At 42.2% G+C, this 144179-nt stretch overlaps 1 long non-coding RNA gene across 1 annotated transcript; it reads left to right on the top strand.

The window, feature by feature from the left end:
- Positions 1-6028: 6028 nt before the first annotated feature.
- Positions 6029-69366, top strand: LOC109280742 (uncharacterized). The gene is made up of 6 exons (XR_002087150.2): positions 6029-6470; positions 14027-14414; positions 24292-24867; positions 54967-55071; positions 65179-65256; positions 67973-69366. It is a non-coding gene; the product is annotated as an uncharacterized LOC109280742 (long non-coding RNA).
- Positions 69367-144179: the final 74813 nt, after the last annotated feature.

Raw genomic sequence — 144179 nt, forward strand, 5'->3', positions numbered from 1 at the left:
TATGGAATGTCATGACTTAATTTTGTCACAAGTAGTATTATTGTTGCCACAGGGCTCCAATATCTTCCATAGGTGCAGACAGAAGTGACAATTTTCACCTGATCTGGCCACAGAAAGCAGTTTATAGCCATGACCAAGCAAGTGCATTGTTGCAGACAGCTTAAAAAATGGCCAATTGGGTGAGAATCTGAACCCTCATTGCATGAGGAGTCAGATGAAATTTCAAAATATAGTGTCTTCTGTAACTTCTATCTGTGCTGCCTGCCAGCGTCTAGTTGTTTTCAGAACGGGAGAAGGGAAAGGGAATGGAGGGAGTTCATTCTGGGAGGTTTTCAGCCCCTGCTGGATGGAGGCATGGGTGTATTAGAGCTCCAGTTCACCAACCCCACCTGCTAGCACCAGCTGAGGAATTCCTAGAATGAGTTTCTGCTCCTTCTTTTTCCTCCTCCCATTTTGAAACAGTGACAGGCTGGGAGAGAGAAGGGGTTATTGCTAGGGGAAAGCAGTGGCTGGCTTGCAGTCAGCAGCTAAATTCACCTCCCCCCTGGAACCAACAGTGAACTTCTGTTTGCTCTGGGGGCTTGTTGTAACTCAGAACGCTTCCTGCAAAGTATTCTTAATTGCAGCAGGGAGCTGCACTTCTGTCTGTACCCCATGGTTGCTGGGGCCCACAAAATAGTGAAGCTGATCAGTGCTTTGACTTACTTACAGATTCACTGTCTATCCTTTAAACTTATACATGTTTAAGAATAGGAAGTCATGGTAACAGCATAGCTTTGTGGTACATAGAAGGTCCTTGCATTTGCCCTCCCTCTTCACTGTATCCACTGCCTTTTTGCAGTAAGAGGAATGGAGTGATTATTTCATTCACAGCAGTAGTGAACAAGAGTGGGGTGACTGGGACAGCCACTCTGGGCACTGACTTAGGAGGGAAAGGGGAGGTTCAGAAAAAAACCAGCTGCTGCTGCAGCCATGTGATCATGCTAGTAACATGGCAGCATTAGGAAGTCACTTCTACCCCCTTGTGTCAAGACTGCCCTGGATACCTGAGTGCCTTTACACCTTTGATTTATGTATGCTCTGCATAGAAATACAGGACAAAATGTTCAAACATAATAAGTATTTGCACCTCCACAATATACTCGGGTAAGAACAAGCAATGTAATTCTTTGTGTGAACTAGGGGCTTATACATAACAACTAGATTGCAATAGATATTGCACTTACAATTGCTTGTTCAGTCACCTGGCTATGAATGAACTTAATGTGACAAATTTTGACCTTCATATAAAGTATTAGCAGGTACATTTCTGGGTGTAAATGGAATTTCAAAGGAGCTGTACTGCTCAGACTGTGGGCTTTTGGCTGAGACATAGGTCAGGCCTGCAGGTAGGACCTGAAGGGCAACCAGGGGGTCAGCTAGGTGGGGATACAGGTTACTGGGGCATCATCAGGTTGCATCTGGATCAGTGGAGCAGGGAATGCAGGACTGGGTTCCATGAGATCCGGGAGACTTCGTCCAGAGAGCAAGTCAAGGTCAGAAGCCAGGATAGTCAGGGAGCCAGGTGCAGTTCCAAGGAAGATCCAAGAGCAGGGTCAGGGAAAGCTAAAGCTGATTTAGGAGCCAGGAGAATCAAAGAGCTGGTACCAAGTTCTAGGGCTCCAGAGTTACAGTGAATGCAAAGCTTGCCAGAGTAAACTAAGGCTATTGTGAAGGTGTACCTGCAGCCTGAGGGTGTGTATAGACAAAATGGGGGCCCTAAATTGAAGTGGTGGGTCTTAAAAACCACCGTTTCAATTTAGGGCTGATTAAACCCCCATGTTGTGCATGCACCCCACCGACTTGCATGCCTTGCCGGTGGGGAGGGAAGGGCAAGCTGCCGTTGGGCAGAGTGGTTCCTGGGCTGCAGGGGGGTGGGGGGTGCTTCCCTCCGCAGCAGCAGTGCCCCTCCACAGGTGGCACCTGCCCGTAGGCACCCAGCTTGGAGGCTCTGACAGACTGCATCGAGGCCTACATGCCCATCTCTGACAATATTCCCCTAAATTTTGCTTGTGAAGGAAATGGAACATCAGGGCCTTACATTACTCTGTAGTAAATTGCAGAGCTAGACCAAAAACTGAATTTTTCTCTCTTGGAAAAAAAAATATAATTGTGTAAGCATGTTTTGGGGGAGAACCTTAGTCCAAATGAAGGGAAGTCAACAATTGTGTGGGTTTTTTTGTTTTTTAATGGAAAGAAAAATTCCGAGGTCTGGCAGCGCAAGAAACCTAGTTGGCAGGAAATGAGGCTGCCTTTTTTTCATTGAAAGTTTCAGTGGAATTGGCATCTTCTCATTGGAAAGTGTTTTATTGAAATGTTTTAGATGAGCTCTAACAGAGCAAAAACTGTGTAAGATGAATACAAAACGTGTTGTAGTATTTTTCAATTTGAGCAGAGGGAAATCAAGCAACCGACATTGCACCCAGAAAATAAAAATGGCAAAAGTTTTCTTTAATGTCTAGTTTTTAATTAAAGCTCTTGCTGGCTTCAAGTTTTATCTTTTGATTTATTTAATTACTCCAATATGTTATCAAATTACATACAAAACTATACATTTAAACCAAGGGAGACTTAAAGCTTCCAAGAGTTTTTTTTAATAATTTACATTTTAACAATGTACAAAATGAAATGGTTTATATACAGAACTACAGAGTTCTATTTAATATATATACAGGAGAGGCAAAAGCAATCCTATTGCATCCTGATAGAAAAATTCTGGAATGATTGAACTTATATTTTACCCTGTAAATATACTTAAATAAGTACACATTTCTCACTTGTTCCCTTGCAGCTCTGTATGACAAAATCATAAACTTCTTGCCTAACCCATACAATGAAATGATATAAGAGAAAGCAAGGAGGTGTGAGATCCTAGTCAAATATGAAAAATAGACAGACAATATAAATAGGTGCTGCTTAAGTATAAATTTAAAGGTATTTTTTTTTGTGAAGTTTCTTAAGTTAGGTAAGCAAACATAGGCTCCAATTCAGTAAGGGCTGAACTCTGCGTCAGGTAAATAAACAGGCATTTTTCACATTAACTTAGAAAGGTGTTAGTATGCAGTTAAGTCTCAGATATAGTAGAGCACTTGGGTATTTAATATGAGTAGGCACCTACTTAATTCACAGTGGAAGTGTGATGCACATCAGCTCCCTTAATCCTGCAGGTTCTCCTGCACACCCGCTATTGGCAGAGGGGCCCTGCTACACATTCCTTATTGGCAGGGAGGCGAAAACTACAGTTTAAAAAATGGCACTGTTTTTGCTTCCCAGCCGGTCAGCCACAAGCAGCAGGGCCACTGGGGCCCCTCAGCAATGAGGGGAGTGGGGAGGGAGTGCATGAGGGAGCCTGCAAGATTAAAGGAGCTGCCACACAGCCTACCTCTGCTGTGAATTTGGTAGGTCCCTAAACATAAGGCTCTAGGCAAAGCTTGTATTTCTAAGTTGCAATCCCAAAAGCACCCATTCAATTGCAGTCTAACATTGGAAGCATGTAAATGACATACATGCAATTTGTAGTTTTAACAGTCCCCAAGCAGTAGAAAGATATAATTCTACAAGGTGCTTCAGTTCTGGCAGGGATGGTCACCTTGGTGTGAGGTCTCAGGGTACATTTAATGCACAGTGATATGTCTCCAAATGTAGTGGTGACTTGCTTTCTTCTAAACACAACCAGGAAGGGAGGTCATGGTATTTTCCAAACTTCTTTCATATAAGAAGTCAATGGCTAGAGCAGAGGGGATCCCAAAAAAGACTGTTTAGTAGCAATTTCAGCTGCTGAATCATCCTGTCCCATTCCAAGGTTGTGAGCAACACATAACCACCACCTGTGTGTGGAGGTAGTGGCTATAAGAGGTCAGTGGCTAGAGCCAGAGAGCATAACATGCAGTTTTTCAATCCTTTTTAAGTCCATGTCTGGGACTCCTGTCCCATTCTCCCACTCCTTGTTACACTACTGGTTGCAAGGTTTTTTCACTTTTACATGAAAAATGTTTTATAGGAAGGTGACTGCTCCAAAAAGTAGGCTACAGAGTCATGAGTATTCCTATGTTCTCTCTCTGGACTGATATTTTATGCTCAATGAGTAGTAGTCATCAATGGCTCAATACCCAGTTAGGTTGGAGGTATCAAGTGGGGTTCCCCAGAAATCTGTCCTGGGTTGGGTATTATTTAACATTTTCATTCATGATTTTGATGATGAGATTGAGTGCATGTTTATCAAATTCTCAGATGATACCAATCGAGCGGAGTTGTAGGCACTCTGGAGGGTTGGGCTAAGATCTAGAGTGACCTGGATAGGTTAGAGAAATGGTCTGAAATCAGTCAAATGAAATACAACAAGGACAAGAGTAGAGTCCTGGATTCAGGATGAAATAATTGCATGCACAAATACAGACTGAGGAATGACTGTCTAGGCTTCAGTACTGAAGAGGAGGAATTGTAGGTTACAGTGGACCAGAAGCTAAATATGTGCACCAACAGGGTGCTTTTGTTGCAAAAAATAAAAAAAGGTAGCAGCATACTGGGTTGTATTAATAGGAGTATCACTTGCAAATCAAGGGAAAGAATTCTGCTGTTCTTCATCACTGGTGAGGTCTTACCTGGAGTACTGTACCCAGGTTTGGGCTCCACACTTCAAGAAATATATGTACAGATAGGAATTCTCATGCAGTGAGACAAAAATTATAAGAAACCTGGGAAACATGATTTATGAAAAGCTAAAAGAACTGGGATTACTAAGTCTGGAGAGAAGAAGACATGGAGGGAAATTTGATAATTTTCAAATACCTAAGTGGCGATTATAAAGAGGATGGAGATGGGCTTTTCTCCATGGGAGTAGGGGAAAGGAATAGGAGCAATAACTGCAAACTGCAGCAGAGGACTTTTTTTTTTGGAGATTAGGAAGAGCTATCTTACTATGAGGGTGGTTAAGTATTAGAATTTACTACTTAAAGAGGTAGGGGAATTCCACCCCTGGAAACTTTCAAAAACAGGTTAGACAGACACTTGACTGGGAAGATATAGTTAGGGATAATCCTACATTGAGCAGGGAGCTAAAGTAGCTGACCTCGTGAGATCCCTTCCAGCCCTGCTTTCTTATGAATTATTTTCTGCAGTGGCACAGCTTAAAGAAGAGAAGTGGTGATTACCCTCCCCAGAATAGCACATAGCATAGTAGTTTGGTGCCTTTCAGGGAAGATGTAGATTTAAACTCACTTATATTTGAACCTTTGAACTCAGGGAATTGAGCCCAGGATCTCTACTTGCTGAGCCAGTACTCTAACCCCTAGACTACTATATAAGTAGTCATGCTTCTTCTGCATTTTACAAGAAAAAAAGTGAACCCTCCTCTCTTTTTAAAGAAAGGGCTTAGGCATCTATCAATGGATAACTGGTGCTTCCTGAGCCAGGGGGGGCACTTGCCCACTCAGCAGTCAGTCAGCAACTGTGGGGGGGGGGGTGTGTGGGGAGGGGGCGAAATACCCCTGTGGCCGATCAAAAGCAGCATTCCCTCTAAGCTGGCTCTAAGAGCGAACACTGCCCAAAGTATCAGTGGTGCACCCGGAAGGACCAGGGATGTGCCTGGAAGTGCCAGCCAGTGCTCTTAGTGGGGGCCACCAGTGTTCCTGCCTGCCTCCCTGCCTGCTGCCTAAGTGGGGGATGCTGGATATGAGGGGGTGCACCAGTGCTCTTGGGGGGTGCACATGCACCCCCCATGTGTTACGGTAGCTTGTCATATTTTATGCTTTAAAGTTGCACCTGTTTATAGAGTGGTGAATTATAGCATTGTTTGAAGTTTTCTTTATATTTAGCCTAAAGTTCTGTATAACCCCGTTGTTATCTGAACTTTTCATTTTGCTGGTGTTTGCAATATCAGCTGGACTTGTTTCTTGCAAGCAGCTTATGGCCTTGAGTTTGCTCACATGATGTTTCATTCCTTTTTCTATCACTGAGAAGTTTTTCTAACACAACATAGTAATACTTTTGTTGCTAGCTCAAATTAACTGAACTTGGCACTAGCTGAATCAGAGGGATGAAATGATTGGATATGTTAATGAAAGGTGATAAAGGAGACCAATGGATAATGCTTAAAGTAAAACACTGGAAAAGAGCCAAATTAAGAGGTGTGCTCATAATGGGGCTGTTGAACAAAGGAATACGCTGACAGGATAAAATATGAACAATATGCTGATTGCAGAGAGACCAATCCAAAAGGAAGGAATCATCAAAGGAGTCAAGTTAAAGAAAAGCATAAAAGGGAAAGAAAGAAGTTGAGTGTGTCGTCGTTGTCGTCATCATCATCATTTACATCATGAATCCAGCTTTCAACACCTGTCTGGATCATCCCAGCCAATGACGCACCCTTTGCCCTTTGTTTCAGGAACTGAGTGGCCGTCTTTTCTGTGAGGCAAATTAACTTCTGGGATTGGGTGAGATCATTGTACTAAGTATTTTTTCTCTCTCTGAATACAGAAACTGCTGAGATAATACTTGTATTAATAAAGTTAGACTTTGATTTTAGGACACTGAGTTGTTTGTGTTCATATTTCACGTTCCATTTAAGGGTTATTTGTGCTTTAATAATCCCTAAACACTATCTGCTGATCAGCAGTGTGAACACCATGCATCCCCTACAAGTTGCCACTGCATCCATCAGCCAAGAGTTCTCAGTTGTGGATCCTGAGTTGATCATAGAAAAGAATGGCTACAAGGGATTCCAGGATGCCATCAAGTCCAACCTCCTTAAGTAAGGTATTAGGCAAAGAGATTCGGCTCACTTTTGTCCTCTGGGTTTCCCTATTAACTAGCTCTAAGTAGCTGCAAGGTGACTTTAGGCTGGTCACTAGACTATCTGTTTGTATAGACTGTATGACAGTAGATTGTTTTGGGTCACCATTTTCAATCATCTAGCTATTCCCTCACTCCATTTAGATATCTAGGTACTTAATGGAAGGTGTTGGGTTCCTCCTTAGTGGCCAGATAGTTAAATTTAGGTGCTGTATTACTTCTTGTGGGGCACCTAAATCATTCATTTTTATCTGATTCTAACTGCTTTGCTGGATGGAAGTCAACTGGAGCCATCTGTTTACATTGTCTTTGTCAAAGCCACAGTGTGATGCAGAATGTGAAAAGAAATGCACAAAATGAGAGACCCTGAATCTTCAGGTAGGATGATGCACAGTCAGAGGGATTACTTCTGGAGTAAATACCTTTCTATAGACTCAGTCGATTCTACATTTAGATTAAAATAATATTAAGAAGAAATGTGTTTCAATATACATACATTTGGAATTGGATTGAGTTCTCTTTACAACTTAGTAAAGTTTCCTGAATGAGACTTATATGGTAAAAGAGGAAAGAAGGGTGCATCTGCACATGCATTTAAGCATGACTAAATTTAATGTGCATTAAGCTAATGCTAATTTTTTCTTTTTGAATTTTTTTTGGCAGGTGTCTATACATGCAGGGACTTGGCTCTAAATTTAGGGCCAAGTCCCTGCAACCCTGTCATGTGCTCCTAGTGGCAGGGCAGACCCGGCACTAAAGTTAGTGCTGGGTCACATCTACATGTGTGTTAATGTGTTTTAACTAATCACATCTAAATTTGATACCTGTATTTGCAGGTACCGGTTTGATACCAGTTTTTGGATTAATAAGTAATTCTTTGGTCACAATTTTTATGTATTTTTTTTTTCTCTTTCATGATAAAGCTTATTGTAAGAAGGTAGGTAGAGCTTTCAAGGGGAAAAAACCCTAGCTGCACATTCATTTTCTGTCTGGCTGGAAGGCTGGGAGTCAGCTGCAACTAATGATGAGTGAATGATGGTGAAGCTACAAAGAGGGATAAAAGCTACCAGGGCAGCATACAGAGGGAGAAGCATAAAGCCTAGGTTGCCTTCACAGGGTCTGAGAAGACCACAGGCTTTGGTTGGTCTGTCTGTTGCTTGCATGCTTGTTTGTTTATTGTTTGTTTTGTTTCTGTGGGGACAAGATTGCCCCATGAAAGAAAAAAAAACTTCCTGGAAACACAAAATATAGAGTTAGCTGGTCTTGAGAAGGGAGCTGGGTGAGTAACATCTTTACACTCATGCAGCTAAAATCCATTTTAATGTTAGAGGTAGTTTTGCATTTGAACACTCCCACAGAAATTAGTAGTGTCAGTCTAAGGACTCCTTAAGAACATTTATACAACCCTGGCTGGCAGGGGCAAATGCAAGGGACAAATGCTTTTAAAAGTGCTATATTACAGTTCTAGTGAGAGCTTGTCATTGACATAAATGAGATCACAACTTCATACCAAGTGTCTTAAATTAAGTGGGAAGTCAGTGATTCTCAACCAGGCTGCCATAGCACTCTGGGATGCTGCCAAATTCTTTGGAGGTTGTGTTGAGGTATGAGGATATGAGCAAATAAGTCCAGGTGCAGTTAGCCTTACTGACCACATCCTCACGTTGGCGGCCCATGTTCATTTTAGAATCAGTAATGACTCCAAGATCTCCCAGCCCTGGGGGACTCCACTGCCCACATCCCTCCAGGTCGAATATGGCCCATCCACCACCACTGTCTGGGTGCAGCCCCCTAGCCAATTTCCAACCCATCTGACTGTGTAGGCATCAATGCCTCAGTCACCTAGCTTTTTAATTTGGATTCAGCCCAATTTGGGAGCAATGATTTGATTCGTTGATTCAGATCACTGTCCCAATTCAACTTGGCTGAATCTGAAGATTCGATGCTGATTCAGAGAATCAGTGATTCAGCCATAGACAGTTTTAAATGTTTTTTCTACATACGTTTGAGGTAGCAGGCACGACTCGTGAATGCTGAGATGGTGGGGTGGATGGAGCATCCCACAGGAGTGCGGGGGAGGCCCCCTGCATACTCAGCGGCAGACTTGAAAGTGGACCAGAAGTAATTCTGGTCTACTTCCGGGTCCGCTGCTGAGTGCACAGGGGACCCCAGGTGCCCCTCCCCAAGATCCAGGAGGCATCATTTGCTGAACTGGGGGGGGGGGGGAGGAGGTCTCACACATGCTCCACAGCGGACCTGGAAGTGGGCCTGAAGTTCTTCTGGTCCACTTCCGGGTCTGCTGCCAAGCATGCTGGGGACCCCCTGTGCTCCCATGAGATGCTCAATCTGTACCCTGAGATATGTAGAAAAAAACATTTAAAGCTATGTCTATGTCCGAATCATCACATCTCTCTGAATCAATTTGGAGGGTTCCAATTCAACTTGGAGAGATTAAAGGACCTCTTGATTATATTTGGATTCGGAGATTTTCCCTACCTAGGGAAAAAAGAAAAGCGAGCTACAGATGCTTCCCCCTCCCCCCCCCCAACTACAGCAGATAGCTCAGAGCAGCCAAGCAGAAGCCAAGTTCCAGCAAGTCTCTGTGCAAGGAGGGGGAGGGGAGAGAGAAGGCTGCAAAGGTGCCCAGGTACCCAGAGGACTGCAATTTAACTCGAGTTGGAAGGGGAACCAGTACAAAAGTTCAATAGATTGGCCTAACCTAAAATGCTTATGTCTGGTACTACATCCATCCAAGTCTAGCTTAGACCAGGTTCCACCATTTTTAAACCACTCTATGTGCACTGAACTTCTGTTTGTATATGGGTGTACATTGATTTCTGATCACTTATACTGGTATAAATGTAATATCTGTACCTAAACTGAGATCACAGTTTCTTCCCTTTACAGAGCAGATGGCACTGGGATGGAAGTCTGACTACTTGAGTTACCAACTCCCTCTGGACTATTTGAGAGGCAGTGCAACAGTATACTGCCTGCTACTATGGGCTACATTGTAAACTGAAAGTAGTTAATACTTAATAGCTCTTATTTCATGCAAGGGAGTGTTTCTTAATTTGTGTCTATTCAGTGCCTGGCACAATACAGTGCCAATCTCACAATTCAAATAAAAACAAATAATATTCTATTAAAAAAGTGGTGTGCAAAATCCACTGAAGCACTGTTTGACTGCAGTGTGAATGCCAGTGTAGGTAAGTGGCTGAGATATCAATAAATGTGCATAAAGATTGATGGAACCAGAGAGCCTCATGCAGATCTCATCTGATCCATGAAGAATAATGTATAAATATCCAATGTGTCAGCCTAAACATGGCAAAAATAATAAATAAATCCTGAAGCCAGAACATGTTACCTTTTACCCATCTGCAAGCATGGGAAAACTGGCTGTGCCCACTATCTCTTAGTGACGTCTCATCTCTAGAATTGTATGTGTTGATACTTAAAGCTAAATGTAACATCTGCTTGTATTTGACCAGCAGCATACATTTTTTTTTTTATTTAAAAAATTGCCATTTTTTATTCATAGATTCATAGATTCATAGATGTTAGGGTCGGAAGGGACCTCAATAGATCATCAAGTCCGACCCCCTGCATAAGCAGGAAAGAGTGCTGGGTCTAAATGACCCCAGCTAGATACTCGTCTAACCTCCTCTTGAAGACCCCCAGGGTAGGGGAGAGCACCACCTCCCTTGGGAGCCCGTTCCAGACCTTGGCCACTCGAACTGTGAAGAAGTTCTTCCTAATGTCCAGTCTAAATCTGCTCTCTGCTAGTTTGTGGCCATTGTTTCTTGTAACCCCTGGGGGCGCCTTGGTGAATAAATCCTCACCAATTCCCTTTTACAAGCCATTGCTTTGTTAAAATGTTTTTCTTCTCATTGTCCATATTTCATAGTTTCATAGTTGGTAGGGTTGGAAGGGACCTGAGCAGATCATCAAGTCCGACCCCCTGCCATGGCAGGAAAAAGTACTGCGATCAAACGACCCCAGCAAGGTGTTCGTCTAACCTCCTCTTAAAGACCCCCAGGGTAGGATCCAGCACCACTTTGCTTGGAAGTTGGTTCCAGATCCTAGCCGCCCTGACTCTGAATGAGTGCCTCCTGATATCTAGTCTGAATCTACCCTCTGCCAGCTTGTGACCACTATTTCTAGTCACTCCTGGTAGTGCTCGGGGGAACAGGGACTCCCCCAATGCCTACTGGTCTCCTCTGACTAGTTTGTAACAGGCCACTAGTTCCCCCCTCACCCTTCTCTTGTGGAGGTTGAACAAGTTCAAGTCCCTTAGCCTCTCCTGGTAGGGCCTGCCCTGCTGCCCCCTGATCATGTGAGTGGCCCTCCTCTGGACCCGCTCCACAGTGTCCACATCCCTCCTGAAGTGCAGTGCCCAGAACTGGGTGCAGTACTCCAACTGCAGCCTGACCAGTGCTGCATGGAGGGGGAGGATCACCTCCTTAAACCTGCTCAAGATGCATCTGTGGATGCATGACAAGGTGTGGTTGGCCTTCCTGACTGTCCCCGCACTGCCAGCCCATGTTCATTTTGGCATCAATAATGATTCCAGGATCCTTTTCTGCTTCTGCACTGATGAGAAGGGAGTTCCCCAGCCTGTAGGTATGCTGCTGGTTCTTCCTCCCCAGGTGCAGCACTTCGCACCTGTCAGTGTTGAAACCCATCCTGTTCTCATCCGCCCACCCCTGTAACCTGTCTAGGTCCTATTGCAGCCTATACCTCCCTTCTAGTGTGCCCACATCCCCCCACATCTTAGTGTCATCAGCATATTTGAACAGGGTGCTTTTTACCCCCTCGTCCAAGTCACTGATGAAGATGTTGAACAATGCGGGTCCGAGGACTGAGCCTGGGGGGACCCCACTGCCACATCCCTCCAGGTCGAAAATGACCCATCCACCACCACTCTCTGGGTGCGTCCCTCCAGCCAGTTAGCAACCCATTTGACTGTGTAGGTGTCGATGCCACAGTCCCCAAGATTTTTAATGAGAATGGGGTGAGAGACACTGTCAAAAGCCTTCCTGAAGTCCAGAAAGACTACGTCCACTGCTACCCCTGCATCTAAGGATTTTGTGACCTGGTCATAGAAGGCCACCAGGTTGGTCTGACAGGACCTGCCTCTAATGAACCGTGTTGTTTGCTCCTAAGCATAACTTCCCCTGCTGGCCCCTCGTCTACATGTGCCAGGATAATTCTCTCAAAAAGCTTACCCAGGATCGAGGTAAGACTAACTAGCCTATAGTTTCCTGGGTCCTCCTTCCTCCCTTTTTTGAAAATGGGGATCACATTGGCCCTTTTCCAGTCATCTGGCACCACACCAGAGCACCACAAGTGCTTGTAAAGCTGTGCCAGGGGGTCCCGCAATGACCTCTGCCAATTCCCTCAGCACTCTGGGGTGGAGATCGTCAGGACCAGCTAATTTAAATATGTCCAGTCCCTCCAGAAGTTCCCTGACTATATCCTCACTGACCCTAGGCCTGGGTACACCTCCCCTGGGGCCTGAGGGAGTTCCAGAGGGTGGGCTGGTCCAGTCCCTGCTCAGGAAAATGGAAGCAAAGAAATTGTTAAATAGGTTAGCATTGTCGTCTGGTGTGATGACCAGATTTCTTAACATATCTTGCAGAGACCCCACATTACCCGGTACCTTCTTTTTGCCCCTATGTATTTAAAAAAGGACTTCTTGTTGTCCTTGATCTGGGTAGCTAGTCCCAGTTCCATCTCCACCTTGGCCTTCCTGACTGCCCCCCCTGAAGCCCTGGGCTACCGAGGTATAGTCTCCCTGGTGATGGCCCCTCCCTTCCTTTGGGTGTACGCCTCCCTTTTAGCTAGGAGATGTTCCCGTATGCTTTTGGTGAGCTATAGGGGCTTTTGAGCCCTCTTGCCCCCTTTGATCCTTGTTGGGATTATCTCCCTTTGGGCTTGGAGGATCGTCTCCTTAAGGAATGACCACTCTATTTAAAGTCTTCCACCTGGCTACTGCCTCTTCTTATCTTCCTAGCATTTCTTTCCCCTTCTCAACTCTACATTTTCACTTTGTTTCCTTCCCATTTGAGTAACCCAAAGTTTGGGGCTCTCATCTGTTTCCCCAGAGGTACAAGGGGGAGGGTTGGAGATGCATTTCTTTCTTCTTTGAATCTCTTCTGGTTTACTCCTTTCTTGGGACAATTTTGGGGTTCTCCATTACCCTAACATGGTTCTCTTCTTCGGGTTCCTTCACCCAAATGGCATTCAATATCCTTCCTGAAGTCTCTCTCAAACATTCCCCCTGACAATTCTGTTCTTCAACCTCACTTTTTCTTGTTACCTTGAAATCTTAGGGACCTTTTGGAGAACAGTCAGCAAAATTTGGAGAGGAAGTGTATCAGCACTTGTATCAGTTTGAACTATGAACTTTCAATACAAACTGTAACCCTTGACTAGCCAAGTTGAAGAAGGAGAAAGCAGTAATGGGCTCAAATTAATGTGGATTGATTAGTCAATAAAAAGATCAGAAGTGGTTGGGGGGAGAAAAGAGAAGTGAAAACATTCCTGGTGGTGTGGGCTACATTAATACTTACAGAGCTGGATGGCTAGTAGAGCCAAACAGCACTTCCTTTCATTCACTATCTGAGCTATGGCTTCAGACTCTGTTAAGGCTGAAGAAAGCATTTGGTTCATTAGGATCACACTCCAAGTATAATAAAAGAGAATAATTTGTGACTCATTCTGTTTGACAAGGTACAGATATCTTTAATGTAACCAACAAGCATGTTTAGATATAGTGAAGTCAGTGCTGTTTCAGTTAAGTTGTAAGTTGTTTTGACATAAAAGGTTTTGCATTCCTTTTAAAGAAATATATCACCCCAAATAGTCAAACTCTAAACTTGAGGAAAGAACTGATTTTCATTTTCTTCCCTTTAACCTGGAAGTGTAACTGTAAGTGAAACTGAAACACTTGGTTATTCAGTCATTGATTTGGGCTGTTAGACTAATATTTCCAAAAGTAAGTGCCTAACTTCTGGCATGCAAATCTGAGTTTATGTACCAAAATAGGTAGACTGATACTCATGGGCACTGAGCATCAATTTTTTGTTTCTTGTAGTGCAATGTTCAATTAAGAATGCTTAGATAGCTGGCATGAATTGTTGAGAGTTGACAAACTTGACAAATTGGTTTCACCTATTTTAATATATTGCAGACTTACTGAAGAGGAAAACAGCAGAAATAACATCTATATTTCAAATGAATTTATTGCTGCATAAAACAATACATTACAGAGTTAGCAAGCATGGTATGAGGCAAACTTACTGGAATGAGTAATAGACCATTGTATAAAAACAACACGGATTTACAGAGATATATCCATTGGTAGCATCGCAAGAGTCAACATTAGCCTTGGCTTTCATTCACCCTGTATATAAGTGACCTGCATTGAAATCCTATTTTGAAATTGACATCACGCATTTTCAAGACTGCAGCAGATGTGGGCAATTTGGAAAGCCAGAACAAGCACAAGGAGTTCAGAACAACCTGAAGGGATTTGTTTGAAGGATGGCCTGAATGTAAACTGAAGAGCCTTGAGACCTGTAAGTAATACAGGGATCCATATCTAATGTGAGCATGAAATGAAATCCAGATTGAAAGAGACCCAAGTGGCATAGATAGCAATCTTAAAACAAGTATTTTTACTGTGAGTTTTCCTTACAAGTTTTTTAGAAGTCTTTGGGTATATCAGTGTAGGTAAAGAACTAAGCAAGCATGTTGTCTAGCCGTCCTGTAAAGTGTAAAATCGTAACTGAAACATTGTTCCTTAAATGGGCACATATTATGTAAGAAAATTCAAAGCAGAGATGAAAACAATACAATTGGATAATTAAGTCCAACTGAAATGTTATGCCCTTCTATTTATGTTATACTGATAGCTAACAAAATAATTTAGAAGAGTTTAAAATTACTATGGGTAGGTTGAGAGTGAAAATCACTAACAAAAGACAACTTGAGAGTCAGATTAGTTTTTATAAACAAAGGTGATGAAGGTGGTTGTTTTAAGGAGGATGAAAACTATAATAAGGTCTAAGTTGTAGTAGCATGGGCATTGACTGCTCACGTATAACAGAATCATCCTCATGGGTGGCCATGATGCCTCTGGAGTCCTCTTCCCCCCTTGCTACTTTTACCTTCTTAGGGTAATCTCCCCTTCAATTCATCTGCCACACCTTGATGTAATTATGCTTTTAGAAAGAGAGAGGGTCCCTCAGGTTTCCCCAAGTAAGTTCTCATGCTTGTGAACATGGGTGTCACTGCTCATCACTTTACATGGCCTCCATCTCCCCTTTTAGCAACACCCAAGCCTCCTGGATACCACCAATCATTGGGCATTAATACCCACTGTCTAATCCAGTCAAACTCTCATCCATGGATCTTCATCCCCAGCAGAAACTTCAGTCAATGCATGCCTCTAAACCTGGAATGGTCTCTACCACTGTTGAGGTGTCAAGCCCTAGTGTCTTTATCCCAGCTTCTCCTAAACTGCAGCCTCTGTGCATTGAACAATCTCAACCCCTCCCAGATTTAGGCCTGCATTTTCTGCCCCTCCTGGGCTCAGGCCTCTGTCTCTAATTGTACCTCTAATTCCCCCCAGCCCTCCAGGGCCTGGGCCTCTGTCTTCTTCCTTTCCTGGGCTCAGGTCTGATTATCTCCAGCAGACTGCTGCACGCAGGCTGCAGGTCTCTAGCCCTACTGGTTCTCACTTCTCATGGGTTGTGGGTCCCTGGCCCTATCCCTTGGGTCCTGGCCCCGATCCCAACCCAGTCAAGAACTCCACCAGCCCTACAGTTTTTCAATTTCTAAACCACCAATCTTACCTACCCCAACTCAGAAGCCTTACCACAGCCCTTTGCTCAGTAGATCCATACTTCATAGTTTCCAGGTCGGACTACTGTACCTACCCTACTTATGCCCTGGGCTTATAACTTCAAGCCCCTTCTTGGTCATGTGGCTTTTTTGATGACTGGCCTCTGCCTTGCCTGCAACTTGCTTCTCCTGCAGCCTGCCTTCCCTTGAAGTAGCAGGAGCACCAAGCTTCTTGCTACATCAGGCCATGGAAGCATGGAATGTCTGAAGAATGTTAAGGTAGTGGGATATCGGTTACTAATCAGTTATGTATCTGACGTGTAGGTTAGATGATCACCTGTCTGGGGTCTTGTGAACCCAGCATTCATTCCTGCCTCTGGCAGGGGGTCAGGCTAGATGATCTGTTCAGGTCCATCCTGACCCTAGCAACTATGAAACTATGTAACAACATAAAAAAAAAAAGACTTGTAGACACAAGGAGTGAGAATTGAAGAATCCTTTAGTGTTATAGGGGGTAAGGTCTGAATGGTTAGCATAGTAAGGTACTGTTTGCACATATCCTCCCATAGAGACTTATTAAATTAAAATGACTAGCCCCCAAATTTGTGTCTCCCCAGTAAATGCTTTGTAACTGCAGTAGGCACAAAAGGTATGGCAATGTCCAGCCAGCCAAGCATCTATTACAGTTAGTTGCTTGCCTAAAGTGCTTAAAAGACAGGGAATTGTTCTGTCAGCATTCCAACTTTTTTTCTAAATGGTTGCATGGAGAGTGGAGAGGGAATATGTTATTCCTTTGACTGTTGCCCCTGCAGAAGCAGCTGCAATTTAGCCCTATAAATTACATGTAGAAAAGATGGGCATATTGTCTACAGAACGTGATCTTCAAGATAAGTTGGCTATGGAGATTGATTTAGAAGACAGAGTAGATTTATATCTTGTAGATCACTAAATCAGAGCTCAATATATAGCATGACTTTTCATGAGTATGAGCTTGTTTCACTAGCTACCTCTCTGCTCAAAGGGGTAAGATGAAAATTAATCAGCAGAAACTAATCTCTGTGTTAGAATGCTATGAAAAGCAATATGTTCCTTTTCTAGATCTTTAAATGCTTCCTTTTATGCCTTTAAATACCTGAAGGGCTCCTTGGCCAGGCAGACAGTACTGATCTGCTAATACCCAGGTCAGAATTCTTGAACTGGTTTCTTGACCTGCTCAAGTGGCAAACTTGACTTGGAGAAGAAGAAATTCATCGCATTTCACTTCACACATCTGAATGGCACATATATAGTCTTATAACTGCAGTTATGAGTACTGAGCCATAATCTGTGGTTTCCTTCTGGATGCTCAGATATACATGTGCCTACTGAGGCCATGCTTTGGCCAGGCAACAAAATAGTATTGTCCAGGTATGTGTGAAAGGCTGGGTAAGTCCCAAAGTTTTGGTTTGACAGAAACCAACATTAATGGATGTTAGATGCCAAAAAGGGGTCCTCATAATTTTTTCCCATTAGTTAGGGCACTTGCCAAGGGAACAGGAGGCCTCCTAGCTGAGAGGGTTTGAATCTGCATCTTGTATTTCTGAGCAAAATGCCTTAACTACTATGCCACAGGCTAGGTATTTCTCTAGCCCTCCTGTTGAGCAAGAAGTGGAGACCTGTGGAGTCAGGAGGGAGTTCCTGTTGGTGAGGGGTACATAGCTTTCCTGCTCCCTAGGCAGCTGTTTTCCTTCATTTTACTTCTAGCAATTATGTGTGTATGTACTAAGAATTGAATATTGAATGTACTAAGAATATGGAGCTGCATAATTACAACTCGGATTCATGAAGTAAATAAGATTTAGCCAGAAGAGAATGAGTTGGAAGAGATGTAGGATAAATAAAAGGGTTCTTCTACCTTCACTAATTCAGATGTTATCTAAGTGTTCAGTCTGACTATAGTGCTGTTTCTCAATTCTTAAGCCAAAAACAGGTAGACTTGTCCAGTCTTAGTGATCTATGAAGGAAACATGCTTTAAAAGTACATATTGAGTGTGATTTATTCATTACATTGTGATTTATTAGGGCAATGTGACCTTTATCCTGGCACAACTACAAGATTGATAATTAAAGGTACAGATATTCTGTACAGTTAATGAAATGTTTCCAAGGCTGAGTAAACGATTTGCTTGTACATGTAATTGACTCTTCCCAATGTCTTTTTTTAATTTTGTTTGTTTTAAACGAACTCATTTCTCACCTTTCTTATTATTTTGTAAATTAAACTGTGGATGGCAAAATCAAGGATACCCATTTTTCATTTGAAATGTGAATATTTACACTGTTTTTTGGCTACAGTAAAAATCTGGCCACTGAATAGATCTGATATAAGAGCCAGAACATCATGAATTTCATTTCCAGTTCTACTGTGGACTGTCGGTGGGAAATCATACACATCAAGTAATTTTCCTCACCTTAAAATGGACAGTTTGTTTTCCCCCAAAACACTAAACTGTAATACAAGTCATACATATAATTTTCACAGGTGAATGGAATATAAAGGCTAATGATTGCTTAGAGATATTCAAACCATCTATCAAGCAAGGCGCATGATGCTCCTGTTCTCGGAAGAGGACATTTCTCTCAGTTGTTGGAATCCTTGGTTCCAGTCCCCTTTTCCAAGTGGTTTTGTGGGGTGGGGGGGTTGTTTTTTTTTACTGACTGTCTAATGTAAATGGCTTGGGAACACTGATCCTATATTCTCCGGTTTCCCAGCTTTTTTCATTCTAAGGACAGTGCTCTAACCACTGGGCTACAGATTCAACCTTCCCTTTGCTTTCTTTCATTCTGGATCCATGAATCTTGCACTCTGGGATACCCAGATTTAGCAGGTTGAGCAGAGGTGTCTCCCATAACCAATTCTTCAGCCTTATTGTTGGGACACTTTTGTGAAAGACATGGGTTTGAGTTCCCTTTATTGTAACTGCTGACTTCCCATTTCCTAGGTGAGTGATCTAACCATCAAGGTGCTGCTCACCTTTTATCACTTCTACTGGCTATGTTCAAGAGAGAAGCCGAGGTGCTGCACTATGACATCAAAAGAACTTAATTCAGTGCATTTGAGAAGTAGGCATGTTCTGTGAATGCCCAGAAGATTGGTTCCTTAGGTAGACTTTAGGTACCTCCCAGCACTAACCTGTTTCATAATGTTATTTAGGCAGGAGTTAAGTGCTGAGGTGCTTGAACTAAATCACTTATGAGCATGAAGCCTAACCCAAGATATCTTTAAATCTTTTCAGGCCAAAATAGAGGCACCTAACAATTTTTAGCACCTAAGTGATTTTATGGCCACTAGGAGCAGTATAGATCTATATTGCCTTTTGTTACTTAAGAGCTTCGATTCTCCTTAAGACATGTTTGGGCCCCCATGATATTGGTTACTGCAGAAAAAAATGTGTTTCTTTTTATGACATTAATGAATGATCTAATTTATTTTGGTGCAAAACAGGAGATGACTATTGCAGCCAATGAAGTTTCGCTAATGAAAATCTGGTGTGAGGGAGGAAAGGGGTGGGCCCAGTGGGGTTTACTTCAGTGATGAAATTTCTTTTTCATTTTCAAGCATGTGGTAAAAAAGCAACAGAGGTGCTCATATTCATTCAATGTAAATTTGTGTTAGGGTGTAAGGACTCATACTATTGCTTGTAAGAAGATGGGATCTAGTGGGCAGCTTCTCAGAGTAACATCTCATGTTGAGCTCTGGTTTTCCAGTAGGTTCATAATTTTATTTTATTTATTTATTTGCTGCCAAACAGTGTAATATTGTGGAAAGACTTCTTAAACAACACTTTTATACATAATTTAGACAAGCTTATGTGGAATAAGTGGCAAGATATTATAGTGAGCTGATTATAAAGAGCTTTGTTTGCTCAAGGAAATAATCATTATGTGTAATTAGAAGCGTATTGTACTCATTTGGACTTTTCTATTCTGAAGAAGAACTAGAAAATAATTTTGAGAAGAAATCTTCAATGCTGTATGCAGAGCTAAAAATGAGATATTGGAATTTAATTAATTCCAAACAATTTAAAGTGCTCACAGATAAGCGAGACAAAATCAGAGTAGCTCCACCTTTTTTTTCAATTTATTTGTGCTTATGAATGAGGTATTTTCATCATCTGAGAAGCGGACTAAAATCTAATCTATACTTTAATTTCTAAATTGTGCACATCAACAGTCTCTTAGGGCCTATGCAGATTTACAAAACCTTATTTAAGGAAAAAGTGAGCAGCCTAAAATTTGGTCTCTGGTCTGAAGCAGAGTTTCAATTTGATTGGTCTTGAGAGAGAGCCCCAAGTAGAATGAGGTGACAGAAGCATACGTAACCATATCTAAGGTGGAAATAGGGTGGCCGTCATAGAGGAAGTCTGGTTGTCCTCTGTCCTCTATTGATAGAAAACTGGACACCTTTATGTCACCTTTAAGGCATCGGGTTTCATATCAATAGAGGACAGAGTAGCAGAAAACTGGAATGTCCTCTATGATGGGCACCCTAGGTAGAAACCTATTTGCCAAACATAAGCGTGGCAAATGCTATTGCCTGCACATTCAGCAGCTACTGAGAATCCAACAAGGTCAGCAATTTGTACACATGGACAAGAAATAGCAGCTCTGCTCCCCAATATTAGAGTACTGATCAGAATCTCTACTATTTCTTCTTTTTCCTTCTCCTTTCCTAGAAAGATCGTATGAGCTTTATCTGGGCTGAGCATGATCACTCTAACCTCAGTAACCTTTGTAGACTGTATACAATTTCTTTAATTTGGAGTCCCTTTTCTTTTTTTGTATTCTGCAGAAATGAATGTGCAGACACATCCTTCAGAATAATGCACAGTATAAAGTGAAACCAAACACATGCATTTGTCCTTGATTTTACAGTTAATCTTGGCTGCTGTGCAAGCACAGTTTGCTTGGTTACAAAGGATATGGAGTGGGGATTGTGCCTTAACTTAAGGTCAAAGAGGCCTGAATACTGTCTTTCAGTTATTGGGTACCAGTAAATAGTGGCTATTTTCTGTTGTCAAAACCAGCAGAATTTGTTTTTGAAATGGTAATAAAATACATTTGCTTTCCAGTTCAGTTCCCTTTGATTAATGGCCAAGACATGAAGAGTGAAATCATCAGAGTTAGCCATCTGTAGAGAATTCTGCAAGAAGACAGAAAACTCCATGATATATTTTTTCAGAAACAGTATTATCTGACCCCTGCTTGAAAAAAGCAGATGGAAAACACCTGACTGACATAAAGTGCTGAAATCATTTTGCTATCAGAAAAATAACAGGAACTACCAAGTCACTAAAAGTAATGTAGTTGTAATTCTTGGACAGATTCTTTGCCAAAGCATTCAAAGAACTGTCTGAGAAAGTAGAATTAGATGTGCCCTTTTCTTTTCCTGCACAGTATTTCTGAATACTGAGTTTGATTTCATTCATTCAGGACTAGGACTGGTTGCAGTTTTTTTTCATTAAACATTTTTTTCATCAGAGAGAAATGATTTGCTCTACCCATTCACAATAATTTCCTGGGCTTGATGACAGTTTCTTTGAGAATCATTTCTCAGACCAATAATAGAATTTTTAGGCAGAAGGCAGGGCACGGTGGCATATTATAGATTAACTTGTTCAGAGAGGCATGAGCTTTTGTAACTATAGACTACTTCATCAGATGCTTTTCACGGACTTGCAGAGAGAGGGTTACTAAATAGAAAGGAATCGGGTAATTTGAATACAAAGGATAGGGAAAGAAGGAGGTGAAGGTGGATCAAAGAGGTCAAAAGGCTACACAAAGCAATTTACCTATTGAGGAACATAGGGGTTATACATGTTAGTCCACGTAATGGTATTGGATGGAATCCAGAGTCTTTTTTGAGACCTTCCTTAACACAATCCAGTCTGTGGATGATTTCTTTTTCTGCAATGTTGTGTTTAAGTCAGTTTTTAAAGTTTCGTTGTTTAAGAACAGCTATTCTGAGGTCAATGATGGAGTGTCCATGGAGGTTAAAGTGTTCTGCCACATGCTTTTATGCCTTTCTGGAACTGATGTCAAATCAGTTCATTCTTTTCACTTCATTTCCTCATGCATGAATTGGTTTATTTGTTCTTTCAAGTAGGGATACCCCTGTCTGTTCAATGTAGAAAGCTGAGGCACTGTTAGTAGGTAATAGCATATATGACATAAGTAGAGGAGCAGGTGAATGAACCCTGGATGATATAATCCATATTGTTTGACCCAGTGAGGAGGTCTGTGCTGAGTGAGCACACATGGCATCCGGGTTAATTGCAAGGCCTGGTGGCTTGGTGAGAATAGGAGTTAAGTAATTTGTTTCTGGAGAGAGATCATTTGAGATTGGAGGGCTGCCTGTAAGCCATGACAGGCTTGTTCCTGAAGGCTGCTTTGAGATTCTTAGTGTGAGAGAGAGAGAGAGATATGTGTACATTCTTATAGCAAATAGTTGTGTGGATAAACCCATATCTCCACCTTCTCAAAGTGTGCTAGGCACTAGACTATAGGCTATCCTATTTTGAGTCTTGCTTCTACTCATGTACTCTCTCATTTTATTAAAATTGATATGTTATGATATAGCTAGGAGAAACATTTTTGAAATTACAAAAATTGGCTCTAATTATAGCCAAGTTGATGTATGTGCTTTTATCTTATATCATGTCACCAACTCCTGCCAAGTGGTTTAGTTCCTAATTAAGATTTTGCCTACACAGAAGAATATGAACATTCTATTGTCATAATTATACTGGTATGGTTAAAACAACTATATTTATCCTATTTTACCCTGTTGTAGGAATTCTCTATTCCAATTAAGCTGAAGCCCCTTTCCAAGCAAAATATGCTGAAAAGGGCTCTATTATACTGGAATAGGAGTGTATGCATGGGTTTTACCTGTATAATGGTAGCAGTTTACATTTAAATCATTGTTGCTCTGTTACTTGGAAAGGTGTGCATAGTCTTCATTATACAATAGGAATGCATGGTTCACAGGCTGAATCCAGCCTGTGGAGCCATTTCACCTGGCCCATGGTGGTTGTAGAAGGGCTGAGGATTCAGAGGTGGGGCTTGTGGAGATGGTGTTCACCACTGAAATCTTGGCCACGGTCATTGGGGATGTGTGTGGGTGTTGGAGGGTGAGCAACAGCTGTGGTAATTCCACTCACTCCACTGCCTTATTCAGAGTCTAGAAAGAGCCCTGTAATCTGGACCTGGCTTGGGGAAGGTAGAGGGTGTTTGGCATATAGCATCATTTATCACAGAGTAGTGTCTTATAATCAAGGCATTTTCTTATTTTTTTAAAATTCAGGTGTAGGGGGTTAGTGCAGTCTCTCAACTATTACTGAATATTTGTTGGAAAATGTCGTCCCTTTATTGGTGTCAGTTATATGGCAAGAGTCCTTGGTGTTTTGTTGTACAGAATAAGTCCCAAAAGGCTGTTGTGCAGATGTATACCTCTATGGAGTAATGCAGGATACATTTCTGTGAGGAAAACTTTAGCTCCATTTAAAGGGATTTCTTGCAATGCATATATAAATTTTATCAAGGTCCTTATGATAGGCTGATACCTACTACAACCACTGACTGTCAGTCTACTTGTGCTTAGATTTCCTCTTTTTATGACACTGTCTCTGTCATAAAATCACTTTTTATAGCCTTGGCTTGGTATAGCAATCAGAAAATTTCTCAAACTGTTGGGTGAAGAGGTGATCCTACTAGTCTATCACAACTGCTGTCAAGCCTGAAATTGACTAGAGCCTGTCAATTCCAAGTCTGCAATTAGAGGCAAAGCATTTAGACTAGGTACAGATGTTCAAAAATCCTGAGGTAGAATTGATCTAAGTTAGTCTAGTAAGTGGCATAGTTTTAGATCAGTAGGAAACAAAACACATATTCACCCTTTGGGGATGGGGGTCAAATCTTAGACTGGGTTCTGCCATTTTTTAACTCGTATGTGTACCAAACTTCTGTTCAGGTATAGGTATAGACTGCTTCTGTGGGCTGAGCTTCTGTTCTGTTATGGGTATAGTTCTGTTATGGGTATCACTTACACTGGTAAAAGTGTAATGCCTATACCTGACCCTTGAGTAACAGTATAATTAGTCTTAATAAGGTGTGAACAAACAAGCAGAGGCTGAACAAGTAATCTGGTAAAGATGTGCTGTGTATTAATGAGGTGTGAAAATAGAAAGCAGGTTGTTCCTGTATGAATCTAAGAATACCGTTTCTTATGTACCACTTTTTAATATTAAAAACAAAAGGGATTTGGCAAATGGCTTCTAGATTACCCACACGTCTTAAATGGCTTATGCTTTCATTCTCAACTCTATAGAACTGAAACATACTTTAGGTTGTTTTCTTTGTGCAAAACTGTTAAAAAGCATTTCATTGAAATTTAATAATATAACTAGGAATAGATTACATATACTAGGAAAAGTGAATTATGTTTTAACAGATAATTTTACATTCTTTGGTAAATGTTTTTTCTTTGTGTGTGTGTGTGTGTGTGTGTGTGTGTGTGTGTAAGTATAATCTGAACTGTTTTGGGTAAAGTCCATCTCCTTTTCTGTTTAGAAAGCTCTTAGCACATCATAAGGAAGAGGTCAGGAGGAAATGTGAGGAGGAAACCTCTGGTGAGGAGGTCACTCCATGCACAGAATGGACTGAGGGAGGCAACTTGACCCAGAGGAAGAGACACTGGTTACTCATCATAGGTGACTCCATCATAAGAGGAACATAGGGCCCCATCTGTCGCCAGGATCCCATGACATGCAAGGTCTACTGTCTCCCCGGAGCGTGGATTCAGAATGTGAGGGAGATGATCCCAGCCATCATCCAGCCCACTGAGTACAACCCCATGGTCCTAATCCATGTGGGCACTGATGATGCAGCCAGGAGCTATCCAGACTGCCTGATGAAGGACTACCAAGCGCTGGGGGGGCAAGCTGAAGGAGATAGGGGCACGAGTGATCTTCTCATTGATCCTTCCAGTGAGCAGGTGTGGAAGATGCCATGAGACCTGCATCTGGGACGTTAGCTTGTGGCTTTGGGAATGGTGTCTCATGGTGGGCTTTGGCTTCATGGAGCACGACCCTCACTTCAGAACAAGAGACATGCTTGGGTGGGATGGACTTCACCTCTCCCCCAAAGGTAAGCATGTGTTCTCTTCCAGGTTGGCTGATCTCCTCCGGTGGGCATTAAACTAGGTAGGTTGGGGGAGGAAGAGGACCAAAGGGGCCACAGAACACCAAACCAAAAGACACCCACAAGAACAGCCCAGCCAAGTCAGGTGACAAGCACAAGAACTACCCAGGTAGAGACAGGGGCCCGGACAGTCTGGGGATTGGGGGGGAGGCACATACACCCTCAGGAGGCTTTAAATGCTTCTACACTAATGCTCACAGTATGGGGAACAAGCAGGAGGAACTTGCCCTTCTGCTAGCTAACACAAACCCAGACATAGTAGGGCTTACTGAAACTTGGTGGGATCCAATGCACGACTAGGTGGTAAACATCAAAGGCTATAGACTGTATAGGCAGGATAGAACAGGGAGGAAAGTGGGGGTGTGGTGCTGTACGTCAAAGAGCAATACCCATCCTCTGCAAATAGCACTGGATCTGAGGTAGGGCATACAGAGGTGCTCTGGGTCAGAATACAAGGGGGTTAGGGGGAAAGGGACCTAACAGTGGGGGTCTACTACAGGACACCTAACCAGGAAGAAGAGCTGGACCGAGAATTCTCAGGTCAGCTCATGGAGGCAGTTAAGTCAAGGGACATGGTCATCATGGGTGACATAAACTACTCGAACATCTGCTGGGAAGAGCAGTCAGCCAGGTCTGACCACTCACATAGGTTCCTAGTTGAGTTATAGGACCTCCACCTAAACCAGGAAGTGCACAGTCTCACCAGGGGAAATGCCTTGTTGGACATGGCCCCGGCCACAGGCGACAACCTAGTGAGAGGACTGCGGGTGCTCAACCACCTGGGCAATAGTGACCATTGTCTACTGGAATTTACCATCCAGTGCAGGGTGTCAAAGGCCTGCAGTGAGGCAGCAGCCCTGGACTTCAAGAGGGTGGATTTCAATGAGGTAAGGAGACTAGTTGGGGAGGCACTGAGGTCCCAGAGGAGAGGGGAGTTGGAAGTCCAAGAAGAGTGGTCATTCCTTAAGGAGATGATCTTCCAAGCCCAAAGCGTGACAATCCCCATGTGGATCAAAGGGGGCAAGAGTGCTCAAAAGCCCCCATGGCTTACCAAAAACATCCAAAAATGCCTGAAAGCCAAAAAGGAGGCGTACCCCCAATGGAAGGGAGGGGCCATCACCAAGGAGAATTATACCTCCTTGGCTTGAGATTGTAGGGGGGCTGTTAGGAAGGCTAAGGCAGAGATGGAACTGGGACTAGTGACCCAGATCAAAGGTAACAAGAAGTCCTTTTTTAAATACATAGGGGGTAAAAAGAAGGTACCAAGTAACATGGAGCCTCTGCAGGACATGCTTGGTAATCTGGTGGTAGCACCAGATGACAAAGCTAATCTCTTTAACAGACTCTTTGCTTCCATTTTTCTGAGCAGGGACAGGGACATCCTCTCCACTGGGATTCTGGAAAGACCCAGGGGAGGCGCTCAAATCAGCAGGTCCTGATGATCTCCACCCCAGAGTGCATAGGGAACTGGCAGAGGTCATTGCAGGATCCCTGGCACAGCTTTACAAGCACTCGTGGTGCTCTGGTGAGGTGCCTGGTAACTGGAAAAGGGCCAATGTGGTCCCCATTTTCAAAAAAGGCAGGAAAGAGGACCCCGGATACTAAAGGCCTGTTGGTTGTACTTTGGTCCTGGGGAAGCTCTTTGAGAAAATTATCCAGGAACATATCTGCGAGGGGCCAGCAGGGGAGTTTATGTTTACGGGCAATCAACATGGGTTCATTAGAGGCAGGTCCTGTCAAACCAACCTGCTGGCCTTCTATGACCAGGTCACAAAAGCCTTGAACACAGGTATTGTGGTGGATGTAGTCTTCCTGGACTTTAGGAAGGCCTTTGACACTGTCTCTCACCCCATCCTCATTAAAAACTTAGGTGTCTGTGGCTTTGACACCTACAGTCAGATGGGTCGCAAATTGGCTGAGAGAGTGGTGGTGGATGGGTCATTTTCAGCCTGGAGAGATGTGGGCAGTGAAGTTCCCCAGGGCTTAGTCCTTGGGCCCACACTGTTTAATATCTTCATCGGTGATTTAGACGAGGGGGTGAAAAGCACCTTGTTCAAGTTTGCAGATGAAACTAAGATGTGGGGAGAAGTGAGCATGCTAGAAGTGAGGGACAGGCTAAAACTAGATCTTGACAGGTTACAGAGGTGGGCAGATGAGAATAGGATGGGTTTCATTACGGACAAGTGCAAGGTGTTGCACCTGGGGAGGAAGAACCAGCAGCATACTTACAGGCTGGGGAACTGTCTTCTCATCAGCACAGAGGCAGAGAAAGATCTTGGAATCACTATTGATTCCAAGATGCACATTGGTCGCTAATGTGGGGACGCGGTCAGGAAGGATAACCACACCTTGTCATGCATCCACAGTTGCATCATGGGCAGGTCCAAGGAGGTGATCCTCCCCCTCTGTGCAACATTGGTCAGGCTGCAGTTGGAGTACTGCATCCAGTTTTGGGTGCCGCACTTCGGGAGGGATGAGGACAGCATCGAGAGGGTGCAGAGGAGGGCCACTCGCATGATTAGGGGGCAGCAGGGCAGGCCCTACGAGGAGAGGCTGTGAAACCTGAACCTGTTCAGCCTCCACAAAAGAAGGCTGAGAGGGGATCTGGTGGCTGCTTATAAACTTGCCAAGTGGGACCAGCAGGCAATGGGAGAGTCCCTGTTCCCCTAAGCACTGCTGGGGGTAACAAGGAACAACGGCCGTAAGCTGACTGAGAGTAGATTCAGGCTAGACATCAGGAGGCACTACTTCACTGTCAGGGAGGCTAGGAGCTGGAACCAGCTTCCAAGGGAAGTGGTGCTTGCCCCTACCCTGGGGGGTCTTTCAAAAGAGGCTAGACAGCCACCTAGCTGGGGTCGTTTGACCCCAGCATCCTTTGGTGCCCATGGCAGGGGGTCGGACTAGATCTGCTTAGGTGTCTTCTGACCCTATCAACTATGAAACTATAAGTCTGACAGGAATTAATGTCTATTTTAAGGGGTTTTTTTATAGAGTTTGTATCACCATGATACATTTTTTCTGATCGGGGTATATACATACAATGCTACTTGCAGGCATTGAGAATGAAAGCCACAGACCATTAAAAGAAAAGAAAAACAAACCCAGAAAAGAATGGTTTATTAAGTAGATAGGGGCTCAAAATTTGGGCTCAATTCCCTGCTCTGCCACAGGTTTGCTGATGTTGGGTAAATACCTAACCTCTGTGTCCATCTTCCCTGTTTGTAAAATGGAATAGTCCATACTCTGCATTTCCCTTTACATTTTTGACTGTTTTATGTATTTAAGTTGTAAATTATGTGAGTTTAGTATCATATACTTTTTTGTGGTGAAATGGTTGACAATCCAAACAGAAGTGAGCTATCAAAAAGAGCACTCTCTTCTTTACACCAAATAAACTAAATCATTCTAAAAATTTACCCATTTCATTTGTGGAAAAGGGTGTCATATTCAGGCACTAATCTTTGTATGGAAGTAAGCATTTTTCCAAGTTGTTGTTCCTATACTTTCAGATTAATGGAGCAAGCAATATCAGTTGCAATAATGTCATCTGATAACTTCTAGTATTACAAAGGTTTTGCTTTCAAGGCTCCCCAAATTATTCGTTCTCTTTTTAATATACCACCAGAGATATGATAGAATTTATTATATTTTTATCTCTTGAAAGTCTGGCCAGTGCCTCTCTTCTTTCTTTCATACTGTATTAGACTATATCTGAACATGCATTTCTTGAAGCAAACCATAGATGCATACTTTTCAATGAACACAGCTGTAACCAATCAAGATCATATGCCTTACTGATATATTTGTTGTTTTTGATGTTGTCGTTGGCCACTGAGGAAGTAAACAGTGAAAATGAAGACTTAGCCATTCCACAACTGGAACATATGTATTATTTTTTTCCCCCCTTCCTTTTCTCAGGTTAGAAGTAAGATTAGGTGACTGTGCCTAGACATACCCAAGCTAGTTTAGCAAACTCAGGTACTTGTTAGCATTGTATCTGCAATAGATTAGCATGGGCTGAAAAACCTACCTAAGAAATTGCATACATTTGGATGCTTAACTTGCCGTAGCTCACAGTACATGAGCAAGCTTGTTGGATCATGTCTATATTAGGTGGAGCCACTACAGACACCAGATTATGGGAGGATGCAAAGATGTTGTTATTTCTAAGATGGAAGGTACAATATGATGTACACGGAGGTGAGGGTGAAGGGCTTTGATGCTGTCAGAATTTACCTCAAACTTTGGAAGCCATTGTTTCACTCACTGTTCTTCTTGGATTTCAGCAAATTCTACCAATGTGCAAAACTGAAGCTACAGTATAATATATAACTAAGAGCTTTGTGGAAAAATCCTCATTAAGGGCAGGGAATTTGTTTTGTTATGAAAAACAGAGAAAACAGCACATTTCTACTTGGAGAAAATCCTATATATATATTCTTGCCCAGACGTAAACGATTTTACCAAGGAGTGAGTTATCAAGCACAAGAAACGTGAGATTCTACATGTGAAGACTTATAGATAAAAAACAGAACTAAAAGTGTATAGCTTTGTGCCACAAGTCCTGAAGGATTATGTTCTTTTTTTGTCCTGTTTGTTATTTGAAGATCAGTGTACAGAACTTTAAAAAATGTTAGATAGTAATGGAAGCTATAAGGCTATTTATGTGGTTTGCTTTAAAAATTCTTTTTCCTTCCATCTGATTTTTTCCATCTGGGGGAAAAATTAAACCCTATCTCTCCTGTGTCATGTACCAGTTGTAAGCCTCTGATCAGTAGATGTCAAGATTTTTCAACCCATATAACTGCTGAATAATTACAGTACTGCTTCCCACTTAAGGTATGTTGTAAAAGGGAATGCATTTCTGAAGTGTCACACTGAGGTTTGAAGGATGCATGCTGTCTTTAGAATTGTGGAGGAGGAAGTTGGCTTTCCTCTCCACAGGCATTCAGAGAGAGAAGCAATTATAATGATGACCTCAGAATCTGTGAGAGTGATTTAGAAAGTTCAAATGCTAGCCAAAAGCATGGCATAACCAGTAAAGAGTCATAATGTAATAGTTAGGTACTTCAGAGCTCCAGGTTGCATTAAAACTTTATATACAGTATGCTGAAGCCCAAGTCTGTTTCAAGGAAGAAAAATAAGCCAAGGACAACTGCTTCTGTTTGTTGTGCTTGGATTTGGAAAGTTTTTCTTTTGGGAAAATGCCTTGCTCCTTATACAAATATAGTTTTCATCACTGAGATGCTCCTTTTGTGTTTCACATGGGCACTACAGGTGCTGACTAGGGATCTGTTGTAGAGAAACTACAGCAAAACCTTGCCATTGTACTAATCCTTACCCAAGGGCCAGGTTTAACTTGTTGAGATTTGAATGCATGCCAAGGGCCGAATTTTCTAAACCCATTGAGAACCATTATTTAGGCTCAACTGAAGCTGTAACTACTTTGCCTGCCCCTTTGGATATGAGTGCAATCAGCTACTGGATATTATAGCCATTGACCATTTCCTAGCTTGCTACATTAAGAACCTGAAGTCCATCAGACCAATGTTCCTGTCAGGGAAACAGAAATATTTGGTCCTTTCTTTGCTGTTTTTTACTGTAACGGTCCCCTCGCTCTGCAAAAATAAAGGGCTACAGAGCTCTGGACTGCAATCCCCATTCAACAGAGCCAGCCTGCTAATACAGGCAGCAGAAGGGAGGCAATTAGCAACTGCTGCACTAGTTAAGGGAGTAGGCTGATTGGAAGGGATGGGGAAAGGCTGGGAGTAGACACAGTATTGGGGGATGGAGGGGAAGTCTGGCCCTTATTCCTAGTGAGGAAGGAGCACTGCAGCAATGCCACTGTGGAGCTAAGTGGGTTTTGTGTTATGTTCATTTCAGTTTGGAACTGGACAGATGGAAGTGGCTCTAGGGGTATTTGGAGGCTCTGATTAGCAACAGTGATGAACAGAAGCAGTTGAATAGTGGGGTAATTAAAAGGCCTATGAAAGATCACAGGTCTGGGAGGGGCTGGTCGGGGGAAGCAGACCCAAAGACCATGATAACAGGCTACCAGACATCCAGAGACTGAACAAGGGGGTTAATGAGTGAGCCTGCTTGGGAAACTGTAAATAAGAGGGGCAAGCCAGGTCAGTTAACTGAACTGAACTGAACTGAGGCAGAAAGAGGAAGGTACCTGAGGAAGCCACTCTGGTGGATTAAGGGCAGCCTCCCACAATATCTATTACAGCAAATACATGGCAGGTGAGGTAGCAGGTGATATCCTGAGAAGCCAGAATAGGAGGTGGGCTCAGTAACGTCTCTAGGGGCACCAAAGCCACCCTGAGCCCAGATCTGTTTGCAATCATCAAATCCAGAACCAGCTGCTGACTTATGGAAACCATGAATACCTTATTTCCTGCTTGTAGCTAGTTGTTTTCACCACTGTTCCATTTATATGATCAGAAAACAGCCATATGTAGCTTTTTGTCCAGTTTTGTTTTAGTTGACAATATACTTTAGTGATGCTTTTAGAGTTTGTGTGCAGTGTGTGGAAGTGATGTTATCAGATAATGTTGGATTCTCAAGTGAAACTTAAAATAAAAGATGTTTCCCCTGTGGCATTAGATCTATTTCTCTGAGTACTCAGTTGATCTAATAAAAGATATCAGATTGACACAAAGAATCTTGTCTGCTTATGACCTTAGACCAACATGGCTACAACCTACACATACCCCTTAACACACACAGGTATCATGGGTTTTGTTTTGAGGTGCATTTTCACAGAAACCCCTGTAGCTATCTCCTTGAAACTTGGCAGGCTTCATACCCTCAGAAGGGACTACCATCCCTGTTGTTTTCATCCAAATCAACCAAAAATGACAAAGTTATAGGTATTTTAGTGATTCCCCATTATAGTCTATGGACGAATCTTCAAATCAGTTTTCAAATTCCAAAACAGATTTGGCCTAATCAAATCAGGGCAGTGATTTGAAACGCTGAATCAAATCACTGTCCATCCAAAGTGGCTGTATCTGAATCTGACTCAGAACAGATTTGTTTTTCACAGCCCTACTGCTCATCACCCAAATGATTGTTGGATTTCCACTTGAAACCTTGAAAGGTTAAAGCGTGTTGGTTTTTTGGGTTTTTTGTTTTTTGTAAAACATGATGATGTAAAAATGTCTATGCTTTTTGCTTTGATGGATTGATTGTGTTAACCCTGGAAACTCAACAGGGTTTTTAAGAGGCAATAACATTTCTCCAGCTGATATGAGTTTCTTATTTACATACATTGTCATGAAACCCATAATATTTTGGGGGTTTATGGTGTGTTATGAATATTTTTGTGTTTTATTGTACTGATATATCATGTATGGCCTTATTGTACAACTTGGCTGTATAGATTCTGTTATGTTGACTATGTATATCCTCATAATTTTGGACATAGTTCAGCCAGGGGGCTGAAGCATGCATATTTAAAGAACTGCTTCTCCCAGACACAGGCAGAAGAAACCATTATTGGGTTGGGTACCTCACGGCATTACCTACCTGTGATGGGGAAACCAACTCCATAATAGAGGCATCTGAGAGAAATGGCCTTCTAGGAAGAGGAGCTCTAGGTGTTTCAGGGACTAGAATTTAATGGAGTTTGCTGATGATTCATGAGAGTAGTGATGGAAGTGAGAGGCCCTGGTTGGAAGTGATTTAGGAAGCTTAGATTTTTCCCAATCTGGGGAAGGGTTGGAGATCCTCATTGCCAGGGCTGGTAGAAGCAGCAAGAAGGCTGATATCTAAGGCTAGGGACAGAAGTTACAAATAAACTGGCTTAAGTCATCAGAAACTGGTTTAAACCTGTAATAGAACAGAAGTTTAATGCACATAAACCAATTTCAAAATGGCTGAAAGTGGTTTAAGATAAACCTGGTTGAATGTAGTATCAGCTTCAACTGATTTGGGTCAAACTGGTTTATGAAACTTCTGGCCCAGGCTCTTTCCTGGTTCAAGTTAAATCACAGTCCCCCAGCATGCTTTTCAGCCCTGGGTTGGGCTGTGCTGTCGATTTCAGCAGAGAAGGGTTGTTGGGGGCAGGGGAGGGGAAGGCAGGGACTGCTCTCCTCCTCTGACTGGCTCATCCCAACTGGGGCCAGACAGGCAGGGGGTAAAACTTCCCTTCTCCTGAGTACAGAGCTGCCCTTCCCTGCCCTGCCCTGCTAAAAACTCACTGCTGGCTGTGACTATGGAATACAAATCCCAGAGGCACCTGGAAGCAGGAAGAGGAAGTGATGAGCAACCCTGCTGAGTCCACTGCTGTGATTCTGGACTGCAAATTCCAGAAGCCTCAGTGTGCCCGCCGCTGTTCCAAAAAGTGTTCTCGGGCTGCTTTGGCTCGAGTGGCTGACCGGGTCTGCCCTGGTCCTGCAGGCAGCCCCCAGAGGGTGCCCCGGGTGACGGTGGCAGGCCCCCAAAACTCGCCAGCCACAGCCTTATCTGGACCCTCAGTGGTGGGGTTCCCCCTCGCCGCAGCCTCCAGTGCCGTCACACCTTCGGTGGGCACTTACGGGGCTCCAACCTCCCCTATACCCCAGCCAATGCCACCTTCGATCGTGGGTCTCTCAGTCTCTTCTAACTGACCCCGCCTTGTCTCTTCCCCCGTCCCCGACCAGCTTGACTCGATGTCTTAAGCTGGACTCCGGTCCGAGGACTACGAGACCTGAGGTCCTGTTGCCCCTGCGGGCTTCCTCCCCGGCTTCCCTGCCGGCTCTCTCACTGGTTCCTTCACCAGCTTCCCTGCCAGTTCTTGCACCAGCGTCCCAGCCAGCTCTTCCACCGGCCCCACAGCCGGTTCCTTCACTGGCATCCCTGCCGGCTTTTCCACCGGCTCCGCAGCCGGTTCCTTCACCGGTGTCCCTGACGGCTTTTCCACTGGCTCCGCAACCAGTTCCCTCCCCCGCTGTCCTACCAGCTCTCTCGTTGGCTCCGCAGCTGGCGTTTTCATAGCTGTGGCTCTCGCCGCTTTTGCTGCTCCTGGCGCTGCTGCAGCTTTCTCTGCCTGAGGCAGAGAAACCCCGTGCGTGCCTGCTTGTGACCTCGGGCTTCCCCACGGGCTCCGTCGTCTCCTGCAGTCTCCCGGCGCTGCTCCCGAGGCCGCACTTTATTCCCGCTGAGTGGTGTCTCTCGCTGACGTCACCCGCTCTCAGCTGGATGTGAGCGTGGCTAACAAAACACACAGGTGATTTCCCAGCGTGCACTCCTCTGCTGTCCTCGGCTCCTGCAAGGGGTAAGTACATGCTTCCTTTTTCGTTGGTTTTGGGCCGGGGTTTCCCTCTAGCCCCGGTGTCCCTGGGACACTCAGGAGCAGCAGGAAGAAGAAGCAAACATGCAGCCCATGCTAGCTATGTGCTAGAGAGCTGTGCTCTAGTGCCCCCCAGCTTCTGGCCTGAGCCATTGCAGGTATGTGGCTGCGTTTCCTGAATCAGATGTGAATGCCTGTCAAATTGTTTCTCAGTTTAATCTCTGCAGTTTAGACTAACTTGCAAAGACTTAATCAATTCAGCCTCAGAATTTTTGAATGTCTATACTTAAGCTAAAAATGCTGACATGTTTCTCAGGAGGGCTAAGGTGTAGAGTTGAGAGGGTAAGACAACTTTACTTGTTTTGCTGTTCTGTCTCCAAACTCATGGTCGGTTTTGCTTCTGTAATTCTTTTAATCTATGTAATAAATTCATTTTGTTGTTTGTTTCCTTGCTAATTGACTGTGGAAAAAGTAATTCTGAATGAGTGATATTCCAGTCTAATCCTTTCTATAGAAAGCGGGGGACCTATTAATTACACAATCCAAAGTAGTGGGAGAGGCACATGAGCTGGCAGGGATTCCTTTGCTGCAGCTGAAAGGTCTGGCATAAGGGCTGCAGAGCTGAGGTTTGCTAGGTTAGGGAACTATTCCTGGGCAACCTTTTGTCTATACCTTGAGGCATGTGGCAGCATAGTGGGAAGAAACTCAGGGCTCTGGTGGTCCTCTGAGAACAGGTTTGTGACATGCATACAATCCTGTCATTTTTACATAATGTACAGGTATATTAGTCAATAATTGGTTGAAGGTACTTGAGAAAGAATAGACCCCAAGTTACTTTTCAGGTATAAAAATAAGCTTTGCTTCTTGTTTGTCACTAGAGTGCTTAGGCTAATATAACTAATATGCAGAGAAAGTAGATCCACTGCATCTAACACTGTTATATTTTTTTATACAGTTGCTATTTGGATTGGAATGTCACTTTTTTATTTCCTAAATTGTATTGTCATTCATGGGTACAGCTGTCATTGAACTCTCATGTTTTCAAGAGCAACAACAAGTTACTTTATAGCTGACTTAATCACAACACAGTCTGCAATGTTATTTAAAAAAAATAAAGAATTGGAATATGAGGGAATGTCTATTTTATGAATTAGATTTGTTCGCATCTGTACAATCTTCAGTACTGAGTAGCAACAACAAAAGCTCTTTCTCTTTTCTGCTGTATATTTTCATAGCGACATATATTCTATTCAGCCAAGTGACTGCTTGAAGGAAAAAGGGTGTGAGATGGATTGATTATCTGTCTCATCCACATATGCATCACTGTTGAAGTGAAACTTAAGAAATTGCAATATAATTGTTTACGTGAAAACAAAGCTCCATATTTAAATGAAGAGCTAATATTGATTTGACAGATACCTTGTGAATTCAAACTTCTGACAGTAAATGAACAGTATAGAATTTAAAAAAAAAAGAGTGGGGAGGGGGATGTGAGTTCAACTCAGTTGGCTAGCACCCTGGTCTAGAATGAGCTTTGCTGAGGAGAACAGATATGCCCCTACATTTATCTGTTAGACTTCTAGGTCCTGAGTGATCATTACTGAATAACCCACAATCCCAGGATTAAAATAGAATATGCAGAATGGAAGGACAGAGCAGTTTAAATCAAATGCAGCTGTTTGCTACGTTTATGAAAAGTTCTGCTCTGGTACACTTTTTAACTGCTTCTCTCTATCTGCAAAAAATGGGTATTAACAAAAGTCACAAGCTGGTTTTATTTCTGACCATAGCTGGTCCTGAGGCACTTGGTGTTTTTGATACCTTCCTCTGCCTAAGTAAAATGAAACCTAACTATGAAACCTTGTGACAGATAGTTGCTGAGAAAAATCTCAGGGATATGGTGGATTAGAAACTCAACAGGAGTCAACAGTAAGATGCTACTGTTCCTTAAACACCACCTTTTAGCCCAAAGCATTTGTGGTGGCATTAATAGAAGCACTGTATGCATGACAGTGGAAACAATGGTACCATTTTTTCAGTGCTTTCAGCTGGAGAATTGAGTCCAGTTTTAGGCTCTATATTTTAAGAAATATCAGAAAAGATGGGGAGGGTGCACAGACAAGTGATGAAGGCTGGAGGGTTTGGAAAGCAACCCATATTAAGTAAGGTTGATGAAGCAGGCATATTTAATTTGGAGAAAAGGAAAGAAAGAAAGGGGAAAAACATATAAGTAGTTTTAAAATATGAAAAAAATGATTACCGTAAGGAAGACGAAGTAATATTATTCTTGCTTTTCACACAGTGTAGAACACATTACAACGGGCTTGAACTGCAGGAAAATTGATTTAGATAAATTTTAGCAAAAAATTTACTGGAGCTTTTCAAGAGGATGGATAGATGGGTCTGGGATGATTTAGTAATTGTGAATCCTTAATCTGTACAGGGATTTGAGTGAGGAGACCTCTGACATTGCTTCCAATCCTATGATTTTGTGACTTGAGGAATTCTGTACTCCAGGTAAAATGAGCTATAAGCAATATATTTTAAATAAAGAATACAGAAAGGTGAAAATTTGGAAAGGTTGTGAAGACTGAGTCTTGCAATTTGGGGTAAGAGGAGCTAACTGCATCTCTGACAAAAGGCAAGAAAGTGCTTGGCATCCAAGATAAAATACAAAGAAAAACTACTAGAAGGTTTAGAATTAATCCTTGAGAAGGCAATAATATTTTCCTTGCTGAAGCTTGGAATTAGAACTGTACCCTGACACTATAAAAATTAAATACTACAAGATAAAAGATCTGAGGCAGAAAGGCCTGCAGATAGAGCAGGCCAAAATGGAGGATTTCTTGTTCATGGGAAATGTTGGTTTTCTTGACATTTGGATTTTCTTTGAGAGACATGCACCCCAATTTTGGGGGCTTCAAGGCTAGTCTTCAAGGAAAAGTTGCATATGGTATGCAAGTAAATAATGTATATCATAGGAATTCAGAGTAAAGCAAATGGAGCACTTAATTTTAACTTATAACTTCTTAATGATTTCTAACTATCATAGTATAGAATTTACTGAAGAATCAAAACCTGAATCCCACAGGTTTGCAACTGTACGTAGGCTTTTGAATTTACCCATATTCCATTCAGTGAAAATGTCTAAGGCTTTTGCAGACACATTCTATTCCAAGCCTTTAAAATATACATTGACAGTTGGACTATATGGAAGATGTTGCACTTGCCACTCAATTTAGTTTCTATAACTAAACTAACATGAAGAGGACACTTTTGTTGCGACAGGGTAATAAGACAGTTTTAAGAAAATACTGTAAGTCAGTATAACATATGCATGGAATATGTATAACATATGCATGCATATGTATAACATATTTATGGAATTTCAGATTACCATTGTACTAGGAAATCACTATGGACTGGAAAAAATGTTCTGGGTGTTTGCATGAAAATACATAAAACGTGTGCTGCAAACTTCCATGGCAACAGAAAATACAGATTTGATTACATTTTTAATACCTTTTATAGCTGGGGCTTGAGTATGATATCAGAAGACCAAAAAGGTGCTACATTACTGAGTGGCTGAGAAACTTTATCTGCTACCACCACTCCTACCATTTTGTCTGGTATTATCTTAGTGACTAGTTCTTGTAAATAAGATTAAAATATTTGTACGTATAACAGTACATCCTCTATTGTTCTCCCAGCTTTGACCATCTATTATAGAAATGAGCCAATTTTCTGTGTTGTTTCTGTCAGTTCTGTTGTAGGCCCATTGCTTATTCATAGTAAAAAATCTGCTATTGCTTAGAATGCCTATCAGTGGATAAAACACCCAATGTCATTTTATTAATCTCATTAGTGTTGGTAAAATTAAATTCACACAGTAAAAGCATATCCTTTACTTTCTTAAAAAAGGCAAGATACCAAGCATATTTATAATTCAGAGTTCAAGCAGCACCTTTCACACTTGCAGGCTGTTTCTAAATAGCTATATGCAGCTTTAATAAATGAGCTGAACAAGCAGGCAGTACTTTTTGGCATACTGTAACATTTATCTATTGCCCAAGAAATTCCAGTATCTCTTTGCTTCCCTACAGGAGTAATGATTTATCATCTTTGGTTAGATGATAGAGCTATTCCTGTGGAACAGTTTTGCAAAGGCCAGAATCATAAAAAGATGGATAATAATTTAACATTACTATTATTCATTTATAGTGTATATGAAACAGCCTCCTCTGCCAAACAATATAATATTCAATATTTCACAGAAGGCTAAAGCTTGTTATTTATTATTTTCAGCCAATACTCATAGTAGCTGCTTAAGTGTCAGCTCTTAGCAACCTCATTTTTTAGCTGTTTCATAGTCAAGTTATTAAGAAGCTGAGCTGGTTAATTGCTCCTAATTTGTTAAATAATTAAATTGGGGAATAAAATAAGAATAACTTCAGCCTCCTCACAATAAAGTATTTAATAATTTAAATTTCCTTTGTTTTTTAAAATATTAATATCATTATAGTTGCATCTACATGAGACACTTTACTTGAGATGAGAGCTAATTAATGCACAGTAAGCATCATGGTCCACATGTGTGTAGACACTTACTGCACAATAATTTGCTGTAATCATGTGTAAATTTGCAACTTGCAAAAGCAAGTAAAGATCAAAAGTAAAGCAGGGGCCAATATGGTCAAGGCATCTGCTGTGTGACACAAAAGTTGCACCTCATTGTCAGGGATGCCTTGAAGGGAGACAGGGCTACCTTTGATAGTGCCAGGACCACCAGGAAGTTCATTTCCAAATGCAGGAAGATGGCAGGCTACTTTCACCAGAGCATCAAGGGGGGCAAGATGCTGTGGGACAAACAGGCAGAGGTGAGCATCCTGCAGCACACAATCATGTGGAGACTTGGTGGAACTCCACACACCTGATGCTCGAGAGGCTGGTGGAGCAACAGAAGGCCATCCATGAGATGGCCTTGCTTGAGGAGATTGGGATCAGCGGCCCCTCTAAACAGAGCTGAATGAAATACCACATCCCAGATTTTGGTGGTCCTCAAGCCCTTTCTCAAGGCTACCAAGAGCCTCAGCACTGGTAATGCCCCCCTTAGCCAGATGATCCCTGTAGTGAGGGAACTTCAGAGCCAAATGGAGAAGTTCCAGGGGATAAATGTTCCTGGCTGGGGCAAGCCACTGTCACCAGATGTGCAGGCACTGGTGAGGCAGCTGAAGGAGGGCATCAGGAAATGGCTTGATCCCTTGTGGTCCAGTACAGTCCATGTGCTGGCCACCATGTGTGTCCCGAAGGTGAAGGGGAGCATCCGCGTATGTGGCAGCAAAACCCTGGATCAGTGGACAGAGGTGCTGGTGAAGAGAGTCAGGGAGGCAGAGGGGCGGTGGTGGGGAGATGTGGATTAGGGGGATCCACTACCTATGCCAGCATACCACCCACCAGCCAGTCTCCTTCTTCACCACAGGCATTGCCAATGTGAGTCAGGGGCATGGCTTCCATGGTGGGGTCCAGAGGCACCAGACCCCACAATCAGGCAGATAGCACACAGGCCATTGAGGATGTGGAGCTGCTACTGTGTAACCCCTTGGACTACTGGGCAAGTCTCGGCCAGATGTGGCCAGATCTGGCCACGGTTGCCCAGGAACACCTGTCTTATCCACTGACCAGTGTTCCAAGTGAGAGGGTATTCAGCATTGATGGTGATGTAGTGACACTCTACCGCACCTGCTTGGATCCTGGTTTGGTGGAGCAGCTGGTGTTCCTGAAGGCAAACATCCTACTTCTGGGGTTCCCTAAGCTTTACATGCAGACTGAGTGAGTGCCACCCTCCTCACTCCGTCTGCACTTTTTTTTTTACCCTTGGATTTCACAACCATTTAGTGCCCTGCTCTCAGAGCTGGAGGGGACACTCACTGTATCACCAGCCAGCAGGGAAAGAACATGTCCCTGCTGAGCTCCTATGCCAGGATGAACTTGGAGCTATGGGCAAAGACTACGGGGAAGGAGGAGGCCCCAGGTCCTGGCTGGGGAAAGCCCAGACTCCATCTTTGACAGGCCTGAGGCTTGCTGGTTGCAGTGGAGTTGAAGCTCCAGGTGAGCTCAGCTTATCTGCCTGGGATGCCAGCTTTTGGGTTGAAAAACCCTTTGTCAGGCTGAGGAAGCACCTTTAGTTAGTGTTTGTATTGTTCCTGGATGAAAGAAATAATAAAGAAGCCAGAGCCTGGCATGCAATGCAGGCAAGACAGCCAGTCAGTGAAAATGGAAATGGAGGCATCAACCCTTTTGGGGGCTTGCTAAGATATATTTCTCCAACTATTCAGTTGGTCTACTAAAAGATATCAGATTGACCCAAAGAACCTTGTCTGCCATGTCCTTAGACCAACATGACTACAACCTAAACCCCTAGCACCTGTCCCCAATCAGCTGACCAGAAGGAGGCAGGCCCTGGGCACATCTAAGCCCAAGGGCTGGGGCTGGCAGGAAGAGTTCTCTGGCAGGTGCTGGAGAAGAAGGAAAGGAAAAGAAAGGAAAGGAAAGGAAAGAAAAGAAAGGCTCTGTGACAATTTGTCTGCCTGAGATTCTACTAGTGCTACTGTGCTGCTTACCTGTTATTTAAAGTGGTGGACCAGGCTGAGGCTGTAGAGAAGAAGGAGGCCTCATTGGGGCATACTACCATGTCATGTAGAGGCCCCAACACCAGTAAGGACCTGTCTTAACACACACACAGTGTCACACATGTCACAAGTTTTGCTTGTCTGCAGCTTGAGGTGCAGTTTCCCAGAAACCCCTACACCTACCTCCTTGAAACTTGACAGGTTTTGTGGCCTCAGCAGGTGTTACTACCCCGGCTGTTTTCATTTGAGTCAGGAAAGAAATGATAAAGTTATAGGCATTTTTGGGATTCTTCATTATAGCTTATGGGCGAAACGTCGAAACACGGGGAAACATTTTTGGCTAAACAAAACAGAAGAGCGCTTCGAAACAGCAAAACAAAACATTGTCCCTTTGAAATGGCAAAATGGAAGTTGAAACAGAATGGTGCTGTTTCACACAGCCCTAAAAAGCTGTGCTTCTCTATATCAGCAATCCCCTAACCTATGTCTTGAAGACTGCACATTTGTGGCTACGTACAGACATTATACCTTTTTTTGGTTTAGGTGATCAGAAACTAGTCTATAACTATAACAGAAGTTTGTTGTACATAGACTGGTTTAAAAATGGTGGGTCCCAGTTTAAGATAGATCTGGATCAATGTGGTATCAAACTGAATTGGTCTAGGTTCACTTCATCAGGTGATGTGAAAAGACAGCACAGAGACAAGCATAAATTGGAGTGGAATGAGTGATTTGTAGCATGCTTTGAACAGCGCTCTCATGTTTTCTGTTCAAAATTACCATCACACAGATATTCAACTGCACAACAGCATTTGTTGTACTTCCTAAAATAACTGTTCCTCTTGTATTTACCTATCTTTCTCTTCCACATTTTCTACCCTCCCGTTGCTTTCTCCACGGATTCAGTTTTGTTCTTCTCTTTATTTCCTTCTGCTACAAACATTACTGCACTTTTTTTTTCAGTATACCTTCAATTTGCTGCTAAATATCCACCTGCAGGTTTATACAGCCAGAAGCTGAAAATTTGCTACCCAATTTGTAGCTACAAATGCTGTTTGTTTGCAAATATTAATGTTTTTGAGGCATATTTGAAAAATCATGTCAATTTAAAATGGTATGCCCCTAAATAGCATGTGTGTGAATTTGAATATATCTTTTGATATTGGGAAGCATAACCACTTGGATAGTATGTTGGATTTGGGGTGAAATACACCCCAGTAAATGTAGGCTTATAAAGCGACACACTATCTGGGGGAAGCTTGCAGTGGTGCAGTTGTGCACTCTTCTTCCTATTCCACCCAAACTTTGAAACCTACTACCTGGACAGGGCAGCAGCATTTCTATTCAGGAAGCACTGAAGGAGTCAATGGACTTCATGGCTCAGTATCATCTACCTAATTCCTGTTACTCTTTCTTCACTCTACAAGTGTTAATGAACCTCTTTAATGGTCTTGATGTTCTGCTGTTCAGACTGTCTTTTCTCCTATTTTGTTGTCTGTAAGCCCTTCCTGGTAATATCTCTCTCTTCTATCTCTCTCTTATCTCATTGCCCTGCAAACTGCTTTTTAGCTAAAAACATTAAGTCAGATGTGGTAATATTAACTCAGGTGTAGAAACAACTGACAGTGAAGTATTGGAAGCACTGTCGAGATACTCAAGAAGGTTAGATTTTGTTTTATGAGTAAGTAATTTATATCTAACTATAATGATTTGACTAATAAAACTATATCTTTTCACTATTTTGACTATTTTTGCCTAGTTTGTTGTGTTTAAAAAAAAATTATATACAATCTAGCAAATCTGTTCATGTTCCAATAGGGTTTTTTGGTATTTTTTTGCTTTGATTGTAAACTGAATAATATAGTACAAGGCTACTTGCATATTAATAAATCTCTTATTTTCTATTTAATTGGGAAAAAATGTGATGATGTGCCCCACCATCTGTCCACCCCTTTTCAAAATCCTAAATCCGACCATCTATGCAAGTACCTTACTCCTATTGAAACAGTTGCAAATCAACTCCCGATTAAAGCGTTGGGAGTTTAGACAGAAGAAGCCAGATGACTAAATATGTCTTTCAGGGGGTGGGATTTTGTTTTTAGTATGCACTTAAATTTTGTCTGGGCCTTGAATTAAGGATTAAGGATATAAGTGGTATACACTTCATTCAATGACCATTTGTTCCATTCATCCACCTGGTAGCAAATCTGTATCCCAGAACAGTATTATTTATGTCTGTACACCAGCCGCAATAAAAGGTTTTTTTCAATTTAATACCTAACATTGCTCTCAGTGAACCAATGAACTGTAATTTTTGGGTTAGATTCACTGAGCTTTATGCAGTCATTCATAGTTTAGCAAAAGAACAAAATTATAATGTATCTACTTCCTTGGGTTCATTAATAACAGAATTGGTAGTTTAAATTTCTCCTGAGGCACTGGGAATTCATTTAAATTATTTAATGTTTCAAAATTTTCCTGACAGTTTTTTAATTTGCAAGGGCTTTTACTATTCACAACCCACTGTGAAAACCACTTTTTTCCCAGCCAATAATTTTAGCTAGTGTGGAAATGTTAAATAAAAATGTATGTTGAATCTTTCAAGGATATGGGAGCTACTAGGAGGTTCTGCTTCACATGCACCAACAGGTAACAGTGAAACAGAGCTTTAATATTTTTTCCAATTAAAGTAAACATTCAATGCAGTCTATATTTAAATTTAGGCTCATCTGTGCATTTTTAATTTTCCCCCTCCTGTCTATATGCATTCTGAGATATCATTTAATTATGTGGTTAAAAACAGCTGAATCCTTTTGGGTAACTTTTGCCTCAAGCTGAATTTTTGGGGAAAAGAATTGGTATAGAAAATTTCAGCTTCAAAGGTTAAAGTTTGGCAAAGTCATAAGCAACTGAAAATTGGATTTTAGAATGGGAAATGCTAGGTATCCTTAACAACCAGCAATATTAACATTTCCACCAATGAGTGAACTAATTATTATCCATTATATTTCAAATCTCAAAAAATAGGTTTGAAAAATACTGCAGAGGGAGCCAAACCCCACTTAGCTGCCCTAAATGGTTATGGGCTTATTGGGGAAGTTGGAGGTAGATGCTTAAATAGTTTTGCAGATTGAAGCTTGCTTTCTGCATAATTATTTGTAGTGCTACATTTCCTTAACTTCAAGATGCGTACTTAAATGTGCATGCAAGATATATTATGGGAGCTAATTAAAGTTGTAAGCAATGGGAATAGATTATCTCAGCCATATTTCCTTTTCAATTTTTCCTTAAAAAATTACACTTGACATAGGAACTTTGCAACCTACTGTTATCAATGTAGTGCTAATTGAAGAGTACATTTCTCAAAACACAGATATGTCAACAATATCTTGACAGCTTTTATTTAAAGTTTCCAACACATTCAGCACTGGTCAGGGACAAGGTGGAACATTTCCATCCCAAATGAGTAAGCTAAATCACAAAGATCTGAGTAACGGAAATGAGTTAGAAAGGAAATTAGAATTCAGCCTTTAAAGTTAGATATTTTGTGTTATGGCATAATGCTCTAACAGAGATGATAGAAGGTTAGTGGCATACATATTTAGCTCATTTGAAAGCACAGTTGCCTCATTTGCACAGCTGTACCTACTGTGCACGTAAACTGGGTAGAAAATTGAGTGTGCTAAATAATTCACGAGTCAAAGACCCTGGGCCAAAATGGACAAATGGGGATAGTGTAGCTGCGATGTAAAAAGAAATTAGGCTGCCCATATATCACAGTATAGGAAGCATGCAACTTAAGCATTGTGATAGTTCCAACCCCATAGTGAAAAACCTTAAGTAGCTGGTTTGTTTCTTAATGAATATTAAATCATTAGAGTAATGTTGCAATACAAACTTCATCCAAAATAATGTATCTTTTATAGAAAGGGCTCTATTCAGTATACTATGAAATCTGAGAATTTCCCTTTTAAATCATAGTTTTGTGATCTGATATATGGGGATTTTTCTTAAGCTATGTTTTTATGCCACAATATTATATACTTTAGAAATACATATTTATTGGAAAAATAGTGTCACTTCATTTCTAGCAGTAAAATTCTTGTTGACTAACGTTTTTGCCACATCAGTGCACTCTAACTGTTTATTTCAATCAGAAGGGATTTATTGTTCTGATTGCTTATAGAAATAGAAGTTTTGTTTTTTAATAGGGAAAAATATTAGTGAAAATAAGTTCAGGAATAAGAGGAAAGAATTCATGTAACTGCTGCTAGATAAAATGTAAGTTTTCTGGTTATTTGGGGGATAAGAACTTTTGGGTGTTTGCATTCCTCAGAAAATACAGAGCATTTTTCACAGACAGATGATGTTATTTCAGCAGAAAAAATTTGGTGTGGGAACCCTTCTGCTTGGTAAGAGCACTACAGTTTATCCTTGTGAACTCTCCACCTTGTAATATTAACAAATCATTAAAGTTGGAAAGTGGACAACTCATGGAAAGTGAACAACAAATTATGAGCAATTTCTACTTCCTCATTTTCCTCTTATTCCTCATCATTGTCATCAACCTCTTAGAATCAGACTCATAGAAAATTAGGGTTGGAAGAGACCTCAGGAAGTTATTTAGTCAACTCCCCTACTCAAAGCAGGATCATCCCTGCCAAGGCTTTGTTGATCAAAGTCTTAAAAATCTCCAAGGATATAGAGTTCACAACCTCTCTGGGCAACCTGTTTCAGTGTTTTACTACCCTCCTACTAAGAGATTTTCCTCATAGCTAACCTCAACTTCCCTTGCTGCAACTTGAGACCATTGTTCCTGTCATCTGCCACCACTGAGAACAGTCTAGCTCCATCATCTTTTGAATCACCCTTCAGGTAGTTGAAGGCTGCTATTAAATCCCTGCTCAGTCTTCTCTTCTCTAAACTAAATAAGCCCAGCTCCATCAGCTTCTTCTCAGAAGTCATGTGCCCCAGCCTCCCTCACCATTTTCACTGCCTTCCACTGAACTCTTTCCAATTTGTCCACATCCTTTCTGTAGTGGGAGGCCAAAACTGGACACAGTGCTCCAGATGTGGCCTCACCAATGCTAAATAGAGCAGAAGAATCACTTCCCTTGATCTGCTGGCAATGCTCCTTCTAATGTAGCCTAGTATGCTGTTATCCTTTTTTGCAACAAGGACACACTGTTGGTTCATATTCAACTTATTGTCCACTGTAAACCCCACATCCTTTTCTACTGCTTAGCCACACAGCCCCAAGCCTGTAGCAGTGCATGGGATTATTCTGTCATGTGTAGGGCTTTGCACTTCTCCTTATTGAACCTCATGAGATTTCTTTTGGTCCAGAGGTCTCTGTATCTTAGCCGTACCCTCCAGCATATCTACTTTTTCCTCCCAGATAGTGCCATTTGCAAACTTGGTGAGGGTGCGCTCCATCCCACAGTCCAAGTCATGGATAAAAATCTTGAACAAAATCAGCCCCAGGACTGACCTGGTCACTTCAATTGATACCAGGTGTCAACTAGACTTTGATCCATTAATTAATGATCCAAACAAAAAAGGAGGTGTACACCCATTGGAAGGGTGGGGCCATCACAAGAGAGGGCTATACCTTGGTAGCTCAGGAATGTAGGGGGGGCGGTTAGGAAGGCCAAGACGGAAATGGAGCTGGGACTAGTGACCCAGATCAAGGACAACAAGAAGTCCTTTTTCAAATACATAGGGGGGGCAAAAGAAGGTGCCAAGTAACGTGGGGCTTCTGCAGGACACGCTAGGAAATCTGGTCATCTTGCCTGACGGTAAAGCTGACGTATTCAATAGTTTATTTGCCTCCGTATTTCTGAGGAGGGACCCAGATATCTCCTCCACTGGCCCCCCCCGAGGGCCCTGTGGGTGGCACACCCAGGCCTACGGTTAATGAGGACCTTGTCAGGGAATTTCTGGAGGGACTAGATGTATTTAAATCCACAGGTCCTGATGATCTCCACCCCAGAGTGCTGAAGGAACTAGCAGGGGTCATTGTGGGACCTCTGGCACAGCTCTACAAGCACTCATGGCACTCAGGCGATGTGCTGGAGGACTGGAAAAGGGCCAATGTGGTCCCCATCTTCAAAAAAGGGAGGAAGGAGGACCCAGGAAATTATAGGCCCGTGAGTCTTACCTGGGGAAGCTTTTCAAAAGAATTACCCTGGCACATGTCCAGGAAGGGCTAGCAGGGGCGGTTATGCTCAGGGGCAACCAGCATGGGTTCATTAGGGGCAGTTCTTGTCAAACCAAACTGGTGGCCTTCTATGACCAGGTCACCAAGTCCTTGGATGCAGGTGTTGCAGTGGATATAGTCTTTCTGGACTTCAGGAAGGCCTTTGACACGGTCTCTCACCCCATTCTCAGTAAGAAACTAGGAGACAGTGGTGTTGATGCCTACACAGTCAGATGGGTCACTAACTGGCTGGAGGGCCACACCCAGAGGGTGGTGGTGGGCGGGTCTTATTCGACCTGGAGGGATGTGGGCAGTGCGGTTCCCCAGGTCTCGGTCCTCGGACCTGCACTATTCTACATCTTCATCAGTGACTTGGGTGAGGGAGTAGAAAGCACCCTGTTCAAGTTCGCAGATGACACTAAGATGTGGGGTGAAGTGGGTATGTTAGTAGGAAGGAACAGGCTGCAAGCCTTGTCATGCATCCACAGATGCATCTTGAGCAGGTCCAAGGAGGTGATCCTCCCCCTCTATGAGGCACTGGTCAGGTCGCAGTTGGAGTACTGTGTCCAGTTCTGGGCACCGCACTTCAGGAGGGATGTAGACAACTTGGAGTGGGTCCAGGGGATGGCCACTCACATGATCAGGGGGCAGCAGGGCAGGCCCTACCAGGACAGGCTAAGGGACTTGAACTTGTTCAGCCTCCACAAGAGAAGGCTGAGAGGGGATCTAGTGGTCTGTTACAAACTAGTCAAGGGGGACCAGCAGGCATTGGGAGAGTCCCTGTTCCCCCGAGCAATCCCAGAGTTACAAGAAACAACGGACACAAGCTAGCAGAGGGTAGTTTCAGGCTAGACATTAGGAAGCGTTATTTCTCTGTCAGGGTGGCTAGGACCTGGAACCAAGTGCCAGAAGAAGTGGTGCTGGCTCCTACCCTGGGCATCTTTAAAAGGAGGCTGGACAAACATCTGGCCGGGGTCGTTTGACCACAGTACTCTTTCCTGCCACGGCAGGGGGTCAGACTAGATGATCTCCTCAGGTCCCTTCTGACTCTACCAACTATGAAACTATGAATTGACTATTACCCTCTGAGCTCTGTGATCTAGCAAGTTTTCTGTGCACCTTACAGTCCATTCATTCAATCTGTACTTCCTTAGTTTCCTTGCAAAAGTGTTGTGGGAGACCATATCAAAAGTCTTGCTAAAGTCAAGGTATATCACATCCACTGGTCTCCCTATATCCACAGAGCCAGTCACCACATCATAGATGGCAATCAGGTTTGCCCTTGGTGAATTCATGTTGACTGTTCCTAATCACCTTCTTCTCCTCCAAGTGCTTAGAAATGCATTCCTTGAGGATCTGCTCCATGGATTTTTGAGGGACTGAGGTGAGGCTGACTGATCTGTACTTCCATGGATCCTGCTTCTTCCCTTTCTTAATGATGGGCACTATATTTGCCCTTTTTGAGTTGTCTGGGACCTCTCCCAATTGCCATGAGTTTTCAAAGATAATGGCCAGCAGCCCTGCAATCACATCCCTCAGCACCCTTGGGTGTATCCTGTCCAGTCCCATGGACTTGTATATGGCCAGGTCTTCTAAATAGTCCCTAACCTATTTGTGAGGGTTGATGATGAGTCTTCCTGGGGCAGATCATCATCTTACACTAGGATCAAGTGCTCTCTTACAGCTTTCCTGCCACGATTTTGATGAAAAAGGAGGATTAAAGATAGAAATGATCCTAGGAGAAAAGATGGCTTTTATTGACTTAGGGTTATTGGCTCCTTTTTGCAGGGCTCCACCATCCCTACACCCTGCCCTATCCATACCAGGTCCTCTGCACTTCCAATTACTAGTCTTCTTCTCTGGGAGATCTGGTTCCCTGGTTATCTAGCCCCAGTTCCCTGGGTTTTCTCTTCACCCTGGCCACTTGCCCTGTTCTTCTCAGCATGGGTCCCAAGCCAGCCACTCCCTAGTTCAAATCCCACCCAGGGCTCTCAGGACTGGGTCTGGGGACTTCTCCCTGACTTACTGTAATACCTTCTTTGCTCTCCATCTCTTCCAAGTTTCTGGAGTGGTTCACTGCACCCTCCAGGCTCGGACTCACCGACTGGGATGTCACTGATACTTTGTCTCCAGACCTCTGTGGATAAATGGCTGCTGGGACTCTTACTCAAGTCCCAGGGTTAATCCCTCTCTTCTGGTATCTCACCCCACTCCCTCTGTTTCCTCCTCAGGTTTTCTTCCTTGGGATCGATGCCAACTGCCTTGTCAGCATCCTTTAAATGTCCTGTGCCAACCAGCTGGGTTTGTGATTCCCCGCTTTCCCCACACCTCCAGCTGATTGTGCTAATTGCTGCTGGTGCAATGTTTCTCCCACTCAGGTTCACCATGCTTCCCTTCCCTGTCTGGGATCTGCCTGTTTCTCTTTGTTTCTCTACCTTTTCCATTCCTGTGGCAGAGTTGCCCTGTCACACTGTTCTTTTGCCATAGTTGGCTGCTTACCTTCTTCCCAAACTGTGTTCCCAGGTACGGTAGTCTGGGAACTAACTTTGTCTGTGAAGACTGAGATGAAAAAGGCATTGAATATTTCAGCCATTTCTGCATCCTCTATCACTAGGTTGCCTCCCCCATTTAATAAAGGACCCACACTTTCCTGGATACTTTTGTTGCTGGCATAGTTGTAGAAACCTCCTTGTTATCCTTCATGTCCCTTGATAACTGCAACTCTAGTTGTGCTTTGCGCTTCCTGATTTCATTCCTGCCTTCCTGTGCAATAATCTTATACTTCTCCTTGGTTGTTTTGTCCAATTTCCCACTCCTTGTAAGCTTTCTTTATTGTGTTTTAGCTCACTGAAGGGTTCCCTGCCAAGCCCAGCTAGTCTTCTGACATATGTGTTAGATTTCTAGCACATTGGGATGGTTTGTTCCTGTTTCCTCAGCAAGGCTTCTTTAAAATACAGCCAACTCTCCTGGACTCCTCTCCCCCTCAGACTGGCCCATGAGTTCCCTGGGCGAGTTGAAATCTCCTTTTCTGAAGTCCAGAGCCTGTACTCTGCTGCTCTCCTTCATTCCTTTCCTCAGGATCCTGAACTCAATCATTTCTTCTTCACCATCCTCTTCTTCTTTCTATTCCTCCTCATATTGCTCTTCTTCCTCTTCCTTTTTTTTGCTCTTATCTTTCTTGTCTTCATCTTCCTCTTTAGTCATCCTCTTCCTGATCATTTGCTTGTTTTGCTGCTTCCTCTCTTTCCCCATCCTCATCCTCGTCTCTCTATCTCTCTCCACACGCATTATATTTTTCTGGAAATGAGGATATGGATTTGAACTTGCACTCACCTCAGTGTAGAAAATACAAAGGTGGCAAAAATTCATATTTCTTTATGACTACACAAATTCCATTCAATCAGGTCTCTGCTTCATCCTTACTTGGGTAATCTGCATCATTAACTGATATGTTCCAGGCAGCCTATCCTGGCTACAACTCACTCAATGAGCTATTTGTCCACTTCCAAGGTATGTATAATGTGAGGAGGAAAGCCACAAAGCAGTTTAGGAATTGAAACTAAGCCTTCTAGAATTTAACTTTTAGATCTCTGGGCTTCTTATATATATCAGAGGCCAAGAGGACCAGAAGGAATTTGGCAACTAAGCATATATAGACAGACATAACCTGTATCAATATCAAATGCCACCAATATAACCTGCTATGATGCAACGGTTACACCTGCATGATTCTATGTCAATCAGCATGGAAGTTAACACTGCAGGAACATGCTGAACTAGCAGATCATAGCAGCTGATGAATGCTTCAGCATGCACCCTCACCCCCTTCCCTTTACAGCAGTTAGAATGTACATTTGCCAATACCCCAAGGATGCAATTCAGAGAAGTGGGGCTGCTGAGCAGGCAGACATCTAAACCAATAGGAAATGCTGAGGAAAAGGGGCAAAGCTTAGTTTCTCCATCTGCAATACATAAATAAACCTACAGTACAAGGAGGTTGTGGTGAATTTAATTCATGATTATCTTCATAGTAGTTAGACTATTATTCTGACACCAGTGGTGGTGCAGGGGGAACCTGAAATTCTCCACAGTTGAGGGAGCTGTTATTATTTCAGCATTTTTTTCATAATTCCTCTTCTGCAGAACTTTTTATTCCCTATTCATGTTTGCTTTATACGATGTATGAATAATATGCATTGTTCCTATTTCATTTTCTTACTGGCAATGTCCCTTTTTTTCTTTTTTTAAACAGAATATTATAATAAACAAACACTAAATCTTGATTTGGCCCATAAGATACAAGTCATCAGGCTTTTACTAGGTTGCTTGTCTACTCTGACACACAGGCTGCTTACAGACATGAACCCTGCTCCCCAGTGTTTTACTTTAAGCTTGGTGTGCCCCCACACCAAGCACAGGGCATGCTCGGAAGAGGCATCATGTTAGTTTGACTCAGCTTGCCCAACATCTATATAGATCATGCACTTTAGCAGGGCTTTCTGGCACTTTTATCTAGTAGCTGACTGAATCAACTTTACATAAAAGCCCCAAAAAGCCCCGCTGAAGCGCGTGGTCTATACCAGCATTTCCCAACCTTTTTCACCCCACAGCACACTTACCTAAATAAAAAAGCACCACGGCACACCCTGCCTTTACACCTGAAACTGCCATAAATGTTAAAGAAAAATAGTGTGTTTGTTGCTTTTTCACAGCAATAAAACTTTGACTACTTGAACATCTCTTGATTACAAGAATATACATGCATCTCCTTCACAAGATAAAATTATTGACTTACTATTCATTGAGTTATCACCATTGATCTGGCCAGATAGAAATAAAAGTAAAATATTGCAGAGGCAACAGTGACAGCAGTTTACATTTGTGATGGGCTTTTAAAACATTTTCTTGCTCTGCCATACACAGTTGTGCATCTGTAAAGCACATGAGTATTAAAAAAAAGTTTAAAATCAAAGCTGTAGAGAACTAATTAGCTGAGTTGTAAATCCTAGCAAACAAGCCCCTGGAAGCTTGTAATGCACAGAGTCTGCCTACCTTGATTTTTCCACTGCCAGCTCCAGTGCATGTATTTGTAATTACAAGACTGTCAAATCACTTGAATGAAAGCCGAGTATTGTGCATGTGATAGATTTTGCGTACAAGGCCAGCCAGGAAAAATTGATCCTTCCTAGTTATACAACTACCTAAACAGCTGATATTAAGCAGTAGCATCTAAGTTGTGGCAAAATAATAGCAGAAGGCAGGGTAGATTTGCACCTTGTAGACTAAATGAGAGAGGTACAGCATGATCTTTCATGAGCCTGAGCTTATTTCATCAGATGCTGATGAATATAATAATATATAGCAGCCATTTTATTTTGAGAGAAGCAATTAGTCAGTGTTACCAAATCTGGGTCTAGATCATGTTTTATAGCAGTGGTTCTCAACCTCATTGTGCTTGAAGCACCCCTCCATAACTTTTGTAAATTGAGTTGAGTGGCATTTAGTTTCAACAACTAATTTATATATTGCAGTGCTTACTTCCTTGCAGAGGGGTGAGGTGAATGGCGAGATAGGAACAAGCTTGAGCCTGCTGTTGTCTGGTTATCTTCATACCTCCCATATCTCCTCACAACTTGTGGCACTTCATAGGATCTGGTGGCACCCTTGAGAAGCACTGTTTTATAGCTACTACAGCCTGTTGGGGCAGTAAAAAGTTGCACTGAACCCTTCTGAGACATTTCTAACATGGAGAGAGCATAAATATTATGCTCTGCATCTGAATAGCTCTGCTTTCTTTCTACTGCTCATTGCCATCTCTGGAAATGCTAGCTTCTCTCATTATTTATTCTAAGGTGAATGTGAGGACCATGCTTGCTGATGAGCTCTGCATACTGGCCTGGGACAGAGGCATCTTCTCTCCTTCTCCTCCCTCTCCCCCTCCCATCAAGAGCCAGGACACAATTTAGACCTATTTTTCTACGAATCCACAATAACAATATTAGCACTGAAGTTGTATGAAATGGTAAAAATCATAGGGTGAAACTGAAGACATTGAGGCCAGGTACAGATGTTACACTAACACTGGTATAAGTGACTGGAAACTGGTCTACACATGTAACTGAACAGAAGTTTGGTGCACACAAAGTGGTTTAAAAATAGTGGAACCCAGTCTAAGATAGACCTGGATCGATGTGGTATTAGACTGAAGTGATTTAGGTTAGACTGGCCTATTAAACTTCTGTTCCAGATCCCCTCCCGACTCAAGTTATGTAACTCTTCTCTGGTATTCCAGGTGCCTTTGCGACTCCATGCTAACTCCCCTTGCAGGGAGGTGCACTGAAACTTGGGTCCTACTTGGCTCCTCTGGCCAACTGCCTAGTTAGCTCTGCCCCTGGGCTGCCACAGAAGCAAGACAGCACAACCCCTCTGCCCAGCCCTGCCTCTTGCCTGTGGCCAGCTGTCAAACGGAGCCAGGTGGGTGTGGGGGGGGGGAGAAATGCTGGCCTCTGTGCTGGGCATGGGGGAGCAGTCCGCACCTCCTCCTGCTGCTCTGTTGTTCATGGACACGGATACAGGAACACAGATGGCAGCATTCCCCTCTCCCCCCCTGCCTGCTTACAGCTGACCAATTCCTGTGGCTGGCAGAGCAGCAGGACAGGGACTGATCCCACATGCCTGGGAACTAAATAGGTGTGGCCTGCCCATTTGTCTGTGCTTGGGAGTCTGCAGCAACCCCAGGAGCCAGTGGAGCACATTAGGAGGTATGTGAGAGTGCCCCCAACCTGCTAACCGTGGCCAGTGCAGGCAGCCTGTGTGCTCTCCCTTTCCCCCCCGCACCAAAGGGTGAATGTGTGTTCTGTTTGCTCCCAAACTAACCTAGGGTGCTTAAAGTGTATAACTCAGATCACTCCTGCCTCGTTTTTTGAACGTGTGTACCTGGCCTGATTGAAGAATTGATACCCCATGTTCAGTGATGTCATTGAAGACCAGAGTTCTTTCAGTCTCAGCCTCCCTTTCATTACTGAATCAACAGATCCATATGCTTTTCTGAAAGGCATAAAACCACCCTGCATAGCTGAACTGTATTGAAATTTCTGCACTTAGGGATATCCTAATCGAATCATTTCCCTCATAAAATGTGTTCTCTTATTGCTCAGATCATTAGATTTAAATGGTGTTCTTATGGTTGTGAATGTTTGGGGTCTCTACCACAGTATTCCACTCCTGGGCAAAACAATCTCTTCTCTTCCCCTCTAGCTTTAGCTTCTGTCACATTTTGAGAGCAGTTCCCAAGGTTGTGCAAGTCTAATAGCACCCTTCGAAGCTACCCATCCAGAATATGCAATAGTTCAACCTTTGTTCCCATAGTGCAATTCTTTATCAATTTTTCTCTCTCTAATATTTTAACAAAAAGAGAAAATTGATGACATATTCATCTTGTCAAAATATTAGTGACTAAGCCATTTTTAAAGGACTGAGTAGGCAGTCAGTCCTGTCTTTTTTAAAAAGTCAGCATTCTCCCATGTCCTCCTCTATTTTATCCTGAATTTCAGGGCTAGAACATTCATCCAGGAGATGGAAGATCCTGGGTCTGTATTGTCTTGGTTTTGACTGCCCACGGAAATGGAAATCTCTTCAGCATAAGGCAAATGAAACTAGTCTTTTATTCACAAGGCTTTGAACAGTTTTAGAAAAACTCAAAAGTTCAGCTCAGCATCCAGAGAGTGATATCAAGAAGCTATACTCTAAAATCACTGTCTCGTTGCATGAAGGGAAGTCATTGCCCTGTAAACAAAAGAAGTTTGAAAATGCCTTTACTAATGCTTCTGATGAACAACACTACTAGTGGATCATATTATTTCACTCTGAGCTTGAATCTTCTCTCTTGAATATCTAATGAATCTTATGTTGTTGTTTTGTTATGTTTTTTGTACCTGTAGGTACAGCTCTAATGTCATCTGCTGATCATACCTGTGCTGGCTGTAATTGTGCTGTCTCTTCTCACTGCTTCATTAGCAGTTCCAAGGACTTGTTGGGAATTGCAGGTAGTGTTCTTTTCACTTACTTCTTATGCATCACAATTTGTATTTTCAGCATAAAATGTGATTGTACTAAAGAGAAACAGTCCTTAAGTACTTGCAGCTTAATATTCTCTGTCTGCATCTTGACCCGAGATGTTCAGGTGGTTTAAGTACTTTTTCAGGGAGACACTGATCACTTGGGAATCAGTATGTGGGAGTTTCTTAAGAAAAGTCTGAACTTTTGGAATTTTACAGAAGTAGGTTTATTTGATGGCCTTTCCATACATCCAGTTGTGTTTTACTTTGTCATAGTTAGCAATTCTAGGCATTAAAAGGGATTCTTTCATAGGTACAGGGTATGTGCAATGTTCAAATGAACTGGTGAAAGTTTAATTTAAGCCAGTGGATTTCAACCTTTTTATCATGTGTGGACCCCTTTAGGAATTGCAAAGGGAGGTATGGATCCCTTTGAATTGTAAGTGTGCATTGGCGACGTGTAGGGGGTTTACGCGGGTACATGTGCACCCCCAGAGCATGGCAGTGCACCCCCTACAAAAAGGTGCTGACCCCACTGCCAGCAGCGCCTGTGGGTGGTTGCCGCTGCCCGCTCACCCCCCCCCGCCCCCCGGCACCAACTCTGCCGACAGCATCTGTGGGCAGACCGCAATCTCTGCTGGCCACTGCCAACACTGCTGGCGGTATCTGCGGCTGGTCATCAACCACTGGTTGGTGCTTGCCACCTCCTTCCCCCCACAGTGTTGACAGCACTGTGGCTGCCTGCGGCAGCTCCCCACTTACCTCCACCATGCTCCCGCCACCGACAGTGCCGCCACCACCTGCCGGAGCTCACCATACCCCCCAGCCTCTAGGGGCATGTGTCATTCATGTAAGTATAGGTATTCATACAGTTTTTATTGATCATAATCATCTTTCTCAGACCTCTTTATACATAGTCTGTGGACCCCTAGGGGTCAACAGACCACAGGTTGAAACCCTCTGGTTTAAGTGGTTGGAAACCCTACTTGTAGAAAGCTGTACAAGTATTCAGGGGACACTTGGGTGCTCTGCAGCTGGGCTGTGCTGACTACCAGAAGCACCCAGCCAGGAGGTCCTGGAGCATGTATTTCAGTGTTCCCTGTCTGCCTGCAGGCAGTTGGCAGCTGATTAGCTCACTGGGGCACCATACACCCCTCCTCACGACAGACCCACTCTTCCTCTCAGCTAACAGACATCAGACCCGGAGTGCATCTGCTGTCTTTTCAAGACTATCAATTTCCCACCAACAGCCTGCAATGGAGTCTTTTCAAGACTATCAATATGAAATATTGAAATATGAAAGTTCATATTTCATAGGATTTCACAGAGGAGTCAGTAAATGGAAAACTCCTCTGGGCAGAGGAGTGAAATATGAACTTTCATTTCTACTCAGGAGAACTTTTACAATCTTTTCTCTAATGCCTGATGAAGGGTGTTTGTGCCCAAAACCTTTCAATTAAAGATTTTTTTTTTGCAAAAATCTTGTTGGTCTAATAAAAGATATCCTCTCTACTATGAGTCCTGATTGCCTTTTGCCTCTAGATCAATATGCCTACAACCTGGATACCATTCCACTGGTAGAAACTCTACTGGAGGTAACCTCTACTTTATTGGAAGCAGTGGAAGTTTCTACTAAACCTTCCATTTTTGGGGTCCAGTAGAAACTACTTGAATGCTTGTACACTTTGTTTTTTCTACTGATGGAACTGTCATTTCACTGGTAGAGATGTAACCCTTTTATGTATGTACCCAAAATAATGATTTGAGCTTTGTGCTCATTAGCATATATATAGATAAAACTGCTGTTTCCATAGGTGTGTTTCAGGAGCTGAGTAAATGGAAGTAAAGGTCTTTGCAATCTTAATTTGCTTTGCTTAGTATCTTCTTCCTATTTGTAAAAATGTTGCAGTTTATTCTATTGAACTGTGCAATATGAACTGGTAGTTATGCATGTGAAACACTGATCTTTTACAAATCTTTGAATCGATGTGTATGGTGGTCTCTGAGCTCAGAGGAAATGCCTTATCTACGTGTTACTTAGTTGAGTTGCTTAAAAAAAATGACTGCAGTAATCCACTATCAGCAGGCAGTAGTTTCTTCTGTGTTTTGAATAAATCAGTTGTCAGTTACTGCCAGGCTCTGCCAGGTGTTCTGTGAATTATAAGAAATTGTTAGTAGGTCTTTGTCTGTTATTTGCTCAAATGTAGAAATCTCTGAGCATTTCTCTTATCTGTGCATTCATATTGGGCCAATAGTGTGCCTCTTGCCTGCTGTTTGCACAGGACCATATCAAAATATTTCTGATTAATCTTTTTTTCAGGTTCTCCAGATATATTTTATCTGTAGCAACTATCTCCACTCTCAGTGCTAGTCCATTCCCTGCAGCCAGCTTGCTTTTTTTCACTCCAAAGTCTCAGAGAGGCAAAGGATATTGTTTTTTATGCCAGCTAACCTGAAATTATTGCTTCTTTTAAAAGATTCACTGTATTGTCACCCTCTTTCTCTAACATTGCCTGCTAGTTAATTTATCGACCACTTAAGAGTTGTAGTAACATTTATACTCATTCTTCTCTTCCTCCTTTCTTTCAGGGGAACATCTACTATAGGAATTTTACTTTTGAGCGTCTATTAAACTTTCAAGACATACTAATTGGAAATTATATGCTGGAGTCTTAGCAGTGTAGAAGCTAAATGTTTGCTCTCTTTGGCAACAGTGGCTCTCTTTTTTGGCAAACATGCCATGAATTAAATCCAAAGTAGATAGTGCCATTCTAGTAATCTGCCACTGCTGTTGCCCAGTGCCACTGAACCCTGATACCACTGGAATATGGCAGCACTTACTCCCTTGAAGTCAAACCCTCAGACCAGTATTGATCTCCCCCTAATCCTGGCCCCTCCCTTAGTGCTATGCAATCCACATCTGGTCCCCAAGTGCTTCTCCAATTCCTGTTCCCTCCCCAAGTGTTGCCTTGAGCCCTGACATTAGTGCCCCCTTTAATTTGTCTCTGAGGGCTCATTATGTCAACCATACCATCTGCCCATGTCACTCGTGCCACTGCTTTAGGGTTTGTAATCTTTTCCAATTGTTCTGATGAACTTTCTGACATCTAGCAACACTAGCTAGGAGTTTTTTCATTATTTGAAAATAATCTTACTGTGTTGTCTTCAGAGCTCATAATACATAACCTACTGGATCTCCTTCCTGCAACAGTGCTGTTCCTCCAACAGCTGCTTATGAAATATTTATTTTTAGCATTGTTTCTTGATTCCACAACTTTCTTGGGCTGTTTGTTCTGCTGTCTTACTATTCGAACTGTAATGAAGCTTTTTTCCTGGCATCTAAGCTAAATTTGCTTTGCTTTGTGTCCTGTCCTTGGTGGCAGGGGAGAACAGTTGGGGACATGATAGTAGTCTTCTGTTAATTTCCTTTTTCTTCAAGCTAAACATGGTCTCTCAGGTCTCTCAACTTTTCCGTGTACAACTCACCTTCCAACCCCTTTATGGTTTTTGTTGTCTGCCTCGGGAACTTCTCTAGCTTCTTGTCACCCTTCTTAAGATGTAAGGCCCAAAATTGCCTTGTTAGCAGAGTTTATTAATGTGCATGCAGTGCTGCATTAATGTATCTATGCTGCTTCCATTTCATGAGTTAGTACAAGCAGAAGCATAGTCTGAGTCAGCATGGTGCTGCCTTGAACTATATAAACATATCTCTGCTTGTTTAACACTGACTTGCATTTTGCTGGTTTTGCAGTTTTACATTGTACTTCTTACCTTTTAAGCGCTAGTAGATTTTTGTTGTGCTGCTTTCTCATGCTATAGCAGAATGTCACTGACAATGGCTCGGACCTCTGACAGTCTTTCATGATTCCTTTTCTGAAACATCTCTTATGCAGATGGGCATTTTCTTTAAAAACTATCATCTTAATCTAAATGGAGTATTGAAAGCGTTTGGCCTGCTGCTTTGCCAGTCTAATGTGTCAGTACCTGTATACACCCATTACAATTGCTATGGAGAGCTTGCAGTTATGTCATTTACAGCAGTATCCCTAGAGCACTTCTTGGCTTTAGGGCATTTATACGCATACTTTTCCCCGCAATGCGCTGGAGATTCCTGGCTTCAGAGCAGGCTCAATTATGTGAGCTGAGGCAAAGTGCGCTGTGCTGCATGTAGTTGTATAAGCCAAGTTTCCCAACCTTTTTTGCTCCATGGTATACTTATCTAAATAAAAAAGCACAGCAGCACACCGGATGCTACAGTAGGTGGCATGTGCCCAGCCAGACGCTGATGGGGAGGGTGGTGGCTAGCCAGATGGCATTTTGGGTTAGAGCCATGCCCTCTGCCTGGTTGGAGCCATGATCCCCATCTGTCTGTGTCCGCAGCAGCAGCAGCAGCAGGTGGGGGGCATGGCTCTGGCCAGGCATGGGGCATGACTCCAGCCTAAAATGCCATGGCCCACCTGGACGTGCCTGACGGCAAACCAGTGTGCCATGGCACACCGGTTGGGAAACACTGGTATAAGTGGTGAAATGCACGTCAGTGCACAGAAAATGGCGGTGATGCGCTTTTGAACTAAACCACCTTGCAGTGCTTTAGTTCAAAAGTGTACCGCCGCCATTTTCTCAGTGCTGATGTGCATTTCACCCTTACATAACTGTAAGTGCTGCAACACTGGTCACTTTTAAAAAATGCCTAAGGTACTGTGCATATTCAAATCACACCCATATGTTTCTTTGTGCAGGCCTTCCTATTCCAATCATTCCTCCAGCTTTCCTGTTACATCCAGTTACGTAGCATGCTGCGGTTCCTTTTCCACTTTAGGCCTTATTAATGGCATATGCTTTTTATACTACCAAGCTTGATTTTACAGTGTCTCGGTAGACATCCTCTGTCTTCCATTGCATTAGGAAATCAATTCTTATTTTCCTTTGCTGTGAGAGATCTTTTCATGAATTTCCCTACAATTAGGATTTAAGCAACTGTAAAAAATGTGAAGCCTTTCAGTCCCAGTTCTCATTTTGTTGGTGTTTGTTACACATAAATGTAGATTTTACTGATTTCCTGCATACTTGCATCAAGCATTGTGTCCCCTCCGCCCCATTGGACAAAGTAAATGCTTTCCATATTTGGCTGTAGAGGCTGCCAGGGACGTGATGTAGGTAAGGCTCTTCCTATATCATGTCTCCGGGCTTCAGTTACCATGTGCCCCACTATTAGTTGTATGAGCATCATTTTTTTCTAAGACTATTAAGATAGTTGTAAGCGCAATTGCTGTCCTCTTTTTCCATCTTGTAGCCAAAAGAATGCTGTGCTGATGCTTCTTAGCTGTTCACTTGGAGATATTTTCCAGCTTCACATACTATACTGCTTACTTTTCCCCCCCTATTTGCCTGTACAGCATTCCTGTACAAACTGATTTTTGCCTCTTAGTACTTTTTGCATATCTTCCCTTCTGCTCAGGACTCCTATCTTGCATAATACAATCCACATCTATGGCAAATCTGCTCCATTTCTGTCCTTGCCCTATATTTCTCTTGTTGTGTATCCCTTGTACCCTGGCATTTTACCTTTTTCTCTTTATTGTGTGTTTTGTGTGGGGTTGGATCTATGAGGCATTGAGCTATAAGGGTGAAGTAGGAAAAGAAATACCTATTTTTGTGCAGCAAATGACGCTGAGACAATAGTAATGGACTAGGCTGCTTGGCACTGACAAGTCTGATATGCATCCAGATATGCCCAAAAGCAGTACTCTAGGCATGTAACAAATTTTTCTGTCAGAAGCTTACTTACCTATAGGCATTAGTACTTCCAGAGTTAGGCAGCAGCTGAGTAGGGGATCTAAACTTTGAACATAGGCACCTAAACTGGCAGTTGGGCAACCAATTCTATCCAAGTCCTTCTGGACGTAGGCCTAAGTGCATAACCTGGATGGACATATGCACCACATCTGATCACTGACAAGAATATAAGTCAGACTTTTCTTGAATTTTTTTTCCCCTGGCACTCAGTTGGGATTTTCAAAATTGGATGCCTAAAGTTACCATGGCATTTCACATTTAAAGCACATAAATGTCATCTGGCTTTGAAACCTGCTGAGCTCTCAGCTGTTCACATTGCATTCAGCATGAACTACTGGGAAGTTAGCAACTTTAAAAATCAGTTGGCTCCTTTATGAGTTTAAGAATGAACACAGAAGCTAATTTTAGGCATCCATATGTGAAAATTTTGATTCTGATCCTTATAATTTATTGCTGTTTTATGTAGTTAAATGTTATTTGCAAAATTGCTCACATTTTTTCTTCTATTTTTACTATGTTCATGATGAGTCATAGAAAATTAGGGTTGGAAGGGACCTCAGGTCATCTAGTCCAACCCCCTGCTCCAACCAGGACCATTCCCAACTAGATCATCCCAGCCAAAGCTTTGTTTAGCTATGTGTTCTATAGATGTGCTCTGTGCTGGCTCCATTTAATCAGTACTGAGCACATGCTACTTTTGGCAGCAGTGTAATGACAGACATTGTATATAATGTGTTTTCCTTGTATACATTTATGAAACAAGGGGATCATTTCCCCATGCTGATTGTGGGGGAGGAGAGGCAGGGACTTGTCTTGTGCTCAAGTAAATGTACTAAGTGACATGTAGAGCAAAATTAAATCATTGCATGAAGAAACATAACATAATGCTGCTCTGGATTTAGTATGGTATAATAAGTATTCTGTTCTGACTTAACTCATCCAGTGCCAAAGGCTAAGTAAATAGGCCTGATATACATTCTAAAACTATTAGGTTCATGAACTGTGTAATTTTCTTGATGCAGCCTTAGCATGAGACTTGATCTAGCACTAGTTAGCAGTAAAAGCAAATGGCATAAAGGATTTCCTCGGTTACACGTACTTATTTTTGGATCTCACAAAAATATACATGCTGCTTACCTTGATCATTGCAGTTTTCTTGTTTCTTTGGGAGAGGTGAGAGCTTTCTTTGTATAGACAAAGGAGAATAAAAGGATCAAAACTGAAATTAGTGATGAAGAATCTCTCATAGGAGAGTCCAGTGAGAGGGCGCACACACTTTTTCATATAGAAAGGATAGGGCACATAGCGAGAGCCTGCACCATCGTGGAGTTGTCATCTGGGAACCTGGGCCTTTGAGAGAAAGAAATGCACCATTTTCATATATCAGGGAAAAACAGAACCCCTCAGCACTACAAACCCAACAGAATGAGTTTAACCCCTACAAATTACACTTTGATCCCTATCATTTTACATGCAAAAGCTTCAGTAATGCCTCCTAATACCCTGCCCCCCTCCCAGGACTTAACTGCAGAGGAAGAAGCCCAGGGATCTGCAGTGGGCTATTCAGTAGGAAGTGTGGATTCAGGATTACAATTATTCAGAGATGGAACCTATCCTGCCCTGCGTTGTAGCCTCATTCAGGCCATCAGCTTCCCCCTGGGAACCTCCAGGAGAACAGCTCAGGTGCCTGCTAGTCCTTCTGCTACAGGTGTCTTCCTCAGGAGTGCCACACTTCAGCGTGCAGGACCACACTGCCTGCTCTGGCTCATGCCCTGGGTTTGTATGCCTGAAAGGCATTCCCCTCCCACCTTTCTGATCAGTTATCTTCCCCAGTCCTCCATAAGGTTTTCCCTGTCAATCGAATGCCAGCCTACCTTCCTGCAGCTGTGGCCCCAGACAGCCGGCTGAGACTGCTGTATCTTTTTGAAAGGGCAGGAGCATCCTAGCTCCCTGCCACAGTTCCCTCTCTTCCCCTTCACTTGCTCCCAAGTAACAGGGTCTGAGTCCCCTGTTACAGTGTCCAATAAAGGTGTGCTGCTATCTAGGAACCTATACTGGGTGGCTTTATTCCTTGGGGATTCAAACCCATAACAGCTCTGAGACAGGGAAGGAAGGGGCAGGGCTGAAGGCAGTCCTAGTCATGTAGTGGTGTGGTTCAGTGATCAAAGGCAGACAGGAATTGCAAAGGTGAAGCAAAGAGACAAGTTACTGTAATGACTCCTCCTTGGCTTATTCATTGGAGTAGATAATGGAGGCTGAGCCATCAGTGCATTCAGGGTGGCCTAAAGCTGGGCATGAGTGGATCCAGATTCTTCCCCCACTCAAACTTCTTGTTTCTGTATTTTGAGGGTGGAGGCCAGCTGTGCAGAGGCTGAGGGGTGGCATTTACAGCCCTGCCCTCACCTGCTCCCATGGTCAGGGGTCATGAGGGGTGCTGGGAACTGTTGGGGGGGAGTTGGGCTGTGAGGGGCTGGATGGTGGAGGGGGTTTATGGCCACCAAGTGGCTTTTGCAGGGTGGGGGAGGGAGCCATGGGGTAAAGGGAAGTTGGGTAAGGAGAGGCTGGGGCATTATAGGGATAGGAAGGCTGAAGTGCAGATGAGGTGTAGGGCTGAGTGGTTAGTGGTGGGGGCTGTGGAGCTGAAATGGGGTGTGAGGAAGCCTGGGAGTAAGAGATACTGTGTATAGGGGGTTTCCAGGGGGTGTAAGGAAATGAAGTGAGATTTAGGTTCTCAGAGGTGCAGTGGAGGGCTGTGGGATGTGAAGGAGATAGCAAACAATGAGGCATGATGGAGATAAGGCTATCGTAGGTTCATGGGGGCAATGAGGGGGCAGGATAGGATGTAGTGAAGTGTTGGGGTGGGGTCCGATGGGGCTTGGGACCTAATGGGGGGTGGGAGTGACCATGGAGGGGGATATGTAGGATTACAGGGGACAGAGTGGAGTGGAGCCAGAGACATTTTATGTTGCAGGGACAATGTATAAAAGGCACTGAGAAGCACTTTGGGGCCGTGGTGGAATGTCTGTAGAACGCATGTGTTGGATTGCACGGAGCAGTTTTGTTTGCAGCTAGGCTGAGGTGTAACAGCTGTGCTCCCCTGGTACCTGGTGGCTGTTCTACCCTGGGGTTGGTAGTAAGCATTTCCATAATCTCTCTAAGGTTTTCATGTCTTTTAAAAGTTCCCTTCCTCTCCTTGTACACTGGAACTGATTGTTCTCAGGATTACTTGACCTGTTGTAGATTTATGAACTCCAAGATGCTGGAAACCTTTTCTTCTGTCACAGAAACAACATCCAGACTTTGTTGCACAGAAGATGATAGTGTTTCAGAATGACAGATATGGGTTTAATGGATATATGAGGCAGTCAAAGTATAATGGGTGCTTCAGGGTTTAATTTTTTTTCCTCTAGGAACTGGAAACTTCAGTTTTTATTTTCCTTATTTTGTTTTATGTCAGTTATACTCAAGCCCACAAAATGTACATTTGAGGGTATTGAGGTGTTATAGGCTTCGGGGATTTTTTCTATTTTATTTTCAGACTTGAAGGGATTTTATTACACTAGATTTCCTTTTTCATCTTCCATCTTATCATATTGCTTGTGTATCCAAGAATGTCATGAAGTATTTTGCATTTATGCACAGATTGTGTTTTTCAAATGCATAAGGTGTTTTTTTTATTTATTCCTTTTTCACTTTATTAGGTTTCTACGTTTTGTCAGTCTGGGTTATTTGAAATGACCAGAAGTTTTAGATAGTGCTAGAGTAATGTTGTAACTGCGTTGGTCCAGGAATTATCCTGGACTCTTTCCTGCCCAGGGCAGGGGTCAGACTTGATGGTCTAATAGGTCCCTTCTGACCCTAAAATCTATTAAATTTATTATGCCAGAGGCAAGGGTGTCTTAGGCTGATATCTTTTATTGAACCAACTGCATAGTTGGGGTAGAGTTAGAGAGGTTTTTGAATGCAAGACATTTTTTCTTCAGTAAAAGCCAGCACAGAATAGCAAACTTTTTTTTACTATGTTGTCCTGGCTTTTACTGAAGACAAATGTCTTGCATTCAAAAACTTGTCTAACTATATCCCAGCTATGCAGTTGGTGCAGTAAGAGATACCACCTTAAGAAATCCTTGTCTCTCACAAAAGTTTAATATACATTCTTTGTGCTGCTATGTGGTTATTTGCTTGGTAATCATTGGGTTTATTTGAGATAAAAGCTAAAACAAAAGTAAAGAACTTTCCATAAAAAAGGAAATGTGGTAACTTTGCTGTTTTATACTTTTTTCCCCTGCATCATTACAGGTAGAATTTGATCTCTGTTGTATTGCCATTATAATGGAGATTGATCCCACCACTGTCCCCCATTGGGAATTTGAACTGGTGAGCATTTGGAGTTTGTATTTTTCAGGGATTCTCTGTAATGATATTTGTTGCTACCAAAAACATTAGCACAGTTTATTAAAGTGATTAGAAATTATTTCAAGAGAAATCCATTACTTCTGGAAAATGTTCAATATACCTCCAAGTAAATACATGGCATGTTCATATGACCAGTATCATCAATTTCTAGGTTGTGGATACTACAGGATATGCTAATAGGTAAACGCTTATGGTGTTCTGGACAGGTAAATTGAAAAAGATGTTATTAGAGGTGCACTGATACATTGGTCCAATATCAGATCGGTACTGATATAAAGCAAACTGGCTGCATCAGCTATCAGCCCGATGGGGCCAATAATTTGGCCAATAAATGCCCATGCTGTGCGCAGCCGCAGCACAGCAGTCAGGCAGCTAGGAGCCCAGCCGGCAGCGTGGAGAGCTGCCTCCAGCTGGTAATTCTGTGGTGGAAGGGGAGTAGGGAGGGAAGGGGCATGGGGGTGGCAGATCAATGCCCTCTGCTGTGAGAGAGGGGGCAGGGGCAGGTGCTGCCCAGGTGGGGTGGCTGTGGGACTGGAGCTGCAGCTCATGGGGAGAGAGGCAGCTCCTGCTGCTGCTTGCACCCCAGGAATGCATGGGGGGTGCGCCCCCCAGATCTGTGTGAGGTGAGATGGGGCGGGCTGCAGTCGGGACTGCACAGGGCTCTTTTCAGTGGGGGCTGGGCTCTGACTAGGTGCCAGTGGCACTGGGGGGATTCTGCATCCACCCCAAATTTTGCCACCACTTGACTCCCAGCACTGCCGCCACCAGCTGAGGCTCTGGATCAGTGTCCCACCTCCATCTATGCGCTGGGAAGAGCCAGGCCTGTGGCTGGCAGTGGTGTCACTGGGAGCGGAGTGGTGGCAAAATTTGGGGTGGATGTAGCATCCTCCAGCACCACTGGCACCTGCTCTGAGCCCAGCCCCTGCCGAGGAGAGCCCCGAGCAGCCCCGGCTGCAGCCTGCCCTGCACATATCTGGGGGCCAATGCCCCTCCCCTCCATGCCCTCCTGGGGTGCAAGTAGAGGTGGGAGCCACCCCTGCCGGCATGAGCTGCAGCTCTGCCCCCCTGCTGCACCTGGGCAGTGCCTATTCCTGCCCCCTCCTTCACTGCAGGGGGCATTGATCTGCCCCCCTATGCCCCTTCCCTCCCCCCTCCCCATCTACCACACTGGACTTACCAGCTGGAGGCAGCTGTATCAGAAATCAGATCGGTATCAGCCAATATGCCTCCTTACCTATCAGCTATCAGTATTGCCCCTAAAAATCTGTATCGGTGCACCCCTAGATGTTATCAATTACATTGCCCCACTCTGAAACCTTCACAAAATGCAGAATAGTGTGGACTGGAAGGAAGACCAAAGTGCTTAGCCCCTGAAAACACAACCCTTTCTGGCCAAGGAAAGTTTGAAAAAGTGCAGGGCAATGCCTGAATAAAGATTGCAAGAGATGGAAAAAACACATTCAGTTATTAGAGGGAGAGCAGAAAATATAAAAAACACATATTTTTAATAAATTTATATTATCCAATATGGCACTGCTCTTTTGCAGAGCTGCCATAGGAGTCATAGCCATTTGGCTCAAGGATGACAATTCCAGCTGTTGTTGGTGTCATGTTCAGCATAAGGATTAAATTGTCTACAGTGATTTCTGGAAATATTTTTAGTAAGTAGCGGTACTGAACTGGCAAGAAAAATAAGACTGGAAACTTTACAATTGCAATCTGTGTGATGGCTTCCTTTACCTGAAGGGTCATAGTAAGTGGCTCATGTGGCTTCCTTGTGAGAGTTTTCCCACAAGGACCCGTTAAACAACTATTTGCATGCATTGGACTTTATTCACTGTGACCTATAGGTCACTTGGCATTTCTGTCAGGACAGACCTGATTCAGTAAGTGGTTTGCTGGTGCACAACCACGGAACTTATTACAGAGAAATAAACAAAACAAAACATGGATGAATTTTAAGCAAGATGTCAAAAGAGAATGTCTGGAACCAGTTTCATGAGACTTCTTGTGCTATAGCATATCCATGTAACATTTTTACAGTTACTTATAAATGTAAAACAACACTTGAAAAACAGAAAAACAAAAACAAACCTGACAGAGATCAGTGGAGAGAGGTCTATTAGCTACTTTTTGAAGCAGTGAAGGCTTTGCTCTTTCCTCAAAAAATGTCCAAGTATCCTTTCCCCCCTTCACTTCTCTTAGCCTTATCAATGACGTCTCATCATGGCCACCATGACACTACAAACAGATTTTATAATGATACTACATACCATGTCTCACTCCCAAGTTCAATAAATACAGAAATTTGAAGAATGGAACAGCCCATCTTCCAATACCTCCTAACTGCAGAGGAATCATTACACTGGGAATGATCCTCAAAGTTGTACTGTCTTCTATCCCAGGCTACAGCTAGAACTACAGTACAAATATTTACCAATTTCTAGCACATTATTTGTAGCATCAAAAACCATTTATAAGTAGTGTTTTAGAATGTAGGTTTTGCATATCAGAATGAATGCTGCAGTATAGTAGTGCCAACATGGCTACAACCAAAAACCCAGCAGTATAGTAGCTTTATTTATTTATTTTTATATACTAGCAGGACCACAGTATTTTTCAGAAGAAAATTATTGTGCTCAGTTTACTCCATTTTCTTTTCCTTTCTCATTTGCAGGAACTCCTGCTGGGATAAGTGAAGTGAACTTGAATACTGTTCCATTATGGGTTTTGTATCCCATAGGAGGGGAAAAAGTGTTAATGTGTCACAGGTTACAGGAACTCTGTGGGAGTCCTTTGAAAAAAATGAGCTGTTGTGAATTAGCCATTGAAGAATGCTGTCAACAACAAGATGCAAGAAAAGTTTTGAATCCAGTTATGTTTAACAACTGTATTCTAGCTCACTGAGTCACTTGTAAAAGGAAAAGAAAATAATGGAATGGGGAGATAAGGCTAATGTGCAAAGCTCACAAGAGATTCTGATCATAATCTGAATCTTCCCATAGTCTGATTGTTGTTATACATAAGAGACTTTGGGACCATCTCTAAACAAATATAGAAGAAACAACAGAGTTTCAGCTTGGGAAAACTGCAAACTGTCTGCCCAAAGTGCAGTACCCAGCACTGTCCTAGGGATAGCACTCAGAAGGCATGCCTACACATGACACTATGTCACCATAGCTATGTGCTACGGCAAAGTATTGTCCATGGGTGTTTACACGTGACCAGCAGCTATTACACCATACCGGTGCACTCCCCCATTATAGTGCACTGCTATGTTAGAATAGCTGCTAAAAATAACCACACGCTGCATGTACAGCACGATATGGGTGCTTACTGTGCCGTGCTTTAGTACTTTTGGAAGTAGTAAAGCGTAGCACAGTAATAATGTCGCCATAGGGCAACATGTATACATGCCCCAGAGTGTACAGTCTCCCTGAGTGTACATGGCCTCTGCTTGTTACCCCTGTTGTTTTGCAGAGTACATAATTAGGCATGTTAGCCACACTCTGCAGCATGCAGCTACAGCTATTATTTCCTTTTTATGTAGAAGTGTACTGGTAGCAACTACCTTAGCCTTGTCCTATAAAAGTGCTTCCAGGCTGGTAAACAGTAGGAATGGTTAAATAGAATCTCCATATTGAAATTATGAAATAGAAAGAAAAAGTTCCTTCATAATTTATTTTTATGAGGAGAGTGTAACATTTATAATGTCTATAACTGTTCATTTTATCATTTATAATTACTTACAAAACTCACCAATGTATTAAAAATGTTATATGGTTTGGAGAAGTATAACCTTTTTTATGTTTGGGTCATTTTTAGAAATTACCAGGAATAAACAGGTTGTTATGATGCAGCATAATGCATTATTGACTATCTTTTAAGACAACTCATATGAAGTTCTGATTTGTAAGAAAACATCACTTTCTATGTTTTCTTCTCCTAAAAGCAAACAATTTCTTCACACATACTTTATAAGGGAAGGAAATAAAAGAAATGACTTTTCTTACACATTAGTTCATAACAGCTTTTTTAAATGAAGCTGATTGCAATAGATTTCAGTTTTAAAGTTATGCCAGATTCAGTAAGAAATTTGGCCTTTTGAATTACTCATAGTAGAAATAAAGTGAAATCAGACCTCATGAATAAGTTATGAAGGCTGGTTTAAAATCAATAAATAGCATGTTATGCATACGGAAGCATTTCTACCCTTTACAATATGCTGGCGTCATGACTTTCTGTGAATGAGAGCCTATGCTAGTCTATCAGTCTCAAATTACAAAATTACTTATCCTCAGGGCTTTAAAAAAAATCTTATTTAAAGTACTGGATTCTGGTGAGAACAAGAAATATCTGCTGCAAGATGTGGATAAATTCCAGTGCTGAAGAAACAAGAAGACATTTAGAGTATGGTACATAAGAGTAGCTGCCTCATTTCAGAGGTATCATGGAACTTGATTGGAGAGCAGAGCTTCTTGAACACCTGTACTTAGCCCAAGGTGAAGTGCTCTAACTTTTGAGCTTTACTCTAAGCACCCACAGGTAAGTAGGGAGCAAATGGAACATGCTACCCTATGAGTGTAGCGGGGTTGGAGTCTGACTGCATGGTACTTGGAGAGGGTTGGAGCCATGCCTGCCTGCCTCCCAGCATGCCCTGCAGGCTCCCCGGGCTGCTGAAGACTCCAAAATATCTAAGACCTCTGTGTGGCATCTGCGCATGGACCACCATGTCCCCAAAGCTCTGCCATCGTGACATGCACTTTCCTTCATTTCCTGGCCTGCGCACTCAAGCAGGGAGACCTAGGAGCTGCAGCAGGTCCTCCAGATTGTCCTGTGTGTGTCTTACTGGAGGTTACAGGACATCACAGCCACCCACCTGGATCTGATGTGGCAGTGGCTTATCATGGCATGTGTCCTCATGGCCATGAGCCACCAGCCATCCATCCCACACAAGGCCACCTCGCATACTCTGTGTCCAAATGTGTGTGTGTGTGTTCTGAATGCCTAGGGGTGAGGAGGAGATGAGAAGGGGAGGTGTCCCGGGTGCCTGGGTTCTCTGTGTATGTGTGTGCATGTGCCCCAGGGGTGCATGTGTGTGTGCGCATACCATCTGGGCCAGCCACACACACACACACACACACACACACACGTGTCTGGGGTAGGGTGACCTCCTGTCCCTAATTGTGTGGGATAGTCCTGAAAATGGGAACATCAAGTCTTAGTCCTGGCCTGCATGTCTCTGGGACAGCAATTGTCATGGATTTTCAGTGTTGTGATGGGATCTGGGTTTTCCATTCATCATGGGAAACAGTGGGTATCTCCTTGCAGGGTGGAAGAGTTCCAGCCTGCAAGGGGCTGCGGGGAGCAGGATGCCAGGGACTCCATGTGCATGTGTGTGCACATATACACGTGGCCAGGAATACAGCCCCAAGCAGAGATAGAAGGCAGCTCTTCCAGTTGCCGCAGGTAAGTTGGGGAGGAAGATTGAGGCCCCCACAGTGAGGGAGGGAGTGGGTCTGGATTGGTGGCTGGGGCTGGGGGCACTGCCCAGCTGGGGAGGTGTATGGGGCCCAGGGCAGGAATGTGTGGCTGCAGGACCCAGCTGATGCATGGGAGGGAGCCACAGGTGGCTCATCCAGGGGGTAGAGGGGCAGCTCCTGGCCACTGCACACACTCCCAGGGAGGGGGGCTTTGGGGGACATATTCCTCCCCAGATTTGTGTGTGGGGCAGGAAATGATTCATAGATTCATAGATGTTAGGGTCGGAAGGGACCTCAATAGATCATCGAGTCCGACCCCCTGCACAGGCAGGAAAGAGTGCTGGGTCTAGATGACCCCAGCTAGATACTCATCTAACCTCCTCTTGAAGACCCCCAGGGTAGGGGAGAGCACCACCTCCCTTGGGACCCCGTTCCAGACCTTGGCCACTCGAACTGTGAAGAAGTTCTTCCTAATGTCCAGTCTAAATCTGCTCTCTGCTAGCTTGTGGCCATTATTTCTTGTAACCCCTGGGGGTTACAAGGACTCAATGATGTGGGCTCAGGACTCTCTGCCCTGCTGTCCTGTCCTGGGAGCCTGTCACTGGCCACATCACCATGATGAAATGCCCTCTGCCTGTCCAGCAGCATTGGCACACAGTTGTGCCCCTTGCTCTTGCCAGATGGGCAGAGGGCACCTCACCATGATGGCATGGCCAGCATGAGGCTTCTGGGGTTAGGGCAGCAGGGTGGGGAGCCCTGAGCTTATCAGGAGAAGTATTGGAAGAACTGGCTACAGATCTTGTGGGTAGTGCTAGCGCAGCAGCCATTGCACTGATACTAAAGAGGCTGCTATGTGCTCTGCACCTCTGGGAGGGAAGCAACAGTGCGTGATAACACTTGCTCTGGAACAGCTGTGGCCTCTGTGTGGGCTTCCAGGTGTTCCAGGGCTTCCCTGCACCTCCTTCTCCTCCAGCAGGGTCCCTATGAGCGACTCCTTCAGAAGACCCATGGTTTTGTGGGGGAGGGGAGTGTCAGTTGCTCTGTTCTGGGTGAGGAAGTGGCATAGGTCCTTGTAGAATGTCATATCATGTCATGTCATGTCATATGGTGCCCAGACCACTTTGTCAATACTTATTCATCAATGTGGTCTTAGCAAGGCACTGTGACTAATCTCTGTTGTGCCTTGACATGCGTATCTGCTGGGTGATGCACTTGAATACATCTCTGATTCGATACCCCATCTGAAGCTGGTGCTGGATGTCTTCCTCACCCCAGACAACAATAAGATCCTTTATTTCCCTGTAGTCCCAGTTTTGTGCCTGGGTTTGGCTGGTCGTGGCAGATGGGGCAAGATTGTCTGTGGTCCGTGGTGGTGCCTATGGGGTCTCATTGTCCATGGGTGGGTGAGGGTATGGTTGCAAGGGGGCAGGTGGAAAGCTGGCTGGCTGGATGAATGGATGAAAGCAGAGGTGGATTTGTGAAGGTGCAGTTTGGGGCATGTGGCTTTTACACTCACTTCTGAGGCTTGTGCTCCCTGCTCCTGTATCACCCAAGCTCCACTGCTCAGATCAATTACACAATCTTGAAATTTCCAGGGGCTTTCAGCAGATGTCCCATGATTCTTGCAACACCACATGCCCTGCCCTGGGCTTTAAAATTTCAGCATCCTTGACAGAGCCATCCCTAGGGGTGTACAGGGTCCGGGGCATATTAGCCTGTTTGGGGCCCACAGTATATCAGCCTGTTTGGGGTGGGGGGCCAGGGGGTGGCAAGTAGCTGGACTGTGGGGAGGGGGGAGGGAGCGAGCAGCTGGACTGTGGAGTGGGAGGGGAGGTTGGGTGGGTGGAGAGTGGCTGAATTGTGGGGTGGGGGGGGTGAGTGGCCAGACCGCCACACTCACCCACTACTAGGGATGGCCCTGGTCCTTGACTTGCAATCAAGGAGGCTGCTGGACGTACCCCATGTGGTCCTGAAGGTTCCAGGGATGTCTGTCTGCTTGCCCTGGCTTGGAGGTTTAGTGCCCCACCACAAGCACATGACCCCAACATGCTTTCACAGGAACCTGTAGCTGAGGCCAAAAACCCCTTTCAGCACACCATGTGCCTATGGCCCTGATAGCAGTGCCCAAGCCGCTAAGCCCACAGGGTTGGCTCCATTCTAGGCCAGTGCTAATCTCCTGGACTCTGCCACATGACTCCTGCTTGTGGGTGGGCCATTCCAGGGTCTGGGTGGCTAGGTTCCTGGCCCTGGGGCTCTCTGGGATGGATTCTGCAGGCCTGTGCCTGTGTGCTGGGGCTTCTCACAGACTGCATCAGGTCTGTGGGGTGATTTGTGACAGGCAGGGGCTTGGACTGGATATGAGGGTGGTCCATTGCCAGGTCTGGTGCATATATAGAGACCCCTTAACCCTTCTACCTTCTGCCAGCCTGCAATTCATGGCTGGCTATGATATGAATACAATAGATGAATGAATGCAGGGGTCAGTCACGTGTGCCTTGTGTTCAACAAGGTAAATTTAGGTTTAGGTGAGGATGTTTTACAAGCAAGTGTGCAAAGGATCCAAGGTTTCTGGGACTTCATGTCTGTCAGCTGGATTCATGAGTTTCTGTTCCTGTATCCTATACTGAACACAAGCAGTGTAAGTGCTTCTCACAATATATGTTTTACACATACATTTGGTTTCCCCAGACAAGTTGGGAAATAGTGATGCTACATATTAGTATCCATAGGTGTGCTGCTGCATATTTTGGGCATGTTCAAGTATTTTTTTATAGTAGTAGGAGTTGGGGTTCCTGTCTACACCAGAGACTCTGTAATACCATTTGAAAAACACTGTCAAAATGCATTGTGCAACAGAAACCATTCAGTACCTTGGAAAGGGCTGGGAGTAGAGGCCCTACTTATCATCACCAAACTTATCTTGATGCTATTGTGAACCATGTTAAATAGTCACATAATAGAGTTAAACATGATTTCATGTCAAAAGCCTTACCTTTATCAGGGAACATGCCCATTGCCAGAATTTAGCAATAAGCAGGTGAATGGATCTAAGCTAACTGGGAGGAGGACAGAGGCAGGCCTGGGTACAGAGGCTTTGCTAACTCTCATTAGTGACAGCCCAGGAGCAGGGTCACCCCAGACCTTGGGCAGAAGAGACCACCTCTGGCTGAGGCTAGAGTGCCACCCTGGGAGGGGCAGGGAGTGAGCAGGGTGCTGCAAAGCTCCATAGGTTGTGAGCAGAATGAGACCTAATGTAAGTTGGATGGGATCTAGTACAGATGTTCATTACATCACTCTAACCTCTAATCAAGTGCTGAAGTCTGATACCACATCCACCCAGGGTTATCTTAGAGTGGGATCCACCATTTTTACAGAGCTCTATTTGCCTTGACCATCTGTTTGGTTATGGCTGTAGAGCACTTTCTGTATACTTACCACATAGTAAGTGTAACGTCTGTACATGGCTTAAAAGTAGTACTGTTGCAAACAATGATAGAATTTTGTTAACTTAATTTCTTGGTCAGCAAATTTGAATCACGTAATGATGACACTTAAAAATGATAAACAAGGAATTGTATCATTCTTTGGCTCAGCACTGTAATTTTCTTGGCTATAAGTGGCATAATGTAAGGTGCCAAGATTCATAAGGAACTAATGAAATGCATAAAAATCAGGTTTTAAATGAGCTCATGGCTTATTTTCTTATTTTACACAGTATGCATTAATAGGAAATACATTTTGGCAGTGTTAACTTTTTAAAGGTAACAAAGTATTTATTGTGGACTGTATATACATATGAGCTATATCTACATTTAATAAAGTTATACCTGTGGGAACTGAATGAATAGTATCCCAGGTGCACCAGTGTACAGAAGACCTAAATAGAAACAGTTTACTCCATTAATTTACTGGATTAATTCACTTTACTGGAAATCCTATTTACTTATCTGTATATGGCTTTTTTAAACAGGAAGTTTACCTTGGAGTAACTGTGAATAAAACATTCAAAAGTGCCTCAATTTCATTTATCACAGCAAGTAAACTGCTAGCATACATTTTGCTAATGTAGAGTTGACCCGCAGATACAGTCTGAGAACTAAGAAAGGTCCAAAGACCTAGTCCCACCAAAATTAAATTCTCACAAATATAAATGTAGATAAATTTTAATAGCAAATCAAATAATGAAATACAGAAAATATGTAGAAGCCTAACAATACAGATAAGGCACATCAAGCAACTGATTAAACCTTTATACAGTGCATATTTATCTAAAGAAATAATGTTCTTATTAATGTTTGAGAGAATTTAAAATCAATTTGTCTAAGTCCTAAAGTCTTAAAAGCCTCTAAAAGGTGGCCAGCCTGTTAGTGAAAAAGACTTTCCCTTAGGCTTCCAATTAAATTTAAAAAGAGCTCTTATCTTAGTCCATCAGAAGATGGGCTATTCAGCAAGAATTGCATTTTGAGGCAGAAAAACAGACTCTGAGATGAACCCAGATTTTTATACTTTACAGGTTGGCTAAAATATCAAAAAGCTTACTAAATAAGGTAAAAATGTTAAAAGCATTCATAATGGGTATTACTCTAATTAATATTCACATGCCTATTCTTAGTCTATCTCTAAACTATCTTGTCTAAAATTAGCTTCATTTAAAAACTAAATGTACTTTGAGTGACCTTTAGTAAGACCTCTGAGGTTTTTTTCCCATTTAATCTTTCTTGAATTTTCTAAAAGCTTCCTACCTTGTGGCATACTCTGACCCAATCACTTCCTTTGCCTTTTCTTCTCTTACCCAGACTTTTGTTAAGTGACTACAAGCAAATGCTATACCATATCACCTTTAAGAATGTAAGGCCTACTATAGTCTACAGCAGATAATACCAAAAGTAAGAGATGTGTACCTATCCTTGTATACATTCAATATAATACTTGGTATTTTAAAAATAGAATTCAAGGCATTGTTTTTTCTCTTTTAGGCTAGGGACAGGCATTCAAAAAGCCTGAGCCTAAATTGATTCAATCTTTGCAGGTTAGTCTAAACTGGCTAGGCTGAACCGGTTTGTAACCAGACAGACATTCTCTATGGATTGAAGAAATTCAGGCACATGCCTGAAGTGGCTCAGGCTAGAAGCTGGGGGGGGGGAGAGGGGCACTAAAGCAGCCTTCCCTTCCCTTCTACAGAGCTGAGCTGAGGAGGGCATGGCCAGGCCCCATCAGAATGCTATGATTAGGAACGGGTTCCCCTCCCCACCCCCCCCAACCAGCCCAGGAGGGAATGCTTATCACCCTTAACTCAGTGTTTATCAGCTCATTAAGAAAACAATAGAGGGAAATTAGCAGCTATCTGTTGATTCTGTCTTTGTTCCATATGCCACAGCTCAGAGGTAGCCAGCATGTTGTCTGCTAGCTAATGCTGAGAGCTGTTTGTGAGGGACAGAGGAATTTCTGCTTAGCAGAGAGTGGGGCAAGGGGGGTTGGGTGAGGGACAGAAGCCAGGCAGGTGCCTGCAGACACTGCTGGAGCTGCAGCCAGGGAGCAGAGGGGAGGGGCCAGCCCTGCTGTGGAGCAGAGAGCCCCGCCCAGCCCAGAGAGCATGCTGGGATGCTGGGGGAGTCTGATTTAATTTAAAACAGCAAGGGATCTGGGACAGACATTGCATAAACTGGTTTGAGCCAAATCAGTTAAGTCTAATACTACATTCAACCAGGTTTATCTCAAACCGGTTTCAGCCTTTTTCAGATTGGTTTATGAACATTTTTTCTGTTACAGGTTTAAATCAGTTTCTGATCATTTAAACTAGTTTATGTTTAGTGTCTGTCCCTAGCCCCAAAGACAGCCATCCAAAACTTCATTGAATTGGAATTCATAATAAATCTTAAAGGAGCCTAATATTTAGGCTGTATAATCTTGTATCTTACAGCCATTAAATTCACCAAGAAATGTACGAAGCAGATGCAGCATTTTATGGCTTTATTATTAACTTCTTGTCTACAGTGGCCCACCAATTTGTGCTGCCACTGCTGTCCAGTTGGGGCGCTCCCTGAGCTCAGTGCTGGTCAGTAGGGCTGTGTGAAATTTTGCCAGGTGTTTCATTTCAACACGGTTTTGACTTGTTTCAAGCTCAGAACAGTGAAATCAAAATGAAATGAAAGGCTTTGAAACACACTTGAAATATTTCAAAGCTGGGCTTCCTTGCAAGGAAACAGAAAGTAAGGAGGGGGGAGGGGAAGGGGGAAGAGGGGGGAAGGACTGCTCTGATACTGACATCTATAGCTGGCAAGTGACAGTGATCCTTCCCTAAGGTCCCTTCCAAGCCCAGTGCTCTGCGGGAGGGATGGAAAAATAGCTGCACCTTAACATGCACAAACAGTCACACATGTCACAAGTTTTGCTTGTCAGAAGCTTGAGGTGCAGTTTCCCAGAAACCCCATGCACCTGTCTCCTTGAACCTTTCAGACTTCATGACCTCAGAAGGGGCTACTGCTGTTTTCATCCAAATCTGCCAAAAAACATCAAAGTTATAGGCAGTTTTGTGCTTCCCCATTATAGCCTGTGGATGAAATGTCAAAACAGCGTCGAAGCAGCAAAACAGTTTCAACGAAACGGAACAGTGCTTTCTAAATGAAACAAAACTCAAAACGAAACACTGTCCCATTGAAACAGTGAAACGGAAGTCAAAATGAAATAGTGCTGGTTCACACAGCCCTACTGGTCAGCAGTATAACTGTAAGTGCCAGGATCCAGAGCTAGGAAATGTCTCCTAACCCTACCATAGCTGGACCTGCAGAAGAGGGCAGGAAACAGAGAATCCCTGACATGCTTGGTTCTGTGCAGGAGGTTTCCCCCTCAGCATTGTCCAATGTGGGGAGAGGGAATCCCCAAAATCCTTTCTTGGTGCCTGGGAAATTTTTCTCCTTGCACCTGGCTCTGTGCGGGGCAGTAATTTGTCCCTCCATAGTCTTGGCCCAGGACTGAGACCCAACGTGCCTTGTTTCACTCTGGGGAGTAATTTTCTCCGCTATACCTTTAACCAACTAATGACAAGTGTGGCTACACATGGAACGAGATAAAACTACACATTATAGAGTTACAGAGCAACTGCCCTGCAGTATATTGTTTAATTTAAACATGGCATGAGGCAGGGATGAATTAGATAAGATTACATATGATCATATAGTAGCAAATTGTCATATTACACAAGGGCACTGTAATAGGCAAATGACTAGCATTTCTCCTTTATGGATATTTTAATGTCACCTTTCTGTTTATTTATGCTCACTATTTACTGCTCACAAGCTACTAATATTAGGTACACAAGATAAATGCTAAGTGTTGTGTGTGAACAACAGTAATGACAGAAAATGCAGAATATATTTAGGGAACTTTCTGCTGAATTAAAAAAAAAGCATTTTCTAAAATGAGTAAACATTGTTTTCTGAGAAATTTCAAGTATTCAGATGTTTTTTCTTTCAACATGGGTAAGCAACTTTATTTTCCCTCATAACTAAAACTGTTACATTAATGACATGTGAGTGTGAGCCCAGGATATGCATTTAAGGCTTGCACAATGACTTTTCATTTATTTCTGAGTTTCTTTTATGTCCCTTAGCTTCATAAATTCAGCAAATATTTATTCAATATTGTTCAAATTTCCTATTGAACAAGAAAAAATATATTGTATTCATGCTAGCAGTATATCCTGAGAATACTTGCATGTGAGAGTGTTATTAAAATAGGCACGGTAAATGTCAAAGGCTGTAATCCTGTCAAAGATCCTAAACATCAGCAAATCACCTGTTTCATACCATGTCAATTCTACTAATGTTACTATGGCATTTGGGCTGCTGAGATAAGAATTACAGTGTGTCCTTTTCGTTTGTTTGATTCAGAATATTCTGGTCCAGCATAGATTCCCTGAAATGCAACTCGTACCTTACTCCTCTAGAGCCTCTGATATATTTCTAACCACCAGCATATAGGTTAAATTCTTAACTTTAAAATGTTGTAAACGATTCTGTTTATTTTTTATGATATGCTCATTTCAAATTTCTTACATGGTGATTCATGGTAAATGCCCTGATTTTCAGTGTTTTCAAACCATTTTGTGCATACCAAACAAAAAATTATTGTCATGCAGAGACATTTTCATGGACTAAGATGATTTAGTCTCACATTATGTCTCAGAACTCTTACATATGACAACTACTTCTAGCTGACTCTGTACCAGGAAAACTGAAAAGAACACACTGAACAACCAAATAAGTAGGTAGACACAGTATATAAGCAAATACACCAAATGCTGGTTGAAGAAACAGTGTCTGAGAGAAGATGAAACGCTTCTGAAATTGACATATTTGAACATGTTACTGGCAGGATAGGTAGCAGCTACAAAGTTTTTGGCAATTACGCATATTTTGTGGAATAATTTTGTAGCTTATTCCTCTTTTATCATGACTGAATATGTGACTGGGTAATCACTTAAGGCGTGATATAGTCATGACATACGCGTAACAGGTCATAGACTTCATAGGCATTAGGAGCTGAAAAGGACCTTGTGCGATCATTAAGTCCAGCCCCCCCTGTCATAGGCAAGAAGTCTGCTGGGGATAAATGATCCCAGCAAGATAAACATCCAAATACCTTTTGAATGAATCCCAAGTAGGTGCTTGCACCACCTCTGGGGGAGTGTATTTCATACCCCGGACACTCAGACTGTAAAGAAGTTTATCCTTTTATCCAGTCTAAACTGGCCTTCCAGGAGTTTGTGGCCATTTGATCTTGTTATCCCTTGGGGGGCCTGGTGAACAGCTGTTCTCCCAGGTCCTGATGTACCTCCATTATATACTTATATGTCGATGGGGCCTTAAGCATAATATCTGTCAGGGGTCCAGAAGAAAGAAGAATTTGGTCTGCATTCTTAAATAACAATAGGCAACAGAGGATAATCTTATTATTAATCCCAAACTCAGTTTAACCTTTGAATTTTCTGAGCTCTGTGACAGTCCTCTGAGCCCAATAGAATGGAGATTATCATGTATTAGATGGCCAGACTCACAAAGGAACCTACTGAGAGTGATCAATTTTCAGTAATGTAACGTGTCCTTTTAATCTAATACAATTAGTTGGATTTTGTTTAAACAGCTAATAAGATCAAGTGAAAAAAACAGAAGGACTTCAAGTTCCTTTGTGGGGTTTTAATTCCTCCCCCCCAGGTTCATGGATGCCTTGCTCAGGGAACTGAAGTATTCCTTCATGCCTCCATTCACGAAAATGTCTGCTTATCTTCCAGTCTGTAGTATTTCCCTAATGGCTGGAGAAGTCATAGCTGAATGGTAAGATGAACTCTCTTCCAAGAGTGTGTTAATTTCTTTTCCTTGCTTCAGAAAAAGCTTTCAGGGTAAACTTGTTATGGGACCACATCAAATGTGTCCTAATAGGAAGAGGCACAACATGGTGTTTTGGCTATTGAATATCTGGCCTTTGAATCCCAAACTTGGGGATTTCCATCCCTAATTTGTATGCTGACCCAGTCAATCCTGTCAATTCTTTTTCTCAAAAAAGAAAGAAAAAATACATGGAAACTTTAGGTGAAAAAGACAGACAGGGAGAAGGGGACATCAGGAAAAAGAATCAATTCATGGGGACCTGAGGGGAGCAATAGGATGACAGGAACTTGATAGAATAAGGTAAGGCACCTGCTTTGTTTCTCAAGGTTTATTAAAAACAAATTATTGCTCTAGGCAAGGAATGGTTAGTTAGAGCTGGCCTTTCCTTTCTTATTTGAGGAGTTAGACATCAGGATTGATAACTGAGCCCATATCTCTCATGAATTATTGTTGCTTTTTATATTGGGTTAGTCCCTAAGGCCTCAACTAGGATGAGGACCTTTTGTTCTAGCCACTGTATAGGAAAATAGACCCTGCACTTAATTGCTTCTCAGGCCTGAAAGTCCATATATATATACATTATTGGTGATACATCCTTCCTGAGATATACAACTCTCTTAAATTGTCCACTTTTTTGTCTGTTTACTCTTGCTTATCTAGATTGTGGGGGGGGGGAGGGTATACACGCACACACACACGCACACGCACACGCAATTGGTGATGCGTCCTTCCTGCTCTCTTTAGACCGTTGATTATTTACTAATTTATTTTTCTTTATTTATTCCCATTTTCAGAAACTCTATAATGGCTTTTTCCCTGTTTTACATTTCTGTCTTTCTATCTTGAATCCCTTTGCTTTTAGCATTATTTCCCTGTTTCACTTCAGTAGAAATGGTAACAAAAAACACAGTATTTTTTCCCTATGCACATTTTCAAACAATGTTTTTCAGCAAGGATTCTCATTCCAATATTGTCATTGTTTCTGTGAAAAACTTTCACAATACAACTAAATTAAAATTAGAGACTCATGAGGCCTGTCTTAGAACATTTTGGGGGATAGGAGCGAGGGCAGCATCCAAGGGCATGTGTAGATGAAACAGGGGCCCTAAATTAAAGCAGTGGGTTTTAAAACACTGCTTCAATTTAGGGTCGATTAAACCCTTGTGTCATGCACACACCCCGATGACTTGCCTGCCTCTCCAGTGGGAGGGGAGGACACGATGCTGGAGGGTGGAGCGGTTCCTGGGCTGCAGGGGTGGGGCTGGTGCTTCCCTCCACAGCAGCTGTGGCCCTCCCACCCAGGCAGCATCCGCCCACAGGCACCAGCTCAGGTGGTCCTGGGGGGAACCACAGCTGTAGAAGGAAGCACCGCCCCCCCCCCCCCCGGTGCAGCTTAGAAAGGCAGGGAGGCTCCAGGGGAGGAAAAAAAAGAAAAGATCAAGCTTGCTGTTTTTCTTGGGTGGAGCTGCTTTCCTGGGCTGCTGTCAGGCTGTCTGCAGGGCTTCCTGCAGAACTGTGGTGCTGCACAGAGCCCGGTGCTTCAAGGAGTTTTAGTTTGCTGCACCCCAAGTCTTGGGGATAGCTCTATCAAGCCTTTAGTCAGTGCAGATGTAGTTTGGGATCTTCTGGAAGGGCTAGACATTTTTAAATCTGCAGGTCCAGATGCCCTCCACCCAAGGGTGTTGAGGGAGTTGGCAGGGGTCATTGCGGAGCCTTTGGCCCGGCTGTATGAGCATTCATGATCATCTGGCCAGGTGCCGGGGAATTGGAAACTAGCTAATATGGTCCCTATTTTTAAGAAGGGGAGGAAGGAGGACCCAAGTAATTATAGGCCTGTAAGCCTCACCTCGGTGCTCAGGAAGCTCTTGGAGAGGATCATCAAGGAGCATATCTGTGGGGGGCCTGCAAGGGAGATCATGCTCAGGGGCAATCAGCATGGCTTCACCAAAGGCAGGTCCTGCCAGACCAACCTGATTGCCTTTTATGAGCAAGTAACTAAATCCTTGGATGATGGTGTCGCTGTGGACATAGTCTTTCTAGACTTTAAGAAGGCCTTTGACACTGTCTCTCACCCCATCCTCATCAATAAATTAAGTGACTGCAGCATTGATGCCTGCACAGTTGGATGGATAAAAAATTGGCTGATGAGTTGCACCCAGAGAGTAGTGGTAGATGGGTTGTACTCAACCTGGTGAGATGTGAGCAGTGGGGTATCCCAGGGCTCGGTCCTCGGGCCTGCACTGTTTAACATCTTCATCAGCGACTTGGACGACGGGGTGGAAAGCACACTGTTCAAGTTTGCTGATGACACTAAGATGTGGGGCGAGGTGGACACACTTGAAGGGAGAGAGAGGCTGCAACTTGATTTAGACAGACTACAAAAGTGGGCAGACGAGAATAGGATGGGGTTCAACATAGACAAAAGCAGGGTGCTGCATCTTGGGAGAAGGAATCCACAGCATACATACAGGCTGGGGAGTTCCCTTCTTGAAAGCACAGAGGCGGAAAGGGATCTCAGAGTCATTATTGACTCCAAGATGAACATGAGCTGCCAATGCCAGACTGCAGCCAGCAAGGCCAGCCATACCTTGTCATGCATCCAAAGGTGCATCTCAAGCCGGTCCAGAGAGGTGATACTCCCCCTCTATGTGACTTTGGTCAGGCCACAGTTGGAGTACTGCGTCCAGTACTGGGCATCGCACTTCAAAAGGGATGTGGCCAGCCTGGAGAGGGTTCAGAGGAGGGCCACCCGCTTGGTGAGAGGGCAGCAGGACAGGCCCTATGAGGAGAGACTGAAGGACCTGAACCTGTTCGGCCTCAGCAAGAGGAGGCTGAGGGGGGACCTGGTGGCTGCCTACAAACTCATCAAGGTGGATCAACAGCAAATAGGCAGAGCTCTTTTCTCCCCAGCACCACCTGGGATGACAAGGAACAATGGTCATAAACTGATGGAGAATAGGTTTAGGAGATCAGAAGGCAATATTTTACAGTTAGGGTGGCCAAAATCTGGAACCAACTTCCCAGGGAAGTGGTCCTCGCCCCTACCTTAGGCATATTCAAGAGGAGATTGGACGATCACCTGTCTGGGGTCTTGTGAACCCAGCATTCATTCCTGCCTGTGGCAGGGGGTCAGGCTAGATGGTCTGTTCAGGTCCCTCCTAACCCTAGCTACTATGAAACTATGAAGTCATTTAAGGTGCATTATGGCACTGAATTTCCTACAGCCGCTAGAATTAATGCTCAATATGGCACCAAGGCATGCAAACACCAACACGATTAAAGTGGTGCAAAAGCATTTAGCCCACTTTAAAGTGTTGTGCAAACACGCCTCTCATTTTGTCTACACACAGTCCCAGTGTGTCCATGGCAAAGTTGTGCTGCAACTGTTGCTGCTCCAGTGGCAGCACAGTCCCGGGTCATCCCCACATTCTGTTGTTGTTGGTCTTGGTGCTGAACTGGTGCAACGCAAATGACAGAAGAGAGACGTTCCCTTTGAACAGCCTCTCCTGCCACCCAACCCGGTTACTGTCTCTTGGAGCAGTTTCTGCAGTTATTGTTTTCTAGAGGCAGCCTGTTTCTTGTGAAACTATATGACCGCTGTAAGCCCACTGCTTGCCATATTTATGCAACAAGACAAGCTGTCACTAGGGAATAAGAATAGGGCCTTGAAGGAAAAAAAGTATCAGTGGGCACATCTACACATGCCCCTGATTGCACATCTGGAACTGTGCAGCCCCGGTGGCACGCAGTAATTTTTAAATGCTACATCGCTGTAGCAGCAAGCCACATCACCATAGTTCATCACTAAAATGATACAGCATCTCATGTAGACATGTCAGGTGTGTAGTAATAAACTAAACTTCATATCCATGGGCACGTCTACACATGCAATTAATGTGGAGCAATAAACTCTGGAGTTTATTGTTCCAGAGTTTATTGCTCCTAGGCATGCCATTTCAATGTGTGCCTGGGAGCAATGAACACTGCAGTTTATTGCTGTTTGTATGTGCGCCTGGGATTGCAGCATGTTGAGCCAGGTCAGAGCAGCACTGGCTGACAGAGGGCCCCAGGGCCCCAGCCTGCTAGCCGGAGGCTGCTTCCCCCATCCCTGGCTCAGCATGTTGTAGAGGGGCTGGCTGGGGCATGAGGGTGCTTCACTGTGGGGCCAGCCAACAGGCAGCCCATGCACTGAAGCACCCTCATGCCTTAAGCAGCCAGGGCAGAATCTACATTTGTGCTGCTGCAGAGATTTTTACAAGTACTATCCTGCTGTGGAGTAAGTGAGTTCACTCCAGCCTAATAGGGGCAACATGTGTAGGGACACATGCCGAAACAATGACTGTGAAGCCAGTTAGTCTACTGCATAGTAAATGTCTCATGTAGATGACCTCTGTTTATGACCCCTGTTTATATTAAAGCCCTGAGACTGGATTTCTAAAACAAGAAGTCACAGTTCCCTCTTTCCTCCCACAATAGCAAACTAGGTTTATCAGGAAATGTGCATATCATTGACAATAACTACATGGTAAATAAAAAGATTGCCCTGAAAACTTGTCATAATGTATTTTTGTCTAGAGGTCTTATGCTGGATTCTGTGAAAAAAGTATTGATCCCCAAGTGTAATATAGAAAGAAAGGGTTCTTCTGGCTCCTGATACTTCAAATCTCCTCTGGTGGGGATTTTCCTATGGTAAAGTAGTCTTCAGTGGCCATAGAATCAGCTTTCCATTCCTGGAACTCCTCCTTGATAAAAAAAAGACCATTAAGGGCTGCAGTTAGTCAATATATTTTTGAATAGTTGACAGGTTGCTGTGGAATTATGGTCATGAATACTTATAAGAAATTCCCTGGATTGGAATTGTAAAAAATAATGCTTCAGGAACTTTCAATGGTCTCTTCAGAAACAGTTAAACAATTAAAAAGTAAATTAAACCAGGACTCTTCAGTGTTCAGGGAAGGCATAGAAACTCTTAAATATGTGTGAGAGAGAGAGAGAGAAAAATGGACAGTGTACGTTTCACAAAGTTTGGCCAGTTTGTTACACCCTGTGCGCCAAGGTAGAGGTTGAATTGGACTGCCTAGAAAGAGAAGCATACTTTCAAAAGTAACTTGGAATAAGTGGCCCATGCTTACAGTTCAATATTTTTTTTTTAATTGCATACTGCAGTAAGGGCATATGAAAACTTTACAGTTACTATAAACCCTTTATTGATTGAAAAGTGAGAAAAGTGCCTTTGTTCATCCTATATAGGGAATTATGGATCATTTAACACTTATACTTCCCTCACCTAAATCAATGGGAGTTTTAGTATTAATTTCCATGGGAATAGGATTAGAGGCAAACCCAGGATTTTCTCCATACTGAAATATAAGAATGGAAACTGGACCATAAAGGTTATGCTCTAAGGCACCCATTTGTATATCTTAGGGTATGTGCAAATATTACTTTTAGATCAACTGACCTAGGATTAGGTCCATCTAAGTGCCTATCTGTACAGACATTTGGGGAAGTTAAATTGGGCAAAAAATGGCCAGTCCAATCTAAATTAGTTCATCTGAATAGGTGAACTAAATTAGATCAGGAGCGGGTAGACCTGATCTACCAAATGTCAGTACATGTCTAGAGCACAGCTGTGGGGCTGGAAAAGCCCAACCACTAACTTCAGTCCTATGTCTACACTATTCCTACTTCACACCCCAGCCTGGGCTATTTTGAGCAGCCTGACCCCCAAACACTGTCACCCCAATCCCACCAAACCCACCCCCTAAGGATCTTGCCTGCCCCTTCCCCACACTCCAGCTTTCTTTAGATTGGGTTCCTGGTGCAGCTCCTGGCACTGGCAAATGAGTGTACACACTGCTCCCAGTCTACAGTCATGCAGTTTAAAGTAAGTGGCATGATCCTAGATCATGTGCAGCAAATGTCTACACATACTCTTAGAACCTTAAACAAATAAATATTTTCCTACTTTGTTGATAGTGAAGCAGTTATTCTAGAGCAGGCCTGTGACCTAATAACACTTATTTTGGAAGATCAGACTAAATGACAATGAAAGCATTCCCCAATGGTCACCCAGGTTCTGTCAGCTGCATACCACCATTGTTTATAACACTGACATTTAACATGGAAGTAAAATCTAAAAATATTCTTATCATGCTCTAATATTGAACCCAACTGATTTTAAAAGGTTCCACACAGACTTTTACCATGTTCACTCTCACTCTAATTTTCCAGACAGCTGCATTATTTTAATTGCAGTTACAGTATTAGCAGAAGCAGAAATAATAGGCTGTATTTTTGTTAAAATATGTCTTTGCTTGACAGGACAATATTATTTTGCTTAACCTATTGCTAGGAAATAATAAGAGGCCAAAAAGACTTTGATAATCAGAATCTTCACTTCCTGTGGTTTGTACATTTATGCAACCTCTTATCTTTGGAATGCTCAGTTTTCAGAGTTTGCTTAGGTATTTCTAATGATTCTTGGGTATTCTGCCAGACACATTACTCCTTGATACACATTTATATTTAACTGATCTGTAGAGGAAGGAATGCCTAGGCTTTGTAGACAGAAAAGGAAGCATAGGTACAGTAGCATGTTTGTGGGTTTCTGCCTCCCCTTAATCAGGGAACTGTTTCTGTGCACAGGATAAAATGTTAAGCTGTATAGAAAGCAGGGGCAGAATTTTTTTATGCAGCTTGGTATAAGACTGGGGTGAGGGCGGATTGATGATACTTTTTTGCAGTTCCTGAATTATGGGATTACCAATAGCAAAGTGATCCAAATCCTGTGGTAAACTGGAGAAACTTAAGGACTGCTTCAGTGTCTGGTAACTGACCACTGACCAGCTTTCTGGCAGCTGGGAATATCAGGAAATACCCTGGCCACATGTGTTCCTCAAGGAACACACCCAGTACCTGGGGGCATATTGGAGGTAGGGGAGAATCACTATTTTGGCCTTGACCTGAAGTTCCTCTCATGAAAAAGGAGTCTCCTAGTAGCTCTTTATGGTGAAGCAAAAAAGCTAGTGCACAGGAAAAAAAACTGGGCTAGTCCAGGCAAGATTTGATTACTGAAGTAAAAGATTACTAATCCTTCTTCCTAATATTTTCATTCTAGTTGTATAAATTCATAGATACTAGGGTCAGAAGGGACCTCTGCAGATCATCAAGTCTGACCCCTTGCCTCAGGCAGGAAAGAGTGCTGGGGTCAGATGACCCCAGCCAGGTGCTTGTCCAGTCTCTTCTTAAAGACCCCCAAGGTAGGGGAGAGCACCGCCTCCCTTGGAAGCCTATTTCAGATTCTGGCAACCCTTGCCGTAAAGGACTTTTTCCTGATGTTTAACCTGAATCTGCTCTGTCAGTTTGTGGCTGTCATTTCTAGTTACTCCAAGGGTTGCCCTGGTGAACAGAGCATCTCTTAGACCTTGATGTCCCCCCCTGATGATTTTGTAGATGGCCATAAGATAGCCTCTCAGCTTTCTCTTGTGGAGGCTGAAGAGATTCAGGTCCCTGGAGGGCCTTACTTGCAGGCCCCTAACCATACAAGTGGCCCTCCTTTGAACCCTCTCAAGGTTATCCACATCCCTCTTGAAGCGGGGTGCCCAAAACTGGATGCAATACTCCAGCTGCGGCCTCACCAATGCCATATAGAGGGGAAGCATTACTGCCCTGGACCTGTTTGTGATGCACCTGCTAATGCATGATAGTGCAGTTAGCTTTACTGATCACTTCACATTGACGACTCATGTTCATCTTGGAGTCAGCTATGACTCCAAGATCCCTTTCTGTTACAGTGCTGCTGAGAGGGCCATCCCCTAGTCTGTAAGTGTATTGGTGATTCCTTCTACCTAGGTTAATTACAAATTCATTTTGTTATTGTAGATTTATCCACAATTTGCAAAGCAAATGCTTTCATTTTGGCTGAATCCCTTTTTCTAACTTTTAATTTTTTCCTCAAAGAAGTTGTAATAATCATTTAGAACAAAAATATTTAATTCCCTGCCTAACTATGAGAATGGCTCAAAGTAAAGGTGGGGGAAAATAGTTAAAATACAAATAACAACTGAGATGATATTTGAAATTAAACTAAGCCCAAAATTTTTCTTCACTTGCAAATTAGATCCAGTAAAGACTTTCTTTTTCCTCCTCTTTTCGTCTCCCAAGATAGCGCTGTATTTTCCCCCCCCTCCACTACTCAGAATTATAACATGGAATGCATCACAAAGGCCATCCTAGTCTAACCCTCTGCAGAGATGCAGGACTATCTTCCCAACTTTCCAAAAGCCACGCCCTGTGTCTTCTTCCCCCCATTACCCTGTAGGAGATTTACTCTTTCTTCCCTTTTATTTCTTTGTATGAGCACGTAGGTCTTCTTTCTTTCCTTAGCGAGGGAATATATCATAGACAAGGGGTAGGCAGCCCCTGGTATGTGTGCCAGAGCATGGCTCACTAGGCATTTTGCTTGGCATGTGCACATAGGGGCTGACAGTGGGGGACCCACAAGGGGCCTGGTCCTTGTTGTGGCAGTGCAGCCCTGGCCCCTTCCCCTCCATCTGCCCTAAATCAACTGGGTCAGGGCTCTATGGACCCCAATGCAGCTGTTTGCAGCCTCCCCACCACCTGCTGCAAGCAGCTTGGGCCCCATGGCAGGCCGCAGAGATCTGCCCAGAGCATGGGCCAACTGTTGCAGGCAGCTGGGAGGCTGCAAGTGGCTACACTTGGGGTCCATGGAGCCCCAAACTGGCTTCTTGCTGGCAGTGGGTACACACATGCCTTGGGGAAGATAGCAGGGAAAGGGCCATGGCTGTGCTGCCACAACAAGGATTAGGCCCCTTGGCTCCCCCACCATCCACCCCTGACAAGCCTACGTTTTACAAATGGGGATTGTGGGTATTTTTGGCACTCTGACTAAAAATGTTGCTGACTTCTGGCACAGACACTTTTGGAATTGTGTGTGTGGAGGAAACTGAGAACCAGAAATGCTGAGCAGTGTCAAAGTTTTGGCTCACTTTTGAACCTACAAACACCTTGAGGTTTTTCCATTGTTAATTCCTTGTTTTTTGGCACTGAAGCATTTCCCACTGTGAACTTAGTCGTTCGCTAACATATTTAGCTTTAAAAAAATCCAGCTATTAATGCCAAGGGGATTGTCCCGATCCCAAGGACATAATTTTAATTCTTAAATCCATATTCTCCTTATCCATTTCTAGTAATTATTTTATGGCCTTACCTTCTGTGCTTTTTCTCTGTCTTTTTATCCCTACAGTTCACTATCTATATCCCCTCCCCTCTGCCTTTGACATCCAACTACCCCTTCTCCATAAGACTTTAATGGCTGAGAAATTTCAGCTTAAAATACTGAAATACATTTTCTTAGAGTATTTAAGAATTCTTTTTGAATGCCCCTTCATCAGCTTCCTGTGACTGCACTTCAAGTTGTGGAGCCAGTTCAGATAAAATATTAACTTCCTCTGCCCTTTAGCTAAGACCAATTGCTAACCTACACAATGGTCAGGTGATGGCTTTGATATGCAGTTGATAAAAGTGGAGAATCTGTGGGGTGATGAAGGAGCAAATATAACCAATGTTTGATTTTATTTGCTATACTTAATTAATCTCCTCAGGCTTTATTCTAAGTTTGTCTGTGCTTTATAAGAAGTAAAATGTCCTCCTCAGTTATGACTGGGTGGTTTTACTTATAAAACCAAACTCTGTGCCTGCAACAATTCTCAGACTGGAAATATAACCAATGACCTATACAGAGCTGAGTAAGGTTTTTTGGAAAGTAGTTAATTAACCAGAAAATGAGGATTTAATCATCCCTGCTTCAGTGAATGTTAGTTTGTAAATATGTAGAACATTGTCAACAGGAGAGACAGAGAACTCTATTAAGCTCTACAGTAGAGGTGGGCAAAACATGGTTCAGGAGTTGAATCTGGCCCACCAAGGAATTGTATCCAGGCTGAAGTGGGTCCCTCAGTCCCAGGCATGCAGGGAAGCCCAGGCCATCGTGCATGCCTCTGGTTCTGCCACCCCTGGGTAGGAAGTGGAGTTGGTGCAATGGCCAAACCGGGCTTCCAGAGGCCCCTGAAGCAGCTCACTCTACCTGACTGCTGCTGCCAGTCCTCTCCACACTTACTGCCAGGGGCACTGGATGGAGTGGACAGATAGGCAGGGTCTCCATGGAGATTGGCATGGGACTCCCGCAGGCTGGGCACACTTGGGCGGGTGGGTGGATGGGATGGGGCTGCAGGTGGGTGGGGAGTGGCACCTGAGATTGGGACAGGCAGATGGGGTTGGGATAGCAGGGAGGTGACACCATTGTACTGGGGCCCAGGACAGGCTACAATCCATGATCCATTCCCTGCATGTCCCTGCAATGGGTGCCAGTTCTGTGGGCAGGGACATGAGGGGAGTGGATCACAGCTCTGCCCAAGGCCCTGGCTCTGTGTTATCACCACTCTGCAATTCCAGGCAGCAACCCCTACCTGCCTGCCCCAGTCTTGGACACTGCTCCCTGCTTACCCGAAGCCCATCCTATCCATGCGGCCAAGTGTACCCAGCTCACAGGGGTCCTGGCCAGCCTTAATGGAGACCCTGCCCACCCAATCTGTCCAGTTCCCCTGGCGGTGTGTGTGAGGCAAACCGCTCAGGGCTGGATAGGACAAATTGCTCCCCACCTACCTTTGGGCTGGTCCAGCAGCCTTCCTCCCAGTCTGCAAGACCTTACACGAACTCCTGAAGTGGCTCTCCTGCTCATATAGTTGCCCAGCCCTGCTTGACTGGCTGGTGCCTACAGTATTCTCCTTGGATGTGAAAGAGATTGTAGGAAGAGTTATTCCAGGGCACAAATGATAACAGTATAGGAGTCTTATATGGGTAATATTCCAAGGAAGATGCAATCCTTAAAGGTATGTGAATATAATTCTGGAGAGACTGATCTACTTTGGCTTTGAAGGAGTTAAGTGAGCATGAAAAAATAAATTTGAGCCTGTCAGGAGACTCAGTCTAGTGAGTAACATAGTGTAAGATAATTTTATTTGACTGACCTTCTAAATAAAACTCTTCCTCAAATAGTGAGCAAGCTCTATTTATAGATTTTTGTTAAGCTACTAAATTCACTCAGGACATTATCAGATTGCATAGTGTTTAGATATTTTAACTTACTTACCAAAGATAATCAGGCCTATCTGTATTAATTTCAACAGAGTAAGGCTTACTTGTTAATACAAATTAGCATTATTGTAGTTTATTAGGTTTTGGTGTTAATACAAAACAAACAACTAGAACACATGCTCATGCCAAAGTAAGTTCACTACCATAAGGGAAAATTACTTCTGTTGTACTGAAGTTATGTTAGTTCAGGCTTTCATGATTGAAAAGAGCAGCAGAATCAATTGCTTTGTGAACCATGCTACTGTTAGCAGTCTATCTCCCCAAAGATTTTCTTTTTCAGAAATAATTCCTCTGAAGTTAAGGTACAAATTAGGACACCGAGTTGTGTGCCATGTTAAAATACTGAATTATTGTCCCAAGAGTCCTGGATTCAAATACCACATTATTCAAAAGTGAAATACTAGTTATCAGTGTACCTCTGGATTACATTACATGAAGCAATAGTACTACAGAAGAGGAGCTGAATTAACCATGAAATGTATGGTCACTGAGCTGTGTGCACATATTTCATATAGGGTATTTGTTGATAATCTGGCTGCTTGGCTCTTGTGCTAGTTTTATCTGAGGAGATGTCATACATCTGCTTTCCAGATCCAAGCAAGTCAAGAATAAAATGAATTGGCACAATTGTGCAGGAAATCTTGAACTAATTGTATAAAATGTGTATTTCTGGGATTGTACTATACCTCAGTTTCTTGAACACTATCATTTAATATAAGTGAATAATATAATGGAAAATGAAATGTATGATTAAGAATTTTTTTGCAAAAATATTTATTTCTCTCTCTCTATATATATATATACACCGATGCCTCTACAAACCTGTCTCATGATTGTTGTGGTTCCCTTTACAGTCCAAAATATGCCTTTACATTTACACCATTCTTATTCCCATTACAAAGACCATACAGTGCACCCATGTTCCCATGTGCCAACATACCCACATATCCATCACCTTCATCTTTAGCTGTCACAATTACACAAAGGACTGCCTCCACATCTCCTTTCCATTCTCCCTCCCCCACCTCCCTTCCAACTCCCCAATCCTTTCACTCATTGCTAAAATCATCATCATTATCATTGTCATGGGCATCTCCATCATCATTGGTGTCATCATCGTAGTCTTTGTAGTTGCTCTCACTGGCTGTCCCACCTCTGAACAGACTGTGCCAGTCTTCTCTTTTCCTTATGATCCCTGCCAGCTCCTCCCTACCTTCTTCTGCTGACTTCCTGTAGTATCCCTGCATCTCACTTTTGACACAGCCCTCAATTGGAAGTTTGTGTGCCTGTACATGAGCAGGTTCCACAGGTTGTTTCTGAAGCAGGAGACAAACTGGTTGATGTGTACTCTGCTGCTTGGTCCTGTGACTGAACAATACTGAGTCTCTGTTCAGGGTCTTGAACCCTGACACCATTGTGAGGAATAAGGTTCCTCCCACACCTCTGGCATATGGGCAGTACTGGAGGAGGTGGTTGATTTGTTTCCAGCTTCCACTTGCAGGTTAATGGAGTCTATCTAAGAACCAAAAGATTTATTGTGACATCCACTGATTTACTCTTTTGCCTCAAAAGTGTGACATACATAGCCACATCATGTGTGTGTTTTAGAATAATGTTTAGAGGGTCTTATTCTATTTTCTAGGTGGACACAATAAGATAGAAATCCTTGCTTATGGACCATACCTCCCGAAAAGGACAAGGTAGACAAAAGAGAGAAAGAGAAATGGCATACCCAAAATTGTACTATAGGTCAGTGATAGATCCAGGCATATAATCAACGTTTCTTTACACCCAATCCAATGCTTTTCCACTAAAATACATCCTTCCTTACTGTCAGCCCATGACAGTTATTCTGATATTATAAAAAATAGGTTTTTCTTGCTGTATTTTATTATTACGTAAGTGTTCTAATATATGGAATGTAGGAATTACCAGGTTATAAAAGATCAGTAGAAAGAAATAATTATAACTTTGTGACAGGAGGCCATCTCAGGGCCAGTCATGACATTGACCTGCCCACCTGTCTAGGGCAGTCTGCCCTGCCTCACCTGCCATGTCTTGATTTACCAAGTAGATGGAAAAATGCGGGAGGCTGCCCATTTAATTGCCATGATACTAAGGGTGAAATACATGGCTCTGAACCTCCCCTAATACCATTTAACATGCCTCACATATGGCATCCAGATCCACTATTACTCCTGTGGCCCCTTAGCTGGGCCGCACTTGGCCTCTGGACCAAACTTGGTTTCAGGTGTCCTCAGATATACTTTGGCCACATGCCCCCCACTAGGGTCTCTACTCTGCCCCCTCAGTGGGGCCTCTACTTCTGGCCAGCCTATGCACAGTCCTTCAGGCCCCCATGGACTCTACTTTATGCAGTCTCCAGCTGTTACTACTACTGGTTAGCCTATGTGTAGTCCTTCAGGTCCCCGTGGACCCTACTCTACGCAGCCTCCAGCAATCTATCACAAACCGGGCTGAACTCAATCTCTGTCTCCTCTCTGGGCCACTACTCCACGCTCCCCCCGGGTTCTTGGGCCTTACTCCCCTCAGGTCTCAGTTGTCTGTTGACCTGCCTGGACCCCACCTCAGGCCCCATTCAGTGGGTCTGGGCCCTATGCTTTTCTGTTGGTATGTGCTCCCCTAGCCTTTCCCCTCCATGGGGTGTGTACAAGGCAGTGGGGGATGTGGGTTTCCCATACTTATCTTTCACTAGGGAGCCACAGGTATGGCATTTCCTGGAGACTGGCCCACCACAGGCAACCCCAAGATACCATCTAACCCCAGCAGGTCATACCCCAGGATCAGGAACCTCCTCCATCCCCATAGTTCCTATCCTGACCTCCAGGTGTTCTTGGAGCTGCAGTGTGCAGGCTGAGATGTTGCTTTTCTGGCTCCCTAGGTGCAACTGCCAGCTCTGCTTCTAGGGCCCAGGATTACACTGAGGCTGCCCAGCCCTCCTCCAATCTGGTGGCCCCTTTTCAGTCATGTGGCAATCTAATTGGGCCAGGCTGCACCTTCCAGCTACTCCATAGCCTGCTCAATCCCCTTAAAATGGCAAGCACCAAAGGTGCCCCGTCACAAACTTGCACCTCTGTTTCACAGATTCGTAGATGTAGAGTCAGAAGGGACCTGAGCAGATCATCAAGTCCGACCCCCTGCCCTGGGCAGGAATGAATACATATGACCCCTGGTAAGTTTAAGCTCATATGACCCCATTTAAAACTGATCAGGATTAATGAAGAAATAAAAATAAGTTATTTATGAGGAATTGTTTCTGAAATTCAAGAGAACACCTCTGTGCTTATGTCCACCCCTGTTTAGAACAGCATTTAAACCTATACATAAAATTAATAATGTCATATTTTTATACACTGTTTTATTTCAAGAAATACATTTTCTCCATTACTATATGAATAGCATGATTAGGACAGGGACAGTCCTGGTTTGGCTGGGACACTCCTGGATTTTGAACGCTGGTCCTGGCTGGTTGGTGAATATTTAAATGAGAGTCCTGGAATCACAGAGGCATGTGGTACAATCCAGAGTTGGGTTGAGTGGCATGGTGCACCAGGCTGCTCCACCTCCCTGTTGGACTGCACTTGCACTGCTGCCTGCCAGCTTCTGCCACTGCCTGCAGCAGTGCCACTGGCTTGGTGGGGAGGGAGCAGTGTCTGAGATGTCCTAGCTTTCCATATGGTTACCCTATATATGAAAAGCATCTTGATATGAATATCAAGCAGTTAACAATAAATTTTGCCTACATTTCTGGACCCTGCTTAGAAACTTTGCCTGCTTGCAGACGTTAAAACAAACAAAAAAAAAATGTGCTTTACCAGAAGTTACTTCGACTCAGCTCCGCAGCAAGTGTATATGTTGGGTGCTCCAGTGGGGCTTTCTGGCACTTCTATAAAGCTGATTCAATCAGCTATTAAATAAAAGCACCAAAAAAGCCCCACTAAAGTGCCTGATCTATACAGACGTCAGGTAAGCTGGGTCCAACTAATCCTCTTCCAAACCTCTTCTGGGCATGTGTTGGGCTCAGCATGAGATCACATGGAATTTCAAGTAAAGCACCATTCTGGGTTTTTTTTTTAATATCTGTAAGGAGCCCTTAAGCCTGTTTGAAGGGAGAATTTAGCCAGACCTTCAATATTTCTATGGCACTTAGAACCATACAATGCTAATTATTAATTGCCATCATGGATTAATACATAAATGTGGTAACCCAAACACTCGCATGAAAATCATTTAATATAGTCAACATTCATTTCATTTGCAATGAAATACAAAACAACTTCTCCAAACTCTCTTTTGCTATTAAAATGTATTTAAATTGTATTTGATGGTTTTATATTCCCCACATTTTGTAAATACCAAACACTATCATGATGTAGAACTATGATGTTAAAAGTAGAAAAATTTTGAAAGCCAACTAATGAATTTCAATATGTTCATAATTTAGAAATATATATTTTATAGCAGTCTTGTCTTACTAACCCTTCAGCCTGGTATATTATTAAATAGCACTTAAATGGTTCACAAAATCTTAAAAAATATCATACATCATAAGTAGCAACAATTATAGAAATATATCTTTACGGTAAAAAAAACAACTATACCAAACACTAAAAAGCAACACAATTTAGAGCCAAAGCATTTGGACATTCAACAGTGCACTAATCAGAAAGGGCTTCAGACCTAGTATTGTATACATCATGATTATAATTTTTTATGGCTATTTTCATTCTTGCATATGCCAACTTGGGTTTCTATCTTTATATTTCAGCATTTGAATTTATAACATGTTTTTTTCCCCACAAATATTAGCACCCAGGCACTGATTTCATTTAGAGCCATGGGTGCTCATTATAACTGAAAATCAGGTTAGTTATTACCAGAAGCTAATGATGTCTATTGTGGTTTACCTGATGATTCCCATTATACTCTGTTTTCAACTGCTTATCATTTTACAAAACTTTAGCTATCTGGGATGAAATTTCCTGTGTCAGGTTTCTGCCTCAAGCTTAATTTTAACCAAAATGTTTCTGCCATTTCTGTGAATAAGGCTAGGGGAAAATAAGTTGTTTTTGCAATGTTAGAAACCTCTTGAGACTTTCTCTGGAAGATTCTAGTAGTCCCATTGTTTTGAGTAGGGAGATTAGATTTGGCAGAGGGTAGTCAATGTCAAGATGGTGTCTTTGCTGTTCCTGTGAAAATCCATCCAAATTTGGGCAAGTATGAAGCTTTCATAAAGTTTAGGTTCCTATATAGTCAACAGAGAGTTAGATTTTTTAGGTAATAATATTACATTTACAGTGAATGTGCTCAAGCTTCTCACCTGGCTATACAACTTCATGGAGCAACTGAACATGTTCTGTATCCTCACCAATGTTACTGTACTAGACTGCAGATGCACCATCTACAAAGAGCAAACTGTCTCCACGGTCAAGGCTATAAGCATGAAGCTAGACTTTCCTTGTAGTGGCTGCCTCCAGCTCTTTAACTGCTCTCTCCTATTCTCTCATCTACCTTGCCTCCACTGGCGTTCAGGAAGTGGGGAGGAGGAAAGCAGCTGATTTGAATAAGGAGGGTTCAGGAGTCTGATGTCAGGATTTGCTTGGCATGAAGAGCAGAAGGAACCTTGCTTGGGACAAGGAAGAAAGGAAAGGGGATGGTGCCTGGTTGGGAAAGGAAACTATTGACCATATGCCCAGACTCTTGAATCCTGGTCCTCTTTATAAACTGCACAGCAGAGGTGTCTCAGTTAAGGACAGAGGGAAGGGGCCAGGGAAAGAGGAAGTCAGGATTCCTTTCTCAAGAAAACTTAAAGCTTTTCTTTTCTCCAAACACAGGATCCTTGGTTGTTTGTGAGGATCTTTTGTGTAGCTACAGAGGCAGCTAGTAATAATATAATGTGACCTAAGGGAACTTTTGTGTTAGCCAGCAAGCCAGATTTATTAAATGTCCAGGAATAACCTACATTTAATGACTTAACAGTGGAATTTGTTAAGGGAATTGTTGTGCATTGTCTCCACAAATGGATATTGTGCCTTGAAAGCTTATTTTAGGCAAATTATTTTCAGGTCGCTTGTCATTTTTTGAAAAGACAAAATACAACTAAATAAATTATTTAAATGACATTAAGGAGCAATAAATCTGATTGCTCTTGGCATAAGTATGATACAGAGATGGCATTAGATGAGTTCTGAGAGAAAAGATCATGTATATGAAGATGAAAAGATGCTAAGTACTATACCCTGTGGGAATCTGCAGGGAGGTATTCACAATGTGAGAGTCTGATTGGATTAAGGTAGTGGAATATAGTTTCTAAACTGGGATACCAACTCTGGCAAATAAGTGCCTATGGGTTCCCTTGGAAAAACGTGTGATGTCATTGGCCTTCACCCTGTCAGCTGTGGATGAAAACAAGCTAGAAATATGCCGACATGGAGTTGGGTCAAACATGTTCAATGTGCTTGGATAATTCATGCAACGATGTTGGATGCCTCTGTCTTTGATTAATGATGGACAAAGCTCAAGAGTTTCTGACCTATGATTTGCATAAGCCCCCTAAAATTCAGTAGTTATCACAACTATGTAAATAAGCATTCATGACATTTCTAGTACTTCCCAATTCAGTTTTTATCTTGCAGCTGGTAGAACTGTTAACAGATGGTAATTTACCAAGTACATTCTGGTATTTATCTTTACACAAGTTACACTGGAATGCATTTCCTCACTGTTTGAATAGTTCTCCAGAAGACTCAAATATAATTTGGACTTTTTTCCCATTCATTTGTTAAACAAACATATTTTGTTGTTTGACCAATTGTAAACTTAGGTAGTTTCTTGCCACCTCTCCATGTTAAAATATCATAGTTACTATGATTCTCACCTTCTAGTAGTACTTTCGACCTGGCTGGTGCGTATTTCTCCCAGATTTATAACCTGGACACACTTAAAGCAAGTCATTGAGGGTGTGGACACACAGACACTTGAAGCCCTTTCAAAATAGGAACATTTCACAAGGGCAACTGCTGCTCCATCTTAATTGTACTGTGTAAATGAGCTGAGAATTACTTAGATGTAGCAAAACCTTTGATGAAAGTATGTTAAAGTTAGATCAGTTTTGCTACATTTCAATCATTCTCAGATCACACATGACAATTAATATGTACTAGTTGCTGCTTTTTTGAAACATTCCCCTTTTGAAAAGTTACCAACTTTTCATGTGTCCACATCCTGAACACCCTTCTGCTCCCATGAAATAAAAATGTGTCTGTTCCAAATGAACTGTTAGATTGCTGTTGAAATACTGACCAATCCTCCTGAAGTTTTCCAGAACAATCACACATATTGAGACTGTCCACCAATGGTCCCCAGAATTCCTGAAATGCAGTTTTATCTTGAATTAGGAAAATTGACCCCAAATTGATCAACATCCTTCCCCCCTCCCCCCCAATGCCATATTGCCACAGCACCAGGTAGTTTCGCACACTATTTGCTGGGGAGCATGTCAGTTGTCCTGTGGTTGGAAATCATGTTTATGCTATATCTCCTCCTATAGATTGAGGAGCTTGGGTGCCTTGGGACCTCCGGTTGTTGCTGGTTTAGCTGTGGTTCCAAGGGTTTTGAATTTTAGCTCCTTGTCAGTCCAGTAGGTGACATCCACTAGCCAAAAAGTCTTGGGGAGCCAGATTTCAGTTGGGAGCCTTGGTGCTTGGGAACCCTGGGATAAAATGAATTTATTTCTTTTTTATGCAATTTAAATATATACATTATTTTTTAAAAAATCTTTTTTTTTTTCATTCTGCGTTATATTTTGGGACTTATTCCAAACAAAGAATAGTTTTGCTTTCAGAATTTTGGAATTTCCCTAAAAATAGAAATTAGACTATTTGACCAGCCTACCTTACAGCACTGAGAAGAATTGCACCTAAATACCTACGCTACTTTTGAGTGAGATTCAGGGAACTCAGTTTCTTCAATGCTTCTGAAAATTTCGCTTTACTCTGCTACTTAGTCTGAATAAGAAATGGGGATACACAAGACAAAAGAGAATTAGGTTTTATTGTGTCAGTTACTTTATGTGAATAGAAGCTTTAACTGTGATAGCTTAATTTCTTATCTAAATTCTGAGTAAATTTATCTATTTTTATTTTCCAAATTTCTGTAGGAAACATGTAGGAAATACTAACTAACGTCTGTTATTTTCATTCTTGTTTGGAGCTTGAATCACTCTGACAAAATCAAGTCTGATTTACTTTGCAAGCTGTAGGTAGCCTTTCTGCTACTGGTTCTGTACTCTTCAGGTTTTTTTCCCAAAAATTTCTCTGTGGGGGCAGGCGCAGAAGATCACATTTTCTGTGTGTGGTCTTATACCTCCAACTCCTTCAGCCATGCACAATTTCAGCTTTAGGCAGAGGATCTTATACGGAGAGAATGTTTCCATTCCTACACGCTCCGAATACTCACTGGAGTTAAAGGACACTTTTGTTGTATAGAAGGTGTTGGATTGAACTCTTTTGTGGTAGAGAGCCAGGAAAAGAATACTATGATAGAAAATGTCTAGTTTTAATTAACTAATGTGGAAGTCAGAATTAAGTTAGGTTCTGTGAAAAATTAGTAATTTGCTAGTTCTAGAGGAACTTGGTAGTGAGAAGATCATTATAAATTCCTTAGGACTTCTTGGATCATTACATTTAATCAGCAGTTCTAGGAATACTGACACAAATGCTGTGGCAGATATTTAAGTTCTACTATTCTACCTCATTAATTTGCAGATCTCAACTATAGGCTAGCATATAGTATGAAAATCATGTGTTTGTATTTCTTTAGAGTCTCTTTTTCAGTTTCTATATATGGTATAAATTAAAGAGACTAGAGGCAGATGCAGACATTCCTGAGACCTGACCTGTGATTACACAGCTTACTTTAAGCAATGTGTTCTTAGACCACTTCCCACTTGTGCAGACATTTGCCAGTGTTGGGAGCTGTGCCAGGAACATGATCTGAATAAAATGTGGTGGGGGAGAGGGATGGTAGTGAGTTAGCAGGAGGGTTTGGTGGGTTTGTGTGTCAGGGGAAGGTTGTCAGTCCATGGATGGGGAGGTCCAGGGGCTAAAAATAGGCTGGTCAGGGTATGAGGGAATGGTAGAAGAAGCACGGCCGCAGGACTGGGGCAAGCAGTTTGGCTTCCTCTGTCCTGGGGCTGCTCTCTAATGTGTACGGACATTCCATAGATCAGGCTAACTGGTTCCCAATCTAGCTTACTGTACCTCCTTAGGTGAAATAAGTTAGATTGGGCCAGCCATTTTTTTTGTCTAATTGAATGTCTCTACAGATGGCACTGACATTGACCTAACCATAGTTAGAGATTCACCTAACCCTAAACCTACTTAGGTCGATCTAAGTGTAACATCTACACATACCCTAGGCTAATTATATCAATATGTCTTCATATTGCAGAATCCAATGTTTGTATGGATCCAAAATTTATGCTCAACTATTGCTACATAGAAAATTACATCTGTTTTATTTTGATAACTAATCAAAGCTTGGATTTATATTTGAAAATATTGTTTTATCAGTTAACTATTTTATACATGCTATTATATGTAGTTTGAAGCAAATTATACTCTCAATATTGAAATAATTATTGTGCATCTTATAATATTGCTTTCTAATGGGGTATTTTAATATAACTTGTATTTTGTATTTTTGGGGTTGTATTTTGCTTATTGTACGATGTGCATCTGTCTTCATTAGTTTCAGTATGTAACAACTATTCCAAGATAGAATACATTAGAATTCTAAAGGAATACAAGCTTTTGGGATTTGTTTCATACTCTCAAGTCACCAGTGATATGAAATTTTACTTTATACATGGATGATTACGGGTATAAAGGGAATGTTTTCTTTTATGAAAAAAGTTGTTGTTTCTTTGCAAGAGCCTGCAGGGCTTATAAATTCATTAGTTCATTGGTAGAGATGAAATAGTTTTCATCATGACAAATGTTAATGAATTAAGCACATAGTGTGAAATGCCTGAACATATATTTATGTTCTTCTTTGCTATATGTCTCAGGACCTGGAAAGATGCAAATAAAGCAGCCAAGCTAATTTTATGTACTTATCCAGTATCTCAACTCACTCCTTTCTTTACTAAGAAGAAAATTAACTCATTTCTTAAGACCAAATCTTCCTGCCCACTTGGAAGGCATCACAGTTCTTTGGCATATTACATATTATAGCTATCACTTTTATTCCATAATATATAATTTATTCTGCCTGAATTTATACCATTATTGACTCTGAGTCTTTTGGTATATTATCATGAAATAAAAAGAAACGCTACCTTGAACTCAAATATTGGTAGTAATCCGCATCCCATTGCAAAGCTGATTTTCTTTGTCAGGCAATGGTTTACTAACTGCTCCATTTTCACAAAAACAATCTGCCTTTGGCTGGTATATGTGGCACAAACAGAAGTGCAAGTCCTGGGTCTAACTCATGGTGCTTAACAGAAAGCACCATGAGTTAGACCCATCCTGCCAACCTTGGGGCAGGGGAGGGAGCTCCAATCCACCTGCTTCACCCTTCAGCACTGGCTGGGCAACCCCCAGAATGAGCTCTATCATTCCCTTCCCTTCCACATTCTGAAAACAATACTACAAGCAGTGCTGGGCTGCATCAGCCAAGCCCTACTCCTGGCAAGTGCAGACACAAGTTACTGGGGGTGTTCTGGTTTGGAGCATCTTTATCTGAACCCTCATTACATGAGGGTTTAGATTTTCATGGAATCAGGTTCTTTTAAGGCACTCTACAGCCATGCACTTGTGTTTGGTCACAGCTGTAAAGCACTTTCAGGGGCCAGGTTGGGTGAAAATTGTCACTTCTGTTTGTGCCTATAATGTATCCACATCTGTTTTGTGCATTGTAGTACTCCTTCTTGGGCAGTGAGACTCAATACTACTACCTACATAAAGTTGGGCTTATCTTGGGAGCATAGATGCACATCACTGCTTAGGATTTTTGAAAAACAGTACTGGTGACAGAATTTTTAAGGGACTCTCAACTGGAGGATCATAATTATGAGGAGAGTAATGAAAACATATCTGACTGCTGATTAATAAGAAGTAGTATTCCAGCTAGATTCTGCCTGGAAGGGAAGAAATTTCAGGAGCTGGGGTATCCATAGAGGAGCTTTCCCCCAATGTTCAAGGGGGCACCTTGGGCCCAGAAATCCTTTACACCGTTTGTTTTGTTTTTTTTATGCCAATAAGCCAAGTAGTTTATCTTCTACAGGCAATCCCCCAAAGTGACAAACAGAAGTTCTGTTTAAAAGCACACAGATAAAAGGTGAAGGAAATGTTTTACTGAGCATTTCCTTTAGACTTACACTCAATCGTCCCAGCCTTCTCCCATACTTCTCTCATGAGTCAAACTCTGGGCTTCTGGATTGAAAAACTGAAGTCTGTGAACTCAGCAAATTCTGATTCAGCTCTAACCTTCAACCTCACCTTGTCCCTTAAATATCTGTTACGATACAGAAAAAAGAAAATAAAAATTAAGAAAAAACCCTATTCCATATATTGCTTGCAAAACTTATCCAGGACAGTGGAAAATTTCTGACTTGTAACTGAAAACTACATCTTTTGCCTTGTGGGCCAGATGAAATGGCCCATGGGTTATATTTTTAACATCCCTCTACTGGACCAACCTAATTGGGGTTTTCAGCTCTTGTGGTCCATGCAGTGCCATACAAGTAAAAACTATATTATAGTATCTTCCTCCTAATCCTCCTTTACTTACATCACATACAACTTCATCCCAGCCTGATGGCTGCTCTTGAAGCACTGAGGAATAGCTACACCAAGTTAATGGAAATGAACAAGTTGAGTTTTTAAGTTTCCATTTTAACTGCATGTGAGAGCCTGGCCCATAATGACTACACTAATATTTCTCCACTCTAGTTGTAAACATGAGGAATTTCACCCCCTCTCCTCCAAAAATTGTGCCCAAAATAGCCTGCAGCTATTTAATATTAGGTGTGCAGAATTCACTAAAAGTCCAAAATTCTCTGAAACAGCGCTGCCTGGCTTTGCTGAGAGAAAAAGCTGTCAGTCATTTATGTTTGTTTATACCATATAATTACAAAGAAACAAAATGAAGTAAAATGTGGTCCTGAAAATAATGCAGTAAAAAGATCATTATTTGTTCCTCTTATACCAAGCCAGCTTAAAATAATTAATTTGGAAATATATTAAGAACAGGTCAGGAACAATGTTCGGTTCTCAGTCTACACAACTATAAAATAATTAGCAGATGGGTAAACTATCAGTGAAAACTTATTTATAATGTATTTATTTATCACAGTAAATGTTTTACCTTTATAATAACAAAGGTGAGCTTCATTTTGGGACAGTTTCTTTACATGTCCTAGATAAGAATGTACTAAAAAGGTGCTTGCTGCAATGGTAGTATTAAAACCAACCTGTAAAATGATGAAGCAATTAATATTACTAGTTGATGGATTCCGCAGAGAAGACATCTCTTCTGTTTAGAAATGCATGCCACTGTTTAGAAAAAAATCAACAAAAGGGATGAGTAATATATTGTAGTTCCATTAAAAAAAAATCTTATGTTGGCTATCAGACATAATAAGCTGCTTACAGGACATGTCTATACATGCAATCAGTGCACATGAATAAATTCTGGAGCTTATTGCTCCTGAGTTTCTTGCTCCCAGGAGCACCATTTGAATGTGCACCTAGGAGCAATTAAGTCTGGAGCAATCAGCCCTGGAGTTTATTCATGCGTAGCATGTGGAGCCAGGCTGGAACAGTGGCTGGCAGGGGACCCTGGGGCTAAGTCTGCCAGTCCAGGGCTGCTCATCCTCGCTCCATGTGCTGCGGAGGGGCTGGCTGGGGCATGAAGGAATTTCAGTGTGGGGCTAGCCAGCAGGCAGCCTCCATACTGAAACACCTTCATGCCCCAGCCAGGCTGGGCAATGTCAACATGTGCACTGGTGCAGTTTTTTTACTCTGCAGCAGGATACTACTTGGATTTACAAGTACTATCCTACTGAGGAGTAAATTAGTTTACTGTAGTCTAATAGCTGCACACATGTAGACGTGAGATGTTGACTGTGCAGCTAATTAGTTAACCCATATTGAAACAGAGTTATATACCAAGTGATTGTTCATTCTTGTTGCATTATTGGCATTTACTTATGTACAGACAAGGGTTGTTAAAGATTAATGTATCAACATTACCACCTTACTTAAATTATGATACCTACCATCTATGAACATTTTTGTGAATTGAAGATATAATTCAGCACAAAGTATGTGTGTGTGGGGGGGTGGTATTTGTTTTGTTTGTTTTTTTTTTTTAATATTTTTATTTCGTGCCCATGGTTTCTATAGGCAACTTCTGCTTTTGACAAGTAGCTATCCTCCCACATAATCACCTACACATAACCATGAATGAAGTATTGGCAGTATATCCTTTTTATTGTGCAGTGCTATAGTTGCAGTGCTAAATGAGAAGAAAGTAGCTATGTCTCTATGAAAGCCTGCTGCTGGCCTTTGCCAGAATTATGAGCATGCTGAAAGATTACCTGAAGAACCACAGCTTACCACTGGATGTGAATATCTGCAATTTAAATAGCTCTAGGTTTTTCATTCTAATAATGTAAGGGCTGTATTCTCTCCCCTTTACTTACTTTCAGTATTATCTTATTCTACAAGTAGTCCATTGATGTCGAAGGATTGTAAGGGTAGCAATAAAGAGCCAGTTATTTTCATCCAGAGATCATGATAATTTACCCTTCAGAATACTTTTTGGCAGTTTTTTCCCGCCCTGCAACAGTTGAAATTTGGATCCAGATTGAACACTCCTCTTAATTTGCTGTCCTAAGAATCATCTGATAAATGACATTACAGAATATGTATTGCTATGTATTTCCTTTTATCCCTGGAAAAAATGTGTATGAAGATAGACTTTAGATCTGAGAATATATATTTTGAAGTAAATAGGTGGTTATTGAGGTTATGTAAGGGAAAAAGTATACATTCAGTAACAATTAAACCTTAAGGAAACTTGAAACATCTTAAGGTATAGAAGTGCAAAACATGGTTTTTACTTAACTTAATTCTGCCCTATGGTGATGCAGTATTATGATGAAGGCATGGTCCCAAATAAGATAAAGCTGATTTTTAAGGACACGTATGTCCTCATAGTGTCAGCCAGGTAATGCAAAGTGAGAGTCATAGTAATTTAATTGAACTGTAAATATTAATTTGATTTATGCCACCTTCCCCCCAAAATGGTGGCTTACAATAAAAACAAGATAACTGATAAAAATTGATAAAACGAATTCATCGTTCATTGATTGAACTAAAATAGTAAATGATAAAACTGCCTCAACAATATCTCAGAATTTTGACTGCTGAATCCTGCTCAAATAAGGGCTTACTATGCTTCCAAATCATAAGTGGGATTCAGGTGGTATGGGCCTCAGTGGGGATGGAGCTCCGGATCTGAGGAGTGACTATAAAGAACGACCTCCCACATATTTTCAGCAAAGTAAGTTGGCACACAGATAGCACTTGCAGGAAGTTGTTCTCAGCTGACACCTTTGATAATATGTTAAAGTTATGACAAAATTTTGTACATGGGATGGCCAGCTATACATAGGAACCAGATTCTTTGGTTCTTTCTCCATTCATTCAGAATCTTGTACAATTTGACTACCTTCCTTTTCATTGAACTTTTCTGGAGTCAGAAACCAATTATTAAGCTCCTAATTAATTGAGGCATTTAAAAAAAAATTCTTTCCATGAAATTTTAGTGCACAGGTGCTATTCAGGCTAGAAAGTTAACAATCCTAAAGACCTTTAGGTAGCGAAGGGTTCCGTTCCACTTAAACCTACCACTACATTCATTTGACAGAAATACAGTTCTTAGTTGCTATTGCAGGAAATGGCTTGATGTTGTTAAAAGAGAATTCGTTAGGATTTGTCTTTCAGCTTTTAACATTTGGAAGTCGGGGATGAATACAAATGTCTAAGCTTGGATTGACCTTTCCTATAAGATAGGTATTTCAATCTGGGGTTTAGTTCAAGCTCACCTTTGTTAGCAATATACAGCAATGACTAACAGAAAATACTGGAGACAATCCAAATTTACTAAGTGGTAGAATGGCTTAACTATCATTGTGATAAAGAAAGGGAACAGGTTATGAGATAAAAGAAAAGATTGATTACAACAGAGGAAAATTAAAAAGATATTTATATAAAGCAAGATTCATCTACACATGCGCTTAACTGTGCAGTGGACTGTGTAAAGTGTCACAGTCTACATGTGCAATTGTTAAGACTGCAGCAAACTAATTTTTGCTGCCATGAGATAGTACTATTGGGGACAGTATTATTTTATGGCGGTGAAAGTAACTGCACCTACATGCAGTGTAAATGCTGACCAGGGCATAAATTGTTCCCCATCAGCCCAGGCATCAGGAGACCAGACACATGCCTGCTGCCTAGCCACATGGCTCTGCTCTTTACAGCACCATTGTTTGTTGCTCCATACTAATTGCACATGTAGATGCAGCCACAGAGAGCAAAAGGGGGGAAAAAACTGGACATTTGTGAAGAAAAGTGCAATGTGAACACTCAGAATATGAAACTTTGGAAATAGTAAACATCAGATAAAGAGCAACTTCTGTTTTGACCATGTTTAAAAAAACTCCATAACTCTAGTGAGAGTAGCAGGATGCATACTCAGAACAGTGATGTTTATTCTTTTCAATGATAACACAAGGTTTATGGAGCACTGATGTCACTTAATGCCTGTTTTAGATACAGCTAATTTTAAGATGAATATTTAAATCAAATATAGTATTCGGAATCAGTGTTAAGAAGTTGCTACATCTTTTCAAATAAGATACAAGTCTTCATAGGAAAGTTTTGAATTGTTTTGAAATGTCTATAAATAATGTTAAAATGATTCTATTGAAAACGAATATTTCAATGTTTTTGCTTTTTTATTCAAGTGATATTTCCTTGATAAAGGGATGATGGAAGAAAAATCCAATTGAGAACAGAAGAAAACTGTTTGAATTGCATTGTAATATATTTATCTTGTAAAAATTGGTCGGTTTTTTGCATGTAAAATTTTTAATGTGGTCTTTTTACTAATCTGGAGGAAATTTTTGAGAATCTGAAAGTAGACAGCAACTTGGTGACAATGATTGTGAAATAATAACATTTGGATCCTAAGGAAAGGAAAGAAAGAACAACAGAGTAAAAATACTAGATTTCAAGGGAATTTTTTTAGACATTTCAAAGCTGCATTTTGGAACTGTGAAATTTTCATTGAGTTTTCATTTATATTTTAGTTAGTTTTATTTCTATGTTTTTAAATATTTCATGCTGGGTTGTTAGCAGTACTAATGCTATGCACAACTACCACTACTAACATGACATGTAGCAATGTTTAAAAATACATAAAAAATAAAATAATCCAGAACAGCATTTCAAACAAGTTTTTCTTTAAGTTTTTAATGGGAAATGTCATCAAAATCAATTAAATGCCGTGAAATTTTAACTTTTCAACCTTTGATTTTTTTTTTTTTGAGGGAAGAGTTTGGTGAAAATTTTATAACCAGCTCTACTTCTGCAGGATTATTCTTTGTGACTAACAGGTGCAGCTCAAGTCCTAATAAATGTTACTCTGAGTAGCAGTAGTGCAGTAATGTAAGTGCTTGGTATAGGTTCCTGGATAGCAAAAGTTTGTTAGATCTCTATTTTGTTGCTTTACCACATTTTTATTGGAAAAATGTTTCCTTTCATATCATTTTATTTCATCTGTCTAACATGGCAGTTACATATCACATTCTGATTTCTCTGCAGGCGCTTTCAGTGATATGCCCTGTCTGCATTGATTCATTCATTTCATAAACATCACAAAAAGACTTCAGTTAAGTGGTCTGTTTTAGTGGCAACAGCCTGAATCAAAGACACTTTATTTTTTACCTGCTCCTGCAGAGAGTCCATTTTTAGCTCCTTTTCTAGTAACTTTTAGAGTAAGGAAATAATTTTTTTCTCTCCAGTTCCCAAATACCTCTGAATATTTTGCTGCAATATCAGGGCTGTTTCTCTAGGAAGACTCATGTTATTCCAAGATAATATTTTTGTCTTTACATTTGAAACAGAAGGAACAGAGGAAAGACGGGAGGAAGGAAGGAAGCCTGAGCATGTGTCAGACCACAGCAGAACTTATAATAAAAATATGCAGACCGGTTTGGTCTTAGAGATGTCTAGATTTAAGCTTCTCAACTTCTAAAATCTAAGATCCAGATCTTACGGCACCTAATAAGCACCAAAGTAAATGTGATCCTTTCCACCCTGATCAAGTCCCTGGCACACTATTAATGCTTCTACTTTTATAATGGTTCATCTTAACCTTAAACCAGGTCACAGAAAGCATCAACCAGTGTTTTGAGGTGTTTTTGCATTTACATCTCTTACTTTCTGTATGTGTGTCCTAACCATCAAGGTATAGGTTAAGCTAGATGAGAGCCCTTTGAAGCTGGGGCCCTGGACAACCAAGAGTGCAAGAGCCATGGGGCCAAAAAGACAGCAAGCACAAAGGAACCTATTTCTGTGGACCATTCTCCAGGAATCCTGCATTTTAGTTCCTACTTTCTGATCTTTTACTAGCAACTGCCCCATGCAGATTTCATAACTGTCCTAGGAGCAAGTGAGAACATGAGTGGGAAGTCTAGTGATAACTCCACTCCAAGAGAGTGCTGTCATGAGAGCCAAAGACCCTGGTCTCCCATTTTCTTGACAACTGTGCTAACCATAGGGCTATTGCCTAAAACTATGGGTGGTACCATCCACTACCACTCTCAGTATTATAATTTTAAAACTGAAATCAGTGCTACAATGCAAAGCTTGAAGAATAACGCATTTGGTCCCTTTAGGCATTTAGGGTGCCAATACACGAGCAGGGAGGCTGCTCTGATGTCCTGGAATTACAGTGCATCAGAGCAGACTCAATTAATTGAGTCTGCTGGAGTGTGGCAATTACCATGCTCCTGCAGCCTCCAGCATCTTGTGTATCAGCATCCCCACACTTAAAAACGGTGGTGGGGGCTCTTGAAATAAAGCTTGGAGTTCAAGACTTGGAGCTGTTCTAATTAAAGTGCTGCCTTCCCACCCCCCGGAGCATGTGTAAAAGTGCCATTAAGTGCCACTGCAGCACCAAACTGGATCTCAACCTAGCTTAGTTAGGTTCTAGGCATCAAGGTCCTCAAAATAGCATGCATAAAGCCAAACTGTGGGTGCCTAGTAAACATAGGTGCCGAGTACTATTTCTAGCTACTGGGATCAAACTGCCTAGACCCACTTACATCTCATTTTCGTGCAAAGTTTCCATGAAATAAAATTCTGAAAAGAAAGCGTGTTTGTGTCAGATTTCCTTTCGGTAAAAATCAAAATATTTCCCAACATATTATATAATATAAACTAGAAGGAAATAAATGAAAAGCTGCTTTGAAAGGGTAAGTTGAAACATTCTATTCCAAAATTTTCAAAACCAAATTTTTCAACTTTACTGAAATATTTTTCTACCATTTTTTCCCCTTAACATGACTTTTTTTGTCAAAATAGATAGGTTTCTACAGGAAGTTTCTACTTTAAGAAAACAGAATTTTCATTGGAAGACCATTCTACTACATCTCCTTTTCCTTTTTCGTTTCCTGTTCCTTTTCCTTCAACCAGCTCTATGTATACCTCAATTAGATGACCGGCTGGTCTTACTGAAATTAATAGGACCCCTCAGTGGGCAAGTCCACATGAAATGCCACATTGCCATAGTGACAAGCTATGGCGGCTCAGCTCATTGCTATGGCAACATAACATTGGCAGGTACAAACTGTGATGCCAACACTATGTTGCTGTAGTGACAAGCTATGTCACCAGAGCTCATCGCTATGGTGATACAGCATCTAAAAATAACTGTGCACAGTCAGGGGCACGTGTAGACAGGCCTAGCATGAGTAAAATAGTATGCAGTCTCAGTGCAGAGTATAAATTTAGGCTCAACTGCAGGGAAGCACATAGGCACATGCTTACATCCATCTCTATTCAGAAGAGCACTAGAGAATATATTTAACACTTAAGTGTACATTTCTGAATATGGGAAAAATGTTTTGTATAACAATTTAATGAACTTGAGAAGTTAGGAAGCATATTTTTGTTCAAAGATGCATAGAAATAATGGCACTTCTTTATTCTAAGAAGTATATAGCTTGAAATAGCTACTAAAGACTAAGTGGCCAGATACTGAAATCAATCACTAAAACATTTTTGAACCAAATAATTGCAGATTTTTAAATATTCCATTGATTTCTTCAACCCATCATGTTCAGTTCTACACTTCAATTAATTATCAAACAATCTTCATTTAAATCTTCCCAGACCATTACATTTTTTTTTGTTTATAAACTGCAGGCTCAAAAGTCAATATTTTCAATTACAAGGATGGCCTTCCACATGAACTGAAATGACACCCTACCTAAACACAATTATTTGCTGTCAGATAAACATTCTTTCAATAGCCCATTAAAATATATGCAGAGACTGGAAGACTACTGATAAGAAATGGATTAACCAAATCCCTGTACAGACATAGACATGATTGCTGCTTCTCGTTGCTTTCTCTAAAGACAGTAAAGTTGGAGGTCTTTCATCTTTTCTAATGAGTACAGACAATCAATAATAGTGCTTAAAGTTATGAGCACATTGTTTAACAAAGTTGGAACTCTGTTTAAAGGAAACTACTTAAATATAAAATATGTCACAATGCAGAAATAGGTTTTAATCACCTAAAGTTAAAATGTTGGGGTTTTTTAAAATTGGAAATTTATAGCCTTTTCCATAGGCCCTCTAGACAGAGGAAAGGCTATATTTGTTATTGTGTTAAATGTTTAAATAAATCTAAATTTAATCAGAAGACTGGGTTTAGATTAGGGCTAGTTGCGGAAATAAATAATTCTTTTTTTTTTTAAGTGGTTTCAGAATTTGTTTTTATTTCATGCTAAATTAGAATATCTGGGTATTTGACATATAATGATACAATATCTGCTCTCAAGCCTTCATGTTGGAAGGCCAAAAAAATATTTCAATACTCTCACCCTTTAAGTTAGGCAATGCCTTTCTGTAGGTTTTGAAGAAGAAAATTAAAATTAAAATTTCCTCGGAGACACTACCTTCATAATAGTGGAAATTATTGAAGGATCTATAATTGTACCCTGTTTCTGAAAACAACTGGTTCAGCTCTGCATTTAAGCATTTTTAAACCAGCTCACTGGTTTGATCATCTGTTCAGTCCAAACACATCCCTAAATATCAATTACCACTATTTAAGAGTAAAAAGCAACCCAGCAATCAAAAAGCTAAAAAGAATGCTGATGAGCTAACATGCAGAGCACTGATTCATCTTCAGAAACTAAAATCTTGCTCCTTCTTATAGCAGTCCTGGTAGAGAAAAAAACATGATTCAGAAGAAAGTTAAAAAAGGGTAACTGCCAAGGGCTAGCATCAAATGCATTAACTGTTATCATCTGGGGTTAGTGCCAAGAGCAGAGTCAGATGGTAAAGCACTTCAGCAATTGTGTTTTTTATATAGGCTTTTCTGTTCTGGAGGTGGATATTATCCAGAATTCAGACCCTGTCCTGTAATAAGTGAAAACTGATACTTTACTGTGCATTCTACTGACCTAAGGCAGTTGTTTGGTGGTTGTAATATCTCAGAGGGAAAGAAAATGTTTATCAAAGATTTTTTCTACCTGAAAAATGGAGAGCATATCTGCTAGTCATTATGTGAGAGGATGGTCAAGAACTTATAAGGTAAGTATACTTTATAAGTATATAATGTATTCTAATGCATACAAGATGCCCCTGAGTATAATTAAAACCATCATTTTGAAAGACAGAATGAAGAAACAGGATTTTTTCTTGTAGTAAGTAATAGAATAGCAGCATCTAGTGAGCTAAGACTACTCATCCACATTGCCTTGTGAATCACTGCAGTTTTACTTCTGGTTTCACAGAGTCAGTGGGTAGAAGCTGTCCTTACCATATTTCTTGCATATAATGTCCACTTGCATATAATGTCCAATTTTCAGCAACTGGTTTTGAGGGAAATGGTAGGTGTTGTAGGTGAGAAAATATGGTCTCTATAACGGAACATCTTAAGATGTACATTTGCTGTAAGGCTCATTTCTTATTTCATTGAGCTAATGAGTTTCAAGATGATCTAAACCATCTACTCAAAGTAATCTCATCTAAAAAGCACAGTTATCCCCAATAGAATCAAATTATTAGTATTGGTGCTATTGTTCTTTGGTTAAGATTCAGACTGGGAAGCATTGAATCATGCATTGTATTCTTCTATACTTGTCAACAGTTCTTGAAATACTCCAGCCTCAATAACCTATAGCATGGGCCACATTAGAACTTATTAGTTTTCTTTAGTCAAGCTGTCTGAAATTCCAGTGATCCTATTGCATTCAGAATTTGATCTGTGGCTTATCCAATGCCATAAAGTGAGTTGGGACAATTGGGACAGTTGAATACTGCAATAATTACAAGTAAATAACAACAGTGATGCCAGTGAGTTCAATGGCAGTTTAAACTAAGTAAAGATAGCAGGATTATCCCTATATGTCTGTAAATTCTCCTAGAGTTCTTGTATTTCTTAATACCTCAATTGTATTGGAAGGATAAGAGGAACATGAACATATTTACAGTTGTTGTCTCTCCTGGGAAAACAGCAACTCTCCTAGGAGAAACTGAAAGTCTGTACAATGCCTAGAATGGGGGTGCAGAAGGAGTGTGGGTGGCTTAATAGGATTTGAAGATTTTGAGATGGGCGAGATAGAATCATATTTAGTGACACAGATGCCTAAAATCTGTGTAAATGTCACTAAGATGTCCCACAGGAGAAATATAATCTTGGCTTTAGTCTATTTTGTAATTAAAATAGCTATCCTGAATACCATGAACCTACTATGAAACTGATTTGAGCATGAAAAGGTCTTAAGCTAACTGAAAACAAAAAAATATTTGTAATGCTTATGTTGCTGCACACAGCTTTCATTTTAGCATATCTATTTTCTGCAGCAATAGGCATAGACTAAAAAATTGCTGCTATATTTCAGCAGTTACACTTCTTTCTAGTATTTCTCTTTGGTTACATAAAGTCCAGTAAACTTTACACATCACATCAACATTTGTTTACCAGTTTTCTATTATCTGATTTGTCTTCCCTTAATACAAGTTCTGGTTACACAGAGGTATTGGGAAAGCAGAAGATTTGCCTATAATTGAATGCCCTATGTAGATGCTTTCCCAGCAAATGAAAATCCATTATAATTATCTGTACATTATCCCTCTTTTAGCCCTTGTCCCCAGGGGCATAGTGGAGATGTAGCTAGGCAAGGGAAAACTATTGCAGTCTAACTGTGCTTAGCTGCTCCAATTGTTCTTTGGAGATAACTGCAGCCTAATTTTGTCTCTGTTTTAATGCCAGTTTTAGTCATTTGTTACAGGACAGTGAAGAGTACTAGAAAGATTCTAAGTGGTGTCAAAATGATATTGTTGTCAGTCATGATGGTCTAGGAAATATGCTAAATGCTTTTAGTATTTATTCAAATATAAGATAAGTATTTTTTCCACAATCAGCATGGAGGAGAAAAGATCCTCATCTTATATTTGCATACAAGGAAACCTCATTAAATATTCTCTTTATTACTAAGCTGCCACCAAAAGCAGCATGTGCTGAGAAATGGAAATCAGCTATGAAGTTGGTTACATGCAGCTATCACTACACACCGACTATAAAACATATAGCCCATATTGAGCAAACATACTGATGAGAACCTACCACAAGAATATGTTAGTGCAGCTTATCTGCATAAGATATAGTATAATGCCCATTGTACCCCTCAGCACCAACTCCTTTGAGTCATGGCAAGTGACTACATTGAATGGATGTTTTACTTCCTTTTCACTCTCACAGCTGAGCTGCACCTTTCTTTCCCATTTCCAATTATTCCTATTTCTTCACCAGCCTCAAACATCTGGCAAACATCAACTAACAGGGCCCCAAAAGGTTCACTCAGAATCCCTCTGTTGCCCCCATATGCCTGTTGCATATGATTAGCATGGCCCCACCACCTTTGAGGTGTATCTGGACCAGGTTGTCCTGTGCTTTATCTGCATATACAGTTTTGGAGGATCCCAGGACTCATGACGAGAACACAGTTGAGATTGGGAAGCTAATTAGCACATGGATCCTTTATGGGAGGTATCTGGAGCGCTGAGTAGTGCTGAGCTGTCACTTTGGGTTGAAAAGCTGTTGACTTGGTTGGGGCCTAACCCAGTGAACTATGTGATAAATCATGAGCCTTTTGGTTTTGGACTGATTTCATTCATAGTTCATATTTTTTTATAAGGTGATACAAAAGTGCTGCTTAAAAGTGTGCTTATGGAATACCTGTGCTAAAGCTTATAGCACTTTTCAAAAAAGGTAAAATGCATCAATTCTGGATGAACTAAACTATTAAAGGCATGTTTATTTCAAAATAGTTGTTTTCAAATTTGCATCTCATTTCCATGTTCTCAGGGAGAACAGGGTCTGACAGTAAGGAGGTTGGGAAAGGGGCTACAGGAGAAGAAGTTTTAGGGGTAGAGGGCAAGGGGACCATGTGAGCCCCTCAGATTTATTTGAGGGGAAGGGGACAAATTCAAGGCAAACCTCTAATAATTGGATTATATACCTAAAAAATTAGATGAAATTTATACATTTTCCATATATAGAATCTAATTATTGCGGGGTCATCTTATATTAAGGATCATATTATATGTGAGTAAATAGGGCAAGAATTGTAAAAACACTAGCAAGAATTATAATAGCTAACTTTTATATAGCACTTTTCACTTATAGATCTACAAGTCTTTTCTAATAGAAGCAGGATCCTGGTTTAAAGTAAGCCCAAATTTTTATTAGTATTATATATACAGGGCTCCCTTTGTGTAATTTCATGTGTTTTTGAGGTTCAAGTGTATGTATAACTTTGTTATGTGTATTGCTATTGCAGAAATAGAATTTGCTATTTTATTAAAGAGATACCCATGGCAGCATTATTTGTACTTGTTTTCAATAAATATATTTTCTGGGGTAAAATCATATTTCAAATTTCTGTAAATAGCAATTAAAGAAAATAAATTTTAGGAAGATTTTTTTTAATATTAAAAGATGAATGGAATAACACACTAACATAGTAGACACTGGTCTACAATAATTAAATATATTGCTGAGTCCTCTCATTTATATAAATATGTTCTCTGGATGATCAAAAGCCTTCATTGAAGGAGAAGGATCAACAGAAAGAAATGTCAGTCTTATCATCAAATATAATACAACAGCATTGGTTTGCTTTGAACAATTGTGTTGTAATAAATTCCCTTTTGCAAAATATTTTTTCAGTTGTAAGGACAGGCCCTAAAACTTATTATTTTAGGATGTAATCTCTTGCTGGTAAGGTGACCTGTATTATATCTCTTTTTACTGGCTTTTTTTTTTTTTGCTTGTTTGTTGCTTACATAAGCTTGGTATTCTGCTGTGAGTTATATTCTGAAATGAAACACACACACACTGCAATTTTCTTTTGTAACATACTGAATTCAGATTAGATGAAAATGAAAGGGTTTGCATGTATTTATTTAGTTAACTACAAAGAACATAGCAGGGAGCCTGAAGTAAAAATGATTTATATTTTCTAGTTCTTCTGACACATGACTTTCCATTGTATTATGTTTGCTTAAAATTGCTAACAGCAGCAGGAAGCCTACTATATCACAGCAAAAGAAAACATATATGAATTTGTCCATCCTCTAAGGAATCATTTGTTATAGACTGTTTTGTCAGGAATAGAAATAATTGATGCAGAGTGGTGGTCAAATCCTGTAAACACTATCAATGTCTAGAGTATTCCTATTTGTGTCCAACCATGTCTATTAACAAATATCAATTGGTTTCTTTATTCTTTAACTTTTCTCAGTGTCTGGGACTACTTGCTGTAATAAACTATGAATGTAGTACAAAACCATTGAAATCAATGAAAAGATGTACTTCAGTGAGCTTTGAATCAGACACTGGTTCAAAATACATATGTGACCTAAGGCAGTTTTGCTTGGCAAGTAACAGAATGATAAAAAAAAGTCCACAATCAGACCTCAATTCTGCAGCAGGATCTGCTGCCTTGGTGTCCTGCACTTATCCAAAATTCCAAGGTAATGTTCTCTATTTGTAAATTCCTCACATATTTTTTGTTTGTTTCTCCATTTAATGAGCTTATATAATGTCCAGATAAAGAAAAGAATGAGATGAAGTTAATGTAAGGAATTCTAGCTCACAAAAGTTAGCAATTGATTGGACCTGTTACAAATATATATACACTTTAATATGTGAATATTTAGGATAATGTTCATAGAGTGGAAGCTATAATGGAAAACAACAATGAAAGGATGGAAAGCAAGAAAAAACATTTTAAAAGTCTAGGAAGTAAAATTTCCACAGTATGGGTATGAGAGAATAATTTCATTCCTTTCTTGACAATTTTTGTTATTTGTTTCAAAATATCACCAGACAACAAAAAATTCTCCATTGTCTGAATTTTAAATGTAGTTGTAGTAATAATATATTACATGTAGCTCTTTCCCATCTCTCAGTCTAAAAGATCTTTTCCCCCTTTTTTGCTGAAATGAAAATTAAATGCCTTAGTACTTGATATGATACCTTCTTCAAATTTACTGTGTTCACTATATACCAGACCCTTGGTTCATAGTTGTGACATCAACATGGGCTCTTTTGCTTGACTTGTATTTTTGGCATATACAAAAAACCTTAGTATCTGACTCAGTGGGTGTGTCTACATGAGATGCTTTACTGCACAGTAGGTGACTCTGCTGAGCAGTAAAGCATTACTATTTAACCATGCACTAGGCTACTGCACAGTAAAATAAGCTAATGTGCAGTTATCTACTATCTGAAAATACAGGTAGTAGATTCACTGCACATTAGCTACTGTGCAGTAGCGCACACGTAGATGTTGGCTGGGAGTAATTTGCTCTCATCAACCCAGGCAGTAGGAGGCCCACTGCTGCCTGGCTGAACCCCATGTGGCAGAAGCTATGCTGGCAGCAGGGGTAGCTGTCTCCCTGCCATGTGGGGATCAGGACCATCCTGATCCCAACACAGTCAGGAGAGCTGTCCTGGCAGCTGGGATTGCTGCATCCCAGCCAGGTGGGATCAGATCAGAATCCAATCCCCACATGGCAAGGAGAGGTGTCCCCACCTAGCAGGGATAACCGTGTGGGAATTGGGAGGGTCCCAATCCCCATGTGGCCAGAAGAGATATCCCTACCTGGCAGAGACACTGTGTGGAAGCCATGTGGGGATCAAGAGTCCCAATCCCCACATAGCTGCCAGGCACAGTCCCTGCGGGGACACCTCTACCAGGCACATGGGGATTGGGTCTGATCACATGTGGCTGAGATGCAGCAGTCCTCACTGCCAGAGCAGTTCTCCATCCTCTCCCCCGCCCTGCCCCATGTGGGGACTGGGACCATCCCCTGCCCCTTGACAGCCCTGGGATGGCATCCAGGGAAGCCTGGAGCTCCCCCTCACTGGTACAGTGGGACACAGAAGGCCAGGCAGGCAGGAACATTCCTGGTCTCATATGCTCTGGTTGGGAACAAATTTGCTTCCGAGATGGCACACATTCAGACCCTTTCCCTAGTGAGTAACGCACTGCTCCTTTTTTCATAGATTCATAGATTTCATAGACATTAGGACTGAAAGGGACCTCGGAAGATCATCGAGTCCAGCCCCCTGCCCAAAGGGCAGGAAGTTAGCTGGGGTCATAGGATCCCAGCAAGATAAGCATCCAGTTTGCTCTTGAAGGTGTTCAATGTAGGCGCTTGAACCACCTCTGGTGGCAGGCTGTTCCAGACCTTGGGGGCTCAGACAGTAAAGAAATTCTTCCTTATGTCCAGCCTGAAACGGTCTTGTAGTAATTTATGACCGTTCGACCTAGTAGTCATCCCTTGGGGCGCTCTGGTGAACAAACATTCCCCCAGATACTGGTGGTCACCCCTGATAAACTTATAGGTGGCCATCAGATCACCCCTGAGCCTGTGCTTTTCTAGGCTAAAGAGCCCCAGGGCTTTCAGCCTGTCATCGTAGGATCTGCTTCCCTGACCTCTGATCATGTGCGTGGCTCTTCTCTGGACTCTCTCAAGCTTCTCCACATCCTTTTTGAATTGTGAAGCCCAAAACTGGACGCAGTACTCCAGCTGCGGTCTCACCAAGGCCGAGTACAAGGGGAGAATGATGTTCCGTGATTTGCTTGAGAAGCATCTATGGATGCAAGCCAGCGTTTTGGTTGCTTTACTAGCCGCAGCATCGCACTGCAGGCTCATGTTCATCTTGTGGTCAATGATGACCCCCAAGTCTCTTTCTTCCATAGTGCTAGCCAGCGTAGCACTGCCAAGCCTATAAGGATGCTGCGGGTTTTTCTTCCCAAGGTGGAGAACCTTGCATTTATCGGTGTTGAACACCATCAGATTCTCGTCCACCCACTTGCTGAGCCTGTCCAGGTCAGCCTGGATCACCCGCCTGTCTTCTGGCGTGGATGCTTTGCCCCAAAGTTTGGTGTCATCGGTGAACTTGGCCAGTCCGCTTCTGACTCCAGTGTCCGCATCATTAATGAAGATGTTGAACAATATGGGTCCAAGAACAGAGCCTTGGGGGACCGCACTGGTCACAGGACACCATGATGAGTGACTTCCATCAATTACTACCCTCTGGGTCTGACCACGGAGCCAATTTTCCAGCCAGTGGATCGTGGTGGACCCAAGGCGACAATTGGCCAGTTTCACCAAGAGGTGATCATGGGATACCAGATTGAAGGCTTTTTTTAAGTCAAGATATATGACATCAATCTCTTCTCCCTTGTCCGGGTGATAGGTCACCTGGTCGTAGAAGGAAATGAGATTGGTCAAGCAAGACTACCCACGACAAACCCGTGCTGGCTATCCCTTAAGATGTTGGCGTCGGCCAGTCCATTAAGGATGGCCTCTTTAATAAACTTTTCTAAGATCTTCCCCGGGATAGAAGTCAGGCTGATGGGCCTATAATTAGCTGGATCCACTTTCCTCCTTTTCTTGAAGATAGGCACCACATTGGCCTTCTTCCAGTCTTCGGGCACTACACCAGAGCACCAGGAGTTTTCAAAGATCTGTGCTAAAGGCTGGGCTATGGTGCTCGCCAGCTCCTTGAGTACCCTGGGGTGTAGATTGTCAGGGCCGGCTGACTTGAAGGTATCCAGCTTCTCAAGATGTTCCTTCACGAGGTCAGCATTAATGGAGGGCAGGGGATCACCCTCACCCGGACTTCCCTGTCCCGTAGCAGGCATGGGCGTCCCATGGGACTGATGAAAGACTGATGCAAAGTACTCATTTAATAGGTTGGCTTTTTCCTGGGTGTCAGTTGTCAGTTGCCCCATCTGGTTCAGCAGGGGTCCAATGTTGCCCCTGCTTTTCCTCCAGCTCCCCACATATCTGAAAAAGGACTTTTTATTGTCCTTGATGCTCAAAGCTAGTTGGAGTTCAGTTGCAGCCTTGGCTTTTTTGGTATGCTCCCTGCAGGACCAGACCAGTGCAGAATAATCCTGCTTGGAGGTGACTCCCATTCTCCATTCTTTGTAGGCCTTTCTTTTTAGCCTCAGGAGGTCTGCTAGGTCCCTGGAGAGCCAGGGGGGCTGCTGTGCCCTCTTGCTGCCTTTCCTCTGAGATGGAATAGACTTAGCTTGTGCATTGAGGATCGCTCCCTTGAGGAGCAACCACTCTTCTTGAACTTCCCTTTCTCCATGGTCATGGTCCCTTAGGGCCTCACTGACAAGCCTCCTGAGCTTCTCAAAGTCGGCTATCCTGAAGTCAAGGACTTCCGTGTTGCTGACTGACTTGCCAGCTTTTCGGTGGATGGTGAAGGTGATCAGCTCGTGGTCACTGTCACCCAGCTTCCCATCGATCACTAGGTCGCCGACTAGGTCATCCCCAGTAGCCAGTACCAGGTCGAGCAGCGCTTTGCCTCTCGTTGGCCCATAGACTTCTTGAGTCAGGTACAGGTCATCCACGCACGAGAGGAAGCTTTGCAACCACTCGGATTTTGCTGAGTGATCCTCCCACGAGATGTCCGGGTAATTGAAGTCACCCATGACAACCATGGTCATGGAGCATGCGTCCTCAGCCAGTTCCCGGGCAAACTCCTGGTCAAGCTCAGGACTTTGGGTGGGAGGCCTGTAGTAGACTCCCACCATTGTGTCCCCTGTGCCGTGTTCCACACGGATTTTAACCCAGAGGGTCTCCAGTCGTCCACCCTGGTCACCAGTATCGGCTTGCAGGGATGTGTAGCTTTCCTTAACATAAAGATCTACACCCCCGCCCCTTTTCTCTACACGATCCCTCCTGTACAGGGTATAGCCATCTATACCTGTGGTTTTAACACACAGTAACCTTACTGTGCATTAATAGCATGTGTAAATGTGCCCAAGTGTTCAATAAAGCCAGGATAAAACATTTCTTTTTCTTTTGTTAGATTGGTTTAATCTCTAAATGATCTGTATTTTTTAGCATATTTTTCTGTAACACTTTAGAAATCACCATCCTGGTGCCTTTAAACAAAATCCACCCCCACTTAAATTGCTAAAAGGGGCTGGGAATATGATATCCTAGCTATTTTGTGTGAGTAGAACTTTTTGCTTTCTGTAGGGCTTTGTTTTAAATAATAACACCAGCAATAATAGGCCACATTTTGTCTGAGACTAGATAGGGTTGATGATCATAATCCAACAGTGAACTTCACTACATTACACTTTTGTCAAGTATTTCTGCAATTGGCAAATATCTCCTAGATTTGTATTCTATTTTCAAAACATATATGTAGTTGAAGACAACAATCTCTGTATTCTTATCAAGGTGTTTGCAAGGTCTCTTTTGGCAATGAGAATAAGTGCTTTACGACTAGTTTTACAAAACATTAGACTTTCATAAATAGAAACATGAGCATTTTCTTTTATTCCTAGACCAAGACTGATGACTCCATCTACAGTTGGGTTTACTGGCAGTTTTTGTTGGTGTCCATGGTGTGTAACTTTTGCTCTCCACTATTGGCCATTATAATGTAAAAGGGCTATACCAGTGCTCTTCTCAGACATATCTGTTGACAAATTGTTTTTATTACAGCAGGATGTCAGACTCACCTGGCCCTGCATACCAGGTCTGGGTCACTGGACCAGCTGGGAGGCCAGGCTGGAACCAATCTCCTGTGCAGTACCCATGGTGCTGGGTCCAGCATATACTGAACCTGGGCCTTGCTGGGCCTGGGCCTTGATTGAGGTCATCCATGAATGAAAGAAAGCTTTGTGACCACTTGGATTTGACTGAGCACTCTTCCCACGAGATGTCTGGGTAGTTAAAGTCTCCCGTGACAACCATACACCAAGAGTGCAAGGCCTCAGCCAATTCTCTGGCAAACTCCTGGTCAAGGTCTTGACCCTGGGTAGGGAGTCTATAGTATACTCTCACCATAGTATCCCATGTGCCATGTTCCCTATGGATTTTAACCGAGAGGGTCTCAAGTCATCCACCATGGGTGCCAATGTTGGCTTGCAGGGATGTGTAGCTTTCCTTGACATAGACAGCTACACCCCTGCCCCCTTTGTCCACTCAATCCCTCCTCTACAGGGTATAGCCGTCTATACCTGTGGTCTAGTCATGGGTGGAGTTTCAGCAGGTCCCCATTATCCCTATGATGTCATAATTATTTGTGTTAAGCAGGAGGACGAGTTCCTCCTGCTTATTCCCCAAGCTCCTGGCATTTGTGTACAGACGGGCAAGTGTCCTGTTGGGGGCTCTTTCCTTGCCCACAGATTGTACCAGGGCTGAGGCAGGGGTGGGCTCCCTTAAGTGCCTTGATCTGCTGGCTTTGCAAGGGTTGCTCAGAGGGCCAGCAGTAGCGGTAGTCCCCCTATCCCCCAGTGGTCTTAGTTTAAAGCCCAGTGGAGCAGGTCAGCCAGTCTGGCTGAGAAGAGCCTCCTTCCCAGCGGAGAGAGGTGGAGGCTGTCCCTTCCCAGCAGCTCACTGCCTCTCTCTCTAAAGAGTGGACTGTGGTCATGGAAGCCAAAACCTTCCTTATGACACCAGCGCCACAGTCTTTGTTTCACTACCTGGATCCTCCTCTCCCTCCTCAGCCGATAGCTCAAGACTGGGAGGATTGATGAAATGCCACCTGTGCCCCCAACCCCTTAAGTCCCGCTCCCAAATCCTTGTAGCACTTCATGATCCAGCTGGGATTTCTCTGAGCCGTGTCATTTGTGCCCACATGGATGAGGAGCATAGGGTAGTGGTCAGTGGGCTGGAGGAGTTCAGGGATCTTCTCCGCAATGTCTCAGATCCAGGCTCCTGGGAAGCAACAGACTTCCCGAGCTAAGGGGTCAGGGTGGTAGATTGACCCCTGAGTCCCCCTCAGGATGGAGTCTCCCATGACAAACACTTTGTGTTTTGTCTTAGGAAGAGTGGGGGCGGTAGCTACAGTTGAGCATGTGTTGCCTGCAGGAGCTGGCAACTTAGCAGGCTCTGCTGGGGCTGCAATAGGTTCATACCTGTTGCAAAGCTCCAGCGGTTGGGGGGGGGGGCTTGGTGTGTCGGGCCTTGGGGCCCTTGACCACCCTGGTCTGACCCCTGGGCTGGACAGCATGGGAGGTCCTTCAGTCCTCCCTAGACCTGGAAGGTGACTGTGGTTGACCCTCCGCCTCCTGAAGGAGAAGGGCCTGGCAGTAGGAGTCAATCTCCTGCTCACAGTCCCTGATGGCATGCAGTCTCTGGACTGTGGGTTGGAGCACAATTGTATAGTGCATGCTCTGCCGATGCTTGCAAAATGATATAATCCATTGCAGTTTTGTATCTTTTTCCAAATATCAGACATTATTTTGGTTCTGGTTCCTTGCTATAATATGTATAGCACCCTGTGGGTTTTGTTTTTTTCTTTTTGGGCAGGGTAGAGGGAGGTGTCTCTGAATTTGAGCTCTACCTTTGTCTCAGGTTTCCTTTCTTGTAATGTTTTGAATGTCTATAATGTCAGCAGTGTGTTAGAGTACTGTCTATCATCCTTCAGGTCTACAGTGTCTGGTAAATTACCTGGTATATTCTCATCAAAGGTAAATTTTGCATTTTCCAGGAGCGTTGCTATGAGATTTCTGTCCCAGATTTCCAACCTATTCTGGGAATCAGGGAATTCCTCTTCTGAAAAAATCCACAAAGTGAAAAGAGTGGCTCTTCAACCTCAGTCAAACTCTTCCATGATTTTTCCTTCTGCATTTACTATTTAAAAACATCACTCCTGTTTTATATTTACATTGATACTCTTCAGACTCCCATAATATATTTTCATAGTTAGCCTCCTCTGCCTGAGTTACCTTGTAAAGCTATTATAAAAATATCAAATGCTTCATAACCAGCTATATAAGAAATAAAGCTACCTCTTATCTGTCTGTCTTTTTGCTGAGTCCTATTGCTTTCAGTTACATTATGAGTCCCCCCACACCCCCAACATGCTGGGGACTGTAATAGTGGCTGGGGATAAGATGGGGGAATGGTGCCCCCCTCCCAAAAACCCGGCCTGGTCCCCCTGACCCGAGGCAGCAAGCTGGCGGGGGGAGGGGGAATGGCAGGGGGACATTGTAATGTGCACGTTATGCGGCACTGTCTCCACCTTCTACTGTTGTCCTCCACATTTCTAGTCTGTGTTTCAGCTTAAGTAGGATTTTTAACTACTCCATCCTTTCACTCTTAATATTAGTTCATTTTACTCTTGCAGTAACTACTCAGAACTAAGGAGTTTGACAAATGTCTGCTTCACTTGTTCTCTGAGTGCTAAGTGATTTGCAATGCATTATAGGATTCTCTGATACAGTTCCAATGGTGCCTCCCAAAGGTCCTTGTTACATGTTCATTTTAGACAGCTCCTGGAGCTCTTAACTCCTGCATTTTCCACATTTTAAAAACTGAAACTAGTTTTAAGCATACTTTATGCAGATTAAAATTATGCCACTTCAGGGCATGTTTTTCTCTGATCCGTGTTACCCAGCTTGTGTTCCATTAATGTGTGGCCACTCCCCACAAATGTGGCACCCAAGTTGCAGTCCTTCACGTCTCAGAATTCAGTGTCCCTTTCCCCATCCTCCTGTTCTGTGTAGACAGACTTTCTACCCCCTGAACATTACTGTGTGTATGTGTGTGAGTGTGGGGGGGGGGGGGCGTTCTGGGATCAAGCCAACTCCACCTCCCATTACCAGGGTGTCACCTTCCCACCCCCAGGGATGAAACCCCATGCAAACAGCCCGCTGAGAATATGCCAGCTAAACAGGGCACAGACAAGTCCAGGAGTAGGGTCCAGGAAGGGGGGGAGGGTACAAGGTAGGGCATCCGATCATGTCCCCACATGCTAGGGTTTCCCTGGGGCAGGGACAGTAGCTCCTGCAAAAGCACGTTCCCTCACTTCTCCCATCTCTCACCCACCCTGGGAAGCATGACTAGCACCCCACAGCCAAATCAAAAATCCCAATTTATTAAAACATGAGATCTTTTAATTTGCTGCTGCTTTATGTCTTTATATATTTTTTTACTTCTTTTTATTTTATCCTTCCCTGCTAACTTGCTTCATTTCACTATCCTTTCCCCACCTCCATTTTCTGTTCACACCCCATTTTATTACCCATCCCCATCCCATTAAATCCCTGCCTCCCAGCTTCATGTTCCCGCCCTTCCCCCAAAACCCATCTCTCATAAAACCCCACCTAGGACAGGGGTAGATGCCTGTTCAGCCCTGTAGTAGCAACTCACAGCTGTACCTTTTAGTTAGGTCCCTACTTGCCAGCCCTCTAGTGGAAACTTGCAGCTGTGCAGCTGGAGGACAGTCAAATAAGGTTTTTGAGTCTGAAGGTGTGACCACTACCAACTCAAGCTAGCACTAACACCAGTTAACATTTAAGCAACTCAGTGCAATGTGTAACAAGGCTCTAACATACAATTGCCTGCGAATCAGGCCTACTGATTTCACAGAATTATTCCTACTTTGTACCAGTTGTTCAGAGTAAGGCTAGATAGTATCAAACCCATTAATAAAGTAGAAATACATAATACTTCATTCCTCATAGTGACTTTTGGAGACTGCATTTACAATTGCAACATCCCTTTGTAGGTGTCCTTTGAGAGAAACCACCTTTCCTCATAGACGTAAGTTTTAGCTAAAATGATAATGTCAAATGCTAACTCTCCCTAGTATTCGCTGCTGGCAGGAACTGCACCTGGCTACACCAAGGACATAAAAGTGACACCAAGGACATAAAAGTGAGGTGGGAAAAATACTGCAATTAAACATTTCAGATAAAGGATAAGAACGGATGATAACTGCTTGCTCATGGGACCTTGAGAAATAACAGTTCCCAAGTGACACACTTGTAGACATTTCACAAAGTTTATTGGGCACTTCAGATTTTGTGTATGCTTTGTGTTTTTAAACTGGTTATTAGAAATAAACCCATTGCATCAGCATGGAAGTCTTTGTTGAAGGTAGCAGGCCAATCACTGAATATTATGTGAGAGTAAATCAGAATAATGGTGGTCCAGTAATGGAAACCTGAATTGGTTCATAGGGTAACATGAGCCATTATGTGCATTTTATCTAAATTATTAATATTCTTGGCCTATGTGAATGAATATTAGAAATACTGTGAATTTGCTTTCCTTTGGCACAAAGAACTGTAGTCAGAGATTCAGTTGAGAGAATTTCAATCTTACTTAAAGACAGACATATAACTCTTCAGAGCAGTAGTTTATGAAAATAGGCTTCTGTCTACAGGGTCAAATTGAAAAAATACCAAAACATCAGCAATGAGACTATATAATATATTAAGGCATCACACAAATGGGGGAGAAATAAGGAAATGAAGTAAATTCAAAAAGCAATTCATTGACATATTCAATTAATTAAGACAAGAGGAAAACAAGTTTATGTTTCAAAGGGCGATATTATTTTGTAATAATATCTGGGTAATATCTGCTTGGTAAACTAATAAATATATGGGAATGAAAAAGAAATATTGTCATGTTCTGGATTTTAGCAAGATTTAGAATATACACTGGAACTGGATACTTCATCTCCCTTGACACTGTTAGCTCTTCAGGTCCTGAGTTTGAGGCTGTCTAAGCAATGTGTTGACATTTTATCTGTAGGAAAACCTCCAAAGTGCCTATTAGTCATGGCATGTCAGTCCTCATAGCCACCCAGCCAAGGAGACAGGAGCCTGAAAATTTGGAAGATGAGACTTTCAAACTCCTCTCTCCTCTTCTAGTTGGGCTCCCAGAGGACTGCTAATCTAGGCGGCCAGGCTGGTAAAGAACTCCCTCCCCCATACATCTCTGGAACCACAACTCAACACCCAGTTGAACATTTACCCTCGAGCCCAAGCTTTCATTACTTCCCTTCTTTCTCCCTTTCCCAACATCCCTAGGAGCATGGTTCAGCACCTGACTGAACACTTCCTCCCAGCCACCTCATTTGCCTACCTTGCAAAATGCTGGAGACAGCCACATGAGAGCATGAGTTCAACCAACTGAAAGTTTTTAATTGGGCACATGACATCAATCTACAAATTACAACACTAAGCCCAGAGTCTGGACAAGCTGTTGGCCAGTGCATCTTGCACGTGCATTGCAAGGCAAGGGGCCTTTGTTTCAGAATTTACTGGAATGGTACCTATAGGAGCTAGGGGATGCTCTGCCTCAACTGGTGATGGTAGGGGGTCCCCCTTATTCTCATGGATGTTGTGCAGAATGCATATGGAGAGACTACAAACTGGGACACCTTGCACTCGCTGGCATCCATGCATGTTGTCAGGCATCTCCAGTTCACCTTAAGACACTTGAAAGCACGTTCCACAGCCATCTTGCAGCTACTGAGCTGGTAGCTAAACAGTTCCTCCTGTGCATCCAATGACAGGTTTCATCAGTTAGGGGTGCAGTGGGAGCGTAGCAGGAGTACAGTCATTCCCTGAACCTGAATGTCAACACACCAGGAACAATCTCTCTCTGCTCCCTCAGTTGTGCACCCAGTCTGACCAACTGACATTTATATGCTTGAAATGGGTGCAGTGGTCCACAAATGCCTAAAGCATGACTGAGACATTGCCCTTCTGACTGATGAAATCACATCCAAGCCCAACACAGTTGGGGAACCCTAGTCTGGCCAACCCTTTCACAAACTCCTGTACATTGGCAAGGCATAGGATGTGCAGTTATCAACTATCACCTGTTGGATCACCAAACATCCCTCCTGCACTGCCTCTCCAGCCATCAACTTACCTGGGTCAAAATGGTTTGCAGTGGACCACAGGTTGCCTGGGGTTACAAGCTTCTACATAATAATGGCAATGTGCTTCTCCATAGATAAGCGTGTGCACATTTTTGTTGTCTCTCACTGTGTGAGAGTAAATTCAGCGCAGATCTCCATGAAGGTGCTTCTGGACTTGCAAAATGTCAGGTGCCACTGCTTGTTGTCCCAGGTGGCCCTGAAGATCTGCTCCCAGTATTTGCTCACTTGCCTGACCCAGTAACACCACTCCACCGCTTGGAACCACCCTACATCTGCCTGGCCACAATGTGTTGACCTATGGCAAAAACATCATCAGGGTGATAGCTACTGTCAGAGATTAAGGACAGGACATAGCCATGGACCATCCATTGTTTGGCTGCAAGCACATGCATAAGGTTCTCCCCGGCAAGTACCATTTCCTCATTCTTGGTGCAAATGCAGGTAGTTATGGTGCTTATCAGAGCCCCACAATTTCTGCTCAGTTTCCTCATGAGTTCATAACACTGGGCCAGTAAAGTCTGTGAGGCAATGGTCATGTATAGATTCATAGTGACTGATAGTTGTGGAAGCTCCAGGTCATGGTCAGTAATAGCAGCACAAATGCAGTAGAAATACAGGCAGGTGGTCAGGGGCACACACTGCATAGTAAATCACATCAAAAACTCTTCCACAAAATTTTTCACCACCCATCATTTAAACAGAAAATGAACACTTTGCTTAGTGCTGCCAGAGCCAGGGGAACCTAAAGACCCTCAAGCCTGACTACCAGGAATGCTGGGATGTGTGCTTTCTCCACTCACCTGCTGGATAAGGATCAAGTAAGGCAAAAAAAGTGCTTTACCAGAAGAAGCAGTGCATTACTTCCACCTGGTTTCTCAGTGGCTGTATGGATCAGGTGCTTCGCTAGGACTTTTTGGTGCTTTTATTTAATAGCTGATTCAATCAGCTATTAGATAAAAGCGCCAACATAGCCCCAATAAGTGCCTGATCTATACAGATGTTGGGGGAGCTGGGTCCAAATAAAGTGCTGCCTCTACTGGGCATACACTGAGCTTGACAAGGGAGCACACAGAGTTTAAAATAAACTGCCATTCTGGGTTTTTTTTTAATGGCTGCAAGCAGCTATTGATAACCCACAACATTCTCATTAACAAACTAAGGAAATTCAGACTAAAAGAAAGTACTGTAAGGTGGATGCAAAACTTGTTGGATCATCATGCTCAACAAGTTGTCAACAATGGCTTGGTGTCTAGTTGGGAAGAGGTATAAAGCTGAAAGTTCTCAGGAGGCCATCTCCTGGAGATATTAACTCTTTTTTTAGTCCTGGTCCTTATCATGGCTAACCCATTCTGGCATTGCCTCTTCCAGCCTTTTTCTAAGAATAAACATTACTCCTTCAGCTCCATCAGTGCAATTTTCTAAAACTACACAAGGGTAAATTTGGCTCAGACTAGCCATAAAAGGTTGATGCAAAAGAAAATGTCTGGTTTGATGCCACAGAACATCTGGTGGTCACCTAAATCCTCCAAAGGTGCCTAAGTCCCATTCAATAGTGTCCTGGATATTATGATTTTAACTTGATTCTTAACTTGATAACATAGAATCATAGAAATATACAGCTGGGTGAGACCTCTGGAGGTCATCTAGTCCAGCCCCCTGCCTGAAGCAGGATCATCCCTATCCAAACCATCCCATACAAATCCTTGTCTAACTTGTTACAAAAACAGCACAAACAGCACAATGTTGCACAAACTTACCTGCCACAGGTAAAGCAGGGGGACAATGGCAGTCGATATCCTGTTGCCTGTTGCTCATTAATTTTCATCCTGTAACCAAACCATGCAAGCTCATGACCATTAACTCTAATGTAAGCATTGAATACATATCTTACAAATGACATTGAAGAGCTTGCTATATACTTTTTTGTAAAGATTTGAAAGCAAGATTCTTTGGCTTTCTTACTAGGAGATGTGTATGAATTGCTTTCTTAACTTTAAATAGACCTATGCTATAGTATTGTAGGTACAATATCTACCAAGAATGCCACCACTACTGGAGCAGTTTTATTTTAAAATACTATTAACAGAATATTCTAGTCTAAGTCATGGTTATTCCTAATCTATTCATTATAGTAATGCATGAGGTAAATATGTAGATTGAAATAAATTATTTTTATAATATAGATTTGTAATATACATTTAAATATGCTTATAGAACAAAATAATACAACCTCCAAGTGTGTTTACAATGTCATTTTAGCGAATGTGAAAAAGTGAAAAAGTAAACAACAAAGTCAAAAAGTAAACAACTAAGTGATAAGTACAATATGGTTGGGCAGGCTTCCAAATACCATAGCTGTGATTTATAAATGGACAGCAAAAATCCTAGTTGCATTGTAGATTTTGTTTCTAGTATCCACTTTTCCTATAGAAAAGGTACTTCTAAAATAAATTATTGTATGTGTTAGAAGCATTATCTGGGGAGATATTCAGCATATCTTCAAGTCATTGATTAACAGCTAAGGGCAATTAACAACTCACAAGATTTGGCACTAAATTCATACATGCAGAAAGATGCATTTCCCTTTGAATATGTGCTTTGCAAAAATAAGCAATTTTCCCATGGATAAGAAATAGTATTAAATATTTGTTACAGCTTTATTTGTTGTTTTATACTTTGAATAGGACTATATCTCACCTAATCAGGAGCTGAGATTTTCTGAAGTACTTTAATAGCATTGAAAAGCTGAAGAGTAGCATTGCCAGAAATGAGAGTATTTTGAGTGGTAATCAGAGGTGAACAGGAAAAGAAAGGCGGAATAAAAACAGCCAAAAAAAAAAAAAGCCAAGTGGAAAAAAACAAAGAGAAAAGGGGAGAAAGAGACTGAAAGAGAGGAAATAAATGCTAAGGACATGGAGGGGAGATAACAAAATTCTTGTCTATATTAGCATCTCATGTAGAGAGATTTTTAACATCTTTAAAACATCTTAACTATTCATAGTCCAAACCTAGGAACTGATTCAAAACTTCCCTGCTCAGAAACAGCTAATGTTTATTTGAACATATTGAAATCTAGATATCCTGGTTATGAACACTTAAACAGTAGGCCAGTGCGATTTGGATGAAAACAGCAGGGATGGTAGTTCCACCTAAGGGCATGAGGCCTGCCAAGTTTCAAGGAGATAGGTGCAGGGGTTTCTGGGAAACTGCACCTCAAGCTGCTGACAGCAAAACTCATGCACAATGGGGTGAAAGCTGCAGGTATGGTAGCCCCTGCTGAGGTCATGAAGCCTGCCAGGTTTCAAGGAGATAGGTGCAGAGGTTTCTGGGAAACTGCACCTCAGGCTGCTGACAAGCAAAACTCATGACATGGGTGGGTGACACTGTGTGTGTGTTAAGACAGACCCTGACTGGTGCTGGGGCCTTTACACAACATGATAGTGTGCCCCAATGAGGCCTCCTTCTCCCCTACAGTCTCAGTCTGATCCACCACTTTAAATAACAACAGGAAATAAGCAGTGCACTGCAGCACAGTAGCATCAGAAGCATCCCAGGCAGCCAAACTGTCACAGAGCCTTTCTTCCCTTTTCTGCATGAGCTTGTTCTCCAGCAGCTGCCAAAGAACTCTCCCACCAGCCCCAGTCCTGGGGCTTAGATGTGCCCAGAGCCCTTCCGGTCAGCTGGCCGGGGACAGGTGCTAGGGGTGTTGGTCTAAGGAGATGGCACTGGCACATAGGGTCCTTTGGGTCAATCTGGTATCTTTTAGTAGACCAACTGAATAGTGAGAGAAATATATCTTAGCAAGCTTTCAGGTTGAAAACCCTACATCAGGCTGAGGAAGCCCCTGCAGTTGGTGTGTGTGCTGTTCCTGGATGGAAGAAATAGTAAAGAAGCCAGAGGCTGGCATGCAATACAGGCAAGAAAGCCAGTCAGTGAAAAAGGAAATGGAGGCATCAGGGGTTGAGGTGGGGGGGAAAGGGGGATGTAGCAGTGCAGCTAAAAGTGGAGAGGTATCTGGGGAGTCAGATGTCTGGCAGGTTGTAGTGTGTCAGAATTCCATGTCTATATTGAGCCCATGAGTTTCTGTACCTAGGAGGCTGATGAAGTGAAGTTCATAGGCCCGGCTGTGAAAAGTGGTTTGTAAATTCAAACAAGCACCGAACCTTGCTAACCTAACCTCATTATCAGAAGCCAACTTCCTACAGCTCAAAACACAAACCCTGCCAACAATCTCCAGTACTCCCACAAACTTCACACCAGAATCTATCAAAATCAAGAATACCCAACTACCTGTGGGGGCACATTTCTCACAAAAAAAACACTCTGTCTCCAGCCTCTCAGGCCTGGTCCTGAAAGTGAATTTACATGATGGCAGGTGGAAAGATGGCAGGTGATGGCAGCATGCCCTTGCAGCATGGAGAACACCTGACTATGTGGTATGTGGCGCTGCAGATATGTTTGCAGCACCTCATACCACACAGCTGCGCTTGTCTGGACACACCCATATACATATACCTACTTTTGTTAGTATATAAAGTGCTAATTTACAATGAAATGGATCCAGTAACAAATAGGTAATAGACATAATGTGAGGAATATCGTTATGACATGTTTATATCAGTGTGTTGTATCTAAAAGGCGAGCAGATATGTTTTCAGCAGGTATAATTTGGAATAACCTTTCCAGGTTTTTTTTGTATAGGCCACTGCAACACTTCCCTTGTGTCTCTACAAGACCTCTATGAAATAAGGGTAGTTTTATTTCACCTCCATCTATTTCTTTTTCTACCATTCACTTTTTTGAACAGCATGTATCAGAAGTTAGAAGCTTATACAATATTTTTCTTGAAGTGGGTCCCAAGATTTATTTCCTATTTAATGACTCAAGGCGAAGGGCTTTTGCAGAGTAAGTCCCTTTTAGACATTGTTTAGACAGCTGCAGGACACTCTGTCCACCATTGCTATATGATGCATGATTTTGAAACCTAAAATTTGAATAAAAAATAATAGGTCAGGTGTAGAGGAAATACCTCATCTTACCTATTTAATGCCATGCCAAAACATTATTGCAAATTTCTGAGGATTTTTATTAGCATAAATTTTGCTGTGCATGATGACATGATGTTTGAATGTTTTATACTGATCGAACCCTAAGTTAAGTCATAGCAAGTTTTTGTAATACATATATAAGAATAAAAAGCTAGCACTCTTAAAAAATAATAGCCATGTATGCCACATTTTCTGCTAGGCTTTAACTAACTAGTATTGTTCTAAAGCAACCTTAGTGGTTTGTAAATTGTAATGCGTGGCCAAAGTTGCTGATTCAAGCTTACTCAAGTTTTTACACATAAATGCTCTGATAACCTTAAATTGCTCAAACTGACAGTCTTGCCAGTACCTAAATTTAATTCAGACATTTCACTCAGGTTTTGAGATGCAGTGAACTATTCAAGTGCAGTTGGAATCCTTTGCACATAATGTCATACTGAGCAAGCTGATGAACTCAGGCCGATACCTTCCATTCATCAGTGTAGTTCAGTATCTCATTAACTGAGTAATGATGTAAAGACTTACACAATATATGCAATTACTGGAAGGGAAAGAGAAATCATTCAGTAGACTGCAGGAAAGACAATATTACAATATATACTTTGATACAGTGTAGGTTATGTGAGGAGTCTAACAGTAAAATTTATTATGAGCTTTCTTTCAGTTTTGTTCCATGTTTTGCTATGCAGTTTTCCTTATTGGATGGTGAGGATCCATGCCTCGAGCTTGGTTCAAGGCATGGATTGAGTTAATATTTGAGTTAATTTGACTATTCATCTTATTCTTTATGACTTCTTCCAGAAAAGATGTACAGGTATTCTTTCTAGCATTATTTTGAGTGTGCATGCCTGCATATGTGTGTGTGTGTTTGTGTGTGTGTGTGTATGCTTGTAAAAACACCATATTTTCTTGAACATAAGGTACCTCAAAATATAATAGATTTTTTTTTGAAGGGAGAATGAAGAAAATGTTTTTCCTAGTTATGACTATGTAGATCAGGGACAGAGCCTAATTTTCAATGGACTCACCCTCCCTTTCCTACTTAACTAAGCTGAAACCCTAGGTATTGCTGAAGACGGGTCTCTGCAGTAGATCTATGATTTTGAAAAGAGCTGTGAAACAGGTAGAGAGAGACCTGGAACACCTAGCAAATAAGAAAATTGCTGCAATAAAGGTTGACTTGATTCGAGGATCAAACTTGTTAAAAAGGGAGAGATTATCCTCTGGAGTGAAGAACGTTCAATTAAGTCAACTGATTCTCTTAGCTACCTGAATAGGAATAGCACATCTGCTACACTGTGAGCACATCTACGTATACCTTTTAAAGGCACATTAGCCATTTTAAGGCACATTAAGGACACAGGTCTACATATGTGCACCGTTAATGTGACGTAAAATGGTGATTTTAGGAGATTCACACCTAAATTTGATACCTGCAAAAACAGGTATCAAATTTACTTGCAAATAGCTAAAACACCTTAACACATTTGTAGATGTGCTAAGGTGTACTGTTGTTGTGTATGTTGAGTGACTTAGGGCTAACTTTAGTCCCAAGTAAGTTTGCACACTGTTAATGCGCCTTAGCGCATTTTTGGGGGAAAAAGCGGTATGTGAGAAAATATGGTACAGATAAAAAATTAATGTGAAAAAACTCCAAACTCGTTTCCCTTGTGGACTATAAAACCCAGCTTTCTAAATACTGAAGCTCAGTTTACACAAGGATATAGACAAAATTAATTTATTCATATCTGAATATTGGTGACTATAAGGAGGTGTTCGGCCTACAGAGGTTTCAGACCCAGCTGCAGGTAGTCAGCAGCTAAGAGTCTGCTTGGCCAGAAAGCTGGGTGAAAGCTGCAAATGATGAATGGTAAATGAGAGTGGATCTATAGAGTGAGTTAAGATTTCCAAGAGCAGAGGGTAAGGGGGAGAGCAGGAAGAAGTCTGGTGTACTGATGAAGAAGCACAGAGCATGGGTTGCCCCTTTCTAGGTCTGAAGGAAGAGCATGGATTTTGGGTTTGTTTGTTATTTTATAGAATCATAGAAATTAAGGGCTGAAAGGGACCTCAAAAGGTTATCAAGTCCAATCCCCCTGCTCTGGGAAGGAATATTGCTGATCAAATGATCCCAGCAAGGTGTCTGTCCAGTCTCCTCTTGAAGACTTCCAAGGTTGGGGACTGCACCACCTCCTTGGGAAGTCTATCCCAGATTCTAGTCAACCTTACCATAAAGAAGTTCTTCCTTACATCCAAGCTGAAACCACCCTCTAACAGTTTATGACCATTGTTCCTTGTTCTCCCATTGGGCAGCCTAGTGAACAGTTTTTCTCCCAGCTCCCAATATTCACCCCTTACATACTCATAGATGGCCACCAAGTTCCCCCTCAGTCTCCTCTTCCCCAAGCTGTACAGTCCCAGATGCCTTAGTCTTTCCTCATAAGGTTTGTCCTCCAGGCCCTTAATCATTCTTGTGGCCCTTCTCTAGACCATTTCAAGATTTTCCATGTCTTTCTTGAAGTGTGGTGCCTAGAACTGGACACAGAACTCCAGCTGGGGTCTCACCAGAGCCGAGTAGAGAGGAAGTATCACTTCCTTAGCCCTGCTCGTGATGCATTGGCTAATGCATCTGTGGCGGCGAGACGCCCCCACAGGCTCCCGGAGGGGAGAGGGCCGTCCCCATGGGCCCCAAACCCCACAAACAGCCCCCCCCCCACAGGGGAAACTTACCTCCCACTGGGCAGCTGGAGCCAGAGTAGGAATTGTGGCCGTGGCCATGCGAGCCGGTGTTATGCTGTCTGTTTGATCAGCTGTTCCCCAGAACAGCTGCCACAGGAAGGTTTAAAAGCCCCAACGGAACCCGGGGGGCAGGAGAGGCAGAGAGGGAGCATGCTGGCTTAGAGCACGCCAGACGTGCTGAGGCTGCTGCAATGGAGAGGAGTAGCAAAGCTGGTGCAATGCCGGCAGGCAGACAAGGGGAGGCATTTGAGCCCCCTGTAGGAGGCTGAGGGAAAGGAGGCAACTCCACACCCCTCTCCTCCCCAGGGGTCTATTTCTTTTGAGAGAAAAAAAGAAGAGGTATAAGAGCAAAGCGCCCTACTCAGAGGCACTGAAGAAGGTGCCAGCCTACGCACACATAGCTTGCCAGTCTCTAGAGCAAGAAGGCTACTCAGTGAAGCAGAAGGGGCAGCCTGACAAGTGCCAACAGAGCCCCTGCCCCAGACGTGGGGTCCCCCTCGAGGCAAGCCGTGGTCGAGCCAGCACGAACAAACCGCCATTGCTGGCGCCCATCTGGTTGGCGAGTGGATGGGGTGTAGGGGAGGTGGAGACCTGTGGAACATTGCACCCGAACTGTGAGTACTGCTGTCCCCAGGGAGCCCCCCCAGGAAGATCTCCACTGAACCATCTCTTTGTATAATAACACCAAGTCATGGCAAGCAAGTTGAGGGGAGGGGATCCAGACTAGACGGGTAGTGTATCACTTAGGGAACCCCACTTAAGGCACCTTCCGTCATAGCATCCCTGTATTCTATTAGCTCTGTTGACTACGGCATCGCACTGGTGGCTTAGGTTCATCCTGTGATCAACCATGCTAATCAAATTTGCATGCTTGCTTATTTTTATGTTTGCTTTGTTTGCTGTGGGAACAAGCTTGCCCCATGTAAAAATAAACCAACTGGAAACCTGAACTCAGAGCTGACTGGCTTTGATGAGGAAACTATGTGAATGACTTTACAGTGACACTGTAGCAGAATTCTTGGAATCCTTGGGATCTATTATTTAGTTTGAGTAATCAGCATCTGACCTCCCAATGATCTACTGTACATACTCTATTCATTTGTTTGCTGGTCATCCTCTGCTTTATGTTCTACCACCATCCCTTCCTTAATCACTTTCCCAAGATTATCTTCATCTCTACATTTGATGTGACCAAAGCATATGTGTTTGCAAAAACTTATTGTTTAAAAACAACTATTGTTGTCTGTTCTATCTAGGATATACATAAAAAAATTGGCAAAACCATGTCTTAAAGCTTCAGTTTTCTTTTTTTCTTCAGTACTGGTATTCCATGAGTGATGTTTATAAACCATATCTATTGTATTGCATCCTTAAACTTGTAATCATTGACTATTTCCTTTATAGTTAAACTAAAATCTGATTTTGCCCTTTCCTTAACTTCTCTACAGTCCTTTAAAAAATATTTATAATGTTGTATATTCTCAGACATTCTTTGTTCAATTTGAGCAATTCAGATACAGGTTTGAGCTATTAGATTAACATTAATAGATGCTAGTTATGAAATTTCATTTTATGATCTTTTGCTACTTCTCTGAAAAAATAGTTTGTCTTACAGACTACATAAATTTATTTTAAAATACTTTTATAAGATCTATTGTTGTAAAAGTTCATTATAAGATATGAAATAACATGTTTATAAAATTAATATTTGGTGAATTAGCAATGGTGGAACAGTCTGGACTTCAGCAGGTAAAGGCACCCAATTCCTAGAAACAACATAAGCAGACAAGGTTCTTCGAGTAGATGTGATATCTTTTATTGGACCAAATGAGTAGTTGGAAAAAAGTTCTTAGTAAGCTTTCAGGCACAGTCACCCAACTACTATGTCCTTACACCAACACGGCTACAACTAAAAACCTAGAAACAACATAAACTTTCACTTAAACCCTCTTGACCTCTTCTTATGAAAACAACTTCCAAAAATAAAATAAAATAATTTTCTTCATTACACAAAAATCATGGGTTCTTCCAAAACCACAGCTGTCAGGTTTTTCTTGCAAACAATTTCCACAACCACCAGAATCCAGTACTCCAAATTCATTAACTTGCTTCAGGGACTTTATCTTTCTTCTTATATCTGCCAAAAGGGACAGGTACCAGTGGTATCTTCATTTCCTATGCAGTTCTTTTAGATGTCAACTCATGGCCTCAGTGACTATGTTAACAGTGCCACTAGGAGATATTGTTAATATCTGAGCCAAAACAGCGTCCACATCTCTCTGTGGAAATAAAGTCCAAATAAAAGTGATACTGTAGGTATTGAAAATACTCTGAGAACTGAGTCCCACAATATGAGCCTGTCCACCATCTGCAGGCGCCTGAGTCTGTATCATCAGATCTCATACTCCCAGGAAAATCTTTGTCTTTCCTTAGGAAACAACAGGGCTCATAAACTGCTGTCATTATTAAGGGTAGAATCTTCAACTTCTTTCATATAAGGGGAATATGTGAATAAGGTACGCACTGCTATTTTTTTCATGGCAATGGCTATTCCCCTACCCAACAAGGAAGAGAAAATGAATTCATGAGACTTAATGACAAGATGGAGAAAAATAGATTTTTTTCTTCTACCACAGACTACTTTTGGAAAATGGAGGGACAGTTTCCTCAGCAAAGGTTTAGTTATCCTGTTTCTCCATTCAGTGCCAGGATTGACTGCCCTGTGTCATGGGACAATTAGAGCTGTTCAGAAACTATTCCATGTAAGGAATTTTTGTCAGAAGATGCCAATATTATGAAAGGAGAACTTTTTGGTGGAATATATTGGTCACAACGAAAAGGGGAAGGCAAGATGTAATTTCTGGTCAAAACGATAGAGACAGTTCCACTCTTGAATGGTCAATGCTTAGAGCACTCCCTTGAGATGTAGAAGATCCAAGTTCACATATATGTTCTTTTTAAAAGTATTTCTGGGACAGCAAATTCTCATCTGAATCAGACAGAGTGTGATCTTGCACTACACTTTCCAAAGTCCCAGGTGAATAATATCACAACCACCAAGCCATTGACTATTCTAGGTAGAAGTCTCTGGCTTAAAGAGTAAGGGAAATAAGAGCAGAAATGGGCCTTGTAGAACTTCAGATGTGAGTCTGGTCAGAAATGAAAAATGAATCTTTCCCCAGGCCTGCTGTGATCTGTCAATCAAAAATGGTTTCACTGATGAACACAATTATATATATATATATATATATATATATATATATATAAGCTACCTCTCCTATTTATGGCCATCTGTTTCAAAAGCTGATGATAGATCTAGTAGTATTCACATGAAAATTATTTTCTGCCTTTGGAGATCAGACCTAGCAATTCACCCGGGAATAATAAAATCTTGAAACAAGACACAAGACATATATATGTTATATGTTGCCACCCTAGCTGCTATTTTTCTGTCTTTAGATTGTGAACTTTTCAGGGCAATGATTACTTCTTCTGTAGCCAGCATCTAGCATACCATGGATTAGTTAAACAAACAAATGGGAGAAAGACAGCAGTTCTATACAGTAAGTTAGTAGTTGAGTTCCCATCTTCATGGATAAAACAAAGCACAGAAAGATTAACAAAGTGCTGCAAGTCACACAAGAAGTGAAGAGAACCAAGACGTGCTGTTCCCACATTCTTTTTTCTGAACGTTGTTTGGTGTTATCTTGTTATTTTTATGATTATATTTTTATATTGCTTCCCAGCCTTTTGGCTTAGATCAAATGTATACTTCTATAGGTTTCCTAAAATTTCTAGTTTCTCTTTCATAGCCCTATTGATATATATCCTCATTTATAAATATGAATTTAGTTTTCTATAAGCTAAAATATAATTTTATTCAGGTAAATAGATGATATAGAGACAGAATTGGAGCAACCATGCTCCACTAATGAATTTAAGTATGCTGTGTGCAGTCAACCTACTGTTTCCAGTAGTGTGTGCATATTTTATAGCAGAACCAACTTTCTCTGCCATTTTCAGAAACACTCCTTTCAACTTTGGACCCAGTTCATTGAGCAGTAAGTAATGAAATAAGTAACAGATTTTCACTTCATAGTGATTTTAAAGGAATTGTCAGTTTGCCAATCACTTCCATACCCTTAAAAGTTCACATCACTCAAATGTAGGGTGAGTAGAAAAAACAATTTTGAAAGTGAATGACTCCATCTCATCCATAACAGGAATAGGGAAAATTTTCCACTTTGATATTTCAATTTTACATTAAGTTAAGACAGTCTTTGTTTTAATGAGATTTTGCTAATGCTTCAGACAGGATGAATGACTACACACTGTAATATTTACATTCTGTTCTTATTTAAATTGTTATGATCAGATTTCAGAGTTTTTATTAGTACAATAAGGAAAAAGAGCATTAAACTGTTTCTCTCCAAATTGCTAATGGTTAAAGAAATATAAAGAAATATCCAGATGAAGGCAGAATGCAAATAAACACACACTATGGATCCTCAGGCCTTACCTGTTCTTTGAGCTGTCTCCCGAAACTGCTGTACAAGGAGCTTCTGGGGAGCTTGGCTGCAGGCTGTGCAGGGAATGCCATATGACCTTGCTTTCGCCCTATCCCTGCACACTGGGATATCTTGAGTTGCAATAAGCAGAATTTTCCTATTGATATTTATGAGGATAAGAAAACAAGATTTCTTATTCCTGAGAACTGTTGTCTGTTCTGTCCTAGACCTGAGACTTCACTTTGTCATGACCCAAAGGTCTGATTTTGTGTGTGCTTCGGCACTAGAATTATCCCCGTGGGATTGCAGCTTCTTTGCACGGTGGAGTTTTGCTGCACAAAGAACCCGCGTGCAAAGGAGAGAGTTCCTGCCATTTTGCAGTTGTCTTTGCAGGGTGCGTTTTCTTTGCAATACAGAAATGCACGGTGCAAAGAGTTCCTGCTCTTCGAATGCAAATTTGTGTCCCGCTATTGGCTAGTGCTAAATTATTCCCATGTGGCGGCTAGCGATTGGCCTGCTAGCCGTATAAGAGGCTTGAGCAGTTTCTGCCCAAGCCGAAGAGGACTCCACATCCATCTCGTGGGGAGTCTGGGTGCGTGGCAGGGTCATAGAAGCTCTGTGTGTTACTCAGAGGAGTTTGGCGGCCTGATCCACTGCCCGCCTCATCCCGTCTTCGAGCGGTAACCTTTTATAAGATGTATCGACGAGTTTTGAGGCACGCTTGTCTTGGACATCAGGAGTTCTGTCTGCGTGGAGCCTAGCAAACTCCACGTGATTGTTCGTGTTCTTTTTGTTTGTAACCGCAACTCAAGCAAGTTTTCAGCTTGCACCGCGACCATCTCGGTGTAAGTAAACAATCTTAAAATCAACCGTTAGGTGTCTGTGCCTAATTCTAGCTCGGCGCCCGCCCTCTCCGACCTGGCGTGCCCGGGCTGCCGGCCACAGCCTGCGTGCAGCGCGACAAAGGGCCCGGGTTCGCGCCTGGCCTGCACACACTTCAGCTGTAAGTGCATGATGATCATTTCAGTTTTCAGTAAACTTTATCTTGATTTGCATATATGCCTTTGTAGTTCTAAAAAGATACTGATGCCAGTTTTCCTGACAAGGATATTCTGGTTATTTTACTGAATATCACACTAATTGAAAAAAATCCTTTAAATAATTTATAATGAGAGTAATAAGAAATAGGTTGGTATAGCTGATTTTAGTAGTTAAAAAACAAAACAAAAACATACTGTCCACAAGAATCAGTGCTTTAGGGCCTGTGTATTTTACTCACTGTCATGAAATGTTGTAAGCTTTGAATGGTAGAACTAAAGCTTTTGCTCCTGGCAGCTCTGGATTTTGTATTAGACAACAATTAACAATTAGTGGCATGCTGTATATGTGACCTATTCACAATGCATAATATCAATCTGCATGAATATTTATGCTAAAAGAACCTAGACAGATAGGAGTAATAGCCCTAATCAGCCATTTGAATATTATTTTCACAATTACTAGTACATAGTAGACCTGTGCAAATAGGGAACTATTCGATTTGGATTCAGATTTGGCCAGTTTGGACGCTAGAGATTCAATTCAAAGATCTGAATCATTTTTCTGATTTGATTCAGCCAAATCACTTTGGAAGATTCAGAGCCGATTCGGAGATTTGTTCATAAAGTATAATGTAAAATCAATGAAATAGCTATAACTTTGTTCTCATTTGGCTGATTTAGATGAAATGTACAGGAATGGTAGCCTCTGCTGAGTGCATGATATGTACCAAGTCTCAAGGTGTTAGGTGCAAGGGTTTCTGAGAAACTGCACCTCAATGTCCTGTACATGTCATTCACTCAACAGAGGCTACCATTCCAGTTTCATCTGAATCAGCCAAAAGACTACAAAGTTATAGATATTTCATTGATTCCTCATTATACCTGGAACAGCCTGCCACCAGAGGTGGTTCAAGTGCCTACATTGAACACCTTCAAGAGCAAACTGGAATCTTATCTTGCTGAGATCCTATGACCCCAGCTGACTTTCTGCCCTTTGGGCAGGGGGCTGGACTCGATGATCTTCCAAGGTCCCTAATGTCTATGAAATCTATGAAATCCTATGGCCGAATCTCCAAATCTTTTTTGAATCAATTTGGAAGCTCCGAATTGATTCAGAAAGCCTAAAGCTTCCAGAGTTTTGATTTGGATTAATAAATTCAGCCTCTAAATCATCTGAATCATCTCCAAATCTGAATCATGATCCAAAGCTTTGTACAGCCCTAGTACACAGTATTATTTTTAGAGTATTTTTATTACACAGTATTTTTATTTTTCATAAATAAGCCAGCTAAATACCACCTACTTCACAATGAGCATGTAGGATCTCCAACACAGTAGCAACATTATTAGAGAAAGAAAGGTCCAGTGATTACACTCCTAACATGAGACAGAATATCTTTGGGGCAAGTCTACATTGCAATCAGAGGGATGAGTGGAACTTTCAGGTATCAAGTACCTTTCCTCAAGTATCTGAGAGCAAAGTAAACACAGCAGAGCTAAGTAACAGATGGAACAAAAGCTTGCAAAAAACTCCATATAGATCATCAGAGGTTCCACAAGGAGATTGGGGGTAATAATGACTGCCATTGCCATGTTGTGTTGCCTGGCTCCCTGTCAGTTCACAAGGCTTGCAGAACCAGGGCTAGGGATTCTACAGCAGAAGAAGTGATACAAAAGGGTTCCATGATGTTAGGAATTTTGAAAACCACTCAGGTAGATTATAATGGACCTTGAAGGAAGAAGCAGAGACAGACAGGCACTACATCAGAAATGGAATCAGGGTGTGGGGCACTTAGTGTGACACAGGCAATTTCAGTCCTGTCTGGTGAAGCTATTCCAAGCTACCCTGAATAATTAAGCAGGCATTTTGATGAAGAGCATGAGCCTACTTTAGTGTTCATGGCACACTCTTCAGAGGTACATGTCAGTTTAAATTCCCTTTGGATAGAAAAGGGGGTAAACTGAGGTCTTGTGTTCTGAGTCCTGAGCCTCAATGATTTTGTTGTCCAGGAAAGACTGACTCCTCAGTCTTTGAAAGAAAGGGTTCAGATGCCTAACTTCAGGAGATGACTCAGGATTATCAGTCTCAAGTGAACAGAAGTACCTATGGAGACAGTCAGGGTTTAAGACATACCTTTGTGTTCAGATTTTTAATTGGTTATCTAAAGCAGTTTTTCACTCAGTATGGTTTCTGTGAACCCACACTTTGGCCCTTAGCTCTCCATGTTTTATATAAGAAGTCTATGCACCTATTTTTGGATGATCTGAAGTCCAGTAGGTGCTGCATAGTGCTCACAACTTAACACCTAAATTCCCTTTATGGATATAGGCTAGTCCTCTGCAGAGGTTGAGGACATCTTCCACTGCTTGGTCCAGTATCTAACAAGCTTTCCCTGATTTCATATATAGAACTTGATCCAATTCTGTTGGTACTGGTGCTACACTTTTGTTCACTTTAATATGTATGAGAGGAGAATTGGGCCACAAATTTGTAGGAGTTCACCCTTAGCTATTTTTTTAGTGCAAGAAAAAGCTCAAAGCAGTGATTTGAAAAGTTAAATTTTCAAAGAAAAAGAGAAAAAATATTTTGGCAGTTAGTAGTCATATATAATTTATTCTATAAAATGTCACATTCAGTAGCTTTTCATTGATTTTGGTCAAGGGAAAGATGGTAGTAGACTTTTAGGTTTAGAAAATTAAAACACTGAAACAATAAGATCAATTTATTTCCAGTGCAAATTGTGATACTTGGTCAAGTAATTGTTTGACTAGAGCCAATTCTACTTGTATTGGGTCTACAAAATTTGTATGCAGACTTTCTGCAGCCAAAGGTTGATTCCTATTTTGCAAGTATAATACAGGTGGGGTATTATTTAAGCCACTTGAAAAATGAATTTTGGGCTACATTTTCTCCATTTTTGCATTCACA

The sequence above is a fragment of the Alligator mississippiensis genome, chromosome 3, assembly GCF_030867095.1.
Source record: "Alligator mississippiensis isolate rAllMis1 chromosome 3, rAllMis1, whole genome shotgun sequence".
NCBI lineage: Eukaryota > Metazoa > Chordata > Crocodylia > Alligatoridae > Alligator > Alligator mississippiensis.